Consider the following 114,523-nt stretch of genomic DNA (forward strand, 5'->3'; position numbering starts at 1 on the left):
TCGGAGGATGAGTCAAAGCTGGAGGTTTGGCCTGAGGGCGATTGTGTCTAAAGTACTAGAACACAAAAATTAGATTCGCTACTGATTCATTTCAAAGAACTCGGTTTGACTATTTCAAACACGATGATGACGGATGCGCTGTAAAGACTCTATTCAAGGTCTGCCGATGAATAAACATCATGGAGGCTGAGGATGTATTATTAATGTACACCTTTCGAGTTGGGATTGCAAAGAAATCATGTGATGCTTTTCCATACAGAGCCGTGACTAGAAATGCCTCGCAAGTTGAGACACAGCCCACTACTGCAAGGGCGGCGACCCTGAGAAAAGTGGGAGGTGAGAAAACACCTCTCAGTGTCCTGGTTGTTTCTCATCAGCATGAGAAGCGTGATCCTATAACCACAGGTCTGTGTGTGAACTCCAAGGAATATGTGGAGGATGTGAAGTTCACGAGGTTGGTGAATCGATGTGGTCTTCATTCTCAGTTTTCACCACATGCAGATGGTCTGCTTGGTCTGCTTGTCCTTTCAGAGGAAGTGGAACTCAAAACATGGTTCATAATCTCTTTTTCATTTGTTGACTGAAGTAATGCTCCAGGAGACTTGAATGTTAGACGTACAATTTATTTCAATATTTTTGTTTTACACAGTGGATAAGATCCAGTTTATTTAACCAAACCGATGGCACGCTGGGATGTTTTCAACTGAAATCTGGGGGAAATATGGTCAAACCCAACTGTCGAGTAAAAAAAAAAAAGAAAACATTTAATCCAGTGGTTTGTCTATATTTTATCCACATTTTGGTTGAAACAAACAGTAGTGCGAGTTTAGCTTTAGCTATAATTTCAGTATGGGTTGTTATTGTTCTTGGCAGTGCTAAGTTTTATTTAGAAGAATGAGCTGTGTAATGTAAATTTGAGTCACCAAATGAACCAATATTAATAATAATGATAAAATTCTCTATATATTCAACTCACAACCCTTTCCATATATACTGCTTATCTGTGCAACCTATTTTGGTTGCATTTTATATAGCATCAGTAAATACATGTTTCAAATTGCTCAAAACAACATAGCAAGACTCACTCAGGTGAAATATTTTTCTTTTTCTTTGTACATTTCAAGGTTTTCAATTGTGTAGCAAATCACATATTGATGATCTGTATATATATATATATATATATATATATATATATATATATATATATATATATATATATATATATATATATATATATATATATATATATATATATATACCGGTGACCTTATTAGGTACACCTTACTAGTACCGAGTTGAACCGTTTTTTGCCTTCAGAACTACCTTAATTGCTCTATTGGATTGAGTCTGGTGACTGTGGAGGCCATTAGAGTACAGTGAACTCATTGTCATGTTCAAGAAAGTAGTCTGAGATCATTCAAGCTATATGACATGGTGTGTTATCCTACTGGAAGTAGCCATCAGAAGATGGGTACACTGTGGTCATAAAGGGATGAACATGGTCAGCAACAATACTCAGATAGGCTGTGGCGTTGATATGATGCTCAATTGATACTAATGGGCCTAAATGTGCCAAGAAAGTATCCCCCACACTATTACACCACCACCACCAGCCTGAACAGTTGATACAAGGCAGGATGGATCCATGCTTTCATGTTGTTGATGCCAAATTCTGACCCTACCATCCAAATGTCACAGCAGAAATCGAGACTCATTAGACCAGGCAACGTTTTTCAAATCTTCTATTATCCAGTTTTAGTGAGCCTGTGCGAATTGTAGCCTCAGTTTCCTGTTTTTAGTTGACAGGAGTGGCACCAGGTGTGGTCTTCTGCTGCTGTAGCCCATCAGCCTCAAGGTTTGACGTGTTGTGCATTCAGAGATGCTCATTCAGAGACCTCGGTTGTAACGAGCTGTTATTTGAGTCACTGCTGCCTTTCTATCAGCTCAAACCAGTCTGGCCATTCTCCTCTGACCTCTGGCATCAACAAGCCATTTGTGCCCACAGAACTGCCGCTCACTGCATAGTTTTTCTTTTTCTGACCCTGTCTGTAACCCTAGAGATGGTTGTGCGTGAAAATCCCAGCAGATCAACAGTTTCTGAAATACTCAGACCATGCCACATTCAAAGTCACTTAAATCACCTTTATTCTCCATTCTGATGCTCGGTTTGAACTGCAGCAGATCCTCTTGATCATGTCTACATGCCTAAATCCATTGAGTTGCTGCCATGTGATTGGCTGATTAGAAATTTGCGTTAACGAGCAGTTGGCCAGGTGTACCTAATAAAGTGGCCTGTGAGTGTATATCTCAATCACGGAAGTTATATTGGTTTTAAATATATTATTTCTTTAAAAACTATAGCAGCCCTGGTGTGAGAGACATTAAAACCTATTGCCTTCCTGAGCACGGGCTGATGCAAATCCTAATTGCATAAATCCCAACAACTGTGTTTTTGCCTTTGGCTGATACTTTCAAGTTGGTCAGGGCAGCTGAAACCTCAGGATCTATTCAAGACCCTCAATTAAGATCTTCAACTAAAACTAGACATGCAAAACTTGCAGACTACAGACTTGTAAGAGACTCCTGTAGGCTTTTGCAGACTCATGGACTTCTTGAAGATGCTGTTTGACTGCAGGACAACCAACATGTCTAAATAAAGAAATTCTGCTTGAAACGAGACTCCTGGACAGGGTTCTCATTTTTATTTTTCCAACACTGATAACTAATTTAATTAAGCTATTCTCAAAATTTGGGATGAATAGGAAAGTTTTGTCACTGCTGTTTATGCTCTACACTACTGTCAAAGTAAATTTGAATCAAGGCATATAATTAAGTATGCTGACAATCCCGTCAATAATTAGGTTGTTTCTTTTGTTGCACTCTTACGTTTTTATCTATCTTGTGTCATATTTTATGCTTGAGTTTGTATTGCTTTGACATCAAAATCCCCATAGTTTAAGTATAACATTCCTCTTTCGGCAAAACTAATAAACTGAAACTTGAGTGCACAAGATGTCTCAGTTTCATCTTGCCGGATGCACACACCAACTGAAAGAGCCAAGATGGCCGTAAGGTCTGAGACCCCGCCAGCTAGCTTTAATCTCATTCATATGGCTTTTTTGTCCTCCCTCACCTGTTATTCTGCCAGTCTGTTGGAGATATTTAGGTCACTGAGCTACCGTGGGATTTGTGCTTGATGACTCATAGGAAAGTGATGGAATCAAGTGTTTGGCGTCACCACTGAAATAGTGTGAATCCTGGAGTGAGGATATTTTTATAACGATCATGGGGGAGATAACATGAGCTGCTTGTTTACTGTTGATTGAAAAATGTTCCAGAGGATTTGATTTGCAAAGTTTGGTCGCATGCCAAGACTGTGATGATTTGAGCTGTTTGTCTGAAGTCAGAAATGAGTGGACAAGAACTGACTTGGTTTTAAATCGCTCCTATGGATTATCAAAACTACATATTTCTGCTTTGGGAAAAGGTTGACATGATGATTTTGATGATACATTTTTCAAACCTCTCTTTTGTGTGATGTTAGTTTGCGCTGATTGGTTAATCTGTGCCCACTCTGTTGTGATTGGTCTATTGCAAAGAGACAACATGGCTTCAGTTTGATCTTATCAATTCGAGACTTAGTCCAAAAAGAAAGTGTCCTTCAGTAAAATATTTGTTGATTTTGATGAACATTCTTTCAATAACAACTGGCCCAGGAATTCTACATTTAGAGGTCATTCACGCAGAACATGTTTTTCCATTCTAATGTGGTACCATTTTTTAGATGGACGTGCATGACCATTACGTTCATGTCTATTGAAGTGCCTTGCACATGAGTGCTGCATTTTTAAGACACCATGTCGAGATAAAAGATAACTTTTACTCACAGGGCCGCTTATCAATGTCAGCTCCAAAGCAGTGGACCAATCAGAAGAACTCACAGGTGGGATAAGCATTGCAAGCTTCTGTTTACATTAGCAAGATGGCATGACAGCTGTTTATTTTATTTCATTTAAAATGACACATTTTTCAACACAGCGACACACATGGCCCCTTAGGTTGCTGTACTGAACTGTCATCAATAAAATTACCGGAACACAACATAAGCTTAATGCTTCAATGCTTTAGTATTGATGTAAAAATAAACTTTAACCGTTGATTCTTCATAGCCTTGTCTATGCCAAAAATTATATATATATATATAGATAATTTTTTTTTCCTCACAGTGCAGAAAAGAGCATTTTCCCAACATAGTCTGTACACGCAACAAGTGGGTGGTCACTCCCCAGGTCACATTAAACGGATTGGGATTTATTTTAAAGAGCCCATATTATACATGAAATAGGGTAATATTTAGGTTGTAAGGGTCTCCAACAACAGTCTAATATGCATGCAAGGTCATAAAACACTTTGATGGTCTTATAATCTGCATTTATTTTTACCTATTATCCCAACGACTCCCATATGAATCGTTCAGCGATTCATTTGTTCCCAAACCCCTCCTCAGCGCGAAGCTAATCTGCGCTGATTGGACCGATGACAGCCTGCTGCGATTGGTCGACAGTGACAGGCTTCAGCACGAGACAGAGTGAAATGCCCAGCTGGTAATCAACTATATAAAAGTAGTTTACTTAAAAACACGCGCTTCATAGTGTAAGGCTTTTTTCTCACACACACACACAACGCTCCTCAGAAGAACTAGGGAAAGCGACGCGAGTCTCCTAGCCTCTCCCTCTCCCTCTCTCACACACACACACAACGCTCCTCAGAAGAACTAGGGAAAGCGACGCGAGTCTCTCTCTCTCTCTCTCTCTCTCTCTCTCTCTCTCTCTCTCTCTCTCTCTCTCTCACACACACACACAACGCTCCTCAGAAGAACTAGGGAAAGCGACGCGAGTCTCCTAGCCTCTCCCTCTCCCTCTCTCACACACACACACAACGCTCCTCAGAAGAACTAGGGAAAGCGACGCGAGTCTCTCTCTCTCTCTCTCTCTCTCTCTCTCTCACACACACACACACACACACACACACACACACACAACGCTCCTCAGAAAAACTAGGGAAAGCGACGCGAGTCTCTCTCTCTCTCTCTCTCTCTCTCTCTCTCACACACACACACACACAACGCTCCTCAGAACTAGGGAAAGCGACGCGAGTCTCCTGTCTCCTAGCTTACGATCGCCATAGCAACGACAAACGGCAGTGGAATGCGAGCTCACAAAAGCCTTTAACGTTAAATCCGTAAACAAAGCGGCACGCGTCGCGTTTTTAACGTGGCTTACATGTGATAAGAGAATATAAAGAGTAACCGCGTGTACTGTACCAGGTTAACAAGTAACAAAACACAATAAATACATAATTTGCAAGCTAGAGTAAACGAGGCAACAATTTTAATCGCACTTACTTACACTAGTGAATAAACCTCAACCACTGACTCTTCACAGTTTCATCTTTGGGTAGAGACTGTCAATATTATCCATCTGAGCACAGCGTGACTTCATTCGACCGGCGGCGTCTGTGTGTGTGTGTCTAGTGTTTTTTCTGTGTTAGTGGGCGGGGCCGCAGGTTTCAAATCTCCCTGGTTTGCGCGCGTAACTACTGGCGAGGCTTGTGTTTCGTGGCTGCGTCATCGCGAAACACCCAATGACTCGTTATCAAGACGACTCGTTTGAAGCACTATGAGTCGACTCTTTTATAGATGAATCAATAGTTTTAAACACTGTACACTTACAGATTTAAGCCTTAGCTGGATATTTCACTTCACTTAGAGCTGTGTTACACACTACATGGAAGGGCATTTTCAAAAACCCATAATATGGGCTCTTTAAATCATTTAAATGACTCAGAATCAACTTTTTCTTTTGAAAGAAATTTGTACAAACATTGTACACTTTCAGTCTTAAAACAGATTTTAAAATATTTTCATTAAAATTCACATTTGATATTCAACAGTAAAGTAGCAGTACATTAAACTTTAAATATATGAATAGATTTAATAGAATTTAATCATGTATATTTGCTTTTCAACACCAAAAATATCTGATGATTTAACATACAAATGAAAGGGGAAACGTACTGAGAGTAAATACTTTAAACTAGTAGTATATATGAAACATAGATAAATATTTTGAGTATGAGCGGTTCATTCCGCTGTGTCGACAACTGATAAATATGGGACTAAGCCGAGGGAAAATAAATGAAAAAATGATTGAATTAATGATTTTGTTTATTGTGAAGTATTTACAAATGATAAAGTAAACATGCTAACATTACATAAACTACCAAATATGATATAGAAAATTCACAAATTATATTTGAGAATATAGTTTTATAGAGCTGAAAATGTGAGAAATGTGAAAATGTTAGTTTTAATGAAATGCATTTCCATAGCAAGATGCATTAAAATACACAGGGGCGGACTTAACCAGGTAAGACAGGTAAGCAGCCGCTTAGGGCCCCGGGGGCCCCCAACCAGTGTCAAGAAGGCTATAATAATCATATAGCTATTTTATACATTTTCTATCACATGTTGTAAAATCTGTCTATAACCGTTAAGAACTTAACATCATTATTATCTTTTCAGAACCGGGGTACCCCATGAATAATGTAACATTCCGTCCGTACGGCACACGCACAAGGTGTGAGCGCAGCGCTTCAATCAAAGACACTGCCAGTCCAGTGTTGCCAACTTAGCGATTTTTCAGACCACTACTGCCAAATTTTCAAAAAAGCGGCTACCAAATGTCTTTAGGTGTTAATGGAGACTTTTAGAAACTCTTGTGTTTCTGCGCTGTACCGTTCCTAACGTTACTCTTCGCAATGAGCTGCTGGTGATGCCCTCGATCTCCCCCCCTGCTCAGAGCACTAAAAGGCGGCACAGTGCCACACAGCCATCTCCCACACCTGCAGCATTAAGAGCAGATCATTCCTCTGCACACCGGCAGCAAATGTTTCAGCACCACGAGCGTGAGGTATTTCCCTGGTACAGTCAAACCTATCTGCTTCTCCTTTGTTTTAAATATAATTATTTAAATGGACCATTTATTATTTTCTTGCTGTAGTTAACAATCACAGAGATTTTAGAGACAACAGTCTCCCAACAATCAAAGCAGAGGTAGAGTATGCAAGAATGTGCGTTTTGAGAACATTTGAAAAAAGTAGAAATACGACAAACACAGCTTCCTCCGCGATCCTGCTGTCTGGCTGAAATATGAATATATTATTATTTTTTTTAAACATGCAGTTTATTCTTTTATGATTTTTTTATTTAATGATCAGAATTTCTCAGGGCCAGCAAATCAACAGAACAGGTTTCTGACATTATGCTGAACATTGTATTTATTGTGTAAAGTATCTGTTTACCGTCTTATCAAACAGAAAAGAGAGTGTGCTCAAAACATCATGTTCCTTTGATATTTCTTAAAACAAATAGGCAAATACAATTTTACAGGCTTTTAAAGGAAATCTATAGGAATTTTTCATCTTCACAGCTGTTCACACATTAGAAAAAAAGGCAATTAATGAATAAATATTCCTACACATGGCCTCCTCAGTGCTCTGCACAATCTGTGCCTTACTTTCTCAATAATCTTCATGAGTGACATTCAGGGATAGTCTTTTAACTCTATTTAAAGAGCTCCCTGTGTGATTTACCTTCATTCACTGACCAATTCAAATAAATAAATAAATAAATAAGTAAATAAATAAATACCAAAGAAAAAATATATAAAGAAAACGACGATTTCCATTTGTTAACAAGCTAATTTTAAGCATTTATCCAAAAACCTTTACTACAAAAGATCCTAAAGATTATGATTACGTCAGGTGAGTCCAAAATTTTGAGATATACTGTACTGCACACGAATGCTAAGAATTTCCACAATAGGACAGAAGCCTGATTGAATTAACAATTCCACCAATCCAATTAACAGGATACCACTTATTTGTTGACCACTCTTTCATATCAACTCTTCATCCATCATCCATCTCATCAGCCTTACACCTCTTTCCACATCCATCTGTTTATTTCTCGCCTGTCCTCTTTTCATCACGCATGTGTTCCACTTGCCCCGCCTTGCTCTTCTCACCAGCCAATCATGTAGGAGTAACCATTACAGTCATATAAACAAACAGATCACGCTTCAAATGGTTATTGACATGCATATCAATCAATTGTGTTTGCTCATTGAGAAAGTATTTAAGTTGACGTGCCAAGATATATTGCATCTAAAGTATATACTGTGCCCTTGAAGGTCACAGTAAAAGTCACATGCCATTCAGTTGATGAAATTAGACCTTAAATCAGAAGTAATCTGATTTAAGAACAAAGTATTTCTTTGGATTCTACAGGCATATCAGTTCAGCTGAAGAACTGTAAACCAGATACATCTCTGACACCCTGAAAATTAATTTTGCATAACTGCGGAAAAATCTCACTTACACCTAATCTCTCTCAGGCACCATTTTATTTTTTTTGTTTACTGCCTTCTCTCATTCTGTGTGTGTGTGTGTGTGTGTGTGTGTGTGTGTGTGTGTGTGCGTGCGTGCGTGCGTGCGTGCGTGCGTGCGTGTGTGCGTGCGTGTGCGTGCGTGTGTGTGCGTGTGTGTGTGTGTCTGTGTCTGTGTATGTGTGTATGTGTGTATATGTGTGTGTGTGTGTGAGAGAGAGAGAGAGAAAGTGTGTGTATTCTGTTGTAACCTGCTGCATTGAATATGTATTGTCTGCTGAAACAAAGGCCCCAATTTGAAATTGTCTCAATTCCAAAACAGAAGCTCATTACTTTGTCCCAACAAAACCGTAGGAGTAATCATAACATGCCCGCTTGCCTTGCTGGAGGCTGCTTGGTAGACCAGTATGCACTCAGGTTATAGCAAAGGAGAGTTTTTACATTACCACCAATCTTGATTTAAACACATCTGCAGCAGCATATTTTATGAAGTCTAAACATTACCAAAATAAAGGCCATTCACATTAATAAAAGAGCTTTCGTTTTCGAAAAGACAGGTTAAAAAATATGTATTTTTGTTTTTAGCATTTAGAGGTGCCAGTATAAACCAGTGTTTCCTAACATTTAAATCTTTTACATTTTTAATTATAGGACATATCATTCCATTTTATGATTAACGCTATAAATATTTTAAATTTTTTCTTTATTTTTAGGGTTTTTCACCTTTATTGGGACAGGACAGCGGAGATTTTACAGACAGGAAAGTGTGGGGAGCAGAGATAAGGTAAGGATCAACAAAGGACCTCGAGCCGGGAATCGAACTCAGGTCGCCATGAGCACCTTGGTGCTATGTGTCGACGCACTAACCACTAGGCTATTGGCGCCGACTAACGCTATTTAATCACAAAAACATAACAGTGTAGGACTCACAAAATACCACATATTGTACTGTAATGTGTATTTATATAGCACATTTATCATGTATGGTCATACACCCAAAGCATTGCACAATCATGAGGGGGGTCTCTCCACACCACTACCAGTGTGCTGCATCTACTTGGATGATGCGGCAGCAGCCACAGCACAACAGCACCAGTGCGCTCACCACACACCAGCTATTGGTGGAGTGGAGAGATATTGACAGAGCCAATTCAGTGCATAGGGATGATTGGGAGGCCATGATGGTTAAGGGCCAATGGAGGGATTTTGGTCAGGACACTGGGCTTACACCCCTACTCTTTACGAGAAGTGCCATGGGATTTTTAATGACCACAGAGAGTCAGGACCTCTGTTTAACATCTCATCTGAAAGACGGATATTCACAAACTCTACATTCATAAAACTTTAATTGGTTCTTTTGCATGCATATTTTGTTCAACCTATTGTGGTTAAAATTTACATGAAGAGCCTTCATTATTTTGTAACTGTTTGGGATTGCAAAGGTTAAAATCCAGGATAAATTCAGTTACTCTCTTCCCATAGATTTAAATGAACAGCCAGAAATACATTGACACAGTTTCAATGTAACAGGACACTGAATCATGGTTCTTTACATACCTCAGTTTTGAGGTCCCGGTTTGATATGGGTACGGGACAACAGGAATAATAACAATTCCCCAGTGCTTGCTTTTTCTGTTTATTTTGACCAGGCAGAAGTGTTTTGTTACAATCAGCTATAGAACTGAAGAGCTTCTTGCGAAGTACAAGATAAACAGAATAATGAAAAATAAAATTTAATAATTAGGAAACTCCCAAAACAACAACAACAAAAAACAATAATTATGTATTAAATTTAAGATTCAGTAAGCTTTAAAACGGAAATTGCCTTTATTGAAAATGCTAGTGAGGTGACGCAGTCACGCAGTAGGTAGTGCTGTCGCCTCACAGCAAGAAGGTCACAGGTTCGAGCCTCGGCTGGGTCAGTTGGCGTTTCTGTGTGGAGTTTGCATGTTCTTCCTGTGTTCGCGTGGGTTCCCCCTGTGTGCTCCGGTTTCCCCCACAGTCCAAAGACATGCGGTACAGGTGAATTGGGTAGGCTAAATTGTTTGTAGTGTGTGAGTGAGTGTGTATGGATGTTTCCCAGAGATGGGTTGCGGCTGGAAGGGCATCCGCTGCGCAAAACATGTGCTGCATAAATTGGCGGTTCAATCCGCTGTGGCGACCCCAGATTAACAAAGGGACTAAGCTGAAAAGAAAATGAATGAATGAATAAAAATGCTAGCATTTTTCATAACAAAAGGTGCAGCGCACAACAACTGTTCGATATTATGTGTGTGCATAGAGATCATGGGACTCACAGATTGACTTATGTGCGCACAAGATGAGACAGCATCTTATATTACCATTATTTGATGGATGTGCATGACCATTATACACTTACAGTGGGGCCCTATCATATACCTGGCACAAGACCCGACGCAAATGTTAATTGCTAGTTTCAGCCCGACACAAGTGTCATTTTGACGTTTTGCACCACTGTGTTTAAATCGCAAATCGCAGTGTGAGCAGACTGAGTGCAGGTCTAAAGTCCAGCGCAGAGCCCATCAGTTGTGCGCCTCGCTTAAACATTGCTTAAAACAGCAATACACAAATATCTTTACAAATGAAAAATGATTAAATTGTAACAAAAAATTTTTTTTCTATAAAAATAAAAACCAGTACCTCCAGGCCTTCTTCACCTCCGGGTGTTTTTTTCAGTTTATTTGCTTTTGTATAATGTTATTATTATCATTAGTATTATTTATTATATGCATATTTATATTTGTTTTATTAAAAACGAGCTTAGATTTGCCCACCTGTCAGGTTTTGAACCATAGGGGGCAGGACGTGTCTTTGGATATAACTGTTTTTGACCATACTTCGGTATTATTGTTCATTCATTCGTTTGCTTAAAATTAGAACTGAATTTAGAAATATTTTTGAAACAAATCTCTGCGCTTAACAAACGATTAGTTAATTATGTTAAACCGTTAAAATAGAGCCTTTAGTATTTTTTATCGCTGTGTTTTTTAGGCGTGTTTATTTGTCATACTGTCAGTTCCAGAGCAGTGGGCCAATCAGAAGAACACAGAGGTGGACGGGACTAGTGTTGCAACCTTCTATTTAATGTAGCAAATTGGTCTGACAACGACAACATGGCAGAACCACTACTGATGGCCGCATCTCTTATTTTCAGACACAAAAATGCATTCTTTGTGAATGGCTCCTCAGCTCTGGTCTTTTTTTCGAACTGCAGTGATTGCACACTTGGACTGTATTCTTTGTGGGAATGCGTGAACCGAACCATGACCCTTGTATTGTGATAGTTCCTTTTCTTACTTTCTTCAGAAAACTACATAGGTTTGCAACAAATTCTCATAATGCTAGTGTATGAATTTCATTAGCGGTCCACGATCAGCATCTGCTTTGACCTTTTGGCCTGAGAAAGTTTGTTTTGTTTTGGTGACATATAGCGTAAAAATACTATTTTACAGCATGTGCTGCAAAAGCAAATCCGCTTTTGAACTCACGTGAACTCGTGTTTGGACGGATACGATAAAACCGACTCCATCATTACTGTTTGTGTCACTGTGTAAATGCTGAGCAGAGCAGAACCCAAACAGAAGCGTACAATTTAATTTCCTACTGTGTGCTGTTTAAGAACAAGGCAGGCATTCGGTTGAAGGTCATTGCTTTGTAAACGGCTTATTCTGACTTTTTCATAAATGTTGTTAGTCTGATCTGGTTTAGAAGACTGTGTTACTGAAAATAAACAGCTGAAGGCAGGGCAAGGCAAATTTATTTATATAGCACATTTCATACACAGTGGCAATTCAAATTGCTTTACATAAACAAGAATAAAATAGACAATAAAAAACAAATAATAAAAATAATTTTAAAACAGATAAAAACTGATTAAAATGTGTTAAAACAGGTTATAAAAGAATAAAAAAAGAAAAGAAAGACATAATAGTGCGAACTGTCGGACGTAGCAAAGTACTCATTACTCAAGTACTCAAGGCACAGCTAAACAGATGTGTTTTTAGTGTTGGTTTGAATGTGCCTAATGTTGGAGCACATCTGATCATTTCTGGAAGCTGATTCCAGCAGCGAGGGGCGTAGTAGCTGAAAGCCAATTCACCCTGCTTTGACTGAACTCTTGCAATTTCTAGTTAGTGATCTGTTAGGTTTGTATTCAGTGAGCATATCTGTAATGTATTAAGGTCCTAGGCCATTTAGTGATTCATAGACTAGTAATACGTTAAAATCTATTCTGAATGTAACTGGGAGCCAGTGTAAAGACCTGAGGACAGGAGTGATGTGCTCTGATTTCCTGGTTCTGGTCAGAATCCTGGCCGCAGCGTTCTGGATGAGCTGCAACTGTCTGACTGTCTTTCTGGGAAGGCCAGTGAGGAGTCCATTACAGTAATCCACCCTCCTGCTGATAAAAGCATGAACAAGTTTCTCTAAGTCTTCACTGGAAACAAAGCACCTAATTATTGCAATGTTTTTGAGATGATAGTATGCTGATTTAGTTACTGCTTTGACATGACTGTTGAAACTCAGATCTGACTCTTCTGAGCCCTTCAGAGCTGAAGACAAAGGGCTCTATTTTAAAGATCTAGGTACAAAGTTTAAAGTGCATGGTGCAAAAGCATTAAGGGAGTGAATCCACTTTGCTATTTTAAGGATGGAAAAATTGGCGCATGGTCTAACATGGTTGTGCTTATTCTCTTAATGAGTTATGGGTGTGTTTTGAGCATAACCATTAAACCAACGAGAGTCCCATCTCACATTCCCTTTAAGGGTCATTTGTGTCACGCCATGGTGCATTTGCTATTACATAGCAGAGTTTGTAAGAGGAAAAACTGAGCGCTTCACTGGCGAGAAAACAATTAAACAGACCATCTGCAGTGCGAGGATAAAAAACGAGTCTCCATTTGGACTTTTATTTTCTATGTACTTTGCTTTTACTCTCTACTCCTTCACTTTTGTGGATTAGGAAACCGTATTGTACGCACTCCACTGAGGACATCCGTTAGCTTACATATTTATTTAGTTTGTTTAGCGCAAAGATTTGTTTCAAAACAAGAAAAGTTTTTTCAACACATTTTAAAACATTTTAATAACTTTAATAATTTCTGATAGTTTATTTTGTCTTCGCATGATGGCAGTACATAATATCTTACTATTTATTAAGCAAAATACTAGTATTTAGCCTCAAGTGCAATTTGTGGGCTTATCTAGGTTGATTAGGTTAACTAAGTTAGGCTAATTAGACAAGTCTTTGCACAACAGTAGTTTGTTCTGTAGCCAATTGGAAAAAGGGCGCTAATAATATCATACCTGTCAACCCTTTCTATTTTTGCTGGGATTCTCTTGTATTCAACCATTCTATCTCACTATCATACAGTTTAAGTATTTTCCTATATTTTTCCCTTGTTTTTAATTTTTCTGTGAAAAGTGAAAGTACCATAAACACAGAGTCGATCTCAAATGGAGCTGTTCATGAGAATTGTGCTTTCGATTTATTTATGCTTGAAAGCATGTCGAAATTAATATTAAAATGTCTGCATTCACTTTCTTTCCATTAAAGCTATGCGTTGATCGTCACCCTTCCCATGCACCCTCTGAATCAGTAAATGCATGTATTAGCGCTGACTGACGGATGCGCTCTGCATGATAAACTGGTCCCAGATCAGCTTTGGTACACACGATTTTAAAAAGGAGCGAAATTGACAACTTTGGACATTGGTGTGTTTGGACATTGGTGTGTTTACTCAGACAAATACACTTAATAATATGTAAACATGTCCATCCTGCGCGTTTTATTTTAAACACAAATAAGTGAACATAAATGGTTACTAAAGCAATCGAATGCTTTATTAGCCTATAGATCTGTGCATTCATTCTTGACACCTCTTTTATCAAACAAAACTGAATGAGATTAATTTGCTGCTCTTCACTAAATAGCTATAGTAACTTTAATCAACATTTAAATGCAACGAATAAAAAGTGAATGAGATTTTATGACTTGATTTAATTTCTCTATAGGCCATTGATTTTAATAGGCTGAACCTTTTATACTATTGTCAATATTTTCTAATGTTTGCTATGTATTCTATGATTTGAAGCTAACTGATGTCCCGTATTTTTACATCTCGATGTTGACAGGTATGAATAATATTAACCTTAAAAGTATTTACATTTTTAATGCTTTTATTCCAGCCAAACTAAAGGAAATATAAACTTTCTCCAGATGGACAAAATGTGAATGAGGGTGTATGGTTTTCCCAGCACTGGGGGTTCATGAGTTAGTGTAATGTTAGTGCTGGGCTACAGCTGGAAGGCCATGCGGTGCATAAAACATTTGCCAGAGTAATTTAACTGATGGGAATTTTGTCTTCAACTGGAAATACACAAGCAGTGACACATAACTTAAACAAGGGGAAATAGAGCTAACAGTGTACTAAATTTTAACAATACACATTTACAAGTTAATTCTTACACGCTTTTGCCAGACTAAATATTATATTTGAATCTTTTTAAATATTCATACTGCATAATGTGTGTGCATATTTAAGCAACACTAATCACAGCTTAAATGGACCTGATTCACTGTGCAAGTTTAGTTTTTGTGGTTGAAACGATGTTCTTAGAGATATTTCTAGTGCACTTGAAGACAAGCATGCAGCACCAACCACAACTAGCATTCTGAGAGAGCTGATGCATATAACAGAGATGCTTATGTTATGACTGTCTCTATACAAGGCTCTGTCTCTGATCAAGGTTCACTTCCTGTGACTACTTCCTGAAAATCTTTTGGGCAAATCTCAGACTTTATTTCAACGTCAGCAGCTGGGAGATAATGGACAACCAAAACATTTCCTGTGATTCCTTTTTCCCCTGTACCTCAGCAGATGTGCTGGTGTCCAGCACGGTTCTGGGTCTGTGCTGTGTGCTTGGTGTACCCGGTAATCTAGCGGTGCTGGTCCTGCTTGCTCATCATATAAAAGAAGGCAGCTTCACCCCAAAACTGATGCTGAGTCTGGCCGTCTCAGATTTACTGAGTCTGATTTTTCTGCCGGTGTGGATCTATGCCCTTCTGAATGGCTGGGTTTTTGGCCAAGCTCTGTGTAAGTTGTTTTCCTATGTCGTCTACTGGAGCCTCTACAGCAGTGTGCTTTCTGTTACCTTGTTGAGTGTGCAAAGGTACCTGCAGGTGCTTTATCCACAGCGATGGGCGAAGCTTGGACAGAAGGGCCAAAAAGGGCTGATTTTTGGCATATGGACTTTAGGTGGAACTTTGGCTTCTTATGCTCTTTATTTCAGAAACCTCAGATTAAAGAAGGATGGGCTCCTGCGCTGTTATCAAGATTTTAGGAGTAATCAAGAAAAAGTAATTGTCTTGCTTCTTGAGAATCTGGTGATGTTTGTTGTGCCTCTCTGCAGCTTGTTGCGCTACTACTATCAACTTCACCGACGGATAAATCAATCAGCTTCTTACAGAAGACACAGACTGACAAAACTGGCCATCAGAATTGTAGTGACCTTCTTCATTTTTGGAACACCCTGTATGATCAACAACTTTGTGGATATGGCAGTGTCATGGGAATCAGATGTCAGCTATAACGTAACCGGGGCTCTTTTCTTCATCAACAGCTGCGTGAATCCTTTTCTTTATGCTTTCTCGGCCCGAAGTCTGCTTTTCAGAGGCAGACCGGACTCAGACCAGCCCAATCAGAATGAAAGTAACATCACACAACATAATCAAAATGAGTAAACAATTCATGACTAAATGTGCATTTATGACTGTTTTGTGTATAAAATTCCTGTTTGCTCAGATGTGTGTGGTTATGTCAGTTTCTTATCTTATCCAAAGCATACGAAACATTTCATAATATCCTGTATGTTATCTTGACTAATCAACTCAATACTTTATTATATATATATATATATATATATATAGCAATTAAAATGAGTTTTGCAGTGGAAAATTACAGTGAAGGCCAACCAAGAATATCTTCTGCTATGTGTCTTTTTCACACATCAGTTTTGTGTTCTGTTTCCCGCCAATGACTTGTTTCAGTGGAAACTCACTTGTTTGCATTAGTTGATCATCATTCTTCATGTATTTAAGCTCCTCAGTTTGTTTTGTTGTTTGTTGATGCTTGAACACATTAAAACTTCTTGTAGAATCTAAATCTATTTGTGTGTCCTCTTCATAGTAGACATCCCTAATTGAACCTCACAGTGAGATTTGCAATAATTTTGTTTCTTTGAGTTTAGTCTTCCCCTCTCTAAATATAGAATCAGTTTTTCTATTCTTACTGCTGGACCACACAAGGACAATTTTGGACCTTGCTTACCACACATACTAGCCAGACAGTTGCCTGTTTACCTTTTACTTTGTTGTACTTAACACCACAACCAAGGGTAAACTGTCTGGATAGGGCACTTCAGGGAGGTTCACCACATTTGGGAAATGTGTGTTGGGGAATTCTGGATGTAATTTCACCATTGTCCCTGCTGGGGAAGTCATCACTAGGCTCAATCCTGTCTCAGAAGTGCTTGCTTCCTACATGCTATATAAATCCTCCCTGCATGTTTTCTTACAAACTAATCTGTACAGACATCTTCCCCCCAAAAAAAACACCAGGCTATTGGCTGTTTTATTCGTGAGATGGGATTTCTTGCTGTTGCGCCATTACAGAGCATTGCACTTTTCCCCATTCGTAGTAGTGTGAGTGAACTGTCTTTTTACATTTAGAGTTTTATACTTCACTCCTCTGACTTCACCTCATTGCTCTGCCCAATTGACTCCACTAAGCTCCTTTTTCCCCTGGTTAAACCGTTGTTTTCAAATTTTATTCTGCCTTGGTTGGTCACTACCCCGGTCCCACTCCATCAGCTCTGTCACCATTAGTCCGGCCTCTGCATGTTCAGTAATCAGACTGTTGCAGAGACTGTATGAACAGTTGAGCGAGATCACACCAGAGCAGTGTGAGAGACTAGTAATGTCCTGTGGCTGCAGATGTGCTGAAGTCATTTAAGGCAAGGACCTGTAAAATTCCTACAGATTTTTGAATCCTATATTCCAGTGGTCCTCAACCACCAGGCTGCAGACCGGTACTGGTCCGTGGCTCAATTGGTACCGGGCCGCACAAAAAATTATTAATTATTTTCATTTTATTTATTATCTGAGTCTGAACAATCTTTTATTTAAAAAATGAACGCATTCTCTCACTTACATCTCGGTCACTTATCCTAACCCTAACCCTAACACCCAAATTTAACACACAAGCAGCAAAATGAGTAAGAAACAGACGTCTTTGGAAAGTTTCTTTGGAAAGGGGAAAAGGCCCAGTGAATGACCCGTGAACTGCCAATGAATGGATCCGCAACCCATTTGTCAACAAATCAGGATAATCCAGCATGTCTGTGCAAAAAGATCAACAGGAGATTGCAAATGACGGCGGCCTTTTAAGGACTGTTTGCATGTAGCGTCTTTTCTAGAGTTTGCGCATGTTAGTTATTTCCAATGGAGGTGCGCGACTTGTACAAACAAACGGCGTGACGCACTCGTGCCTTCCAGACACACACAGTTAAATAAATCGGATCACGGGTTACATGACAAGAATTGACCGTTCAGCTTCAGCTTTTATGGAATATACACATTTCAGTAGACTAATTACCTCAGACAAACACAGAACACCCAAACACTGCAGTGCTTTGTATTTTTTTCCATAAATAAAACTTGTATCAGAGTGACAGCAATGTTTTGTCAGCTTGTCATTCACTGAGAAAACAGTTGATTGCCGTCTAGCAACTTACAACCTACGAAACACCCTCCCGGTCCGCTGTAAAATTGTCAAGCGTTGACCGATCTGCGGCGATAAAAAGGTTGAAGACCATTGCTATAACCCACAGGTGTCAAAGCCAGTTTCTGGAAGGCCACAGCTCTGCACAGTTTAGTTTCAACCCTAATTAAATAGGCCTGATCAAACTAATTTACTAAGAGTCTTTCAGGCTTGTTTGAAACCTACAGATAGGTGTGTTGAAGCAGGGTTAGAACTAAACAGTGCATAGCTGCGGCCCTCCAGAAACTGGCTTTGACACCTGTGCTATAACCTAAAAATTATATTTTAAAAATTAAAATTTTCTTTCTTCAGCTACAGTCATTGCTGTTCCCCAGCAGGAGGGGAACTCCAATGTGTGTTATTGACACATTGGAGGATAATGACACATTGGTGAATTCCATTCACCTATTTTAATGAGCATTTTGGATATGTGCATAAAAAACAGTTGATGGAAACGCCAAGATGTGCATACATTTTGAAAATGCACATAAAAAACATGCACATAACTCAGTGGGATAAACGTTTTATTTTAATAAGAAAAGATGCTCTTAAACTATGATGGAAACACTTTTACCAAACAAATTCCAGTATGCGCATTAAATAAAGTCATGTGATTTTGTTATAAGAAATCATGTGATCTAAAATCTGTATAAATGGGCAAACCAGTCGGCTGAGCACATTATAAAACATCTAAAATGTTGTTTTGTAAAACACCTTAACCATTTCAGTTGTGTTATTATATTGCTAATCACATTCCAGAATTAAGAGTGTCTGTGCTCTGCGTCACACACCTTTAAAAGCCACCGCGCATTCACTGCATGTCAGGATTGCCTTCTGAGGTGCAAGTCTTTTATTAAATGAAGAAAAGATTCATGCAGCTTCTCTTATCGCAGCAAATTCTGTTTTTACTGTTGATATTTGGCACCAGTTAATCAGGAAGTGACGATTTTGTTCTTTGACTCATTGGATGGAAACGCTGCTCTATTCTCACGTCTTTTATGTGATAATCCAGTTCTGCGCATAAAGTTATTTTGCATTTTTGGATGGAAACATAGCTAATTACACACAGCATTTCCAAAAATAAAAACTTTGAAAAAACGTTTTGGTTATTTTGTATAACACAAAACTTACACAGTTATAGACTTACACAGTTATAAACTTAACAAAGATTGCAATATTGTGAAAAATTTAATAAAAAAATATAAAAAATCAAGTGCTTACAAATGCACTGAATAAAATGGTTCATTGGACTGAATAAACATGTTTAAGGTATGTGGTTACAAACAATTTATATGAGATGAATTTAAACAAATTAAATTAAGTTATTTATTCATTCATACATTTTCTTTTCAGCTTAGTCCCTTTATTAATCCGGGGCTGCCACAGTGCAACTTATCCAGCATATGTTTTACGCAGTGGATGCCCTTCCAGCTGCAACCCATCACTGGGAAACACCCACACACTCACCTAGGCAAGGCAAGGCAAGGCAAGTTTATTTATATAGCACATTTCATACACAGTGGCAATTCAAAGTGCTTTACATAAACAGGAATAAAAGAAACAATTATAAGAGAAATAAAAACAAACAGAATAAAAATAAAATAAAATAAAAGCTGATAAAATGTGTTATAAAAGAGTTAAAAAGAAGAGAAAAACATAGTAGTTCGATCTGTCGGACGTAGCACAGTGCTCATTCAGTAAAGGCACAGCTAAACAGATGTGTTTTCAGTCTTGATTTGAATGTGCCTAATGTTGGAGCACATCTGATCATTTCTGGAAGCTGATTCCAGCAGCGAGGGGCGTAGTAGCTGAAAGCCGATTCACCCTGCTTTGACTGAACTCTTGGGATTTCTAATCTATTTGATCCTAAAGATCTGAGTGATCTGTTAGGTTTGTATTCAGTGAGCATATCTATAATGTATTGAGGTCCTAGGCCATTTAGGGATTTATAGACCAGTAATAATACTTTAAAATCTATTCTAAATGTGACTGGGAGCCAGTGTAAAGACCTGAGGACAGGTGTGATGTGCTCTGATTTCCTGGTTCTGGTCAGAATTCTGGCCGCAGCGTTCTGGATGAGCTGCAACTGTCTGACTGTCTTTTTGGGAAGGCCAGTGAGGAGGCCATTACAGTAATCCACCCTGCTGCTGATAAAAGCATGAACAAGTTTCTCTAAGTCTTCACTGGAAACAAAGCATCTAATTCTTGCAATGTTTTTGAGATGATAGTATGCTGATTTACTAACTGCTTTGACATGACTATTGAAACTCAGATCTGACTCCAGAGTCACACCAAGATTCTTGACCTTATTTTTTGTTGTTTGACCCTTAGAGCCAAGGTACGCATTCACCTTGAGAACCTCATCTCTGTTCCCAAACGCAATGACTTCAGTTTTCTCTTTGTTTAACTGAAGAAAGTTTTGGCACATCCAATTGTTAATTTCATCAATGCATTGGCAGAGGGTGTCAATGGGGCTGTAGTCATTAGGCAGTAAGGCTAGGTAGATCTGAGTGTCATCAGCATAGCTGTGGTAGGAGATTTGGTTCTTTCTCATTATTTGGCTCAGAGGGAGCATATAAAGGTTGAACAGGAGTGGTGCCAGAATCGAGCCTTGTGGGACTCCACATGTCATGGGTGTCCACCCTGACCTATGGTCACCTATACTGACATAGTATCCTCTCCCTTCAAGGTAAGATCTGAACCATTTGAGGACCGTCCCAGACAGCCCAACCCAGTTTTCCAGCCTATCCAGAAGTATGCTGTGATCGACAGTGTCAAATGCAGCACTGAGATCAAGCAGTACCAGCACTGTTAGTTTGCCTGAATCTGTATTTAGGCGGATGTCATTGATTATCTTTATAAGGGCGCTCTCTGTACTGTGATGTGGTCTGAAACCAGATTGAAAATTGTCCAAACACCCCTTGAAGTTTAAGAACTTGTTAACCTGGTTAAAAACAACTTTTTCAATGATTTTGCCAATGAAAGGGAGATTTGAGATGGGCCTGTAATTGCTCAATATGGTGTTATCTAGGTTGCTCTTCTTCAAGAGGGGTTTAACAACTGCAGTTTTAAGTGAGTTAGGAAAAATCCCCGAGAGAAGTGAAGCATTTACCACTTTTAGAAGATCCATTTCTAAGCAGGTAAATACCGTTTTAAAGAATGATGTGGGGAGCGTGTCGAGACTGCAGGTTGATGTTTTCATAATTTGCACGATCTCTTCTAAGATTTTGCCATTAATTGCCATGAAATCGGACATAATGTCTGATTTCTTAAGTTGTGGTTGAGCTAGTCTGACGTCGACACAATTTGGCTGATTGGATGAGCTGATTGCCTTTCTGATATTATTGATCTTGTCAGTAAAGAAATGAGCAAACTCATTACATTTGCTTTCAGAGAGTAGCTCACTGGGAATCCGACTGGGGGGGGTTGTGAGTTTCTCTATCGTTGCAAACTTATAGTGCATGTCCTATAGTGCATGTCTTTTGGACCTGTGGGGGAAACCAAAGAAGCTGGAGGAAATCCACGCCAACATGGGGAAAACATGCAAACTCTGCACAGAAATGCCAACTGACCCAGCTGAGGCTCGAACCAGCGACCTTCTTGCTGTGAGGCGATCTTGCTACCCAAATTTAGTGATGTTCAACTTATTTTTTTGTTTAAATTTAGCCCATATAAATTGTTTGCAATTACTTGCCTTAAATTAAAATGAGTAAATCCAATGAATCATATTTTTAGTGTGGTTTTTGATCTCTGTGTTAAATATATTATTGCAATTAGAGTTGCACTGGAGACTCATAAGATTAAAAACATTTCCATATTTCCATTATTAATGTAGTTTTATATTATTATTATTATTATTATTATTATTATTATTATTATTATTCCAAGTAGCAAAGGGTAAACTAGCAATATCGAGGCACTTGATTACATTATTTATTGCAATGTACATGTACCTAGAGCAATCATGTAATTTTCTGCATCTGTGAAAGTGAAGTGGTTAGCTGCCACCTTCGAAATTTCCTTTCTGGCACATTTATGTACAAAATCATTTGAGGTAATAAATAAGTCAGTACTGGTACAGGGAAGGTGATAAACATTCCTGGTTTGAATGGCTGTGGGCTCTGGCTCTCTGTGTGCTAGAGTGAGCTATCAGATCACAGCATCTTCCCTCTGGGAGGATCTATTAGCATGATGTATAGACTGTACATGCACAATGGAGGAAACACAACAGGAGAAACGATCTGCATAAATATTTCTTAACACTGCCCTGACCTCAGAACAGAACCCATTCAGGGTTTACATTTAACTTCCTACCATTCTGTCCATAGCGTTGGGTTTGTGTGTGCGATTTAAGAATAAGGCTGAGACAGCCTTTGCTTTTGTTGGTTTATTTATGATTTATTTATGAATGTTGTCAATCTGATGGACTAAGCCACTTATGAAAAGCCGGTTATACAAGATATGAACACACACAGTAAATAGCAATTCATCATTTAAATGAGGGGAAATGCATAGTTACTTCTCAATGGGAACTACAGCACAGTTATAATTCTGTTATGATAATATTAATCATACACATAAAACATGCATGTATGTACAATAGATAGATAGATGGATGGATGGATGGATGGATGGATGGATGGATGGAAAGCTGTGTAGAATTTGCACCTTTTATGGTAGCCTATTGCACATTTTCTAACGCTTCAGTTCGAATGCACATCCTAATCAGTTAATTTCTGTTCCTGTTAATATTATTTAGCAGCTACAACAACCACGGCAATCTCTTTAAAAGAACGACTCACAAGGTGAAATTTTGAATTACTTTGGATTGTTACCTGATAATACAAGATAAGAAAAACCCAAAATAGCAACAGGGAACATAAGCCAGTTTCCATCCAAAAAAGTAACTTAACTTTATGTGCAAAACTGTATTATCACATAAAAGATGTTCGAATAAAGCAGCGTTTCCATCCAATGAGTCAAAGCAAACAATTCGTCACTTCCTGATTATCCAACGCAATCTCACCGCAATTCCAAACTTTTTGATTTAGTGGCTAATTCGTATGAATTCGTATGATCTAATTGGTACAATTAAGTACAATTTGCTCATCACCCAATGACGGTTGGGGTTAGGTGCCACGCCTCCTTCTTAAAATCGTACATTTTCATACGACTGAACTCGAATTAGCCACTAAACTGACCAAACGCAAAATACTTACGTTTCCTCGTGAGATCAGGCTGGATTATCTGGTGCCAAATATCAACTGTAAAAATGGAATTTGCTGTGATAAGAGAAGCTGCGTTAATCTTTTCTTTATTTAATAAATGACTTACGCCTCGGAAGGCAATCCTGACACACAGTGAAAGCGTGATGATGTTTGAAGGCGTGAGACGCGGAGCACAGACACTCTTAATTCTGGAGGTCATTAATAATATAATAACTAGTATATAATATAATATCGCCGTTAATCTATTCTCAAAGTTGGGTTGGGAGCTGGGTCTATTCTATGCAAGCTATGATGACTTTCACCTTAATAGTTTAGCGCAGATGTATTCCTGACCGGTGAGCCGTTTGACAAAAAGGTGCCCTTTTGAATCAAATTATGGACATCAAATCATAAATGGACATCTGTAATCTAGCTATTTGCCTTAACAGACAATAATATAATTAAGGTGTTTACGTGAAGTGCTTTCATGTAAGAGTTTCCTGTAGTTTTGGGTGACTTTAACCGCAGTTCGGCTGTTTCACTTTCACTCATGAACATTTCATTCATGCCCCCATGACAAACTGGGGTATAAGACGCAAATAAGGAGTAAGGACTGGTGAGAGTGTTATGGAATTTAATAACGCACGCTGAATGGAAAGAAAAAAATTTCCTCATTTCGTTGTGTGTGTGTGCGGTCCTTTACTGACAGCCACGTATGTGGATCTAATTGGAAAATATGGCGAATAGTCCTACATGACAGTAATAGTTTGATTTCGGTGTTTACTTCAATAATGCCACTAATATATGCATACTCCACGTCTTAATTCCATTTCTGTTTACTTCAGTTATGACTTTAGTCGGATTAAGGTAATCAAAAATCGTTGTTTGGAGCTTATGTAGGCCTACAGTTCAAAATTCATGTTTAACTGAATAAACAGTAAACACAAGTACATCGTATTGAACATAATTTATTTTCATCACCAATTATCATAGTAGAACAGTTTCTCAAGCAGTTTGTGATGCATTTTGGAAACAGGAGATGAGCCTCTGGTCTAATGCACAACCTGGCTTGAGAAACCCGATCTCAAAGACTTATATTTAGTCATTATTTGTGTATTATATTACATATAATATATTACATATAACATATTACATTTGGTAGAATATTACATATTCCGAATGCCTTCGGCAGAATTCAAATGAGCCATTTTAATCTATATTAATCCAGATTGATTTCAAGATTACAGTGAGATTAATCTAGATTAAAAAAATTTATCTATAATAATAACACTAATACTGAAACGGTTAGGGTGTTTCAGAATGAATAAAGTAACATATGTTTTACAGTGTGCTCAGCCTGCTGGTTTGTCCTTTCGTACACATTTTTATCATTATGTGATCTCTTATAACAAAATCACATGACTTTATTTAATACGCATATTGGAATTTGTGTTTCCATCATAGTTTATGCGCATCTTTTCTTATCGAATAAAAAGTTTATCCCACTCAGTCATGCGCACATGTTTTTTATGCGCATTTTCAGAATCTAAGCGCACCTTGACGTTTCCATCAACCGTTTTTTTATGCGCATATACAAAATGAGTGGATGGAAACAAAGCTATTGAAACAGTTTTTGACCTCTTCATACAGCCTAATTTTGTTGGAAAAAATGCTCTTTTGTAACATATTTCATTTGGTATAGTTTGTATCTTTATTTTAATGTATTTTTGTTAGTCAGTTAGCTACAAAATAAACAAAAGTAATGAATACATTTTAGGTGAAGTGAGGTGCAAATAATACTTTTTGGCCTTAAGGGAATTCTGGTTTAAATTAAAGTAGGCCTATTATAACATAAAATACAGCATTTCTGACAATTTTTAAATTGATTATGAATTACAGTATCGCAATACTACTTGGTAGCGTGATACTTAAGCTGGTATAGTATCGTAACATTAATTAATGGTATCGCGACAACCCTAATACATACAGATGAAGTCTGAATAATTAGCCCCCCTGTTTTTTTTCCCCTCAATTTCTGTTTAACGGAGAGAAGATTTTTTCACCACATTTCTTATCTCTAATAACTGATTTATTTTATTTTTGTCATGATGACAGTAAATAATATTTTGCTAGATATTTTTCAAGACACTTCTATATGGCCTAAAGTGACATTGAAAGGTTTAACTAGGTTAATTAGGTTAACTAGGCAGGTTAGGGTAATTAGGCCAGTTATTGGATAATGATGGTTTGTTCTGTAGACTATCGAAAAAAAATTTGCTTAAAGGGGCTAATAATATTGACCTTAAAATGGTTCATTAAAAAAAAAAAAACTGCTTTTATTCCAGCCGAAATAAAACAAATAAGACTTTCTCCAGAAGAAAAACTATTATCAGACATACTGTGAAAATTTCCTTGCTCTGTTAGACATCATTTGGGAAATAATTAAAAAAGAAAAAAATTCAAAGGGGGGCTTTGAAAATAATAATAATAATAATAATAATTCTGACTTCAACTGTTAATACATAAATAAATAAATAAATAAATAAATAAATAAATAAATAAATAAATAAATAAATAAATAAACAAACAAATAAATAAATAAATAAATAAATAAATAAATAAATAAATAAATAAATAAATAAATAAATAAATACTATTTTTCTACAGGGTGTGTGGGTGAATACACAGTTGTTTACCAGGGGAAGTGGTGAATTGGGTATCAACCTAAACATGCAAACAGTTGTGATGTATAAGGATATGTGGCAACTCAACTTATAAGCATGCATTCACTTCACTGCATTAAAATGTGTTAAAATTGTGCACCATATGCCAAAAGATGTGCATCATAAAACAAACACAACATTTATGCACAGCAAGTAAGGGCAATTACTTTTATCTGCACTATTTTTGTTTTGTTTGTTAATCCATATTTATAAAATCAATGTGCAGATCACAACTGTGGCCAATGTTTACTTCCTGTTTCTACTTCCTCAGTTACATTTGTAAGAACCTAAAACTTCAATTCAAATCAGCAATCGTAAGTTAACCATGCAGAACCAGAGCATTTCCAACAGTTCTTTGTTTGCTCATTCCTCGGTGGCATCCAGCACTGTTCTGGGTCTGTGCTGTGTGCTTGGTGTACCCGGTAATCTAGCAGTGCTGGTCCTGCTTTCCCAACATGTAAAGGAGGGCAGCTTCACCCCAAAACTGATGCTGAGTCTGGCCGTCTCGGATTTACTGAGTCTGATTTTTCTGCCGGTGTGGATCTATGCTCTTCTGAAGGGCTGGGTTTTTGGCCAAGCTCTGTGTAAGTTGTTTTCCTATGTCATCTACTGGAGCCTCTACAGCAGTGTGCTTTCTGTCACTTTGATGAGTGTGCAAAGGTACCTGCAGGTGCTTTATCCACAGCAATGGGCGAAGCTTGGACAGAAGGGCCAAAAAGGGCTGATTTTTGGCATATGGACTTTAGGTGGAACTTTGGCTTCTTATGCTCTTTATTTCAGAAACCTCCGATTAAAGAAGGATGGGCTCCTACACTGTTATCAGGATTACATGACTCATCAAGAAAAAGTATTTGTCTTGCTTTTTGAGAATCTGGTGATGTTTGTTGTGCCTCTCTGCAGCCTGTTGAGCTTCTACCTTCAACTCCACAGACGGATAAATCAATCAGCTTCTTTCAGAAGACACAGACTGACAAAACTGGCCATCAGAATTGTAGTGACCTTCTTCCTATTTGGCACTCCATGTATGATCAACAACTTTATCGCAATGGCAGGGTCATGGGAATCAGAAGTCAGTAACAACATAACCGGGGCTCTTTTCTTCATCAACAGCTGCGTGAACCCTTTTCTTTATGCCTTCTCGGCCCGAACTCTGCAATGCAGAGGCAGACTGGATTCAGTCCAGCCACAGCACATTCAGGATGAAAGACAATAAAACATTACACAACACAACACAATAGTATATCTAGTTGGACTTGACTAAATGTGCATTTAACAAAATTGTATCTATTTGTTTTATCTAAGGATATTTAATGTCCTGTGTATGATTCATTAACTACCTAGTCATGGTTCCCCATTCCAGAAATATTCCAAATAACATTGTGGAAGCAAACCAATAATATACTGTGATATTTGTCTCAGCTTTGTCTTAGTAGGTAAACGTTGTAGAGTGGTCATTTTAGTAGTCCTTCATTAAATATAGTAACAAATATGGCAATGATGAGGCTGATATTTCTCACTTGATCTGCTTTTAAAGGGTAAATGAAGCACTCAGTCAAGTTTACCTTATTTTGTACATTGGATTCCCCTTTAATGAAAATATATTAAACAAACTCGATTAATGTAAGCATTTAGCACAAAACTGAGTGCTTCATTTGACTGAGTGCTTCATTTCCCCTTAAAAGAAGGATGAAGTAAATTGAACAATGAACACAGTATAATTACAGGTAAACCCCTCAACAAACAAGATAGACACCACCAAACAATTATTGTTGTAATAATAATACTAACAATGATTAATTGGAATATCTGGGTGTTTGTTGGGTCCCTTTTTTTTTTTTGTATATAGTTTTAATTGTTTCTAGAGTGACTGTCTTAATCTAAGGGAGGCAAAATTTGGCCCTGATTTTGATTAAAATCTGTACAACAAAGTAGCCTACTGTTTGTGTTATTTACATTGTGTTTGTTGTATCACTTTTTAAATTAGTACAACTTGTTTATTTTAATGAACATTAATAAAAGTATGGCAAGGTAAGGAAGTTTATTTATAAAGCACATTTCACACACAATGGTAATTCAAAATGCTTTACATAAACAAGAATAAAAGAAAAGATAAAACCAAAATTATTAAAAGATGAAAACAGATTAAAATGTGTTAAAACAGGTTATAAAAGAATGAAAAATAAAAGACATAGTGCAATTTGTTGGATGTAGCACAATGCCTATTCAGTACAGGCATAACTAAACAGATGTGTTTTCAGTCTTGATTTGAATGTGCCTAATGTTGGAGCACATCTGATCATTTCTGGAAGCTGATTCCAGCAGCGGGAGTGTGGCAGATTCACCCTGCTTTGACTGAACTTTTAGAATTTCTAATTTACTTGTAAAATACAGTAAACAGAACTTTTCTATTAATCACTGTAATGATCCGCCTTCAATATAAAATCAATTGTTCAGAGTAAAATAAACCAGGCTTGCAAGGGTTATCCCAGTACAGAAATCAGGGGCGTAGATTTAGGGTGGACGGAGGTGATATGTCCCCACCAATATCCACCAACCATAGAAATATCCCCACCGATAATTTAATCCAGTTTTTTTTTTTAAATCGCGCTGCCAACATTAATCTAGACACGCAGGTTAAATGACGTTCTCTACTCGAGTCCTCCCGCCCCCAAAATGCATCTGGATATTTTGATTGGCTGTACCTTTTCCTGCTATCATGTGAGAGGCTGTGGCTGCCTTTAGGTACAAGCAGTGCCAAAAGCAATGGATTGTTTTTTTTCCCCGTGCAGAAATAAGGTGTGTTAGGGGACACACAAGTGAGGATGGCGGCAGCAAAAAAAAGTGGACATAAGGTGCTTTTTTCAACGAAAGTGTAAGTCACATAGGCTAAACGCAAATTCACCACTGAATGAGTCCATCATAATAATGCCGTTAATACTCGTGTTTTCCTCGGATTTAACGCACAGTCTATTGTTATAGCAGACTGATATAGGCTGAATAATATGCCCTGAAAACGAACTACAGAATAAACAGCTATAGTACAGTATATGAATCCCGTCAGTTCTCCTAATCTCTCAGAGTAGCATGTCCAATTTCAGTTAAAATAAAATACAGCCTGTTTATAGGCATATTACTGATATATGAAACATGTTTCATTGGCACTATGGCTAAAATAAACGGAAGTCTTTATTAAACACTCTTTATCAGTTAATAAACATTCTCTTAAAATTACACTTTCGGGCCTATTGCCAGCTTATTCAAAGGGGTGCTTATTTGTTTTCAGAAAAACCAAAACTTTTTGCAGTTATTCGCCTCATTTTCTATTTAATTATGAGGTATAAATATAGCATTTTACTGACATTTTAAGAACAAATTTTTGCTGGATTAGCTTGTCAGATGGTTATCATAACCACACTTTTTGATGTACCAAAAATATTTTCTACCATTCTGTCAAATTGCTTATCATGCTATTTTACTATTTTAAGTGTTTATTTACAAATGTGCATTTAAACTGTAAGTTTTATATTACAGTTATATAAATAATGAAAATTTTTAATACAAAATATGAAAAGATACCTTTTTTTAAATACAAATTTATCATCATTTATCATTACTTTTTTTAAAATCTGTTAAAACTTGTTTTAAATTAAAAACTGAAGCCTACAGGCAAATAACAAACTGGTCAGCACATTCAACTTTCCTCAGTCAGAATTTGGCCATTTGAATAATAAGAAAAATGTTAAAATAATAATAATAATCCAACTTTTGGTCTTTTGAAACCACTCGAACCCCCTTTGGCTACAGGCCTAAAACTTCATAAACTGTATAAAGAGAGGATATATATATATATATATATATATATATATATATTATATATATATATATATATATATATATATATATATATATATATATATATATATATATATATATATATATATATATATATATATATATATATATATTAGTAGTTTTTTGTTGGTCTTACAGGTTTTGAGTGGAATGATTTAAAATGTATTTTAAATTTGTTATTTTCTTTTCTGCACAGACATTATCTGTGAAGTTAACAGTCAATTCAATTCAATTCAATTCAATTCAATTCAATTCAATTCAATTCAATTCACCTTTATTTGTATAGCGCTTTTACAATGTAGATTGTGTCAAAGCAGCTTCACATAAAAGGTCATAGTAAATAGGAACAGTGTAGTTCAGTTTTTAGTGTTTAAGTTCACTTCAGTTTAGCTCAGTTCAGTGTGGTTTAAAAATCACTACTGAGAGTCCAAACACTGAAGAGCAAATCCAACTATGCTTAGCTCTACCGATCCCAAACCATACAAGCTAGAGGCGACAGCGGAGAGGGGAAAAAACTTCACTAATTGGCGAAAGTGAAGAAAAAAATACTTGAGAGAAACCAGGCTCAGTTGGGCATGACCATTTTAATTTCTACGCTGGCCAAACATCTTGTGCAGTGCTGCAGTCTTAGCGGCGGAGGCTGGAAGCTGGACCTCGGAGAAAACTCGTCTGTCCTTGGAGCGTCACAGGAATCAGTCTCATGCTCTCCACTCCTCCATGACCACCACAGCAGCTGCTTAGGATACGGCCTGGTCCAGTATATGGAAACCTTGGGATCATCACGTCACTGGTCTTGGATCGAATCAGTGACTCTGCATAGTCTCAGGGCCTCTGGAAGAGTATCCCCAGGTGGAAATGGAGAATAAAGAGAATAATTAGTGTAGCTACTGTTCATAGTGTATATAAACAAGATGCTGAAACCTGCTACGTGGTGCACTGAGTGTATGCTTTACTAAACAGATAGGTCTTTAATTTAGTTTTGAATTGGGAGCGTGTGTCTGAGCCTTGGGCGTTATCAGGAAGGCTATTCCAGAGTTTAGGAGCTATAAATGAGAAGGCTCTATCTCCTTTACTCGACTTTGCTATTCTAGGTACTACCAGAAGCCCTAAGTTTTGAGATCTTAAAGAGCGAATTGGATTGTAGCGAGACAGAAGGTTGGTTAGATAAACAGGAGCTAGATTATTTAAAGCTTTATATGTAAGAAGCAATATTTTAAATTCAATACGAAACTTAACAGGCAGCCAGTGTAAGGAGGATAAAATTGGGGAGATGTGATCAAATTTTCTAGACCTGGTAAGAACTCTGGCAGCTGCATTTTGTAGTAGTTGAAGTTTGTTAATAGAGGATGCTGGGCAGCCAGCAAACAGTATTACAGTAATCCAGCCTAGAAGTCATTAAAGCCTGGACTAGCTTTTCTGCATCTGAGATGGATAGACACACACATCGACAATATCATTCAGCATCACAATGTGTAATAAATTCAAAACATGCATACCACAGATGTCAAACTCAGTTCCTGGAGGGCCACAGCCCTGCACAGTTTAGTTCCAACCCTAATCGAACACACCTGATCAAACTAAGGGCCTACTCACACTATGCTATCCGAACCATGCCCAGGCCCATTTCCCGGATTGTTTGAGAAGTGTGAGTGCTCTGAATCGGGCTCAGGCACGGTTCACTTGGCCAGCCCTAGCCCCACCTGGGCTTTGGCGCGGTACGCTTGTGCAAAACGCGCCAAAGCCCGAAACTGAGAGCGAGACGTGACTTTTAAGGGACTGTTTCATATGCGTTAATTAATCATTCTTACTGTTTAATGAACGCAAACTGTCGTAGTTCATTAAAGATGCAAACCTCTCACTGCACGAAAGCTCCGCACCTTCAGCAAACCTCCTAATTTCTGCAGCACGAGGACTTGTTTATTGTTTATGAGCGTCAAAAGTGGCGGATTTGTTCGGCAAAATATTTGACTGTGTGTCACTGCATATCAAATGACTTAAACGACGATATAACTGAAGAAATCTCCACTGTGCTGAGCGAGAGCGCTTCTGACCTGCGCATCATCGATGACGTAAGCGTGCCCAGGCTCGAATGTAATGTGAGTGCGGGCCGTCGGGGGAGACGGGAAGGGGACAAGCGTGCTTTGGCCCGGTTCAAGGCAACTGTACATAGTGAGAGTATGCCCTAATTGAGTGCTTTAGGCTTGTTTAATACCTACAGATAGGTGTGTTGAAGCAGGGCTTGAACTAAACTCTGCAGGACTGCGGCTCTCCAGGAGTGGGGTATATGACCACAGACTTTCAATTTTCAGCCAGCCAGCCTGATGGCTTCCGGTGAAAAGTCTTTTCACTACAAAATCGCAACGTTTAAGATCCGTTTTCTTTAAAAAATAAGTGATTTTCACTGTCTAATATATAGGTCTCAGACCGGACAAGAAGCCCTGCATTAAATTCTAAATTTCACTGCCCTAAATATGAACATTTTTTTTACCTCAGTATTTTGCATGGAGTTTCTGCGCTAGCCTGCTGGTACTGACGGTATCAGCGGTTACACAGTCTATCATCTTGTTTTATGCTTGAACAACTAAAAAAATGCTGAAGTTTAACTGATTGAATTTTAATTACATTACGATGTCGATACTGTAAAAGGATCCTTTATAAAATTAAAAATAGTCACAGAAACCTTTCACAGGGAGTTTACCGTTGGCTGAAAAACACTAGCTGTGCACATACAGCATTGAGTTTGACACCCCTGATGGATACTGTGGATTCTTCTGTTTATGAAACTATTTTGATAAAATGCGTAAGTTCCTTGTAGTTTTTAAAGAACTGAACCTTTTTGGTGTTGCCACTGGAAATACTATATACAGAACTTTATGACAAAATAAGTTTTTATTAAATATGGTGTACTCAGCGGTTTGTTCTTTCTGTCTACTTTTAAGCTGACGCTAAAGAACAAGCTGAGCCAGTTTCTCTGCTATATAGCACTATTACCACTGTTGTTTTTCTGGACCATCCAAAACGAGAAATGAGGCGATGTTTGCGGGGGTCAGGTTTTGTCTAATGTGAATTGGACCAAATGTCCTCTACAGTAAACCTGATGACATTGTGGGGACAGGCCAATGGTCCCAGAGGGAAACTAGTTATCAAAGTTAACATGTCGTTCATCTGGAAAGGTAGCAATGCAAAAAGGTTTCTGTGGAGGTTATTAGTGGATAGGAAGTATTTTAAGGTCAGAAGGGCCTATAAAACGTCGATAGCAGAAACATAGCTACTTGTCTCTGTGTGTTTATTTATGTTGTTTATAAGGACACATTTGTATGACGAAATGTATGGGTACTTATAATACAATGCTGAGGTGGATCATGATGACAATTGTGTCCTCGTAATTTAAAACTGTTTAAAATAATTAACGGGTTTTTGCCACAGGTTTCATGTGAGAGTTGGGTTTAGGGAGTATGGGTAAAGAAAAGCCATAATAAGCGGTTTTTACAGTAAAAAAAAAAAAAAAAAAAACCATTACGCATATGGTGAGTCCTCATAAATCACAAAATGTGCGTGCGTGTGTGAGAGAGAGAGAGAGAGACGGAGAGAGAGCGAGCGAGCGCACGCACAGAGCAAGTGCACGAGCGCATTCTGGCGTGCTGGCAGCTCACCGTCCACAATGCTCTATTAACTCAAACTCCCTTCACCAGAGATCAAAAACTTACTTCTCGTAGTGAAATACAGCCGGATGTGGCGTTCCTAAACATGAGGAACAAACGGAGCATCTGACATTGACCCTGAGCAGCAGTTTGATTCGGGGAGTAGAGGGAAGCCGATCGTATCTCCACTCTGCGGATGATTTTGTTTGCGTTGTGCTTTTCTTTCCTTCATTGCAGATGTTGCGAGTGGAATGAGCTGTTTTCTCACATCGGGCTTGTCACTGCAGCATGGGAACTGCCGTGTCCAAGAAGAAGAATTTAAGGAATGATGCGATTTCTTCTGTTGCCGCAAAAGTTAGGTGAGTCTCTGCAGCAACACAAGCGCGCGAACACCGCGTCTCATGGAGGGACTGTGTTGGATCTTGTGCTGCTGCTCAAAATGAACACATCCCATCATACCTCATATCACTACACGTCTCCTTTTTGTTGACGACTGTAAAATAGAAACAAATCTATCAGAAATGCCTCAATGATAGCATCTGGGGCTGTAATCGTTTTGACAACAATGTGCTTGCTAGTAAGTTTGTAGCCACATATTAGAGTATGACAAAAATTACTTTGGAAAAGTTTTAAATGGAAATAATTTGTTTGCATTTTGTCGTGACAGCAGTGTATTTGCGCAAACATTTATTGAGGTAGGCTTATCGTTGGGCTGCGACACGAGAGTGACAGTCTTTAATGTTACTACAGTAGTATTGTTGTAAATTGTGATAACACGATTATGAGGGTTTTTGATTTTGTAACGCTGACGTTTATGTATTTATATTTGTTGTCTATTTTATTGTACACTATCCAGGGGGATTATTAGTTATATTATTACCAATAGTAATAGAAAAATATCTAGTTATTTCTGTATTAAATTATTTTTATTCACATTGTCTGTTTTTGTTTTGTTTTTGTTATCTCAACAGACGTTTCAAATATTTATAAGGCTGCTGTTCAATGACAGACACGACAGCCACTACGTCACCCTCAGTCACAGCTGCTACTTTTCACAGTCTTCATTAGATAAAGATTTAGAGACTCTTTGACTGTTGTATTTTTTTATTTGGTTAATATATTGGTTAAGAATCATCAAGTTTTGTAAAGTGACTAGACCCTTGGCTCAGCAATATTTTCATTGTATATCTTTGAGAAGACTCCTCAGTCTATCAGGTAGTCACACGTTTAGCTTAAGCACTCACTTTAAATGAACTTTAACAACCTGTTGTATTCATCATTACATCACTTTTTATTGACACATATTTTTGACACTTTTTTCTGAATCACTGAACTTCTGAGTGGACCATAACACTTTATCTTCACAATGACAGTGTGATCACACTGTATTCATCCATCCACCTACAATAAATCATCTGTTCAGCTGGGTCACTTCTGTTTGCAATGTATGCCTTGAACAGAGAATTTCTGGCCAGGAGTAAAGCATGATCATTTCCAGTGAATGTCCTCCCTGTCTCTGTTGTTGCTGCTACTGCAACCTAGTTTGTTAATAATTTTTTTTTGTGTACATTGTTGTGTATTTTCAGATTGTTTGGATTCAGACTGTTTGTATTAGGGGAACTGGGTTTGGCTTCACTCTATTATTTCTTCACTTTATTACTACTGCATATTTCCAAAGTTACGTTATGTGATGAGAACATATAATATTGGGTCAGGATGCAGTATAATACTTCATCTGTTGTGCATAATATTAGATTTAGAATGTGTTTGGACTTGGCAGGTTTGGCTTAAGCAAACTTTTTTGTAATTACTCTGTTAGTGCAGTTCACTTGGACAAGCGTAAACAGTACCATTCAACCTTTTTTGAATGCATCAACAAATGATTGCTTGTATCTAGTCAACCAAGACTGCTGAAAAGATGTCTTGATTCACTTGTAAACAAACTGTGGTTCAGATTATCTGAAATATGAATCCAATCTGGACCAAAGAAGATATTATACCACAAGATGTGACAATAAAATGGGCAGAATGCGGAAGCATGCTAAGTTCTTTTTTTCGCAGTCATAGTGCTGATCATTTTCTTGCAGAAATCCTCTCTTCATGTGTTTGTTGAGGTTTTGATTTCTTAATACAATTAATAAACCCTTCACAAGTTTTCCACTGATAACATTTCCAGTTGATGTGCACATACAGTAAGCATGTTTAGATCAGCAAAGCACTAGGATTATGCGCTCACCTGGTGATAGATAGACAGACAGATAGACAGACACACACACAGACAGACAGACAGACAGACAGACGTTGTGAAAACCTTACCTCTGGTATGACACAGATATTCTAGAATAAAATGAGTAGAACAGCACTCAATAAATTACTAAGGATGTTCTACATTTTTCAGCCCATTTTAATGTGAACCGCGCTGAAATGACAGCCCAGTGCCTATTTGAGTTATTTAGCGAGTTCTATAAGTGTCCTGATTCTCTCACATGCTGACATATAAATGTCTAATTAGTGCTTGAGACCACCTGCAGTTGTAATGGAGGGAGGCCCAGATTATATAAAACTCATATGTTTATATGTCTGTGACAAGACTTAGAGTCAGGTAGGGACGCATGCTATTTTTACTGTAGACCAGTCATATTTTTTTTAGAGTTATTGGGTATGGAATCCAGTGAATTAAAAACATTATACAGTATTTATCAAATGTCTTATTTTGTTATGTTATTGTAGTCAAGCTTTTATAGCATCATCTTGTAAAATCAAGAGTTTACACTTAGTTCACGATTTATACATAGCTTGTTTGGCGTGCTGTCCCGGGAGAGAGCCCTGAGCTCAAGGGATCCTCGAGCCCAGGGCTCCCTCCTTTCACAGGGCGAGGGGAGATTGAGCTCAGGTCGATCTGAAACTTCCCCGCTGCTGAGGCCAAGGTGAACTTCCTGAGAGTAAGACATTAGAAAAAAAAAGATTTAGGCTTATTTTATCTATAATATAGAGCACATTTGGATGGTGGGAGGGAATCCGGGGGAAACCCACGTGGACACAGGTCCAAGTGAAGACCCAACGCCATTGGTATTCTTGCTGTGAGGCAACAGTGCTAGTCACTGGGCCACCGTGCCGCCCATTCTGGATCAAGGTGGAAGAAGGGGAGGAGGGGGGTTTCTTCCAGACGAAGATAGTTTTAGAGAGGAAATGAGGATATATATAGTGACTTGGGATCCTTTGATTGGAGGATCATGATTAGCTAATGTGGAGCAGCTGGGTCAATCATGAGCACATGCTCCTCTCGAAATTAATTTAAAATTAAACTTTACTTAGTGTTTGACACTAATTTAATTTACGTGCTCACTCAAGAACCTCCTTTTAAAATGCATTTTATTTTCAAAATGTTTGGACATATGCATTTACATGCACATTAACTTTTATGACATACTAATTTTAAACCATAGAATTTATTATAAAATTGGCTACAACAACTTTAACTCTTCTGGGAGGGCATTCCACTGTGTTAGTGGGGATTTTTGACCATTTTTCCAGAAGCACATTTGTGAGGTCAGGCATGATGTTAAACAAGAAGACCTGGCTCAGTGTCTCTGCTTTAATTCATCCTAAAGGTGTATTATTGGGTTAAGGTCAGGACTCTGCACAGGTCAGTCAAACTCCTCCACACCAAACTCACTCAACCACGTCTTTATAGACTTTGCTTTGTGCACTGGTGCACAGTCAAGTTGGAACAGGAACAGGCCATCCCCAAACTGTTCCCATAAAGTTTGGAGCATAGAATTCTCCAAAATATCTTGGAATGCTAAAGCATTAAGCGTTCTTTTTACTGGAACTAAAGGGCCAAGTCAAACCCTTAAAAAACCACCCCATATAATACTCCCTTCACCAAACTTTATACTTAGCACAATACAGTCAGTCAAGTTCTATTCTCCTGGCAACTGCTAAACCCTGACTCCTCCATCGGGTTTCCAGTCAGAGAAGCATGATTGGTCTCTCCAGAGAAAACGTAGAGATCAGTGGACATTGTGCTTTACACCACTGCATTAAATGCTTTACATTGTACTTGATGATGCACCTACTGTGCCACGAAAATCAATTCACCCTGTTTTTGAGCTAACCAGAAAGTCACATAAAGTTTGAAGGTCTGTAGCTGTTGACTCTGCAGAAAGTTTATGACCTCTGTGCACCATGTGCTAACCCTGTTTTGATTTTTTACATGGCCTACTGTACCACTGAGCTGAGCTGCTGTTCTCAGTTGTTTCTCCACTGTTATACGACTGTGGAATATTTAGTCGTAAGGGAATTTCACAAATGGACAATCTATCATGATACCACTTGAATTTAATTCAACCCAGGCTCATTCCGAGAAAGTAGTCCTGGGGACGTTTCTGGAGACCGCGAAATACGTCCCGGGAGGTACGTATTTGTGCAGTTTTTGTTTTCGCGAGTCCGCGAGAGGCCGCTGTGCGCGCTTTTTCCCGCGCCGTTCTCGCGTAAACCCGCTGGAGGCCGCTGTCGAACGACCTTCCGCCCGTCTGCCTGTCTTCATGACGGAATGATTGACCGTGCGACCGGCCAATCGGCTGACCCGCCCTCCTCCGTCCCCAAACCCAACCAACGACGGTTCACAAAAGCCGTCCAGAAAAAGAAAAGCCCTCGTCCGGTTTTTACCACGTTTTCGGATTTTGACAACATTCCCACCCTGTGACGAACGTGTTCGCTTCATTTTTTGGATTTTGTTTTTGTTTTCTTACCTGATTCCCGGAACCGCTCTTCCCCGGACTCGAACCCGGTCGTCGTCATCAGCCCCTCTCTGCGCCTCGAGTACACGAAGAGCTAACCGGACAAACTGGTTGCAGCGGGAACTGGTCCACACGGAGGCGAGCGGCCGGCTGGCCGGCCGGTGAGCGCCGAAGGGAACGGCGTCACACCGCCCCGCAGCGTTCGCTTAAAAAAATGAAATGCAGCCGCACGTACCCCCGGCTACGTATTTCGCGGTCTCCAGAAACGTCCCCGGGACTACGTTCTCAGAATGAGCCTGGGTTGATTTAATTTGTTGAAAGCAAACCTTTCTTTCACAAATGTTTGTAGAAGCAGGTGCCTAGGTGCTTGATTTTATGGAAGTGGATTAGAACAGCTGAATTTAATGATTTGGAGAGATGTCCCAAAATGTTTGACAATATATTGTATGTTAATAGAGACATTAATGCCTTTATGAAATGAGTTAAAATTCTTAATTTTCAGATAAACTTTCTGTTTTAATTAGGCCGTCTCAGACCTATAGGATGATAGATATTATTACAATCGTCCATCATCATACTTAATTCAATCATCTTTACTAACGTTGAGCTTTTTTGGTGAAGGCTGTGCACAGATGTTGAGGCTATGTTAAGACCAAAATTTGTAAAAGTTTGGCAAACGCCCCTCACATCTTGCTTGTTAGTCATGCCATCTGGAATTATACGCTATCCTTTTCTGTTAAATAATAAAATTATAATCCTCCCTTCTCCTATTTTGCTGCCTGAGCAGGTCGAGTTGCTCACCAAAGCTTTCCGAATGACCTCTTTTTGCAGCTTAGTTCTAATAAATGGCCTTTTTGTACTGCAGGGAGATCTTTTCAGTTCTGAAAGGTCTGGAAAAATTGTAATGGATCAGCTGGGACATTGTGGTCGAATGCCATTTGGAACTGGAACGTTTGCGAGTGCGACTAATTTAGAGACCTACTCATTAAGTGTTAATGAATTTCTAATGAGGAGATTTTAAAAGCTGAATGCCAATGGCAGATGTTGAGCATTTTCAGAGAAGAATATGACTCAGTGTTTAGTTCACACTGCAAGCTTATATAAATCTAGCTGTCAATGACAAAAACTCTTCACTGGCAATGAGGACAGCGTGCGGTTTGAATGGTACACTAAGAAATCAAATCAGCAGCAAGGAGAACACAAAGTCTGTGAGTTCAGTGCGAGCGAGGAGGAGGAGGACGAGAAAATATACAAGAGAAAGGGGTCATGTCACACATGGATGTTCTGTTTAATGCTCGCCGAGGCACTCAAGAACAAATTGTACTTGCTTTTTTCTAAATTAGTGTAGTAAACCAAATGGTCTGCTAAAGTCAGAGTCACCCAGGGAAAAAGCACTCATTTCTGGCTCTGATTGAGCATGAACATACGCATGAAAACAGCAGCGCCTGTACAGCCCCAGGGTGTGCTGTCTCTTCTTTACCCATTCTGCCTTCTTGCACTTATATCTTTTCAGTCTATATGCCAGTGTATTTTTGTGTCCACATTGGGCAGTTATTGTTTTTTACATCTGCTGGTATCTTCATGTTGTTCATCTGAGTCACTAGTTATCCGCCTCTTCTCCTGGAGCACCAGAGGGCTTCTGTCCAGCAGTCTTGGTTAAAGCATCTGCTTTAGTTAATGCGGTTAAAATGCTTCCCTCTCAGTTCTCTTGCTTTCTACCCCCCTCCCCCCTTTATCACATGGCAGAAAACATGAGAGATGCTCCCAGATGTGCACACCACTATACCCTCACACAAACTGACTTGAGACGAAGGCTAGTGTGCATGTGAGCGAGAGAGGGGAAATATGTTTGCGAAGGATTTGGGCCTCATAGCCTACAGTGATTCTCATTATTTATTATTCAAATTTTAATTTTCTTGAAGTGAGCAGCTTTGCTATTTTTAATCTTAGGCTGTGATTTCAAGATTTAAAATAAAAGAGCGGTGAACTATCCTCATGTTAAGAAAAGGTAATTGCTCCTGCCTTGCTCTTAGCCACAAGACATTAATGCAGAACAAGTGGATTTCAAAAAGGTACAAATCAATCACCGAGAGTGGACAAGTGCAGGCAGTTTTAAGGTTCAGTGGTTTATTAGTGAAGGTATGGGGTGAGGTATCACGTTCCCTGCCTCACGCCTTGCATTTTTAACAAAGGATAGATTAGAAAACAGCCAGTGGGGCCAGTGCTGGAGGCCTATTCACTGTCAGGGATCTCCAGCTGCGAGGACCACAGTTGTCTGACACTTCGAATTGAGCCATTGCCAATGGAAAATTCTGATAAATAAATAAATGGCGCTTGAATGTGTGTATCAGTGACTATCAAGATAAATGAAGACAGGAGAAATGCTATCCTTTCCTGTTCTGTCTTCAGGACATCAATACATTTTTAACCCCTAAATTACGATGTTCAAAATCAGCTGTGTTTTATCACAGAAAGTATTTTCATTTCCACAACTTATTACTGTATATGGACATTTGCATATCGATATAACTATTGCCCAATGCAGGGCTTGACATTAACCTTTTTGCTTGGTAGCACCGGTGGTCCTAACTTTAAAATTTAGGCGTGTTAGCCAAAATGTAGTCACACTCACCACAAATTATGTGCACCATTACTACAAGTTTTATATGAACAGATTTATTGCATTTGAAATCAACACTAATCAAAACTAACAAAAAAAATCAGCATTCACTGCTTGATGTGAATGAGAGGAACTGAGTTAACGATAATAACTGTGATGTGTTCTCACAGGTGGTGTGTGATATTACACAGATGATATTGGCTACTTATTATTTGCTACATTACGTCATCTTAATAGCAATAATGGTCTTTTCACAATCTGCAATATAAATTTATTCTTAGTCAATGCAAGCCCTTTTGCGATGGTGTATGCGTTGCAGTTGCACAACTCTCAACATCTTGATGATTAAATTTGAGGATTAGATAGAACACCTCGTGCTTAAATGTGTAGCAAACGCTGTTACCTGCAGCCTTCGTCCCTCAGATTGAACGGTGAATGGCTTTAGTCATTTTCATAGCGGACTTTACCCACTGTAAGTCTTTTATCCACTCTTTGAAAAGTATAAATGGTAGATTAACATTCACCACAAGATCACTAATAAAATGTGGCAATATTTGTAACGTTAAGGAGTTTCTAAAACAAAATCTGTCAGTGTTATTTTGATTCTCTCAACTTTAGCGCTTTATTTTTCGTGACTGTAGCTCCCTGTCATCTGAAAGAAGGCATTGACTGAGTGATTGACAGCTGATTTTAACCAATCCATTCGCGTTCAGTTCAAGCACAGTGGGTCAATAAGAAGGGCTCTAGAATGGCAAAAGAAGGGTTCTATTTTTAACGATCTAGGAGCAAAGTCTAATGCACATGGTGCAAAATCATTAAGTGCAGTCTAACAGGTGGTCTAACAGGGTTGTGCTTATTCTCCTAATGAGTTATGGGTGTGTTTTGGTTTGCATCTCACATTCCCTTTAAAGGTCAGCTGCGTCGCACCATGGTGCATTTGCTATTTACATGGTTGACTTTGTAAGTGGAAAAACTGATCGCTTCACTAGCGAGAAAACAGTTAAACAGACCATCTGCTGTGAGGACAAAGAACGAACCTCCTCCATTTGGCCTCTTTACTTTCTCTTTACGTTTACTCTTTACTCCTTCACTTTTGTGGATAAGGAAGCAGTTTGTACTCACTCCACTGAAGACATCTATTAGCCTACATGTTTATTTTCGTTTGTTTAGCACAAAAATTAGTTTCAAAACTAAATTCAATTCTAATTTCCTGCAAAGACCGATACACTCATGAGTCCACAAAGCGGTGCAAATGGATTTGCTATTTAAACAACGTGGCACAAAACGTGAAAATTAGGGTTGCGTTGATCTGAAAATAGCAACACATCGCGCCAAACACATCTTGCTCCTTATTGCGCCAGGTGTATGATAGGGCCCGAAGAGTTTGAAGATGGGGCAACATTGTTTACTGCAGCAAGTTGACATGTTTTAACTGTTTTAAGCTATTCCTGAGCGTTGCATTTGGCATTTTTAGATGTTAAGATGAATTCTCCATGAATGTGTCTTAAGTATGCGCATCCAGTAAACATTTTGTAGTGAAAACTGTTCACACTGCAACAACGTTATGCATTTGCACCAATGCACCCAAATATATTTTTAAGTCACTTAGATAAAATTTCACTTAGATGACCTTCCGGCTGCAACCCATCACTGCAACTCCACACAGAAATGCCAGCTGATCCAGCCGAGGCTCGAACCAGTTACCTTCTTGCTGTGAGACAACATCGCTACCCACTGCGCCACCGCGCTGCCCCAATTTTAATTCAACTTAACATTTGTATACTGTATATGTAATTTAAGCTATACTGATGATTTATTGTCTTAAAATTTGTACGCTTAGCATATAAGATACATATGTCCTGAGATTTAACTACACACACATATACACCGACAAAATATTCAGTTCATTTGAACATCAGATCCTGATGTACTACCCTCCGACATGCACTCCACTTATCTGTTACACATTCATTGCAGTTTTACATGATTGCACCCTCCAATCACACTGGATATGATTTTCAGTCTTGGCTTGAAACATTTTTCCTGATATTTGTCTGCACACACGTCTCCTCTTCCACTGTAGATTAGATTTTTTTTAGATTAGATTCAACTTTATTGTCATTACACATGTACAAGTACAAGGAAACGAAATGCAGTTTAGGTCTAACCAGCAGTGCAATAGCAGCAAGTACAGGATACAGGTATAAGTTGTAAAGTGCAGTTATAGAAAAACTATGGTGATATTTACAGATGGATGTACTTTGAACATTATATACAGGTTGTATTAGCTATGAATAGAGATTTACAATAAATGAATATATTTACAGATTGCTATTAATAATCAGAAGTGTGCATATAGATAAACATAATTACAAATGTCCATGTGCAGTTGGTATGTACAGTTCAAACAAATGAATCAGTACAATGTAGTGCAATGAATATGTGCAAATTTAAATGTGCAAATGTTAAATAGTGCAGTGATTGTGAGGAGTTTGAGTTAGAGGAGAGTGGGGGGTGTATTGGGGAAGGTGGGTGTGTCAGACGTGGGATACGAACCCACGCCTCCAGGGGAGACTGTGAATATGTTAGTTTTATGAGCACCATAGAGTACAGTACATCATAACACAAATGCTGTGGGTTTCGATGGGTCGGCATAGGTCGGCAGTGTTCTCTTTTAGTTTTAATCCACCCCTGCCCTGTAGTATTTTTTGATAAGCCTATCTCACTGTAAAAAAACTTTGTAGTTTCTCCAAACACTTGGAAGTGACACTGAGATGATGATAATGTGATTGGAGAATTCTCCTTCGCGCTCATCTTCCCATCTGTGGAAAAGTTTGTTGAGTGAGGAGAGAGAGATGCACATGCTGTCTAGTATTTAATTATTCAAAGTGTCGTTGCACAAATGCATGGGTACTCCCAACAACAGAGCCATCCCATTTTCCAGCATCCCTAGAGAGGTGCCAAGACTGCACGATTTGCTCATAGCGTGCTGATTAGGGGTTTGTGTGCTCACGGAGGTGCTTGTCAGTTCACCGAGTTCACCATTGTACATATGTGGGGCTTGCACGTTTTTCAAGGTGCATGGGTGGAGGCGGGTTTATTCATGCATGTTAGAATCTTCATTTTTAGTGAGCTTCTGCAGGAGAAACAGTTGTGTGGGTAGGTGTAATTCACTGGCGTTAACGAAATTAAATTGACAAGGTGAGTTATACAGCTTGGGTACAATTTTTCATTTGTACATGCTTGGTGTACTCCCCCTGCACAGGCGAGTAATTAGGCAGCATTAGTAGTGTTCCTGCTGAGCCAAACAGGAAGGGGGAATACTGTGTAAATCTTTCACATGGTTTAGAGATGGAGTGACACATTTCATAATGGAATCTGGCAGCTCTTTGAATGCATTAATGATTTTTCATAAATCATCCACAATATGCTGATTGTAAGGGCCATCGGTAGTGCAAATGCATCCATTTTTGTTGTTTTCTATTGACTTTAGCATTTTGCAAAGCATTTTCAGTGGCATAACCACACACACACATTGACAACATTGCACAAAGGTCATCCTGGTGGTTAAATGAGAGGATGGTATGGCTGTGTAGGACACAGAGCTCTTTGAATGCTGTCTTTTATTGCTGACTACACATGATTGGACTCATAAAGCTGTTTCCTTTTTCCTTCCGTTTTACCAAGTCATCTACCTGACTTCCTATTGTTCCCTTCATAATGTAAGTCCATGTTCTCATACCACAGTTGCTGGTTGTCCTCATGCTGGAAGTCGGCTGTGTGCATCTAGATTTTATTCACTGCTTCACACCTCATTGACTAGGGAAATAATTGGATGTGGAGTTTTCTGCATTTTTCTGATGGGATCTGCAGATGTGGTGACTGTAGTTGCATCATGTGATGGTATCTAGTGTTTATATGTTCACGTTTTTGGATATAGGAAATAAACTGAGCAAGACCTGTAGTCTTTAGCTTAGCAAAGTGGGAAATCAAGTATTGAGACTTGTCAGTACTGACTGCAGCTCTAACGCAAGTGTTCAAGTGAGATACAGTTGAAGTCAGAATTATTAGCCCCCCTGTTTAATTTTTTCCTCAATTTCTGTTTAACGAAAAAGATTTTTTTCAACACATTTCTAAACATAATAGGTTTAAAAACTGATTTCTTTTCTCTTTGCCTCGATGACAGTAAATAGTATTTGACTAGATATTTTTCAAGACACTTCTTTACAGTTTAAAGTGACATTTAAAGGCTTAACTAGGATAATTAGGTTAACTAGGCAGGTTAGGGTAATTAGGCAAGTCATTTTATAATAAAATAAGACTTTCTCTAGAAGAAAAAATATTATCAGACATACTGTGAAAATGTCCTTGCTCTGTTAAACATAAGTTGGGAAGTATTTAAAAAAGAAAAACAAATCAAAGGGGGCTAATAATTCTAACTATAAATGGTCAGATTGGCCAACCATAAATCATTCAAGCTCATTAATGGTCACGTTAGAGGAGCATCAAAAAAATTTTGAAAATGTAGTGGTCTGTAATTATATCTGTGTAGCACTAAATGACCGAAAGATGGTTTGTTAGCCCATGATGTATCGAATAGTGTTTCTGGGTCAAAGCTTTTTGTCAATTTCAAATGAGAATACTCCATCAACAGCCAGAAGTTCGTTCTCAGTTTCTTAATAGCACATTTTCTGAGCTCAAGTATCCCGGACACCAGTGTTTTTTATCAGTTTAAAAGATACATACAGTTCTCAGCATATATAAGTAGACCCCTCACAGATCTATCTTTTAAATTCATATTTTTATTAGGAAGCTATACAATATTATGTTTGTGCATATACAATAGATTAGCCAAGCAGCCAAATCTAACAAAATAATTTATGATAATGGTTCAAAATCTATTACACCCAAATTTATGTTATAGAAAAATATTACATAAAAATTTAAAAAGAGGAAAAATCAAGAGAAGCAAAAAAATTAAAAAGTTTAGTTGAAATTTTGTAGGTTGTAATTTTGCGATATTTAGCTTGATTTTAATTGTATTATCTTTCTATTTCTAAATATGTTTGGTGACTAAAATATTATTTTAATAAATATATCTGTTTAATAAATCTGATTTGTTTAAATGCACCAAAATTCATTTCCTATATTCACTGAGAAATGGATAAAAATATTCATTTTCAAAATGGTGTGTACTCAATAATGCTGAGCACTGCACTGTTTATGTTGCCAACTGAGATTTTAGTGTGCCAATAAAGGCTGTAACCGTATATTATCACTGTCTGCTGCTTGCTTTGGGGAGTGTTTGGACCTGGAAATGGTAATGTGGTGTGACATCGGATACAACAAATGAATTAAAAATTACTACTAAGATCTCGGTACCTGTGACCGGGTCCATGACATCATTTGCTTCCACATTCTTTAAATTTTGAAGGTCCATACTGGCCCAATATAAGTGGTTCCGTTCTCACATTAGTTGGAATATAATTTTATAATCGATTAGTTTAATCACTTTCAACAGTGTTTTATGAAAATTCAAAGGGTTTTCTTTAAAATGATACTAAACTTTTAGATTTACACTTCTGCATGTGGATTTGAAAAGCTTTTTAATGAAGCTTTTGAATTTGAGCCGGCAAAATCCAGGTGGAAAGCCCAAAATAGCACTTGGTCTTGATGTACTTTAACCTCCTATAATCGAGACTTTTGTCTCAATGCTTTGATTTGGTCTTCTGTTTGTCTCTCTGCAGAGCAGCTCGAGCATTTGGAGAGTACCTTTCTCACACGCACCCTGAGAACCGCAACGGATCAGGTTGGGTTCATTTCACCTCATGTTCTATCACAATTTGTTCTCACATTTTTGTTTTACACTTTGGTGTGACGTGCTTGAGTGTATCAGTCTTTGTAGTAGGTGAAGCATTATCCTTTAGGCTCAACGTCAGTTCCACCTCAGACCATTCACCCAGTCAACATTTGATTGATCATTGCATTTTACTGGCACCTGTTGCTTTGACAGGACTAATCAAACTTTCTCCCTTTTTCTTCTGTCTCTCATTTCAGATCACTTGCTATCTGACACCTTCATTGGTCAAGAGACAGATTCCCCAGACATTAGCAGACTGAACAACAATAACAGCCTCCAGCCATACTCCCAACACACTCTAATAGTCAAGCCCAGTCAAGAAGAGGTTCAGCCAGGCAGTCAGTCTGCACCCCTTCCTACAAGTTCCAAGCGTCGACTTTCCGTAGAACGCAGCCTTTCTTCTGAGGATCAGCAGGATCAGAGGCGTGCAGAGGGTTCTGTGAAACCAGCACGTGTCTACACCATTACCAGGGAGCGAGATATGCTTGGGGGCCAGGGAAGCGAGGAGAGTTTGGAGTTAGAGGTGCTAAAGAGGACCTCAGAGCCATCACAAATCAACCCTCCAACAGGTTTACGTGGAAGCCATCATCGAGGAAGCCAACATCGTGGGAACAACGGCCCCACCCACCAGCATCACTACGGTCATACACCAATGGCACAACCTTTGCAGAGCTCAGGAAGCACCCATAACATTCGGGACTGGGGATCGAGGCGGAGCAGGTCGAGGGAGGATTGCACACCGGATTGTGTGGCCTGCATTCGCCCGCACTGCCAGAGCCAGCGCTCACTAGACCTCGAGACGTCTCCTCACGGTGGTGGCAAACAGCACAAGAAGCTAGAGAGGATGTACAGCGAGGACCGTGTGTCCTCTGAAGATCGAGGTAAGAAGAACATCAGGTTTTGTGGTGAATTCACTTTGAGATTTACACAATACCTTCGACCTTTGCTAAGGCTGTCTTGTTTTGTTTGCAGAGGATCACACGAACAGCTGGTTTCCTAAAGAGAACATGTTCAGCTTCCAGACTGCAACCACCACCATGCAAGCGTGAGTACACATGGGAAATCATTTAATCAAACCGCTTTCTCCATCCTTCGGCTTCCTCTAGAGTAGGGTTGGTCTATGAAGCAGACATGTAATTTAAGCTATCCTGACTCATGCATGTGGGAGGACAGGAGGTAATCTTTCATCTTTCTTTCACTTCCCTTCTTTTTTCAGTTTTTTTTAATTCCGTTGTTCCCGTTACCTATTCCTTTATTCATTTTTCTTTTTCCACTTTTTAGTTTTTGTTCTTTTGCTGATCCGCATGTTTTCTCTTCTCTTTCTGCTTTCCTCATCCTTTTTTACATCATTCTTCTTTGTCTGATTCTTTTGTGCTTCCTCTTATTTTCTTATTTTTTTCCTCTGTCTCCTCCTGGTTTCTTCCAATTTTTTCTTCCATTGCTTCCTCTTTTCATTTTCTGTGTCTCTCCATCTTCACTGTTACCGTCCTTTTCCTTTTTCTCTTTTATTTACTTTTTCTTTTTAATTTTTTAAATTGTTTTCCTGCCCAGTTCTTTTTTATTTTCCACTTCTTTTTTTATTTTTCCCATCTTCCTAATTCCCTCCTTAATTTTTTCCCTCTGTCTTTTACTCCCCCTTGGCATTATCTTTCTATCTCCTTTTTTAACTCATTTTTTGTTTGCCATTATTTACTGTTACTTTGGTCTTTTTCATTGTATTACGTTCCCTATTTCTTTTACCCACCTTCTTCCTCTTCCTCTACCGCTTTTCCTTTTCGTCTTTCCATTTTTCATTTTTCCTACCAGCATTTTCTTTTTTCTTTTCTTTTTCTTCAACTTTTCAGTTGAGAGAATTCATGCTTCATTATTTTCTGCGCACAGGCACTTTCGCTCAGCCTGACTGCTTAATTATCTCCTGTCGGGCAGAAGTCTTAATCACAGAGCCCCCCCACTATGGTGCAGTCCAACACCCCCTTTCCCCCCAGCTAACATGTATGTTGTTTTCCTCTTAACCTTCCCTCTCGTCATCTGGAGTCACTTCTTCTGTACACTGTATCTCTCTTTTTTTCATCGATTATTGTTTTTTTTCTAAAGCTGCTTAATTCACTTTCCGTAATGATATTTTTGACACCTGACTTTACAACCTTTTCGGTCTTGTGTAAAATGTCAATGTTGTCAGTTGCGGTTTGCTATAGACCTTCCATTTTTAATAATTGACTGTAATAGGTGGTGATGAAGCCCTTTGTAATCTTTTCCTAAAGCTGGCCCTGTGTTTATATTTGAAACACAGTATTTTCAATAGATTTTTACTTGCTTTTAATGTGTTTAGATTGTACTGAGTAAAGCTTCTTTTCTCTCTTTTGATCTGTTTTTATTATGCATCTTTCGTTGGGTCTAAAGAATATCGTGAGTATATATTTCTCATTACGCCACTGTTTTCAAAAAATCAGCATTCTACTCCATCCCCACCCTTTGCTCCTCTGTGCCGCTGTCTCTCCTGTCGTGTGTTAACTCTCACTCCACCAGCATTGGACAGAGTGTTTGAAGTTATAGAGAAACTCTGTCTGATACCACACATACTGCTCACTATATACAAATAGAGTATGCTAATAATACTGCTCAGCATTGCTAATCAGCTTTTAGCTGCTGTGTAACTTTTTGTTGTGCTATAATGATGTGACGTTTAAACCTTTTGGGTTTTTAGCCACTAATTATTTATCATGCTCTGTACCAAAACCTAGTAAGCTTCCTTGCTGTCCATTCCCCAACATCATAACTGAAATGGAAACCTATGAGTGACTGATCTGGAATGTTTTTTTATGTTACAAAAAAAAGAGGACATTAATGAGAAAGCAGTATGCATTAATATACAGGTGAACTTGACTTGACTGAGATCAAATTTAACCACAAAATAGGCTTAATATGACCCATATGCCTCCACAGATATTCTACGCATGTGCTTTGCATTCCAGCCTCTTCTATTTATGCTGTTTTTCTGTGACTTAAGCAGGAACTGATGCTCCCAAGGCATGGTTGCCACATTTTGGATAAAGTAATGACTGAAAAAAAGTAAATTGTGCAACCCTCAGAATATGCAGCCTACAGTACTATTCTGTGTCAAATGCACACTATTCAGGCAGTCACATATGTGTAAAAAGTGAAGTCGTCAACATCTAAACTGGATCAAAACTCCACTTCAGATGTTGACTACTGTATATGTTAGGGTTTAGCAACATATCCTAATAAAATAGTATGCTAATTTGAATTCAGACCAGTGTAAATTTATTCAAAATGTGTCTTAATGCAACCAATGCAACATAACACTTAAGCCCCGGTAAGATCATGATTTTTATTGTTGGTTACGGAAGTCACTATGTCAGATTATGCATTTTTTTTCTTGGTAAAATCTTGACTTGTCGTGGGTAACAAATGTGCCAGTCTACACGTTCCTTCACGATCATTCATCCCGTGATGTCTACGATGAGCGTTATTTCCTAAAGCAGTCACAAGTGTTGCTGTAACGATATTTCTTATCTCAATTTAAAAATTTTGAATCTTATTTCAATCTCAATAGACAATGATGCTTGCAGACAACTAATAACTACATTATTTAAGGGCATTTGTTACCACATGGATAGGATCAAACTTATTATTCCTTTTAACATTAAGATATTTTCTTTAAAATCTAAATGTATACTTTCCTGCCATGGGTTTCTTATTAAATGCCACGAGTGAGATGGAAATGAAAGCACATAAGCAGCAGCAAGGAAAAATCCAATGCTCAAGACATAATCTTTAAAATAATGACATATAAAAAAATGTGCAAACATATAACAGATTTGTGATACAATCACAGTGAAGCATTCATTAAATCCTTATTTTCCTCTAAGCAAAACAAGTCATCCACCCGTGTATTTGAGTAGTGGAGGGGCACAAACAAAAATATAATTCGTATATTTCTCTTGGAAAACATATCTTTTTAAAATGAATTTTGTTTGCAATAATCGTTAACTTAAGTTTAATGTATCTTTTGTTGGTCAGTTATCTATAAACAAGAATAACGAATAAAATTTGAGGTGATGCGCTTGAAAACAAGTCCCAATATATGCGCCAAAACACAAATTGCCGTGAGATTGTGTTGCTTTGTTAAATAAATGAATAATCTAGCCTAAATGAATGAAATAGTCACAGTTTCAGAGAAACCTCCATTAAACTGTTTTCACTATTAATGATAAATTTGAATAAGCGGGAAATGCTTTTGCAATGTATTTGCAGCACTGAGCATGTTTCTAGGTTACCTTGGATAAACAATTTCTGTTGGAAGGATGAGAGAACTCATTGTGAGAAGGCATTGTCTGCATATTTGTGCCAATCTGTCAGATAAAATTGCTTAAAACACCTTAATATTTTAGAAAAGGTAGTTAAAGTTTGCATAACCAATGATTAATCTTATCTACCCGTGACCCACCCATAGGTAAATTAGCAGCCAATTTTTTTGATATGCAGAAATCTTGTGAAGAACAAGAAAAAAATTCAACATGCTAGACTTTCTGAGATGGTGTCGTGAGGCGTTGCAGGCATGTTATCGGTTGTCATGAACTATACCACATTACAGTACATGAGAAGGAAACATTTAATCTTGTGTCACGATGCCCATTTGTCGTTTACGAATCCCCACGACATCCTACATCAAGAATATTGTGACAAATTTGTGTGATCTGACCGGGGCTTAATAATATAAGGACCATAAGGACCCATTAAGGACCATTATATATAAAAATATTGAGTTAGCATTTTTAATCGAATGAAATAATCTAGTAATGAAATGAAATGCATGTGGAATCAAAACATCTATAAAAATCCTACCTTGTCTAACATTGTCTGGAGCCTGCCTACAGTGTCCAAAAATAAGATATAGGTAGACAGTCGGCAATAGATGTAGATACAAGCTCTAATTTTGTCTGTAATGGATGGTTTATTTTAAAAGTATGACAAAATGGTGGACTGGAGATTTCTGCCATCGCTGTGTTGACAACTGCACACAAAATATACAAATATAGCCCAAGTATACCCCAGAAAAGTCACTCATCTCAAGATTTGCACGCAGTGCTCCAAAACCATCGCCAATCTGTCAAGGCTCTGAAGGATTTCAGGATGCAGTCACATAGACACATCCACACGCAATTACATGCACACACGCGCTGTCAGGCCGTAGCTTCTGGGCTGTCATTAACCTCATCTGCCGAGGACAGGAGTTTGATTTAACATAAGCTGTCAATGATGATGACTATATCTTCTGTCACCCTGTCAAAAACAATAGATGCGCACGTAAGAGAACCATTTCCACAAAGATGTCACCGCTATCTGCGAATCTACCCTCTGTGCTGGTTGGTGACTGAGTGTCTGTTACACTTGACTTTGCTGTGGTCGTGGTGTTTAGTTTGTGTTCGTTTGTGTAGTTGTGACCTGTGGGTGGTGATCAGCACCTGTTGTGGTTTGAACCTTCCTGTGGCCACTCTAGATTTTTCCCTATTGCACTGCTTCTTGTACACACATACACACACATACCCACAAACACACACCCACAAGCTATAATACTGTAACCGGTCCCAGCAGGGCATTTCGTGGAATTGCGGAGAGAAAGAGGAGGAAAAGAGAACAAGAGGCCACCGCATTGATGGAGAGGTACTGTCCAAATAAGTACTGCCCATAATGTTCTATGTCACAGCCCTTCTCTCAACACACACACACACACACGTATACACATGTAGAATGAGAGTGAGGAGTAGGGCTGCACAATATATCATTTCAACATCGATATCGCAATGTCACAGCATCTCAGGATGTGCATATTGGGACTATAGTTGACCAGAAGGCATAGTTTAGAATAGGGCTACACAATATATAACAAAATTATTGTTATCATGATAGTAGTATGTGCAGTATTCATATCACAGACATGAGTGATAACTTACATTATTTTATGCATTGATTGGTTATCTATTTCAGGGTGTCCGTGGGGTCTTAAATCTTAATATGTTTTAAATTTCAAAAACAAAATTTTAGGCCTTAAAAATTCACTGTTGTAGGTCTTAAAGGGCACCTATGATGAAAATCATCTTTTGGGAGCTGTTTGGACAGAACTGTGTGTAGGTATAGTGTGTCCACAGTCGTATTGGAGTGATAGAAACACAACAAGTCTCTTTTATTTTGTTTTCCTGGCGTTAAAATAGGATCCAAATCCCTCTCAATTTGAGGCCCACGGCAACGTGACAATAGGAGTGCGGTTTTCCCGCCCACCAAACTGATTGACAGCGGCGTATTAGCATGTCTCCGTAGTAACACCTATAATCATATCTACAAGACAGGATGTGCGCAAAGCAACTGGGATCAAACGATCTCTTCAGCTCTCTGTGATAAGCAGCAACTCAAGAATGAGTTTTAGAAGTTTAAAACGTTTTTAAAACATGTTTGTAATGAATTACAGCATTTTTACCATCTTTACTTTATCACCACAGCTGCTTCAATACAATTATAAAAGAATATGATTCAATCTAATCTTATTTTGTACATTAACATAATGGATGTCCATACAGCAGTGGATAATAACGTGTATCCTGTCCCATTTGCCGTACAAAAATAGTGCGAAGTTAAACACTTGCGGTGGGTGTGTGTATGTGTGTGAACTTTGTAACAACATTGTGTGTGGCTCATTGTTGGTACTTTACAACACATACATCAAATAATAGTTGGGAAAGTTCTTACTGTAGTATTTCTCACAAACGTAATGTGAGATCTGCTTCCTTCATGTCTGTCACTGTGCTGTTTGTCTGATGCAGCTGAGGTGGAGATTGAGGCGCACTCTGCAACGCACGTGGAAACAGTGAGCAGGGAAACTAGCATTAAAGGCACAGGCCGCAAAAACAGCTACATGGTTGTTCAGAGCAGAAAATCCTAAATTTTTCAGCTGACACATTCTGGAGACACAAAAGACTTTAAATAAAATAAAAAAATGGGTAAAATAGGTGCCCTTTAAAGAATTTTTAACATGTCTTAATTAATTTGTAAAAGGATCTACCCAATCAGTACAACCAACAATCCATCAAAAAAAAAAAGCTTGATGCATTATTGACACGTTATTTAAAAGATGTGGCTAAGGTTTATGGGGAAAAAATATTTTCTACTGGCCATTAGAAAAAATCCTTTGTGGTTTGCCCTGTATAAGTCTAAAAGTTACTTCATAATGGTCCTTAAAAGGTTTTAGAAAGTTTTAAATTTGATTTTGTTATTTTTTGGGTGAACTATCCCTTTAAAATCCACACTCTAATCCGGCACAGTGCACTCGAGGAATGTTTTTTTACTTCATGGCACATTCCCTGTTGAGTTGTGATGCTAGGCTTACCAAGCAGAAAGCCAGCAGCAGTTTATTGATCTAAATCCAGAGATTTATATAGCCTTTTTTTCACCAGAGAGTAAAAGAAATATTGCTATAGCCAAAAAAAAAAAAAAAATGATTGGTTGTTGTAACCAACTGTAATTTAGGTAAAATATTGAAACGCCCACTGTTCGTTTATAACAATTAAGCATTTTTTAAAGTTAGTAGTATTTGGGAGATTTAAATAAGTCAATAAGTGTTAGATAAACTCTTTAACTATAAACTCTAAGAATTAAAAAAATAATAATTTAATATGTATATTAAATTCTTTGACATGATTGTTGCATACTTTCAAATTGAAACGCTCCTTGTATAATGTACTGTAGCATGAGCTAAGGTTTTTAATATTTTTTTCAGGAATAATTTAACAAAGTATGCACATCAATCTCAACTGGAAGCTCAGCCAAACAAAAAGTATGCAAAAAACATATGAAAAGGTGTCAACACCAAAAGATCTCACAGTGTGTAATGTTTTGAGCACATCGGTCTGATGAGAAGTCAATGTGCTCAAAACATTACACGCTGTGAGCTTTCTTAGATGATTAATTTGAATATTTTTAATACCGGTAGGCTGATATTTTTGGCTCAAGGATGTCATGGATCATCATCATAGATTTACTTGTATTGCTTTTTACAGAGCCACTAATATTTTCAAAGTCCCACAGCAAATCCCTCACACAACACTTTCTGCAATTTGTCATTTTGCAGTAGGACCTTTGTTGTATGTTTATGGTCCCACGATGCAAGTTATTTCAGGATTACCGTCCTTGAATGAAAGGAAAATCTGATCAATGCACACACACATAGTATCTGGGAGTGTGTGCTTATCTTCACGGATCAATAGGCCAATCGAAAAACCAAAGGTGCGGTGCCTGGAGTGTGTCGGTCGATGCAGCTGACAACTGGATGCTTTCAGAGTTTCACCTATCTGTCAAGTGTCACACAGCACGCTTGTGCCATGTGCACCATGAATAACTCAACAGCAAATCTCATTCCGCATGGCCGAATTGGCTTTCATATTTAAAAACAGTTGTTCACCGGTAAAACCTAATTGGCCTGCTGGCAGATCATCAAAAAAAGTCTTCTAACATTATGCTGAATTGCTAGATAGAGCTAATGGCGCTGTGCTCTAAAGGTAAATTGAAAGGACAGATATGAGTCTCTTCCCAGCAAAGGTTTAACAGAGTTCAAGTCTGTAGTAATTTAGAGTAGACTTTGAATGTAGTTTTTAGCACTGTACAAAGATCCTGTGTTGTGCTGAATAATATACTGTAAATGTACTGTAGATGCCTGTTTCTGTCCTCTTGCTGAGGGAGCGTTGCAGATGCACTAACTTGTTGCATCCATTATGATTACAAAACAATGGCACATGAAAGGATCCTCTACTCACTCTTTTATCTTTCAAGAGTGCCATCCATCGAACACAAATTGAGCAGATTTATAACAATAATAATAACTTAGTACTTCATTTTCATGCAATCACAGAATGTCCATTCTGCTTGTGTGCTGTAGTTAAAATATTTCAAAGCATTACAAACTGCTTTGTGTTATGAACAGAACAATGTTCATTTATTATATAACATGACAGATAATTTTTTTTTGTCAAAAATTATGAACATTTCTTTAGAAATTATTAGAACTTGCATGAAGATATTTTGTGAACTTCCTACTGTAAATATATCATATATCATAAACAATTTTTTGATTAGTAATATGCATTACGGCAACGCGGTGGCGCAGTAGGTAGTGCTGTCGCCTCACAGCAAGAAGGTCACTGGTTCGAGCCTCGGCTGGGTTAGTTGGCGTTTCTGTGTGGAGTTTGCATGTTCTCCCCGCGTTCGTGTGGGTTTCCTCCGGGTGCTCTGGTTTCCCCCACAGTCCAAAGACATGCTCTATAGGTGAATTGGATAGGCTAAATTGTCCGTGATGTATGAGTGTGGAGGTCATCCACTGCGAAAAACATGTGCTGGATAAGTTTGCAGTTCATTCCACCCCGGATTAATAAAGGGACTATGCCAAAAAGAAAATGAATGATATGCATTACTCAGACCTTTATTTGGACAAATATATAGGTAATTTTCTCAATGTTTAGATTTTTTTAACCCTCAGATTCCAAATTTTCAAATACTTTTAAACAGTCAAATATTGGCCTATCCTAAAAAATTATACATCAATTGAAGCTTATTTTAGTGCCTCCAGGATTTAGCGATTTTGTGTTTGGTGAATTTATTCACAAAATCAAGCAAATGCCGCAAAATTTTGCAGATCTCGCATTATTTCTGAAATGCTGCAGATTCTTTTAAAAAAAAGCCGAAACAAAATCAGTGATTTTAGAAAACGCAGAAAAAGGTTCACGAAATTCTGGAGGGACTGTTATTTATTCTACTTTCATGTGATGTATCCAAATTAACACTTATGTTTGGTTGCACTTTACATTAGTTGCTAAAAAACGTTGCTATCTTCTTGACCAACTAGGAACTATACTCTAATTCCAGCATAATAATCAAGGGACTTTGTTGCTGTACCATGACTGCAGCAGGAGCAATTATATTATGCAGACTCTAACTGGTGGTGCAAGTGAAGGGCTTGGTGCTGGGGCCTATGTTCAGGAGCTGTATAATATTGTTGCGCTGGCTGCAGCCATGGTACAGCAGCAAAATTCCTTGATTATTATGCCAGAAAGCATTTTTTCAGTCTTAGTACATGTTGTAACTACAGAAGAATTAAGCTTTCAATAGGAAAACTATCAAACCTTTTTTTTGAGAGAGATGCTAATGGTGTAATCCATTTCAGTGCACTATGCTACACTTGAAGAGTATATATTTTACCCCTTTTTCAAGATTTAATATAAGTCTTTTGTGTCTCCAGAATGTCTCCAGCTCAAAATACCCATCAGATTATTCATTATACCTTTTTAAATCTCGAAAATTTGAGTTATTTGGACATTGTAGCTATTGTAGGACATTTTGTTGCCTGTGCCTTTTATGCAAATGATCTAGTTCTCCCTACCCACCGTTCCCACGTGCATGATAGTGTGGGTAGCCTTCACATAGATAAACAACACAGTGACAGACAAAAATGAAGCAGATCTCCCTTACTAAAGTAAGAACTTTCCCAACTGTTATTAGAGGTATTTGTTGTGGAGTTAATTCAAGCCTTTCCTCAACGATGAATCACACACAATGTTGTTATAAAGTTCACGTGTGCGATTTTACTGTATTGATTACAAACATGCACTGTTTTAAAAATATTTTAAGCTTGTAAAATTCCTTCTTGAGCTGCAGATGATCACAGAGAGCTGAGATGTTTTTTGTGGATAAGATTGTACACCTTATTATGGAGACATGTTAACATGTGGCTGTCAATCAAACTCCTAGGTCACGTTGCGGTGAGCCTCAAAATGGGAGGGATTTGTATCCTATTTTAATGTCAGGAAATAAAAAAGAGACTTGTGTTTCTATCACTCCAATATGACTGTGGACAAACTATACCTACACACAGTTCTGTCCAAACAGCTTACAAAAGATGATTTTCATCATACAGTATACGTGCCTTTTAAGTTAAAGGTGTTCCTGCCAGAGCTGTATATCGGCTGAATAGATTCAAAAGTGATGATGCTCAACTGTTAAACAGTTGTAAAATGATTATTTTTTAGTGTTCATTTTAAACACTTGTCCGTCTGTTAATTTTAGATGTTAATTAGATCTATCAGATTGATGAAAAAATCACTTTAGTTTTTGAGCTGTATGAGTTGATTTCAAATGTACAGATCATTCACAGATCAGGTTTGTCTACTTCACATGAAAGCACTAAAGTGATGTAGGGCAGATGTCAAGATTTTCAGCAAGCAACTTGAATGAACGCTTAAAATATAGTGAGTCATATCAACCACTTTTGATGGCTGATAGCTTTCATAGTGACTTTGTCATGTTTTTGAGATCATTCACCTTAACTCTTTTGAAATAAATGGCCAAGATGTTTCTCAAAAACACTTAACCGCTTGAGGGTTACCAAGTAATTACAGTATATTCTTTTATTTTTCCTTTCTTTTTGGGTAAACTACCCATTTGTAAGCCCTTAGTATTTTTACTTTCTTTTCCTGTTGGAGATTCTGGAAAAACACTCAATCTTGTCGCATTGATTAGTAGTTTCATAGAATCTTTGATCTGTTTCTGTTGTGCGCATGTGAATAGCTGTGCTTCTAAAGAACTGTGTGATGTTATTTTCCTCGCATAAAGCGGATGTATATATCTGTAAGGATCAACATGTCACACTCCAGCGATTTTGACTGATCCCTCTATTTTCAGCACACTCTCAAATGAGGATTAAGATCATTAGAGCGTTTGATTAAAAATGGCTTGCTGAAAAGGCATGGCTCCCTCGATATGGGCTTCTATTTTTGAAACTTGATGAAGATCTGCACTCTTTCCCTGTCAGCCGGCACATTGACTTTGACAGCAGTTTAGACGGACGTCAGCAAGATGGACATAAGGAGAAAAGCCGTTCTGACAGCTATACAGATGCATTGTCATCGTGCTCTTTGTAGCCATCTCAAATATAACAGCAGGATTAAAAAAAGCCCTGGTCTCTTTTGTGAAATATTCATGTTGGTGGATTTGATTAGAGGCTCATAGCGGCTACAGTACATATTGTAAAAAAAATGTCCTTTGCTATGCATCACTGTAGTGCAGGGATATTAGTTTTTACCACAGCGTATTTTAGGTCACAGTGCTGCTTTCAAATAGTCTGGAGTTGGGAAATTGCATCATGCTAGCAAAAAAATGAAATAAATAACTCTTGTTAATGTCAAGGAAAAACAACACTGTGGCCATCAGTTTGTGTGTACACTTGAAGTCAGAATTATTAGCCCCCCTGAATTATTATTCATTCATTCATCTTTCTTTTCGGCTTAGTCCCTTTATTAATCCGGGGTCGCCACAGTGGCATGAACCGCCAACTCATCCGGCATTTGTTTTACGCAGCGGATGCCCTTTCAGCCGCAACCCATCACTGGGAAACCCCTGAATTATTAGCCCTCCTGAATTATTAGCCCTCCTGTTTATTTTTTTCCCCAATTTCTGTTTAACGGACAGAAGATTTTTTCAACACACTTCTAAACATAATAGTTTTAATAACTAATTTCTAATAACTGATTTATTTTATCTTTGCCATGATGACAGTAAATAATATTTGACTAGATATTTTTCAAGACATTTCTGTACAGCTTAAAGTGACATTTAAAGGCTTAACTAGGTTAATTAGGTTAACTAGGCAAGTTAGGGTAATAAGGCAAGTTATTGTATAATGATGGTTTGTTCTGTAGACTATTGAAAAAATATATAGCTTAAAGGGGATAATAATGTTGACCTTAAAATGGCGTTTAAAAAAATTTAAAACTGCTTTTATTTAAGCCAAAATAAAACAAATAAGACTTTTTCCAGAAGAGAAAATATTATCAGACATACTGTGAAAATTTCGTTGCTCTGTTAAACATCATTTGGGAAATATTTAAAAAAGAAAAAAAAAATCGAAGGGGGGGGGGCTAATAGTTCTGACTTCAACTGTAAATGTATGTGTTTTTTTGTTGCAAAAAATCCCATTGCCTCATAATTTCATGCCTGGCACAGCTCTCATTTATTGTAAATGCTCTGGATTGAGTATGTGAGCTGCCCTGTTATTTATTGGCAAATGAGGAAAGACCACCTACCTATCCACACTCTCCTACTATACTACACTACAGTGTAACCATGGTGACATGATGCATGGAGAACAAGTGTTGAGTGCTAACAAGAGGAGGGAGGCTGTCAGCTGAACGAGTTGGTCAACTCAACCTGCTTTGATTCACCAGAACTCCAGTAATGACAACATGATGAAAGTATTTGTGGTCTTACACTTCATATGTGGTTTTTCGGCTATTTAAGGCAGCGTTGATGCATACATTTTGGCATATTGCATTTCACAATGCCGTGCTTTCAGTTCCATGATAATTAAGCTAAAGCATGAAGAGGGCATCTGAATGTTAAGGTTGTGTGTAAATGGAATATGTGATTGAATCAGATGGCTGCTGTCCAATCACAATCCAATTACTTTGATGACATACATTTCATGGCCACATAGGTGCTACTTCAAGTCGGATGCCCTATTGCCTATAACAGGGCAGGAAGGCAGTGAGCTTTCAGAATATTTATTATTAAAGTGTTTGTACTGAAACCTACATTATATGCTGTACCATCACAAATTCAGTATTTTTTGCTGTTGTTGCAAGTTTTGTTGTATTATTTTCACCCACAGACTTTAAAATAATGTTCTAGTATAGGGCATTTGGTGTGATCTCAGAATGGCAGCCTCCATAAGGTGATGATCTGCTTTATGTTGCTTTCTGTAAACGTTGTTTTGCATTTATTTACAATTATTTGCAATTTACACTTTACAGATTTTACTTGAGCAATTTCTTCTCTTCGAGGCCTTGTCAGGCATATTAAAAGTATTGTTACAAACCGCTGATGCTGGTCTAGGGGAAAAAGGGGTTTGACATTTAGTGTATAATTAAGTGAATTTTGAGTGAATGGGTAATAAATAGGCCCAAACGGAATCGGTGTGCGCAAATCTCAGCAGATTTTTAGCTTATCATTGATTCTGTTTATTCACTTGTGTAAATGTGTGTAAATTTATATTTAATCCGTTTTTAAATTAATTACAGTAATATTATTGTGTGATATGGAAATATTCATGTGATTTATTTGTAATACAGTTTGTAAAGTAATATTTTCTGTTTTTTAGTAGATCTGTTATATAAAAAACTTGCTTTGTTTACCAAATAAAGTGGATCTAATTGGATTTGCATTGTAAACATTAAATAAAAGTTAAGGTATTATTTTTTTATTTCATATATTACTTTTTTAGTTACGACACTCCCAAAATCATTCCGCAGATTTGTAACTGAACTGAACTTAAACACTACAAACTGAATTACACTGTTCCTATTTACTGTGACCTTTTATGTGAAGCTGCTTTGACACAATCTACATTGTATAAGCGCTATACAAATAAAGGTGAATTGAATAACAAAATTTTGCGCAGAATTAGCAAAAAATGTCCGCAGATTCTTTCTGGCCCTAGTAATAAATAAAGGAATTAATAGAAATGAGCACAAAAACTACCAAATTTGACCAACTGGTCATGTATTTATTCTTATTAGAGAAACTGTGTGGTTGGAAGATGGATCTTTTTTTTCCATTAAGGATTATGAGGGCACATGAATTGCAAAAAAAGACACGTAAATGGTTTATAATAAACACTCCAATGTTCCATAAAAGGTAAGCATTGTCTGTTTAGATTTCATGGTGACTTGAAGCTAACAGCTCAGATGTGTGCTTTGAAAGTGGTAAATACAGAAATGAAATCTCATAAACTGCACAAATGAGTAAATGTGTTTAGAAGCTTAAAGCCTGCATGTCAAACTGTTTATTTTAGTCAGTTTATTACAGAAGAACTGTGAGGGCTGGGGATTTGTTTGGAGTGCACTGAGCTTGTTGTATAACTTCAAACACTCGTCCCTGTCCATAATCAGCCATGCTAATGCTATACCATGTATAAATGGATTGTTTGAAAATATATTTAAAATTTCCATTTTTGTCTCCTCTTTCTCCATCTCCCATTCTTCTCATGTTTGTTCCACCTTTCCTGTTTTATACCTCTCTTCCAATCCACTGTGCTTCTGCAAATTCTTTCTATCCTAGAAACTTCCGGAAACATCTGAGGATGGTGGGCAGCAGGAGGGTGAAGGCCCAGAGTGAGTTGTTTGTAGACATTTTTATGTGTGCGTGTTTGTGTGAGAGAGTGAATGGGTGTGTTAATGCTTATATATGGTTGTATGTCATCAGTACGTTTGTCTGATTTCATCTGTTTATTCATTTGTGCTATTTTATAAATGCACTGGAAATATGTGAACATTACATCGCTTGACAATAATTCATGAAGTCAGATGAATTATTTTCAGGGTTTACAAAAGCTTCAGGCATCTGGTAAACAGGATGAAAACAACCTTTGGTGCTCTTGTCTGACAACTAGCGGTGTGATTTGGATTCATAATAACTCACCTCCTTCTCATCAATAAGAGTTACAGTATACAGGGTTGAAATTGATTCTCATGTTTAAAGCTAAAATGGAGAAATCTTCAAACGTGCCACATCCCAGCTTCAGGCAAGAGCCCAGAGTGTGTATGTGTGTTGAAGAGCAGTGTGTGTGATGCTTTCCTCCTCCGCTTCGTTATTAGCATTTGTTGATCGCAAAGCGAAGAGTTTCAGCCGGTCCTGGAGTGACCCCACACCCGTCAAGCCTGACTCTCTCCATGACTCCAGAGACAGTGAGTTTACACACAGACATGTTGTCTCTTTTCTGATTTCTGCACATGATTTGTCACCCACACAAAGCACTCATAAATTGGTGAATCTTACGATGCCTGTTAAAATCATGCCCTTGGATTATTATGATCCACCACTGATGAACATTTTTAGAGGTTTTTGCCTTTTAAGTTTAGTTTTTACTTTATTTAAAGGAAGAGAGTAAGATCACAACTATACACTTCCTGACAAAAGTCTTGTCATTGATTCCAGTTGTAAGAGCAACAAATTGATAACTTGACTTCTAGTTGATCATTTGGAAAAGTGGCAGCAGGTAGATTTCTCCGATGCACACCTGTTGAACTTCATCTCAATCATCACAAATACTGCAGAAGACCTATTGGAACCCACATGCACCCAAGATTCTCAAAGCTTCTGAAAGCAAAGGAGGTCAAGGTGCTCCAGGATTGGCCAGCCCAGTCACCAGACATGAACATTATTGAGCATGTCTGGGGTAAAATGAAGGAGGAGGCATTGAAGATGAATCCAGATAATCTTGATGAACTCTGGGAGTCCTGCAAGAACGCTTTCTTTGCCATTCCAGATGCACGTCAATTATAATAGCATTTTTTATAACACTGTATAACAATAATTAATATTTTACAGTACTGTGACGGTTGGGTTTAGGGTTGGTGATGTAGGCGTTAAAAAATACAATTTATTGGGTAATTTAATAGATAGCATAAATAATACTGGGTACAACTACTGTTTTTACATTACTGTGACGGTTGGCTTTAGGGTTGGGATGGGGTTAAATGTTAACAAAGTACAATAACTGGGAAATTTAATAAATAATACAATAAATTCTCTTTAACTTCCGGCCGCATCCTTATCTGATTTATGCTAACCAGTTAACATGTTATCTTTGGACGGCAGGGGAGGGACTGTATTTCAAAGCCACGCCTCCTGAAATTGCGAATGCACACACCGCGACGTGACAGCAGACAACCCACTAGTTCATGTCATTCGCTAGTTAGAAATGTAGTTAGTGGTTGGCCGGTGGCGTGCAGGAATTACACTTATTACTAAGCCACACTTACATGCTGTTTCAGACTGAATATTCAGAGTAGCATGGTAAACAATATAGGGAGGCTGTGTATGTGAATATAAGGCTAGGCGGAATAGCGCTATTTACTGATGTTTTGTTGTTAAACTAAATAAAAATCTCCAATATCGATGCTGTAAAAGGTCCCTTATGAATCTGAAAATAGTCACATCAATCTTTTACTGGAAAATTTCAGTGGCTGAACAACACTTCTGTGCATATAACCCATTCGTAAAACAGCTAAATCTACATAAGCTTTGGGGGACTAAAACAGTTTTAAAACATTACCTATCTAAGAGAAATACTTCAGCCATGGTTTTATTCTTCCTCCAGCATGCAAAAGTAACTCCAATATTGATTCAGGATTTTAAAATTTTTGATTTTACCGCAACTGTCTCATGTGCACGTGAACGCGTGGCGCGAACAGAGATGCTCAGAAGCCCAAATCTACATTTGTTGACAGACAGTTTGGGTTACTAATCGAAATTATAAGAGATTTTTTTTTTATATGTATGAACATTTTTTTCTTTTATGCCTTATCCAGAATATAAATATACATATAAACACATTTAGATCATTTACTTTAATCATTACTATTGGACTGTGAAGAGACTTTCAACCAGCACATCTAAAAATGTTTCTGAAGACAATCCCCTACTGCACCTTTAATATCAAATATTAAATATAATCTTAATTTCATTATTATACTCAGTGTACTCTATTTATTGCATTAACATGATGGTGATTAGATTATTATTATTATCAATAATATATTCTTTTGTATTATAAGAAAGCAATTTGTGAAATTAAAAAAGTGGACATGTTCATTACAGGCTTCCTAAGATTCATTCATTATGCTATTCATCACACATAGACACACACATCTGCATCTCTGTGTGTGTACGTATGTGTAAAAGGTCTCTTTACCATAGATACGCTCTGCTGTCCATATGTGTGCGTATATATATATAAGACGTCCTCGCAAAGGTCATGTTGGGTTGTTTTAAACATGAAGGACCTGTCACCTCGTTGATCTTTTATCTGCTCTCGTTCTGTTTCTGTGTTTTTTTGTGGATGCCCTCTTCCCCAGGTGGAGACCTTCAGGCATCATCTGGCAATCTGGATGAAGAAGACTGTGATGATGTTGACTGGGAGGAAGAGAGAGAGTCAGAAAGGGCAGCCTGTGAGGGCGACGATTTCATCCCACCCAAAATCATGGTACACACATCTTTCAATCATTTCATACGAGCCAGCTGCCTTCTTATGAACTCATAATCACGTCCTCATTAAATGTAGTGCAGCTTTTTGATCATCCACGAGCGCATTAATAAGTACGTGTTTTATTCATCCTTGTTTTTGAACAGCTAATTTCATCGAAAGTACCAAAGGCCGAGTACGTTCCCAACATCATCCGCCGGGACGACCCCTCCATTATCCCTATTCTCTATGTGAGTACAGTTTAATAACGCAGTCATAAACAGGATCAAAGGGAATCAAAGTTTGGATTATACAGTATAGAGCACATCGTGTTAAGCATTGCTAATGATGTGTGCCAGTCAGCTCTCGCATGCAAGTTTTAGTAGTGCAAATTTCAAGATTGCCCAGCCGCTTTGTAAAACCCAGCTTGTAATTCATCGCTTATATTATGCTTGATTTATGTTCTATAAAAAACGCCAAGTAATATTTACCAACTGATAACGCCTGTCTTTGATTTATGAAGCACTATTTTATGAGTTGTTGTTGTATTTTATTTTGCCCACAGGATCATGAACATGCCACCTTTGATGATATACTAGGTATGTGTTAATTGCTCAAACACTTTTTTTCTTTTCTCTTTGTGTATTCCTGTGTTTTTTTCTAGCTATCAGGGTTCCCATGGGCCTGTGAGGACAACCTGGTTGTATTTCTAACACAACTAACCGTAAATCATCTTCCACTGTCAATAAGCGTAATTGACGCAGCTTCTTCTACTGCAGCAAATTCTGTTTTTACTGTTGATATTTGGCGCCAGTTAATCAGGAAGTGACGATTTTGTTCTCTCTGACTTGTTGGATGGAAACGCTGCTTTTGTTCGCACGTCTTTTATCCAATAATCCAGTTTTGCGCATAATGTTAATTCGCATTTTTCGATGGAAACATAGCTAATGTGCGCTCCTCCACTTTGTGCGCTAGATTCAGGCCCAATCCCAATTCTATTTTTGTACCCCTACCCCTTCCCCTTGGCCCTTAAAACCGAGTGTGAAGGGGAAGGGCTTCAAAATTTACCCCTAAGAATTGGGACAGCACTACAGCACCTGCACATGTCATCATGTCATCATGTCATCGCGGTCTCTTGCTTCAAATGAGATCAGATGATCACGACTGCTGTAGTTATTCCAGTTGTGCTATTTTTGGGTATTTATCTTCAAGAAATCACTGAAGGCATATATTATGTTATCATAACGATCTAATGTGGCAATAAGATCATTACTATACTGTGTATTTACACAGTAGTACACATAGCAGACACTGTAAAAAGTTCATTCCCAGCCACTAGACTTTTCTGACAGGGTATTCAAGTGTCATCTAGTGACAGAATGTTGTGGGACTGCTATACAGGAGTTATTAATAGGGATTATAGATTGCGAAATTTAGCGGTTTTTTATTTTTTGCGTTTTTTTTTTTTTTAAGCATGACGGTAAAACATGAACACGGTTATGAATATATTAAAACATGTGCTTGTTTGTTGTAAAAAATTCGTAATAATGACAAAAAATACTAATTTGTGCATCATCTTAGTTCCGGGTGCAACGATCCTGCCGTTGTGGCTAGTGTATTCTGGAAAATTTTCCCCTTGGTTTTGAGTGTGGTCCTGAAAAATCTTTATGCGAAGGGCCCCTTTCCCTTAGCCCTACGCCTTCAAACTAAAGAGAATTGGGACACCCCTACCCCTTCACAAAACAAGGGGTAGGGGTAAGGGGAAGGGCTAAGGGGTAGAATTGAGATTGGGCCTCAGTTTTATACAATTTAAAACGATTCACAGAGCTCATCTCTCAAAGGCCAAACTTTCTGAAATATATTCCAATGTTTCAGATATGTGTGATAAATGTAAACTTTCACCATGTAACCTTAGTCATATGTTTGTATTTTGTCCCAAGTTACATCACTGTTGATTACTTTCTTTAAAATTGTTTCTGATATTCTGGGGGTCAAGTTAGCTGTTTGCCCTTTAATCACAATCTTTGGTGTTCCCTCTCAGTGTCAACCTTTAAACCGGAGACACACTGACATTGTGGCTTTTGCATCTCTTCTCTGTTGTCTTGGATTTCCCCACAACCCCCCTCTATTTCATTGTGGCTCAAAGATTTGCTCTTTTTAAAACTTGAGAAAATTAAATACAATATCAGAGGTAGGGGAGAACAGTTTTTTGAAAAATGGCAACAACTTATTGCATTCTTTAATCACTTAAAAACCTTAGATGTGAATGGAGTGAAGGTATTTTTTTCTGTATTTATTTATTTATTTATTTATTTATTTATTTATTTTTATTTATTTATCTATTTTTTTCTCAGATGTTGATTGTTTTATTTGGGAATTGTTTTGTGGATTGTTGTAAAATGTATAATGCTAGTTGCAAGAATATAAATTCCATGACAAAAAAAAAAAAGATACAAAAGACAAGGGAATCAGGATGTTAAAATAAACAAACAAAAAAAAACTCAGAAAAATAGTCACGGTACAGCGGCGTCCATCACGTTTTTGGGTCCCCTTGAAACATTTCCATTGTGTTCTGTTGATTTTGCACATGTTTTGGGAAAATGAAGTGCATTTTCTTAAATTGTTTCCACTGTGCGGAAATTTTTATTAATTTCTTTGCGTTGTGTGAGAATGCAGCACGTTTTTTTAATGGATATGCATTGTGAGGATTTGCAGTATGTGTGCTGTCAAACGGATGAAGATCTTTTCTTAATTTGCTGGCTTTTTTTGGAATTGCTAGTGTTTTCTTAAATTGCAGCATGTTTGGCTCACTCGGTCACCGTATCAAAAGTCTACTATAGACATCAAAAGTCAGGGAATTGTATATATCTTTTGTCTAAGTTATGGAATATTAGGGATTTTTGTTTGTCATGTTAAAATTTACTTCCCATTTATCAAAATGTATTTTGTATAGTGTACTGTGTTTATTGTCTCAGATCTTTTGCCTATTGTTATAGTTAGGCTATTTTCACTGCCATTTTATTCCTTTCCCACTTGTCAAGCAGAAATCAAATGCAGTCCCCAGGCTGTCCCTGTTAAAGTTCTGTCTGTGACTTTTTTTTCTGCTCGGTGCTCAACCAGTTCCTCCTGGATTTTGTGAGAAAAAAAATCTGATTATTGCTACATAAAGTGGCCTCAATTTTTCGTGCCTTCCTCAAAATTTGTGGAAAAATGTGTGGCATTTCATGCATTGTTTTGCTGTGGCTGAATGCAGAAGTGCAGTGCTCTGCTGTGTCTATGACAACTCAAAGTATTGCACAGCAGATGAGCACTTTCTATATGCAAATATAATGCTATTAATTATTAAACAGTGAAAAGTGTCCTGTGTGGACAGTGATCACAGAATCTCAAAATTCTGGAGGGACTGCTCAAAACATGAGCCTGTTTTACTGTTCATTATATAGGTCATGGAAATTCAGCTTTTTGGTCAGTGAAAATCAGGCAAAAATTTGGTATTTGGCAGTGGGAACCCTGTGCAATTTGTTTACTATGAAAAACTGGACTGTAAATTCATACAACCCCCTCTCTTTCTCTACTTCTCTGCTATCTGTCTTCTCTCATCTCTCCCCTCTTCAGAGGAGATTGAAAAGAAACTCACCGCCTACAGAAAAGGCTGCAAAATCTGGAACATGCTCATCTTCTGTCAGGTTTGAGAAAAAAATAATATGTGTGTGATTTATTTGCATATCTTGCTTTTTCGTAAGTGTGCATGTGGAGTGTTTACGTTGGTGTTATTTTGTGCTGTGTAAATTGGTTTGTGTGTTTTCTCCAGGGAGGCCCAGGTCATCTCTACCTTCTGAAGAACAAAGTGGCTACGTTTGCGAAAGTAGAGAAAGAGGAGGGCATGATGCAGTGAGTGCTCGCTTTCACAAAACAAATTATAGCTCGTGGAATCTATCATTTTGTTCTACTTTTAAAAGTGCTGCATAATTAATAAAAAGAAATAAGATTATAGTGACGACTTTCAGAATGTATTCCAGGGATACAAACATGATAGACTAAAATCACCATGTTCAGTCAGAAGTAGGCCATCTCATGGTTTCAGCGAGCACAAACAAAACCTTGATTTTTGCAGGCAATGTTTTGCCAAAACACAAGCAGCTTCTTCCTATATGTAAAATATATATAACTATATGCTTTTTTTAGCTTGTTGGCAAAATTAAACCCCTGTGTTTAGACATAAGAGGTCTGCTAGAATGATTTATTAGTAATTATTATTACTATTTAACAGAAAAACTGTTATATTTGTGTTAAAATTGACTGAATGTTCCAATTTTTAAAACTAATTTTAACCAAATATCTTCCCAGAGGAGATACCGCTGGTCTGCCTAGACAAGTCACATCTTTGTCACCTTTTTAACCCTTCATGCATTCCTGTTAATTATATTTTAACATGCTCCCTATTATTGTATTATGCTCTGTATAAACTTTAGTCATTGTATTTTTTAAACCAGAAAAGATTGTCCTCTTTATTTACTGATTAATATAACAGTGAGTATGTTTACATGGATACCAATAATCCAGTTTAAATATGGTTTAGACAATACTATGATTAAGAGTCTACCATGTAAACAATAATTTTTGATGATGTTATTGTGACTGAAGTCATAATCGAACTAAACAGAAATGCATTAAGACAAGTAGACAAGTGGAGTATGCCGATTTTAATTGCATTATTAAAGTGCAGTAGAGACATGTAAATACCGCAATTAAACTGTTACCGTGGTGTATGATTTTCGCCCCATTTTGCGACAGGATAGTCTACACACACACTTGTGTGTTTGACACTGTTCTCTGCACCTACAGAGTCAGTGAACGACCACAGACACCTGCATAGCGAAATGAAGTTTTTTTTTTTTTCTAATACAGCATGCGGTATCAAATTCCATTAAAACAACACTTCCAGCAGTTCATACTTGCATCCAATATCTCGTTTGTCACAGGGGCATGAATGAAATGTTCCTGAATACAAGTGAAAGTGCCAAACTGCAGTTAAAGTCGACAAATTAAAAGTTAAACACCCGAAATTACATGAAACTCCGGAGGAAATACAGATATCGTGGTGACGCAATGATGTTAATCAAATTATGTGCTAGATCATGTAAAACTGGATCATGATAGGAACATTCAAGGAGTAACTCATGTAAACACCTTAATCATATTATTCAGACTATGGAAAATAATTCAATTACTGATGTCTATGTAAATGTAGTCACTGATCAATAATTCAAGATCACAACTAATTAAAGTTTTAGTTCCTCTGCATAAAACAAATATTTGATGTCAGTTCAGTTAAATGAAATTCTGTATAGCAGTATGAAGACAAATACTCAGTTCATAATTAGGAACCACACATCCTGACTTTGTAATTATTCTGAGCTTTTTTGTGCAGGTTCTGGAAGAAGCTTGGCAGATTCATGAGTTTATTAAACCCGGAGCCCAATCTCATCCACATAATGGGCTGCTATGTGCTCGGCAATGCTAATGGAGAAAAGGTAGATCATATCTACTAACCTTTCTTTCTATTTCAACCACTTCTGTGCTATAGGACTTCTGTCATAAAGACAAGACAGGAAATTATTAGAGAGATGGCGGAATGAGTTTTCAGTATATAAAGACATTCATAGAACCAAAATTACTAAACATTGCAAATTTGTATGAGACTGCTATCTGATAAAAGGTGCTGATGGGAAAAGTTCTGCAGATGATCTACTGACAAAATGCTGATTAAAGAACACAGCAGTTCATTTCCATAATGAAAAATTCAATCAACCAAGAGCAATGCAATTTTTTTAAATAATGTTGCTTAGCAATCGATATGTTGGAAGAACATCATCTTCTGGCATTATAAATAAATGGAAATGAGTGGAGAACTTAATTTGATTTCTTTTTTAACAACACAATAATTATACCTATAGCACCTATCACAGAATGAGCTATCACAAAATGGCTTAAAAGGTTAGTTCACCCAAAAATGAAAATGAGGGTATTAATTACTCACCCTAATGTCGTTCTAAACCCCCATCGTTCATCTTCAAAACACAAATTAAGATAATTTAGGTGAATTCTATGAATCAAATGCGATTATTCTATAAAGGCAACTCTGTGATCAGCTGTGAATCTCCAGAACATGTGTTCAGTTGGAGCAGTGTTTACTCAACAAAGCTATAGTTTTCTGGCAAATTATCCAAAATATATCATGCAATATCATCACGTGATCGTCTTAGTCCCTTTATTCATCAGGGGTCGCCACAACGGAATAAACCACCAGCATATGTTTTACACAGTGGATGCCCTTTCAACTGCAACCCAGTACTGGGAAACATCCATACACACTTATTCACACACATACACTATGGCCAATTTAGTTTATTCAATTCACCTATAGCAAATGTCTTTGGACTGTGGGGAAAACCGGAGCACCCATTGGAACCCACGGTAACACAAGGAGAACATGCAAACTCCACACAGAAATGCCAATTGACCCAGCAGGGATTTGAACCAGCGACCTTCTTGCTGTGAGGCGACAGTACCAACCACTGAACCACCTTTTCGCCTTCTATGTACTTTATTATCAGGAAGATTATAATAAGAACTCGGATAAACCATATGTTGTTGTGGTCATGTGTTTATTAATCTCTTTGAGTCAAGTGAAAGCAGTTATATTTTGTTTATCCTACATTATAAAGATTTCTCATAGATTGGTGTTTCCTGGGTTTCTTCGGGTCATATTTAGTTGTTCTGTGTGACTCGCAGGAGCACACTCTTTCTTTCAGGGGAAATTTACTACTGATTACATCACTGTACTTGTCCTCACATTTTACGCAGTTTAGCCAAATCGCAAATGAGATTATGTCAATATATCGTTTAGTACTAGCACAGTTCCTGAATTGTTTAAAGTTCAGAAAGGCACCAAACAAACAGACCATGTGCATTCAGTGGTTCTATCAGAATATTATGAAGCTAGGACTTTATTTAGCAGTTTATTCTCTTCAGTGTCAGTATATTGCACATATTCAAGAGGACTGATATTGCCGGATGCCAGCGTGTGAATTCCTTTGCACAGCATAGGCGCATCTGAGTGAATTCATTTGCAGGTGACCAGTTTCAGTAATTTATAGGGGTGCGAACCTACACTTGTCTCATGGTTCGGTTCGGTTACGATTATCATCCCATCGATTCTGTTCAATTCGATATCATGGTGCATCACGGTGCATTGAAGATGCTTTCCATACTTCTTTTTATATTTTACTTCACAACACAAGAATTCTTGTATTAAAATTTACAATTTATAAATATATTCATATTTAGGCTTTTATATTATTTGTAATACATTTATGTCATTTAAAACAAATTAGAACTGTCCCTTTAATTTGACCTGTTTAAAGAAGGCACTCTCTTTGAATGTATCAAAACAAAACTCCCACTTGCTTTCTGAGCATTGTTGAGTGAGTTTTTAAACACCTGTGATTGGTCATTGTGTTCAACAGAAAAGGTCACGATTGGCTCTCACCGATGAGTCACGCGGAAACTGATAAGCGGAAGTAAAATAAAAAATTGAGTATGGAAAGCATCATCCATGCAACGTGATGCACAGAGATACGTAAAGTATCACAGCTGATTCGTGATAGACACAATGGAGAAAACTTGCACATAAACGCTTGTGTCTGGATGCACAATTATTGCTGTTACAGCTGAAAAAGGAGAGGAAAGGTTACCTAACGAATAGGCCAGCAACTTAAAAGATCGCAGTGAGAGAGAGAGAGAGAGACAGAGAGAGACAGAGAGTGAGAGAAGCAGAAATTGAGTTTGCAGCTTTCGTTTTCTCCATAGCAGTGAAATAGCAGCTCCTGGGTTCTGCTGTAACTTCAGTGTCAGTGAAAGACTGTTTAGCTTAATCTCACAAGCAGTGAATTGTACAAAGTTGTCTGCTTTTTAAGTAGTTGGAGCATTTTAATTACTCACGGTCGCCTCCTTTGCCATAGTAAGGTACCGCGACATATGAGATAAATGACGTCAGTACATAATAACCGGTTAGGATCTATTATTGAACCAATACAGAATTGTTCGCGTCTGCATCATGGTGCATCGAAGAAACCATTCATTTTGAAACCCCTAGTAATTAATAACAGAAGTTTAATTTCTGGGTGAACTAACACTTTAAGACATGTCTTGGCCATTACATGATGGCGCCAATACCAGTAAACCGTCTGTTGTAAACCTTATTAAATCACATTCCATTGCATGAATATTTTAAATGGCTTTCTTTTTCATTTGTAACTCCAACACATACATAATAAATTTAGAAAATACTGACAATTTTTTTCTATGCCACAAGAGGGTTTATGTTACCGCAGGCTGTTAGTAAATCTAGGCCATAATCTGTATATACAGCAATAAGCTTTTATACATTCACGATGATGGATTCTAGCACTACTATACAGCTCGGACTTTCATGCTTTGGCAGGTGTGTGCGTGAGAAACAGAGAAAATGGATGGAAGTGTGTACAGGGTCAGGCAGAGATGATGATGGCAGGAGATGAGGGTGCCAGATTGACAAGCAACTGCTCTGTGACTGACAGATAGACAGTCTGCCACCCCTCAGCCCCCGCACTTCTCTGCCTCACACACACTCTCTCTCACATACACATGCAGACACACACTTCATCATGTACACACACTCGTTCCCTCAGCGCACACGCTGACAGTTGCCTCTGGCCACCACAGCTCTGGACATGCATTCGGTTGTGCCAGGCTGGATATGGGCTTAAAATTATACACACTCACAGAAAAGTACTGTGGCGTTGTCATGGTTTCAGATGGTACTGACTGATTATCAGAATATATATCATGGTATATTATCATGGTACTTGTCCTACAGAAATATAACCCTAATCCAGTTTGCGTCAATGTCAGGTTTTAAAAGTAACAGCACTGATAATAATCAGATGCATGTAATCTACTGACAACATAGGCGCAAAATAGGTGATTTGGCATTATAGGGCACCTATTTTACCCCTTTTATAAGATGTAAGATAAGACTTTAGGTGTTTCCAGAATGTGTCTGTAAATTTTAGCTCAAAATACCCATCAGATTATTTATTATGTAATGTAGAATCTGCCCACTTTGGCGTCTGATGACAATGTAGCTGTTTTTGTAGCCTGTGGCTTTGAATTCAAATGATCTGCTTCTCCCCACCCACCGCTTCCACATGCATGTCTGCTTCTCATGCGTTATATCAGATAAAGAGAAGTCAGTGATAGAGACAGACACAGATGAAGCTGAAATAAGGTCACGAGCCAAAAATAAAGTAAGTTTATTTGAGGTATTTGCGGTGGAGTCTATTCAAGCCTATCTGAAACGATGAGTCTCACACAAATGCCATTTGCAGTACATATATATATGCATGTTTACTGACACCATGTGGCTGTGGTTATTATATCGGTTAAGAATTACATAGCGATTTATTACAAACATGCTCTGTTTTAAAAAAACGTTTAACTATTTTTTGAAGTGCAGCTGATCACAGAGAGTTGTAACATATGTTTTAATCCCAGTTTCTTTGCAAAAAAATGTTCTGTGGACATGTGTATACATGTAATTATGGAAACATGGCACCTGTCAATCAATTCGGTAGGTGACGAAAATCGCACTTCTACGTCACGTTGCGGTGGGCATCAAAATCAATGGTATTTGGATCCTATTTTAATATCAGTAAATTTTAAAAAAGAGAATTATTGTGTTTCTATCACTCCAGTATGACGGTGGGCACACTTTACCTACACACAGATCTGACCAAACAGCTATCAAATGTTGATTTTCATCATAGGTGCCCTTTAAATATTGGCACGAATGTAAGTTAATTGAAAACTGCAAACCTCTTTCCCATTACTGGGCTGTGGCCGGAAGAGCATCCACTGCATAAAACTTATGCTGGAATAGTTGACAGTTTATTCCACTTAAAATATAGGTTATAATAGTGCTTTCATATGGTAGAATTATTGTACATATGAGTTTCTTAGTCGTTCATTTCACAAACAATTTTCTTTTTGAGTTTGGCACAATAATATGGCAGAGGAGAAAATCATATACAGCCCTTTAGGAACATAGGGCCTTAATAGGAAGCTATACAATATTATATTTGTGCATATACATTAGATTAGTCAGTACTGAAGCCAAATCTGGAGCTTATCTAACAAAATAACTTACGATAATGATTCAAAAACTAGTACACTCACATTTAAATGTTATAGAAACATATTAAATACAAATTTAAAAAAGAGGAAAAATCAAGAGAAGCAAAAAATTTAAACATGAATTGAAATTTTTTAGGTTGTAATTTTTTTTTGCAATATTTTGCTTGAATTCAATTGTATTATCCTTTAATTTCTAAATATGTTTAGTGACTAAGTTATTATTTTAATAAATTCATCTGTTTAATAAATCTGTTTTGTTTTAATAAACCAAAATACATTGCCTATATTCACTGAGAAATGGATACAAAATATATATTTTCAAAATGGGGTGTACTCATTTATGCTGAGCACTGTATACTGTATGTAATGTATATTTATGTGTTTACATAATCATTTGATTGCACATTATGTGTATTTTATTAAGTGAAAATGGACTGAACTGGTGCAAGTCTATGGCATGGTGAACATAGAATAGTATGAGTAATGTTTATATGATTAGCAACAAACATTACTTTTACAATACATTACATTTTATTTGAAATCTATTGCATATTGGTTGAATATATTTAATACATTTAGGTTTTTAATACGAAAGAAATATTTTTCCTTAATTAATCTTATTAATTAATCCTGATTGTATTTCACTAAGGTGCAAATCTAGACATACTGTATAGATTATTTAAATGTATTTTTGGTAAATATGTTGCAGTGTGAATGGTCAGATCATATTTCAAGTCATTGTTTTCCTAATGCTGTGTTTTGAATGGTTTAGTGCATATGCATAGAAATGCATGCAAATAGTGCAGTAATCTCTTCAATGGCATGTTTTCTGATACACTTATGCTTCGCGAAGAGATGTGAGGCAAAAAATTCCAGTTTAGCACATACATATGCAAATCATTCCCAGAGGCAAATCACACAGATCGTTTAAAGCATAGATGATGTTCTGGATCATTCTGACATTATGCTGTGAGATGAAAATGCCAGGGTGCACCTGTGGCATAGACACTTGGTAAACAAATTTGGATGCAGTCCCCTGATTGAAGTATGCACAGTCCCTGATTGAAGTACACATGACCATGTACCAAAGGGCTTACATATTCCCAAAGTACAGAATTTATGCCACATGAGCATTTCATCCAGTCAGCTTCTGAAATCAAGTCTACAGAGAGAAAATAACTGAGGTAAAGAAGAAAAAAAAAAGAAACATGGGCTTTTTTTTGCTGTATTAAGCATTTTTTTCCCCATGGACCTTAGCACTGCCCTGCTACATCTGAAGGGGGAAGAAAAAGCTTCAGTGAACTTGCTATAAATAGATCCCAACCAGGTGCAAGCAACCCAACATCTCTATGCCTTGTCTTTGTTTTTACGGGAATAGTCTGTGCATGAAATACAAGGTTATCATCATTTACTCTCTTCACATCTTTTCAAAACCACACTGCTCTATTTAATTTAATCCAAATGTGCAGTGCCCAGTACAACTGAGTTTACCCAAACATATTTCTCTGAAAAACACCCATCATGCTTTTAAATGTCTACTTCTACGCTATACAATGAGATATTTGTGCAAGTCTGGTTTTATATAAAATAAAATAATAATAATAATAATAATAAGTTTATGTCTACAATTTAAACACCACAATTAGTATGTTAGGGGAAAAATAAATATGTCAGCGCTGATAGTCAACATTATGCCACTGTGCTTCAGGTCGAGTCCTGGGTCACAGACCTTTCCAACTTTACTTCCTGTCATATAAAAAAGGTAAAACTGACAAAAAAATAATAATTGGGAAAAAAAAAAAGAAATAAAAAATAATATATATATATATATGTGTGTGCGTGCGTGCGTGCGTGTATGTGTGTATGTGTGTGTATGTATAATGTTAATTGACAGAAATGTTTTTATAGGTTGTAGTGGGTTTTGTTTCACTTCACATGAATGTATGCAATATTGAATAAATCGTTACTTTAATAAATAAGTTCTGTAAAAATGCAGACGTATATTGTTAGGAAAAAGGAAAATATTTTTTATTATTTTTGTCTCTTTTTTTTCATCAAACAATTATTTGTATTGGTCATTTAAGGGTAATATAATAACTGAACTTCTACTGTTGTGTGTGGGATGCTGTACATGTTATTTTGCGTTTTTGCAGAAGTAGATACATGCAGGTCCAAAATTAAATTCAGCTCTGCAGAAACTTCCTGTCTGAAGAAAATTGTTAAAACTGAACAGAACATAGAAAGTCTTATGCTTTTAATGTTGTGCAGAGAATTCATAGAAAAGAGGATTTATGTATGGGGTGCGGCCAACGGAAGACTGGAGAATGATTGACAAGTGATGAATTCCACTGAACTCCACCTGTTAATATCAGTTGCCTATATAAGCTGAAGATATTGCCTTAATGGAACTTTTGCATTGCATTGAGGATAACAAAATTCTATTCTGTGAATCAAATTATTCATTTGTATCCAATACAATTATTACGGTTTTTACATTGAAGAAAAACCTCTCCTGACCTTTTTTTATTGAACACGCATGGAATTGATTTTTTATTCCAACAATATATTGTCCATATTCAGTAAGAAGTTAAAAAAAAATTAAATAATACATTTTTAGAGGGTGTACTTATTAATGCTGCACTGTAGGTTTGTGATGAACCCATTCGTTCTGTACTGTCAGTCATCATTTTGAGCATATTTAAACATTAACAATTCTTCTGGCATCCCTTATAACCCCATTTTCTCCTGTATGGCATTCTTTCGCTTTCATTGTAGTTTTGATAGGTGGGATTTTTCTCAGATCTTGAGATAAACCTCAGGACCATGCCTTTTTTCAAGGACAGCAAGCCAAGTTCATTTATTATTAACTAATAGGCAATATGGATGTATGGGCGAACTTGTGAAAGCACCATAGAAGTGTCATAATAAGTAGACCATATGGCTTTGATTCAGTGAGTAAACATTAATTCTTGGGGGGATTTTGAGTCTTAATTTGGTCTCAGCGTTCTCTGTGTTTTAGCAAATGGATTGATTTTTGGTGACAAATCTTATTTTGGCACATATTTTGGAAAAAATGGTTTTGAAAACTTTAAAAAACTCAACAATACCCTCTCAGATACACTCTCAGATTTTTTTGTCTTATCTAAAGGGTTAATGGTGCCAACTGATGATCAACAGTTTACAATTACAATTTTTACCTCATCCCAACAGAGGAAACCAACAATCAAAAATGCCATTATAATGGAAGTCAATGGTGCAAAATGGTTGGAAATTTGAACAATACACAAGGGTTAAGACAATAAGTTTAGAATTAGATCAATCTGATTCGTGCACAAATTGTTCGATCTTTTTTTTAAGTGGTCTAATCTATCTGATTGTTATTGTCCAATATTGGATGTCATGATTATTAGTGATTTAAGACAATCTCAAAAATACACACTGTACATTATGGAATTACCACTGTATTTAAAGTGATAGTTCTCCCAGAAATAAAAATTATCATTTATCCACCCTTTGTTTCAAACCTGTTTGAATTTCTTTCCCCTGTTGAGCATAAAAGGTATTTTGAAGAATGTTGGAATCCTGTAGAATAGATGTCAATACTGCTACTGCTTTATAACACTCTTATAAATGTCTTCATTTTAAGACATTCAAGACACTCAACAGAAAAACAAAGCTAAGATTTTGACCATAGCTTTGTTTGGTGTCTAACATGATTGATATCTACTGTTTTTGAGTAATTTTGCAGCAACCAAAGACAAGACCAAAGACTTCGATCAATTGCATTAATCTCAACAGACATGTTCGTTTTCTTGTTTGTAATGGTTCAGTGGTTGCAGGTCCATTTATTATATTTATTTGAGTTTGCTCTTTGAGTTTGGCTCGTAATTTTATAGTTAAAATATTCCTGATCTGCCAGCATAAATGTGCGAGAGGTTGTACCTCTTTCTTTGTGGTTACTTGTACCACACATACTGTTGTACAGAAGAGAGATATGCATGTTTAAATACAATTAGTTGTTCAGTTCGATGTTAACAAAATCGCCAAAGTGTGATTTGTTCATTATCGGATAATGTTGCTTATCCGATTAACACATCAAGGTGACCCAGAGAGAATGCCCTGATTGTTAAGCCATGTATACACAAAATAATTTTAGAAAATCTTCTGAAAATGCCGTCGGGTATCTGAGCGAACCTATTGTAAACAGATTTGTTTTTCACTTGACATGTCAAGAGAATGTAAAGTAGGAATACGTCAAGGTGATTTCTACCTTGATATTAAGGCTGATCAAGGATTGTATACTGATTGTTATTGGCTGTATGAAGCCATTTAATTTGCACCAGCTGTCATAAGCAGAGAGTGCAATTTATGACAGTCTGCTGTGTGGAAATACAAGCAGTCCAACAGCACTGTGTAATTTATGCAATGAGAACATTTTGCAGGGTGTTTGCAACAAGCCTCTGTTCAATGCTACCAGTTTCCATCCTATATTTATATAAATGCCTTATTTATTCGTTGTAAAGCTACTTGTGTTTTTTAAAAGAATGCTATGTGCCCTTTGAAAACAAGTGAAAAATGTGTTTATCTTGTAAAAAGCAATTTGGTAGACAGAAGACTTTAGTGAATTTAAGACAATTTGAAGTTTTTTTTAATCACATAAATAGTTTTTTTTAATGTCATGCACAAAGCCTGTCAACAGTTTTAATATACTTTTAAAAATACTTTGTATTGCCATTTCATGATGCGTTTTTTTATATTGGTTTTGTGTGCTTTTTTAACCTTGGAAGCTCTCATACAATGTACAATGTAATTAAAAATATCTGCTTTTGCGATTCATGAAAAGCATGAACAAATACAGGTCGTACAGGTTTTAAAACAATGAGGAGGAGAGACATTTAATTTTTGGGTCCGCTGCCTTTATACGCCTACCTTTGCGCTCTCTGTAGTGTGAGCATCAGATAACTGTAATACTTTGTCTGTGTGATTTGTTTTCTATTAGCCTTGCCAAAGCAGCAGCAGCAAGCCATATGTCTTGTGCGTGTGTGTGTGCTTCACCAGAAAGCTAAGTAGGTTGTAACGACTGCTTGAGCATGCGTAATAATATACTGAATAAAAGCAAGTCAGTAATTTGCTCGGCATCATTATAATGGGGAGCTTTTAGCCAGTACCACCAGTCCTGTTTTTAATTAAATTTGAGTGGCTAATTTTGTTTTTAATGATTCTGATTTTCACTGTTGCATCATATTCGTATCTCCTGATAGATCTGGAGTTTATCTTAAAATCTTTAGTTTAGCAATGTCATAAAAATAGCCTTTCTTTCTCAACAAAGGAAAAGGAGGGATTATCAGAGCTTGGATTCATGAGGCTTTCATGATCGATTAGAGGGCTTCGGAATATAGCTCCTAGAAAAGATGCCCAGATGAGGGATTATACTGACAGCGGCCAGAGAAGCTGAAGTCCAGGGATCGGGAGGGGAATAGCAGGAGGCAATTAATGCACTCTGACAGGCTTTGTCCTGATATGAAGGATTCTCATTGACATTACTTGACCCCCTCGGGCAGAAGTCGATCACAGAATGGCACAACACACAGTTTAACACTCCACCAGCTGCCCTGTTCAGATCCCTCTGATTCACGTAGCACACACAGCACTCTAAGGCACCTATTAACACCCTGTGCAATTACATTATCAACCAGAGTGAGGAGATGCATAGAGACTTTGGCGGTTATATATCAGGCCATTTTAAAATGTGTTTAGCCTATTATTAATAATAAAAAAAGAATGACAATTTCATAATTTAGGTTATTCATAATATTTAACTGTCGTTACTATTATTAGCATTATATATATACTGTAAGTATGTACAGTATTTCATATTTTAATTGATTAATAATTATCAGCATTAAAATAGGGTTATCTAACAAAAACACCCTAAGTTAATACATTTTAAAATTATTATTGTCTTTACTTAATATAATGTACAATGGCAGCAACAAGAATTCACCTAATATAAACAATGTAATTGAATTTACAATAAAATTTAAACCGATTTTAACCTGTTTAAATCGTCAAACAGTAAAAGTCAAAAATCTAAATGAGCGTTGCAATTGACTTGAGAGATTTTGTAAAGGCAGTACTGAAAAAAATATATTTAGCAAATATATTAATATTTTTTGGCGACGCGGTCGCGCAGTGGGTAGCATGATCGCCTTACTGCAAGAAGGTCGCTGGTTAAAGCCTCAGCTGGGTCAGTTGGCATTTCTGTGTGGAGTTTGCATGTTCTCTCCGTGTTCGCGTGGGTTTCCTCCGGGTGCTCTGGTTTCCCCCACAAGTCCAAAGACATGTGGGACAGGTGAATTGAATAAGCTAAATTTTCCGTAGTCTATGTGTGTGAATGAGAGAGTATGGATGTTTCCCAGTGTTGGGTTGCAGCTGGAAGGGCATCTGCTGCGTAAAACATATGCTAGATAATTTGGCGGTTCATTCCACTGTGGCGACACCAGATTATTAAAGGGACTAAGCTGAAAAGAAAATGAATGAATTTTTTTTTGCACTACTAGATTTTTAATTGCAGTTCTTTATTTTTGTTTGCGAAATTCTTTTTTTATTTATCAAAGCTCAATTTTTCCTTTTGCAATTTTTATTTATTTATTTATTTATTTTTTGAGATTTGCATTATTTTACAAATTTTTTGCTCAATACTTCATTTTTTGTTTGCAAAACTTTCTTTTATGTTGCAAGTATATACGGCCCTAGATTGACTCCATAGAACCCCTGAAGGCACCTTAATATTGCTATTGTTCAAAATATTTATTTATTATTATTTATTTGTAATCAGTTTTGATCAATTAAAATCAATTCAAATGCAATCACTTTTGAACTTTTATGACGTTTATGAAAAATTTTATATTGTAATTAATATCAGTTTCCCCCACAGTCCAAAGACATGCACTATAGGTGAATTAAATAAGCTAAATTGGCTGTTGTGTATGTGTGTGAATGCAAGAGTGTATGGGTGTTTCCCAGTACTTGGTTGTAAATGGAAGGGCATCCACTGTGTAAAACATATGCTGGATAAGTTGGCGGTTCATTCCGCTGTGGCGACACCTGATTAATACAAGGAACTAAGCTGAAAGAAAATTAATGAATTAATATCAATGAAGTTACCTTATATCAGTGTTTCTCAACCATGTTCCTGGAGGACCACCAGACATTTTCCTTGTCTTCTCAACCAAACACACCTAATTCAGATCATCAGTTCATTAGGAGAGACTAAAAGACCTGTAATAAGTGTGACAAACAAAGGAGACATCCAAAACATGCAGTGCTGGTGGTCCTCCAGGAACGTGATTGAGAAACACTGCCGTATATGGTTCTTTGGCTGATAAATGGTTAAGTTTGTATTGGGAATACTGGGAATAAAATGTATTGTGGCAAGCTGAAAAAAGTGAAAGTAGTAAAAGCAAAACTTTCTCTCATCCTCAGCTTTTTCAAAACCTCAAGAGACTGATGAAACCTCATCGCATTGAGTTCAAGTCTCCTCTGGAGCTGTCAGCACAGGGTGAGTGCTCTGCATGCACACACAGACATATGCAACAGACGGGACCATACACGTATTCTGACACACACAAGGGTTTTTTAACCGTAGTTTAGTCTAGACACCAGATAAACAGAACCCTGGGTTGTATTGCCAATAACATACCCAGTGTCTCGATTATTCATACACTGATGTTTCACATTCTACATTTTTAAGCCCATATTTATTTGTATATTTGTGCTGTCACTCTGATTGATTGGATGAACACAGCATGCAGCGTGTTTACATAAGGCTTGTTGCACATCGTCATATTAAATATTGCTTACTTTATTAAAAATGAACATTTTTAAACTTTAAAGGTAGGGATAAAAGTCTCTTCTTCACTCCAATGGAGTGTCATCATTAGACAGTTTTACCTTCAAACAATGGTTTACATGCAATGCATATATCCGTTTCCATGACTGCAGGATTGATTATTGATTGGCCTGTTTGTTGCTAAGCATCTAGTCAAAACATTGAAGTATCATTTCACATTGTACATGTTTGACACTGCAGTGCAAGGTTAAACTGTGCAAAAATGATGCTTAAACTGCTCCAGAGCAGAGTTTCATAACCCTAAAAACATTGCTAACAGTGCGAGACACTTATCAATCTACACTGTAGTTTGTGATTCATAAGTGTTTTACGTCTATTTACGGTTGTGAATTGCATTATTGGACTTTGATCACTGCTCTGTCGACTTTTGATGTTGAAAATTCAACTCTACAGTTTAACAAAGTGACTTTTATTGACATTTTAGTAGTTTGACATTATTAGCCCCCCTTTGATTTTTTTCCTTTTCTTTTTTTAAATATTTCCCAAATGATGTTTAACAGATTCAGGAAATGTTCACAGTATGTCTGATAATATTTTTTCTTCTAGAGAAAGTCTTATTTGTTTTATTTAAGCTAGAATAAGAGCAGTTATTAATTTTTTAAACTCCATTTTAAGGTCAAAATTATTAGCCGCTTTAAGCTAATTTTTTTCGATAGTCTTTAGAACAAACCATCGTTATACAATAACTTGCTTAATTACCCTAACCTGCCTAGTTAACCTAATTAACCTAGTTAAGCCTTTAAATGTCACTTTAAGCTGTATAGAAGTGTCTTGAAAAATATCTAGTAAAATATTATTTACTGTCATCATGACAAAGATAAAAGAAATCAGTTATTATAAATGAGTTATTAAAACTATTATGTTTAGAAATGTGTTGAAGAAATCTTCTCTCCATTAAACAGAAATTGGGGAAAAAATAAACAGGGGGCTAATAATTCAGAGGGGCTAATAATTCTGACTTCAACTGTATATAGAAATAAGTCCTGGCAGTTTATTGCAAGGTTTTTGTGCCGTAATATACAACACCAACTTAGACAATACAGTATATTACTTTAAACCAGGGGTGCTCCAACTTTTTCCTATGAAGGGCCAAAAACCAAACTTAATTGAGAGCCGTGGGCCAAAAGTATATATAGCAATAACAATAACTGTTTTACATTGAAGTTGTCATGGGTAATTTTATGATATTTAAAAATATATAGAAAAAAATTGCTTCAACCGTATTTACTAATGGATTTAATTTTTTTAAATGTATATTATTTTAATGAACTTATTACAATAAAGCCATAAAAAAATCCATTTGTAAAACAATGGAGTTCAATACCGCATACTCTTGTTTAATCTGCCTTCGCCTTGATTTGCACACTGATGTCTTCTGCTTTGTCCCCTATTCGTTAAGTTACAGTACATTTTTTTAAAAATCGGATTCATTTACAACATTTGATTAAAACATTTAATTTCAGTTTGCTTTGAATGAAAATGAATGAATAAAATAGAAATGAGAATATTTGTTAAAGGCATACCCCAACCCTTCCCAATCATTTTCCCAACCTCAAATGGCCAACTTTGGTCCGCGGGCCCTAGTTTGGGCATCACTGCTTTAAATTAAAATGTTAATAAAAATATATATTTTTTAAAAAGTTAAAAGTTTTTCAAAGAAAGATTAAGGTCCCCTAATGCAATTCAAAAATATAAATAAACGGGAAAATAAAATTATGAATCACAAAAAAATGGAAAACTGCTAATTTATGGATATTTTTTACAGTGTAATAGTAAAATCAGGGTTTAGCTCAGTGTAAACTACCCTCACCAAAGAAAAAAACATTGTAATGCTTTATTTTAGAGTGTGCTTGTTGCACTTGTTCCATTAATAATAACAATAAATCATAAATAATTGCATGCAACTGACTCTCATTCTAACACTAACAATATAGTAAGAGGGTGTACTTAATTAATATTAATTGAATAAATGTGTATTTGCACTGTATCAAAGGCACCGTACAATAAGGCATATTCAAATACTTTCATCTATATTTTGTCAAGCTAAAGTGTTCTGCACAGCAAATCAGATACGATAAATAAAAGTCTAAAGTGCCACCTAAACTCTGACCCTAACTCTCATCCATGTCACTGCTATTGATTCAATGATAATTATTCTCCAATTAAAAGCTCATTGTCTTCTCCCACTGTTTCTGTCTCCGCGTTGGACCCAGGAGGCCCACTTGCACGCCTCCCTCCTCTTCCATCTCCTTTTGTCCCCTATGGACTCCACACAGCTTGATTCACACTGTTGAGGATAATTACCACTGGTTTAAATAGAGAACTGTATTTAAAACACCCACAAACGCTTATAACGGCCTCCTAATGTAGATTCATTTCACCCTGTGGATGGTACGCTTGATGTGTGACATGTTACCGGTGATTTAAAGGTCAGATATTTTTAGGGAGAGCTAAAATATTGTGCCCTATAGGGTTGAACAATTTCAGAAAGTAGTCTTGTGAGTGCAATATACTGACACTGCGGAGAAGGATTAAATGTAATAATATGATTGAAATGTTATTTATTGTAAAAAAATTAAGAAGACCTTTTCTTTCTCTCTACTCTTAGGTAAGGAAATGATCGAGATGTACTTCGACTTTCGCCTGTACCGTTTATGGAAGACCCGCCAACACTCTAAACTTCTCGACTACGATGACCTTCTGTGACATTGTGGTGTTGGTTTAAACAGCCCAAGAGGCAGGTAGCTTACTTTAGCGGGCCATCCGGCGACGTAACTTCCCGAGAAGAGCCTGGGCCGAAAAAGCCCTGAGGTGAACGAGGAATATGAGGACGGCTGACATAGAGAAAACACTGGAATTTCTCCACCCTCTGATGGGAAGCAGCCATTACTGTTAGGTGCTGTGCGTTCACCCCCATCCCCCAGCTTTCAGCCTGAAAGAGAAACATTCGCTAGATACCGACAGGTTGTATCTTTTAGCCTGCGTGAGGTCTAGAACATCATGCTCGATTTCTTTGAGAAGCTACAACGAGAAGGAGGATTTTTGTTTTGTTTTAGTTTTTGTTTAGTATTTTTCGAGTAGCTGTTTTTGTGGTTAACTAGCAGGGACAGTGAAAACAAGGCCATACTTAAACAGGCCTTGACGTTCTTATATTATTCTACAAGTGCAGGATCAACTTTGGGACTACATATCTGTGTTGTGTGTGTACGTATTCACTTTATCACTATCAAATAGCTACTGTAATTGATCTTTCAGCATATTATTGCGCTGTTTTAGTTAGAGTGTGGTGTGTTTTTGTTTAGGATTCATAAGAGGGACTATAACTCAGGTTTCGTTTAACTGACATCCCTCTGTGCTTTACCATCTTTAGAGAGAAAGGGAGCGAAAGAATTTCTTTGTGTGAAGTTGTTCAGTCCCAATAAATGAGTTACCTAAGTGGATTTGGAATAACTTGATATCTGTATCAGGGACTTTATGTGCGTTTTAGACATCTGTGGACTTACAGATTCATTGTCGAAATGTCCATAAAATGATGTACTGTATGTATAACATTAAGGCATGTGTAGAAAGTGCTCATTATAGGCAGATTTTGTCTTTCAGCTTCAAAATTTTCAAAACTTTTCTAGCATCTTAATAATTAAATAAGATTTTAAAACAGATGATGAATTAAAATAGAAAACGTTGGTGATTTTGCGCTCCGATCTCGTCATATTTGTGTATTTTGCGCTCATATTATGTGTTTCTCTCACAGTTGACTTGACGTCACATAGTTTAGTGGTGTTTTATTTGTACGTGGAGGATAATCATTTATCCATTTCTGATAAGTCAAAGTGCAATTGTATCTGCAATACTTCTCTTTTCGGTAGTAATTGGTCCTGAATGTAACTGTGATCATGTTTTGAGCATCAAGATTAGCTTTTTTCATAGTATACAGGATAGTTCGTTTAGCCTTTAAAGTGGTTTTCTGTGGAGGAAAACGTCCTCTAGTTTGTGCGTGGGTGTTTTGGATGCGGCAAACAGATAAAACACTAGGTAGTTGTAATCATCACGAGTGGATGTTCGAATGCAAAACAGCAGCAGCTGGTGCAATAGATAGTCCAAAGCATTTCATAGAGAGCTACCAGACAAATAGAAAAATGCAATGTGCTTAGTCTTGCTGGTGTAATAAGGGGAAGATGAGAATGCGGTGCAAAAATCCATGATATTGCTATATTTAAAGCATAAAGCTGTGGTGTAAATTTGCAGAATTACACATATATATCCACGTCTGTGTTTGGGAGTGCGTTTTAGCTTTGGAGATGCAGACAGGAGCACTGAGATGTGAAGAATGCATCTGTGTTTGCCTTGTGCTGATCCATCACATCGCTTTTCATCTCTGACCACTCGCCCGAAAAAGCAAATAAAGCAGTCGGATTGGATTAAAATCAAAACTGCTTCTTTACTGATGCTATGATTGCATGTCTTGGTGTGACTTTGTAATTTGCTTTCCGTTTAACCCATATAATTATCTCTGCACTCTCTACCAAAGTCATTATATGCTATAATGCCATAATAGACTGTAAAATTGATAAATATCAGTATGTATATAAATATATATATATATATATATATATATATATATATATATATATATATATATATATATATATATATATATATATATATATATATATATATTTTTTCTCTGTGGGTGAAATAACGTTGGAAATGCCATAATAGACTGTAAAATAGATAGATATTAATATATATGGTTGAAGTCACAATTATTTGCCCCCCTGTTTATTTTTTTCCCCAATTTCTGTTTAACAAAGAGAAGATTTTTTTCGGCACATTTACAAACAATAGTTCAATCATTTATTCATTTTCTTTTCGGCTTAGTCCCTTTATTATTCTGGGGTCCCCACAGCGGAATGAACCGCAAACTTATCCAGCACATGTTTTACGCAGCGGATGCCCTTCCAGCTGCAACCCATCTCCGGGAAAGAACCATTCACACTCATACACTACGGACAATTTAGCCCACCCAATTCACCTATACCACATGTCTTTGGACTGTGGGGGAAAACTGAGCACCTGGAGGAAACCCACGTGAATGCAGGGAGAACATGCAAACTCCACACAGAAACGCCAACTGACCCAGCCGAGCCCTGAACCAGCAACCTTCTTGCTGTGAGGCGACAGCTCTACCTACTGTGCCACTGCATCGCAACATAATAGTTTTAATAACTTATTTCTAATAGCTCATTTATTTTATCTTTGCCTTGATGACCGTACATAATATTTAACTAGATATTTTTAAAACACTAGTATACAGCTTAAAGTGACATTTAAAGGCTTAACTAGGTTAATTAGGGTAACTAGGCAGGTTAGGGTAATTAGGCAAGTTATTGTACAATGATGGTTTGTTCTGTAGACAGTCAAAAAATAATATAGCTTAAAGGGGCTAATAATTTTGACCCTAAAATGGATTTTAAAAAAATGAAAAACTGCTTATATTTTAGCCTAAACAAATAAGACTTTCTCTTGAAGAAAAAATATTATCAGACATACTGTGAAAATTTGCTTCCTCTGTTAAACATCGTTTGGGAATTTTTTTTTAAAAAAGAATAAAAAATTCAAAGGCGGACTTATAATTCTGACTTCAACTCTGTATGATCTGTGGGTGAAATAACGTTGGATATCTTGTGTGTTATTACTGATTGAGCCGATGGCACCATAAGGAGGATCATGGAGCCATCTGGATTGGTGCGAAGGTCAAGTGGGAAACGTAATGTGTGAAGACCCCCTACTTTCTGCAATAAGATGTTGACTGTGATGCATTGAGTTTCATATATTCATCATCACTCATGGGTTTTAGGAAATGAAAGGAGTGATTTATTTAAAGAATGCATTGAAAAGCATGTCTCATTCCTCGCAAATACATCTTTGTGCATCTCTCCGAACTGTTTTCTGTAGCAATAGACATCATAACGAGCGGTTTTGTTTTCTAGGACAGCCTGTACTGCTTCTAGACACTGTTGTCTGAATATCTTTGAATGCTGTTTGTGTGTCCAACAGCATTTGTTTTATTTATTTATTTTAACACGACCACTGGCTTTGCAGCTCAATGAAGAGAGACATGTGGGATATCACTGAGCTTCGGGTGATAATATTTGAAGGCTTCACTCAGTTTCTGTCTATTGTCTGTACTAATTATTTATCATTCTGATATGAAGCAGTAAAACTAAATGGTCAGTTGTTAATTAAAATTATAATTGGTCAACTTGAACATCTCTGAGATGCATTATGCTTTTTATGAATTCTGTTAGTCTGCAATGTTGAGAATTTGAGAAATATCTGCAGTATGTTCAGCTGGTTTCTGTTTAGTGAAGAGAAAATGGCAAATATGAAACCTATTGTTTAAAAAATGTCTGAACTGTTTCAGCTTTTAAAAGCAGAGTTTTTAGATGATATTAATCTTATCCTGTGTCTCTAAGGTGGCGTCCTGCTGTTTAACGTGGAATAGATGATTAGAATAAACGCTGCATGATTGACAGCATCATGATTGCGCCGTTAGACTCTTTGGCTCATGGTGGTTTTAAAGAAATGTTTGTTTGTTTGTTTGTTTGCTTTTGAAGACTTGTCTCTCTTATTTTTTGCAAAGCCAAGTGGGTGAACTAAATCACTTTGTCAGTAGCAATGATAATACTTTAAATAGCCTATATTACAATATCTAGAAAGTCTTAAAGAGTGATGGCAGTAATCATGTATGGGTTTTCTTAGTTTGGCTACATCGCCAAATACAGTATATGACATAATAGTGTTTAGTTCAGATAAATGGTCGATATTTCTTAAGCAAATTAGCTCTTGTCATTTTTGCTACACGAAATGACCGAGCTTAAGCTCATAGTTTCTATCTCTTTAGCTCAGTATTCACAGTATTTCCTATGAGATGTTGTATAAAGGAAGGTAGTTTGCTGTAAAACTGTTTGTTTTTCCTTGTACGACCACAGCAATGAGCACTGGAAATGTTTCCTATCCTGTTTTACAGTAAAATGTGCCCAGTTTTAAGTGGAATTCTGTCTCGAGTCTTCTTTCATTAATCATATTAGTCTTGATTTGTTTGGTTCTGTATATAATACAGATTGTTTAATGGAGCTTTTGAAAATAGAATCAATGAGGCAAACATGAGACATTCAAACGCTGCAAAAAAAAGTCAATAGGGTCAGTATACAGATCAAATCAGTTTAGTGTTGATTCAATTCATTAACTTTGAAGTTCATGAGTTAAATTAATTACATTTGGCTTTGCAGTTCTGCAGAAAGCAACAGTCATCATTCTGCTCAATTCAGTTCATTCACAATGTCAATATTGCAAATTTGTCAATTAAAAAAAATCATCCAAAACCAGCAACAAAAGACTGATGTCATCATCCAGCTCAATTCAGTTCAAGTTTTCAGTTTTAAAACAGAAATTGCTGTAGTTTAAGTAAATTGCTCTTTATTGGCTACTTTATTAGGTGCATCTTGCTAATTGCTAGTACTATATTACACAGCAGAAAATAGTTCCCAGGTAATAGTGCTGAGTAATATCATTGCGCCTGATGTTTCTTGATTATTACAGTACATCAGAATGAGAGGATAATTCCACCCGCTTCGAATGTTGTCACTCGATTGAAAGGCCATTATCAGTGGTTATCAGCTGATAGATATGCCCCAGTTGGGGCCTTCTGCTCCTACTGGTAGGCTCAGAAGGCTGTTATTGTCTATTCACATGGATAATCAGCTATACTAGTTATACTTTGTGTTCGTGTGGGATTTCCTCCGGGTGCTCCGGTTTCCCACACAGTCCAAAGACATGCGCTATAGGTGAATTGGGTAAGCTAAATTGTCCGTAGTGTATGTGTGTGAATGAATATGTACAGGTGTTTCCCAGTGATGGGTTGCAGCTGGAAGGGCATCCGCTGCATTAGCGGTTCATTCCGCTGTGGCGACCCCGGATTAATAAAGGGACGAAGCCAAAAGAAAATGAATGAATGCAATCTTGTTAACTTCTGGCCACAGCCAAATGTGATCTATAGCTGATTAACTATGCAAATGGATGATAACAGCCTTCTGAGCCTACCAGTTGGCTTAGAAGGATCCTACTAGCCCATATCAGCTGATAACCACTGATAATGCCTATTCAATCGAGTGATAACATTCAAATCGGCTCATAGTTCCTACCCATATTGACCTAGAAAATAGCAACTTTTCATTTTCTGTACACAATGTAACTACAGGAGAGTCAAGTTTTAAATAGGAAAATGATCTGAATGATCTTGAATGATCTTTTTGCGACTTGCTAATGGTCTAATCAGATTTAATGATTTATGCTAAGCTAAGCTAAAAGTGCTCCTGCTAGAACCAGAGATCAGCTGAATGGATTCAAAAATGGTAAACTTTGTGAAAATGGTATAAACTTAAACTATAGTTTAACTATAGTGAGTTTTAAAACGAACCTATTTTCGAAAAATGGAATGTTGCTTTAAATATGATAATGTAAAAATACAGTTCCAGCACATCCCATATGTGTTTTATTGGATTGAGATGTGGTGACTGTGGAGAACATTGTGTTTTGTAATGTGTTGCATTATATTGCTGGAATTAATCAACACACTGTGGTTATAAAGAGAAGGACATGGTCAGCAATGAAACTCAGGCTGGCTGTGGCATTTAAAAGGTGCTTAGTTGGTATTAAGCGCCCCAAAGAGTGCCATGAAAACCCCCACCAACCCATTACACCACCACCTGCCTGCACCAATTTAGGTGAGCTTGTGTGAATTGTAGCCTCAGTTTCCTATCCTCACTGGGAAAAACCAGTGAGAAATAAAAATGGCTGACATTTACTTGGATTTGTTGTTGTTTTCTCAGTCTGTCCGATGATCTCCAAACATTGTTTATACAATGCAGACCTGCGACCCTAAATAAGACGGATAGCTTTGAGAACACACTGTAGACCCCAACTCACGTGCACACAAATACACTGAATGAAGAGCGGCAGTGAACAGTCCATGTGGTTCGTAGTCCTTTTCTCAAGAGCAAAAGGGTCTGGTATGAGCGTGGCTAATAGAAAACTGACTGCGCTCAGATTCCCTGTGGCACAGAACAGAAAGCCTGACACAAAGCCGCCAGGAAAGGTTGCAGTAGGCTTTTATTATTCGCAGGACAAACCGCTGTACAGTGTGAACTAATTTAACCTCCAATAGTTTCCAATGGTGACCCGAAGAGCAGCAGAGGCCACTCTACCAAATCTCTTGACATAATCACAGATTGCACTGTTTAATTGGTGCCGCAGCGCTGGAGTTGAGAAACTGATGGTCTCAAGAGACTTTTTGTTCATTAAAAATAATGAGTCAGACAAGCTCATCAGCACCCCAAAAGCATTCTGTGATCTAATCGGAAAATATAAGCATAGATATGTAATTACAAACATTATCAACAGCACAACCGAAAAAGGCGTACAGAAATTACGGGGAGAGAAGTGATTTGAACCGTTTTTACATTTAATTAATTCACGTATTTGTTTTTGCAGTCCTGCAGTTTGATTGTGTGAGGCGATGGAGGAGGATGGGAGAGCGGTGTGATCAATTTCCAACCAACACAAACACTGAACTGCCTGCCAGACAGAAACGGAATGCATTCGCTGGGACTTACTCTCATTTGTCTTACATTTACCAAGAACACAATACCACTTAGTCTGTCTTTTTCCACTTAGTCTATGTCTTTTCATTACACAAAAAACAGTGTAAAACCCAAGTACCTATAATATGCAATGCATCTGCTGAGACGTGTTTCACCCCTCACTGCTTTCATGCAGCTATTGATCATGACAGAAAAGGAGTCTGAATTTTAAAATGTCTGATATTGTGTGGCAATACATTGATCACTGATATTAGCGTAAGTGGATTGAATTTTCTGAAAATCCAGGTCAATAATAATCAACTCTCATTTTCTGATTTACTGGCTGAGCCTAAATTTGTAATGCAAAATGTTGCCCTTTGAATTAGTATGGCCTAACCGAAATGCAATTGGAAAATAGTAATAAAGCTACATTCATGTATTTTACCACAAAGTAGACAAAAGATTGCAGAAAAAAATTAACCTATAAAAGTTTTGGTATTGTGTACTAAATGCCAGAAACAACCTTTATAAAAGAGGTATTGATGAACAGATAGTTGAATAATGTATCATTTGGATGATTGAACACTGTAAAAAATTTAGAAGTCCACACAATTCCTTCATGTTGTCTCAACACAAATCGATTAAGTTACCTTAATTGTTTTTACAAAAGTTGCTTGAACAAAACAATTAAGTTATCCAACAAAACCCCTCAAGAATTGTATTGATTAATCATTATAAATAAGTCATACTCACTATAAATAAGTAGTTTGAACAAACTGCTGTAGCGCTGTGGCATCACAGCAAGTAGGTCGCTGGTTCGAGCCTCGGCTGGGTCAGTTGGCATTTCTGTGTGGAGTTTGCATGTTCACTGAAAAAAATATTCAAAGATGATTCCTTGGATTTACTAAAAAAAATTTTACGTTAAGTGGTTGTAAACAATTTATTTGGGTTGAATTTTCTTAAATTTAATTTGTTTTTTTAAATTCAACACAAATAATTTGCTTGCAACAGTTTTGCAGACATCATTTTTTTTCAGTGTTCTCCCCTTGTTCGCGTGGGTTTCCTCTGCGTGCTCTGGTTTCACAAGTCCAAAGACATGTTCTAAAGGTAATTTGGGTAAGCTAAAATTGTCTGTAGTGTACAGTAGGTGACACTTTAAAATTAGCATTGCCGCCGCTCTAAAGGCGTTAGAACGTTTTTTTAGGTATGACCGCAGTTTGTGACTATACCACCAGGGGGCACAAAGGGACGGGATGCGAACAGACATAAATGCACTGCTACTTGTAAATAAAGATAAACAGTACAAACAAAGCATTAAATTAAAGCACTAAATAAAATAATAAATAAACAAAGCAGTGTTTCAGCCTAAATATAGAGATATGTAGCCTACAGTATTTGTTAATTTAAAGTGATAGGACAAAGACAGTCAATAAATAAACTTTTTCATTTACGTTTTTATTTATAGTTTTAATTTATATTTTTGTTGTTGATTACATTTTACTGTCTCATTTTACCATCTCATTGTGTGTGAATGAGTGTGAATGAGTATTGGGTTGCAGCTGTAGGGGTATCCACTGTGTAAAACATATGTTGGATAAGTTGATGGTTCATTCCACTGTGGAGATTAATAAATTGACTAAGCTGAAAATAAAATAAATGAATGAATGTTGCAGAATAAAAACAATAATAAGTGAATTCGTGTTAAAATGGTATTATAATGAAACAGCCAATAACAACAATAATAAAGTCTCAAATTTGAGCCAACTTGACGCTATTTCACACTCTAACTGGTTTTATTTGAACAGAATATGAAGGATGTCTCTAAAAGTCGATATAAACCTTTAAACATACTGCACGGTGTGCACTGTGAGGTTTAGAGCAAAGATAATACTTTAAGAAAATGGCTCAGCAGGAAAAGCGAACATTAGATTAATGAAGCACTCTGCTTTTATTGCTGCTATATTTTTCTTGTTATCAACTCCTATCAACCATTTCAAGTACTGGCTTTGACAGGTACGGTCCTGTGCTCAGATCGAGAGGCTTTGAGATTAACCTTTTCTTGCCTGAATTTTTCCATAGCCCAAGAGAATGCCTGCGCAATAAGGGTTAAGCCGAAAGTCTGGTCTTTAGCTTGCCTGCATAATCTGTTTGCTGCATTTAAAGGTTAATTGAATTTAACTTCAAAATCAAAGCGTGAAGATCATCCAAAGCTGCAAATGCATGAGGAGTGTATACCAAGGGCAGCTTTAAGTTTTGCAGAGTTGTGGCATTGACAAGCTGCAGTGCAGTGAACTGTAACCTATTGCACCAAAAGCTCCGACAAGAAATGGAAAAGCTTCATGACTTTTCCTGCTGCATACAGCACTCATTGCTCGACTTTCACTCACAGCTGAGAGCGGCAACATTGCATCATCTATTTCCAGTTGGGTTATTAGGCGTGACTGGCTGGAGCATCTTGGTGTCTGAAGTGATTAGAGGAGTGTGTGCTGATGGCAGTAGGTGCATTGGCCCAGCGCATCAATCATGATTATGTGGAAGAAGGGACTGTTCCACCCCGCGTTGCTTCACTGAGTCATAATAACAACACCATGATGCCAAATGTAATTGTAGAAGCTGATGTAGCTATTGAAAAACTCCTCTGAGATTATCTGTGAATTGCTGTTATGCAACATTTTTCACATTACATCACCACGTGAACCTTAATGTACGTATACAGATAATGAAAAAAACTGACAAATATTTCCTGTGCATGTCATTTTACAACCAAAGTAAACAATGAAAATGTTTCTCTTGAACAGCTATGGAAACTAGCATGTGTAAATCAATAAACCGGTTAAAAAAGGTTTGGTTCTGAAAATTGCCCTGTAAATGAATATTTTTCTCAAGCTCTTGTGTGTAGGTTCAGTAATATTACTTTATTGTGATTATTAAGTTCTTTTCATTGCCTTTAAAGTGAAATAACTAAACACAGATATACAGTAACAGCAAAAATGCAATTTTATCAAGGAAAAAAATTCAGACGGCACTTAAAGGCTGTTACATTTAAACTCTTCAAATGTATATCTGTATGATAAGCTGTGGCCACACACGACCCATAAGTGGATTCGAAAATGAATGGCTGATTGAAAGGGGAAATGAAGCACTCAGTCAAGTTTACATTATACACCATGATGTCAAATGTGATTGTAGAAGCTGATGTAGCTATAGAAAAACCTATCTGAGGTTATCTGTGTATTGCTGTTATGCAACATTTTGTTTCACATACATCACCATGTGAGAATGTATGTACAAAATGAATAAAACTGATAAATATTTGCTGTGCCCGTTACTTGTCAACCAAACTAAACTAGCTGTGCAAGCTAATGTGGTAATGAAAATGTTTCTTTTGAACTGCTATGGAAACTAGCATGTGTAATACAATCAATTTAAAAATATATATTGGTTCTGAAAATGTTCCTGTAAAATTTTTATTTTTTTATTTAAGCTTTAGTGTGAAATATTAATTTATTGTGATTACTGGGTTCTTTTCATTGCCTTTAAAGTGAAATAACTAAACATGAATATACAGTAGCAGCAAAACTTATTTTTTTTTTCAAGAAAAAAATCAGATGACACTTTTTTTTTATTATTGCTTTTGCATTTAAACTCTTCAAATGTATATCTGTATAATATTATGCTGTGCCCACACAGGACCCATAAGTGGATTCGAAAATGAATGGCTGATTGATTAAGCCAGGAACCAAAATTACAAATGGCTGGCCTTTCATATAAAGCCTGCACCATTATGTTGTCAATCTGCAATACTTAAATAACAGACAATATAAATGTGCATTGCTGATTATTACCTTTCATTCATTTAAGTTAATGCTGTTTAAATGTATTTTATTTAACATATTTTATGTAATATACACATATTAAAACACAAATTGTGTTTGTACATTATAAACAGCATGTTTTAGCATTACATATAAAACTCAGTAATAGTCAACAACAAGGTGTTGAGCTCCAGTCAGTCAGACTCTGAATACATATGCTTTCATCTTATTTTTGTTTTAAATAGAATTCTGCTTCATTTTCTTTTGAATAGTGCTGAAAGCCTATTAACTGACTAACACCTGACTAACTAGATAAACTGCACATCCTGTATTGTAATGCTATTATTTCAATATACAGATAGCAGTTTCTTTTTGACAGGTGTGTGCGTGCATTTTATATGTTTACTCCAGCATGCAAGATGCGAGTCCGTCGATTCTAAACCATTCATAGCTGCAGACCCGCAGTTTCATAAACCAGGTGTAGCCGTAGCCAAGGCCACAGAACCGGAAGTGGGGGTGGGGCTAATTAAGAATGGCGGAGACCACGTTGGTGCGGTTGTTTGACGGTGAGTTGCTAAAGTTTTTCCTATCTAATGTCGAATAATTATCGTTTAAATTAGTTTACGCGTTTATCTACTTTATATTTAAACTGTGGTTCACTTTATCATCTTAATTAAGCCTTAATTTGTTGTCATTCGTTATTTTGTAGAATGTTTTCTGTGGATGTGTGGATTACTTTTCGGATCGCGTGATGGGCCTCGCGGTGAAAACGGTAATTATTCGTAAATACTAATAATTTCTTCTACTTTCCTCGAGCAGTTTTTGTGAGTCAATGGTATTGAAATCATATTTGTTTGTACAACAGTTTGACGGCATGATTGTGTAAGTAAAATAACCAAATTAACCAGGAAGAGCCAAAAACTCATCTACAGCTGACAATCGGCAAAAGCTGTAACTAGTTCATAAACATTACTTTCGAACTTGTTTTTTTTTTTGTTTCGTATTTTTTCTTTCATAATGTAGAATAATGTAATGCCTTAGTGATGACAAAAGGGGATCTTGCTTGCAGATTAAAATTATAATGCTGAAAATCAATATACAGAGTTTTGGCCTACCTCCATTCACTAACATTAAAATATAAAAGCTAAAGCAAACAATATATTTGTAATTCATGATACAGAAATGCAATATATAAAAAAACTAAAGAGATCAACTTGGTTTGTGATTTACCTTAATTTTTCTGGAGCAGGATTGTAAAATTTCCACTGAATAATGTTAAAGCGTTTTTGCAATACAGCTGTTATCTGTTTTAGGGTTTTCAGTAAAAATAATAGTATTAATGCGTCTTTTTGCTTGTTTCAAATTAGGTTTAAAATCAATTTCTTCAATTTCACAATCTTTCCTAATCCTAGAGAGGGTTAGGAAACCATGGAAACACCAAAGAAGTTGTAAAAGGAGTGTGCACTTTGCATTCATTTGCACAAATTTATGCTGGGCTGTCAATTGTATACTAATTCAATACAAGAAAAAAGAAAATTGTACTTCAGTTCCAGCTTGTACTAACATGCTGACTTATTCTTATGACTTTATATAGTGCCATCATTATAGTCTTCATGTGTAGGTGTATAACCCAGAGTCTTGAATGGATACTGATGCAAACGTTTTGCTTACTAACAGCTAAATCTCTCATAAAAAATAGTGACATTTCTATATTGTTCCCCATAGACTATGTTTAAAAAAAAAAAAAAACTTTTTTTAAACTGACAATGATTTGCAGGCTGCTGTCAGACTCTCTTTTTCTGCTTACAGACTCCAGATTTGATCATTCTTAGGACATCTGTGTCAATGATGTTTGTTTGGGTGCAGTGACATTTAATGCATGACATTCTGAAATAATCCCAGCTTTAACTTTAGTATTTTATTGCAAATGCCATTTGAGATGTTTGCACAGAAGCAAATTGTTTTGCCTATGTTGTTGCTTTACTAAAGCAGATTAAACAGCAAGTGGTACCGTTAACCTAGTTAAACCTTAGAAATATCAAATATCAAGCGGGTCTCCGTCCTAATGTGAAGTGAATCTGTTCAAAGTAGGGTTGCACGAAATTGAAAAAAATATGACATTGCGATGTTTTCTTTTCCTGCGATGTGTATATATATATATAGTGGTATGAATTTTACAAGATGATTTGAATAACTATTTGAAGAGTTCATTAATTTAAATCGATTCAGATGATCAAGTCTTTTTCTAAGTAGTGCGTCTGCATGAATTATAATAAATTACAAGCAAAAATAAATAAATAAATAAACAGTGCTTTATTGTTTTCTTGGAAGTCTAACTGTATTCAAGTACAGAAATTGAACAGTCAAATGTAAAATAACATTCTTATCATTGTGTACATAATTAAAAATATATATAATATTTAATAATGTTCGTTGTTTTAATCTTTAACAAATAATCTAATCCTGCAACGTGATTAATACAGAAACACACATTGCGATATCGATGCTCAAACAATATATTGTTCAGCCCTAGTTTAAAGTTTACCGTAATAAGGAAAAATCTCCCAAATATGAGTTATATGCACTTCCATCAAGTTGTTGTTTGAATAGTTATCTGTGGTATTGTTAATCTAGTAACAAACAGTAAACAAAGTTGGCAAACAAAATGGAGGCAGGACTACTGAAATTAGTAATTAGTAATTCAGATTTTTTTGATTAATGCTATGCGCTAACAGCAATAGTGTTAAATTGACATCGAGCTCCAAATAGGAAAGACAACTTCTGCAACATTTTTAGGATGTTGTAGTGTCCAGACATTTTACTCACAATCTGTGGCTACATCATTTGAAAAAGATGATGGCATTGTATAAGTTGGCGTAAGCTTTCAGAGAGCAAAACCACCTCAAGCAATCATAAATTTGTTTGTGGTTTTTTGGGTTGGTGCAATTTCTATACCTTGATGCAACTCTTCAAAATGCAGATTAAAACAGGGTTATAAAAGGGTACAATGACTACGTTTACTTGGACACCAGTCATCAAATTATTTACCTTAATCTGAATAAGGCAATAATATGGTTAAGATATAACCATAAGTTGTTTTTTTGAATGTTGCATGATCCTGTTTTACATGTTATACACATACTTTGATTAATGTCATTGCGTCGCCACGCTATCCACATTTCCTCCAGAGTTTCATGTTATTACGGGTGTTTCATTTTTAATTTTGTCCACTTTAACTGCAGTTTGGCACTTTCATTTAGGAACATTTTATTCATGCCCCCCTGTGACAAACAAGATATAAGATGTGAGGAACTGCTGGAAGAGTGTTGTTTTTATGGAATTTGATACCATATGCTGTATTAGAAAAAAACATGCAGGTGTCTGTGGTCCTTTACTGACTCGGTAGGTGCAGAAAATAGTGTCAAACAGCCGTGTGTGTATATACTATCCTGTCGCAAAACGTGGCAAATCCTTTATGAAGGTAATGGTTTGATTTTGTTTACATGTCTGTACTGCACTTCATTAATGAGACTAAAATCAGCATACTCCACATGTCTTAATCTGATTTCTGTTTTGTTCGATTATGACTTTAGTCGGATGAAATATAGTAAAAATCACTGTGTACATGGTAGACTCCTAATCGGAGTATTGTATTATATTAAATTCGCGTTATTGGTCTCTATGTTAACATCCTCATTGACTTATTTTTCAACACCAGCTAATGCTATCATGCTACTGATTGGTCTAATTTACCTAATCAGACTGCAGTAATGGCTTTCAGTTTGGGGAGGCTGTTTTCTCATCTGTCTGGATGCAATCCCTACATCAAAATGTACTCAGCAGCACGTCACATTCCCCTGAGTGTTACTTCAAATGTCTCAAAAACCACCTTTTGTATGCATGCTTTTGTCAAACTGTTATGCATTACATGAATGCTAGAGCTACAATATTAATTGACATGTTCACTCCAAAAATGTCTTTCCAGGGCCTCCTGCTCACTAGAGGTGAAAACACGTGTTGACGCGACTGTATTAGTGGCTGAGAACTGCTGTATTAAAGCACACCTGTGGCATCACAACGGTATGTTACGTAAGTGACATTTGAACATTTGAATAACACTGTGTGTACTATTGTGTTCCCGCAACACACTCTTGTTTTCCACCACATTCAGCTTGTTGAGTAAGACGTTTGTTGACGTGGCCCCGTGCTAATACACGTGTATGTGCTTAACAGAGATGGGACGTCATGCCCTGGCCAGCATCGTGCAGCACAGCGTTCAGGTTTATTGTGTGTGCTCGTCTCAGCAGGAGCAGCGTGTCTCTCCGCATCAGATCAGGAGCGAGTGTGAGCGATTCTGACAGTGCTAGCAACTGCTGAGGGCGCTTTATTGCTGAGACTGGCTGTTATGGGTGTCGCCAGTGCTGACTGTCCAAGATGAAAGTTTGCTAAAACTCTCTTCATTTAAGTGGCAGGTAACTTTTTGGTAGAAGGCTGGGTTTTATCTATTATTTGAAAACAGAACATTTCTATGAAGTTTATCATTACAAGTTTTGGTCATTGTGGATGAAAACCAATAAATTTATATAAATTACAAACTTGATGCACTTTTAGCCACTAACACAATGAAAGGTTAAAAATGCTTATGGTTGGTCATGGCATTCAAAAAAATGTGTAGTCCAGACATTGAAAATCAGTGATTGAGTTTTTTTTTTTTTTTGTCCAAGTTAGGAAATATCAGGGATTCTTGTTTGTTGTTGTGCATTTATCAACGTCTTATTGCATTACAGTTTTTTTTTGCGTTGTTTGATGTGCTTTGCCTATGGTTAGGCTGTTCTCTGCATAAATCTCTGCAGATTTATTCCTTTTCTGCTTGTCAACTAGCCGTCACTTAAATCAAATGCAGTCTTCTGTCAACATTAGGTCACCTATTAAAATACTGGCTGTGGCTGTTTTTTTTTTTATTTGTCTGCTCAGTTCTCAACTCAAAAGCTGCCCATTTTTGTTCCTTATAGGTTATGAAAAATCTGTTTTTTAGTAAAAAATAGGGAAATGTAATATTTGGCTTTGAGTAGGAACGGTGTGTACATTTCTATTACAATTTATATTAGACTCTAAATGAAATAGAATGTAGTGTAACCAACAGCTCAACAATACTAATTGTAATTTGAAATCTTTAAGCTTTGCCTCTATCCTTCAAACCAATAGGTTTTAATTGTTGTGAGCCAGATGTTTTTTAATAATTCAAAATATCAGAATTTAATCATTATATTTTAGTTTAATTAACAAGTTCCACTATTATCTAATGGCTTACGATCAGCTTATTTTTACGATATTGGTTATTTCTTAGTACTTCTAAACTGATCTTATTCTACATCCCTAATCCTGTACAATGTCCAAACCCAACTGCTACCTTACTAAATATTATTAATTTGCAAGTTAGTACTTTATTAAACAAAAAATCTTAGTTAATGGTTTGTTAATAACAGAATTGCACCTTTAAAATAGTGTGACAAGAATTGTTTAGTGAACCTATTCTTTTATCTTTAAGTGCTGGTCAAAACACGCATGTTACTTCATTTTTACATAAACTAATCTATTACACTGAATAAAGATGAAACATCATTTCACCTGCACTTTGACCAAATTAATTTCTAACTTTACAGTTAATGCTTCACATGCATTTATTTTCCTCTGTCTTTAAAATCACTTTTATTATTATTAACTTGATGGATGAAAATGGACTGAATAATAGGTCTCGACTTATCACCTATATACTGCTATAATGGGTTCCATACTAAATACTCTTTTGAGTTCATTGATTTTTAAAATAAATTAAAGCCTAAAACAGTTACTATACAAACAGCAACACAGTGAAAGTAAAATATTTTTAGAGTAAATAAATTAAGCTTTAAGAGACTTTTTCTTATCAACCCCAAACATTTGAACGGTAGTGAACAGTACATGCTTTGTGTTATTCCAATGAAATCATTAATGGGCTTTTAAGATGACAATTAAACACATATTATGATGTGTGAGTAAGTAAATGTTTACTGCTTCATAATTTAAAATTACACCTGGAAGATTCTCGTAGTGTAGCCATTAAAAAAAATAATAATTATGTCTGAAAGCGTTAGTCATAGTTGTGATTTGCTAGTGGCAGGCGTTCTTCTGAATGTCAGGTTTAGAGAGAGTCCTGCTGTTCTTGACCCAGACGTGACCTGTCAAAAGGGGTGAAAGTTTGTGCCTGTCTATGAATGCAAGTCCATTATATGTCCAGACAATGTGCCCTTTCTCAAAGGGTAGACTTATTCTCTTTCAATCTGACTGCAAATCTAGTTTCTTATTTCTTATCAACAGCTTTTTCATTGTTTGTCTGCTGGACCTCTGTAGTGATAATAACTTTGTGCAATTAAAACATGATTCTTTTTAGTCTGTCAGAGCTGTTCAGTACCACTAGTGCATCATATTGTAATACTTTTTCTATAGTGCATTAGAGAGGCATTTACAGGAATTGATGCCTAATTTGTGCACTCAAAACAAATTGTAGTTTGTTTACAATAAGCTTAGAAAACAGAAATCTTGATTAAAGTTTGAAAATGTATTTGTATTGTGTTCAGTACTTAAATTGAAGTTATACTCATTTTGCGTTGGGATTGTACAATATTCTTTTCTTAGCATAACTATAACTGGTCAGTGGATGTGTAGTTTGCAGAATGCTTTATATATTTCAGGTACGCAATATTTTTGTTAGTTTAATCTACATTTGTTTTGAAGATTTAGAGTTTAAGTTAAGGTTTTGACTTGAGGTTTCCACTTTTCTGAAGAGTAGCACTTATTCTTAGGATGCAGGCTTTATCACCAACAATAATGTTTGTTGCTTCACCCAGTAAGGAACTACTGCACTTAAGCCAGTTATGAGATCTGATTGGGTCTCTTTTTTTACTTGCCCTTAAAACATTTTCAAAGTAGTTACTTATTAAAACAGCAATAGTTAACAAAGGATTATGGTTGTTCAAATTATGATTTATTTATCCAAAGAAGAACTGTTTAAGTTAATTTCACACAATATTTCAATTGATAGTGATTTTGATCTCATTTATTTAAAACAAAATTTGCTCCTGTGTTATACATGTCAATTTTACATTAAAATGCCATCATTCATATGGAGAAACTTGTGTCATCATGGCAAAGGAATAGTTCATCCATATATACAAATTTAATCATCATTTATTCATTCTCAGTTTTTTTTGGTTGGAAACTATCATTAACGTCCATAGTAGGGTGGGGAAAATACTGTGCTAGTTAATGACCCCTGGTTTTTTAACATTTCTCGGAATTTTTTTTTTTGTTGAAGAAAGAATCTCCACCAGGTTTGAATCAAGTAGAGGGTGAGTAAATGATGACAGAGTTTTCATTTACAGGTAAACTATCACTTTCTTTGTTTGTTTGTTTATTTTGTTGGTTTTTGTAGTCTACATTTTTGACCTGTGGTTTTCAATTGGGTGATGGAGCCCAATTTGAATCCTCATGCGCGAAGTCATAAGGACAGAGAAGACAGATGTTCACATCTGTAACTGCAGATTTCATTTCTTGCCACAAGTGGCTATAATGACAGCGCCCGAGCTGAACTGTCAAAATCAGTGGTTTAATTAGCAGATAGAAACAAAGCTAGATTTTTGGCAGAGTGCCATAAAATCTATAGGGGCACTATTAAATTATGACAGTGACAGTAGTTATTTTAATTAGACAAAAAAAAAACGTCTTGGTTTTCTGCCGAAAAGTCACGGCACTGTATTGTAAAGACTTTCTTGATGTGTGCAGATGTGCTCTTTACTTACTGAGCTTCCTTCACCATTTGCTTGGTGACATGTTGTTTCGTTGCAGAGAGGACTGAAGTTTTAGTGGCATCAGGTATTTTATTTCAGAGTTTTTACTGTGTGTGTGTGTGTGTGTGTGTAAGGTAACTCCGGGTAATCCCTCATCGATTTCTGGGTTGCTTTCTGATGACTGTTCACTCTGTATATTAGAGTGCATTCATTCATTCATTCAGTCATGCATCTGATGAAGTAGTCCTTGACCTTTTCCATTCTTTCTCATTTAATCTTGCTCAGGGTTTTTTTCTCTTCTCAGTGAAGCATGATCCCGGGGCATACAGTTCATGCAACACAACATGTGAGAGTTCAGAATGAGTTCAGGCACTGGTTAATTAAAGGGCTTGTCAATGGTGTTATTTTCTCATTTTCTTTTTATATATCATGTACACGCACCAGGGGGCTGCTATCAATATGCAGGGTATTGAAATCCCCTTTTGAATGCTTGCTTGCCTTTTTTTCCTTGGAAAGTAACTGTGAACAGGCAGTGGCAATACTGACAGCTGATATTTTGCATACATTATTTTTTCTTGATTTGCTGACTATCAAATACTCTTTTGTTTATATGAAAAATATGCTGTCAAATAATTAATTGCACCCAAAATAAAAGTTCATATTTACAAAATATATTTGTACTGTATATTTTTATGTATATAACTATGTATTTATGTATAACAAATGTTTTCCTTTTGTATATTTTTGTATTAAGTACTGTAAGTGTGTTATCCAAATGCATAAATATATACAGTCCAACACATTTATATGGTATGTAAATGCAAATCTTTATCTTGGATGCCATTAATCTTGAATAATCTTTTGACAGCACTACTAAAAAACCAAACAAACAGTGGGTGATGCCATGGTAATCTACAGCAGGCCGGGGGGATGGGGGGTTCAGGTGGTTCGAAAGACCCACCCAACACCTGTCCAAAATTTGTCCCAAACATAAGCTTATTCATCCTATTTTGACCGGTACGCCATCATAAATTGTGAAAATAACCCATCAAAGAGAGCCTCCAATGCAAACAATTATTTTTCAGGAGTCATACTCATGAAAACATACAAACTGAAAACATACAATCTAAAGTAAGTGAAGTCATCTTTCACTACAAGTAACTTTTATTCTAAATCTTGGATATTATTCTTAAAAGAAAAAAAAAATACATCTGAAAAGGTGTGAAGCACCAAAAATGGCCACAAAAAAAAGTTGATTTTAAATCTGATTATACGGTTGTTAATCATGAAATTTCAAATGTACTTTTTTACAGGAGAGACTAGAAAAATTGTGATGCTTTATATTATAAAATTTTTATTATTTTTATTATTCAAATGTGCTGGCCAGTTTCTTATTTGCCAAGTAAATCACAATAGGCTACAATTTGTTTTATTTACAACTTTAAACATTCATTTTTTATTTATATATGATGTAATGAATTTGTATTTTAAAAATAAGCATTTTATTCCATGAAATGTTTTTGGTACATCAAAAGTGTGGTTATGATGACCACCCGACAAGCTAATTCATCTAAAACTAGTGTTTAAAATGCAGAAAATGAGGCAAAATGTGTAGTATTTGCATGTGTACACGAGAGCAGATATTTCGTAAGCAGGTAATGTTCTGTGATCTCACAGAGCAGAAATTTTCCTTTGTGAGTGTTGTTATCTGCATCATGATACAGTTGTGAGCAATCACGTAGCAGAAAGTGTTGATGTTGCTAAGTAAATATATGTATTTGTTTATTAAAATTTTAGTTGTAAAGTTGTCAGCTGTGAGAAATACTGTAGACAATAACATGAATATAAATTCTGTGCATACAGAATTTAAATCCTTTAATTATTAATATCATTAATAAAATATCACATGCTCGAATGCACAATACAATAGTTTCTAATTGAAATTCAGATATTAAGACAGTAAGTGACTATACTGTGTTCAGTTAATACTTTTTCTACTAGCTGCATTACTCAATTGCAGTTATGAGAAATACAGTCAGTTGGAAAATGTGACCTTGTATCATGATTAACTTTACATTGTGAGTTACTTTGTTTTCGAATTAAAGTCACAATTACCCTTTTGTTCTTTATTTTAGACCGTAGTATATGAGACATTGCATCCATAATAGTCCCCAACTCATCTTCCCCCACCCCTCTCCTCTTTTTTTTTTTTTTTGTTGACTGTGGGTGTTTCTGTCTTCTAGCTCTGGCTGTGATATCTGTTCTCCTCTAAAGTCATTTATCTACAAACACACTCCAGCAAACACCACTATTAAATCCGTCGCCCTCGTTTTGTAAACCTCATTACTCTTGATTCTGTGTGCACGTGAGATGAACGTATAGCTCACGTTATCTCAGTCGTGTCTTCAATTTATCATTTTACTCATCTTCTCACAATCACTCCTTCAGCCATAGTTCACTTCATCAGTCCCCTTTTTTCTGATCATAATCTTCTGCCCTGGATTCACTTTCACCGCTTTTATCATTTACACCATCACTCCTTTCTATTTTTATTGTCCATCCACCCACCTTGCTCGCTTTATACTCACCTTGTAGCAACAAAATAACAGAATAGTTGCCGTATTTACTGGAGCATGTGTGTGTTTGTAGATAAAAAGCTTAAAGGAAAAGCATAGATTCAGGTAGACGCTACCATATTACAATCAATCATTCTTTTTCATGTAGATTCACATTATTTAATTTTTTTATTTTATTGTTGATTTGTCACAAAACAACATAAATATATATTTGTGTAAGGTGCATAAAACTGCTGAAGCCTGATTATTTAAAACACTTCATGTTTCATTTACTCTGGTGAATATCAAAAATATTATGGCAAAAAGCATTGGGATTCACACAATGTTATGCATAATTATACATAAAACAGAACATTAAACATTAATGGTGTTAATCAAAAATGACACCATCATTTCCTTTTATAGCCATCAGAATTGACCTACTTAGTGATGAACTTAGCCAGTACTGATATGGTCTTGCCAATATAGAATGATGAATCTCAATAAAAGACACAGAATTCTTCAGAATAAATTTTTTTTTTCTACACATCTACAATCAGACTGTGAGCACTGTATTTTGTCTTTGATGTTCTTAATTTACTTTTCTGCTCTTATGTTGCTGTCATGCTCTTATGTTTACTTTGTTTTCCTATTTTTAGGCAGTGCATCAACTATTGCTGAGAAATATTGTTTTACAACACTTATTAATGTTTACTTTTTTTTTTGCCATTTAAAGGGCCCAGATTGAATAGAACTTGACAAGAACTTGTACATTTAAAAAATAACTAAGGTAATAATATAAAGAACAATAGGTTATAAGTCATTAGTAGGGCCAGACAGAATCTGCAGACAATGTTTTGCTATTTCTATTGAGAATTTAGTAAAAAATCTGCGGATTTATGTGGAAATTATTTTGGGAGTATTGTAACTAAACTTAATATATGGAATAAAATATAATAGCTTTTTAACTTTTATTTAACGCATACAATGCATATCCGTCTAGATCCACTTATTTGGTAAACAAAGCAAGTCTCTCATTAGTACATATAATGTACAGTTGAAGTCAGAATTATTAGCCCCCTAAATTATTAGCCCCCCTGTTTATTTTTCTCCCCAATTTCTGTTTAACGTAAAGATTTTTCAACACATTTCTAAACATAATAGTTTTAATTACTGATTTCTAATAACTGATTTATTTTATCTTTGCCATGATGACAGTAAATAATATTTTACTAGACACTTCTATACAGCTTAGTGACATTTAAAAGCTTAACTAGGTTAATTAGGTTAAGGCAGGTAAGGGTAAGAAGGCAAGTTACTGTATAATGATGGTTTGTTCTGTAGACGGTCGAAAAAATATATAGCTTAAAGGGGCTAATAATATTGACCTTAAAATGGTTTTTAAAAATTAAAACTGCTTTTATTCTAGCCTAAATAAAACAAAGAATTTCTAAAGAAGAAAAAAATATCAAACATGCTGTGAAAAATTATTCCTTGCTCTGTTAAACATAATTTGGGAAATATAAATATATACAGTTGAAGTCAGAATTATTAGGTCTCCATTGTTTTTTTTTTTCTCCAAATATTTACCCAATGATGTTTACCAAAACAAGGAATTTTTCACAGTATTTCCTGTATTGCGTTGTTATACAGTGACTTGCCTTTTATTACCCTAATTTTTAATTGCAAGAGTACTGTTATCTTGGAAAATTATCTAGTAAAATAATTCTGTCATCATGGCAAAGATAAAATAAATCAGTTTTTAGAAATTAGTTATTAGAGCTTATGTTTAGATATTTGTTAAAAAACTGTTAATCAGAAATTGATATAAAATGATGCAGGAGGGATAATAATTCTGACTTCAGCTGTATATCAATGCTTCAGAAAGATTTAAAAATTAAAGAAGTCTTGACTATTGATTGCTGAAAATGCCTAAACTTGATTAAACAGTGTTTTTGTATTATTATTATTATTATTATTATTATTATTATTATTACTATTATTATTCAAACAAATATAATGTCTTCAAACAGAAAACATTTTTTATTGTATTTAACCATTTTTAATCAAACGGTAAGCATTATCTTCCAATTTCTTTCATAAATTTGACTGCCCTCAAGCCTTTAAGTATTGTGCAGCATATTTACAGGAAAAGTGAGCTTTTTAAATTAATTCTCTAAAAGTACATATTTAAATAGAGTTTGATGTCATCGTCATCATAACAACATTTAGCCTTATCATCTTCCCCTCCAGCACTGCTGTGTGAGGCTTGACTATCAATGTTGAGACAGATTACTGTCCCGCTCTTCAGCACAATCTCTGGAGGGCACTTGTTATTTTTGTTCAGGCTCTGGCCTACTGCATTCTCATGCTATAAACAACAGCGTTCAGTCAAAGTGACGATCTGTTCCTGTCCTTTCTCTGTTCCTCTTTTATCTTGACCTGGCTTCCCTTGCATAAACACTGGTACTGCGTTCCGGCACAGTCCTGCATCTCTGTCCGTTTCCTTATCATTGACCCAGATTCCTGCACTCCCATCTCACACTGTTTGATTAGTATTGATCACAAGGCTACAAATAACTACCCATCACTGTTGCCATCACAAGGTTTTTTCCAGGTCAGGGCTGCATTGCTGTAAGGGCTGAACGATATTGGGGGAAAAAATGGACATTGTGATATTTAGTTTTTTTGCGATTATACATTGCGATATGAATAGAATTTCAGTGTGACTTAAGTAACTATTTGGAAAGTTTTACGTTGATTAGAATGATTTTTGTATCTGCATAAAATATACAGAATTATCCAAACATATATACAAAATAAAATAAAGCACAGATGAAAACAATAGAACAGAGATGAATATGAAATAAACATCACTTTATGGTTAGTGGATTTGAACAGTATTAAACCACTAGTCTTCATTCTACAAATAATTAAACATTTAATTTAAATTGGCGAACTTTATAATTTCTTTCTCTCAAATGGTTTAAATTCACTTTAAATCTTGCAGTCACTGGACTTAAAACACATTTAAATACAAATCTTTCACACAATTATAGTTATACTTCACACTGACTCCATGAATCCTGGTTAATAATCTCAACTTGACTGCGATGTGACTTGCAGATTTGAGCAATAGAATATCAACGCTGAAACGATATATTGTGCAGCCTTAATTGCTGTTGGCTATTTATGCATGCTGGAATGTCTTAATTTATATATATATATATATATATATATATATATATATATATATATATATATATATAAATATGTATATATATATATATAAATATGTATATATATATAATAAATATGTATATTATAAATATGTATATTATAAATATGTATATTATAAATATGTAATAAATATGTAATAAAACGATGGCAGTGTTTTAAGATCTGACTGTTGATCTCTTTAAATTTTTTTTTTTTTTTTTTGCATCCAGTAACCTGCAATCATCACATAACTAATGGGCATTTTATTGGGAAGATCAGATTACGTTATTAGATTGTTACCTTTTTTGTGTAATATACTGTGGTTAATGATTTACCAATACTTATATTGTTGTAACAGTAGTTTTTTTTAATGAATTTTACTATAAGTAGTTTAAAAAAAGTGTACTTAAGTATATTTTTAGTTCTGTATTGGTACTTTACTGCATTATTTTTGCTTTAACCTGCTGTCACAAATGTTGTGTCTACGATGATTGGCTAAAAAAGTCTTGTGATTCCGGTCCAATAAAATTGCACATTTAAAAATGGCATCAGACAGATCGACCTCAAGACTGATACTTTATAAATGCAGTAAATATGTACAATGTGGAAGCATTAAAAGTTTCTAAGAAGATGCAAAATTATTACAGGCAAGGACTGCATGTAATTGATGAAGTTGAAGGATTTCGACTGTATGATGACTGAAACCATCAAATGGTGTTAAGCAATAACTAAATGCACTACAGAATGTTACGTTTTCAAATGCATGCATGTATTCTACCAGTGCTTCACAAGCTTGGTTTGTGGCAGCAACTGCTGGATGCAGCTTTTTATACAAGAGTTCTGTCGATTTGTCCCACCTTTAGCCCCAACCTCATAACCATTCAAATACTGTGTTAGTAGGATAATCTAAAGAGTAGGATAAAACAAGGTCGGAACACCTGTTTCAAAGTGAAAAACCTATAACCGTTAACATATTGAAGCATCACAGCAAGATTTTCCCCTCTCTCTAGTTTAGATTTTTAGGTTACACAGATTTTGCTTTGCATTTAAACCCATCAACCTGCTTTCTGTTGCTTTATTACAAATACATATATTAATGTAATATGTTCTCACTTTAATCTCACATTTATTTATTTATTTATTGTCCATGAATAGCAAATTTTAATTACACTTTAATTTGAAACTACAATTTAAAATGAATTTTTTTGAAGGTTCACTTTTTAATTAATTCCTTTAGAATATAAATATTCACTCGTCCTACATTTTTGGCAAGTATTACATTTACTTGAGTGATTATTCTGTAGTCTTTCCACCACTGGTAATTATTTTAAATAAATAAATTAAAATAAAATATAAATATGACTTAAATGTTCAGTGTTAACTTAACACAGCATCAAACTATGACAGTCCATTAGAATAACCACATTTACACTTAACTCAAATTAAAGTGTCAGTTCAGTGTTTGAAGTAACTTGCTTTTGTAACCTTCCTATCACAGCCAGAAATGATGTTTTTATAGTTTCCTTTTAAACCCTTTTGATTCTGGTAAGGTGTAGTCACTAGATAACTAGTCACCATGTCATTGAGATCAGCTTATTATGCTGTGGCTTGCCAGAACAGATCTGTCTCTCAACACCTGCTATTGCCAAATCTGTAAATTCTCTGTCAATTCAGCACTTCGGTTACAGAATACAACAGTAATGCACTGGCTCATTTACACCCACGTAGAGTGACAAGCTTCCCGGAAAACAAATTACAGCTCACTAAGGTCCAGCGATGCATTGAGACCTCCACTTTATGTGGTCAGCAAATTAGAGGTCAGTTTTAAGTGAACGAATCAATCCTTTCCCAGGGGCTTGAGAATACAAATTGCACAATTTAAGCAAGGGTGATGCTGAAGACCATTTAAAAGCAAAAATAATTTTTAATGGAAAAAATTAGCTTATAGTAATGCTAGTCTTGTTTGTCAGGCGTTTGACGACAGAATGAGATGTGATCCGTCTGCAATATTTGCTAGTTTTCTGGCCAGTGTCACCTTGGCCAGTGTCACCTTATAGTTAGGGGAAGGACTTCTGTTCAGACTGATATGCAAATTGACCAAACCTGTTTAGTTTTTTTTAGATATGTAATCATCTGAAAAAGGTAGAACACCTTTTAAAATTCACATTTTTCCATATTAGGGCAAAACAAAATTGGCAATTTGGAAAGAAAATCAACAGTTTGTTGCTCTAGAGCTTCCAGGTATGTGTTAACAAAATCTTCACCCCACAGCTAATGATTTGACAAAATTATTTCATACAACAAGACGATGATCCCAAGCACACAGTAGATCTACAATAGATCAGCTGAAAAAATTAAGGTGTTGCAATAGTCCAGACTTATTCAGACCTCATCCTGACTGAAATACTGTGACAATAGCTGTGCATAAAAACTCAACTCCTCCAGAATGATCTGCGAGTCTGATAAGATCATACAGAAAATGATTATTCTAAGTAATTACTGCTAAAAGCGAACCTATAGGCATCTGAAGCATAAGGTTTTTACTAAGGTTGTCACTTATGGCTTTTCTATCTCTGCTTTATTTTTGTGTAATAAATAATGACATGATGTGAGTAGTCATGTGATGTCCATTTTATTATGTCATGATACCGAAATCCATAAAATTTAATAAAGGTGTCCAAACGTTTTTGACATGACTATTTTTATATGTGGCTTTGTCCTGAATATATTGTGTTATTCTAGTGAGAGTTTAGTGCTTGATAATGGCATTGGTACTGGACAATTGTCACATTATTGAATGTGTAAATATTTAATGTTGTGTTCGCAGGTCTCTCTCTTTCTCCCTCTCTTTTCTTCTTCACAGGCCTCGCCCTAATAATGCAGATGATGTGTCCTGGGATTGGCTGGAGTGACCCATGGCATCTTTAAAAAAAAAAAAAAAGGAAACTGGCATGGAGCGTGGATATATTTTTCTTTTTCTTTGGGTCCTCTCCAAGGTATTTGGCTTAGCATTTTTGTTCATTTAAAAAAAGAAAAAGACAAATAAACTAAAATATAAACAAATAAATTTCACTAATAGCAGTTTTTTACATTGTCTTCATCTGTCTTTTCTAGTTTATCACTTAACAATATATGGATATTTCAATTGGAATAAAATATTATGTATGATAATACCAGAATATTGCCAAACTTCTTAATGATAATATGCAATAATAATGAAAAATAGAAAAAATGTCTATTTTGCTTCCTCTCTCCTATCAGCCTCATGGATCACACTTGATCATTGTTATGAGAATGTCTTTTAACATTTTTTTGCAGAAGCACACTAAGGAAAAGGGGGCTTCCATCACTGTTGACTCACACTGCATACAGTATGTGTCTGATATTACAGTATGTAATAAACTCCCTCAATGTCACTGCATCTTTGCGACCCTTCTTTCACTTCCTCCCCATCCTACATTTCACACTCTATTAGCCATATAAATTCATTTTACTCTTCAGAGAATATGTAGCTGCACCTTATTGAAGCAGTAAAGCACATAAAACCACAATTTCCAAGCACAATAAACTCTTAACAGAAGAAAGGGTAATGAAAGTGTATGTGTTTCACAACCAACAAACAATGTTTTGCACTGCCTTAAAATGCTTTATTTCCTATGTTTGTGTTTTTATGTTGCAGGAGCTCTGAATAGTTTCCATCGATCATGAGTCTCAGGCCATGGGAAGCCCATGAACCCCACAGAGGATCCAGTGTCCCGTAGACATGTTTGTTTCAGGTGGGGGGGTTGTATGAAGGTCAGTGGCAGCAGGACTGAACGAACATCAGACTGCAATCACTCCAGGTGGACACACAACATTAAACACTCGGATGATGAGCAGTCAGACCCTGATGGGAAGATGTCTCGTAAAATGCTTGATTATTGCTTTGTTCAAGGTCTTACAACATTTCTGGGAAAAAAGTCTGAGTGTGTGTCCCATAGGACAGGTTTGTTCTCGTTGTTTGTTTCATCTGCTGAAAGAACTTCATTACTGGCAGCTCATATATATTGCTGTTTATATTGGTCATTTTGTTTATGGTGATGGTATAACATGTAATATTAATGATTATTAAAATCGAAACACCTTATTGATGGCCAACTATTATGCAAAAATCAGTTTAAACAGTTGTGTGGTAACAGCATGATATAACCAGGCTGTAATGGTAAAATTTTTTGAATTTTATTTAACAAAATTATAATCACGCTTCATAAAAACAGTCACAGAAAACTTTGACATTGTTCCTTTGAACATGTCATCAGAGGCAGAAGCC

At 36.6% G+C, this 114,523-nt stretch overlaps 3 protein-coding genes across 3 annotated transcripts; all 3 read left to right on the forward strand.

The window, feature by feature from the left end:
* Positions 1–15,294: 15,294 nt before the first annotated feature.
* Positions 15,295–16,209, forward strand: LOC130228350 (C-X-C chemokine receptor type 2). The gene has a single exon (XM_056456788.1). The coding sequence runs from the start codon at positions 15,295–15,297 to the stop codon at positions 16,207–16,209; it is 915 nt and encodes a 304-aa protein (XP_056312763.1).
* Positions 16,210–26,541: 10,332 nt separating this feature from the next.
* LOC130228492 (leukotriene B4 receptor 1-like) lies at positions 26,542–27,703 on the forward strand. Its single transcript, XM_056456922.1, has one exon. It carries the CDS (start codon positions 26,542–26,544, stop codon positions 27,427–27,429), a length of 888 nt encoding a protein of 295 aa, XP_056312897.1. The 3' UTR covers positions 27,430–27,703.
* A 6,004-nt stretch (positions 27,704–33,707) lies between these two features.
* Positions 33,708–87,206, forward strand: nsmfb (NMDA receptor synaptonuclear signaling and neuronal migration factor b). Its single transcript, XM_056457861.1, has 14 exons — positions 33,708–34,068; positions 46,819–46,880; positions 47,129–47,812; positions 47,904–47,976; positions 62,106–62,158; positions 62,642–62,731; positions 64,904–65,031; positions 65,178–65,261; positions 65,576–65,609; positions 68,626–68,696; positions 68,822–68,901; positions 70,442–70,544; positions 82,732–82,807; positions 85,767–87,206. The coding sequence occupies exons 1-14, from the start codon at positions 33,998–34,000 to the stop codon at positions 85,862–85,864; spliced, it is 1,707 nt and encodes a 568-aa protein (XP_056313836.1). The 5' UTR covers positions 33,708–33,997; the 3' UTR covers positions 85,865–87,206.
* The last annotated feature ends 27,317 nt before the right edge of the window (positions 87,207–114,523 follow it).

The sequence above is a fragment of the Danio aesculapii genome, chromosome 5 (genome assembly GCF_903798145.1).
Source record: "Danio aesculapii chromosome 5, fDanAes4.1, whole genome shotgun sequence".
NCBI classification, from domain to species: domain Eukaryota; kingdom Metazoa; phylum Chordata; class Actinopteri; order Cypriniformes; family Danionidae; genus Danio; species Danio aesculapii.

What these genes read in the sequence shown, in the direction of transcription:
- LOC130228350 (XM_056456788.1), top strand. Translation starts at nt 15,295, where the DNA reads ATGGACAACCAAAACATTTCCTGTGATTCCTTTTTCCCCTGTACCTCA.
- LOC130228492 (XM_056456922.1), top strand. Translation starts at nt 26,542, where the DNA reads ATGCAGAACCAGAGCATTTCCAACAGTTCTTTGTTTGCTCATTCCTCG.
- nsmfb (XM_056457861.1), top strand. Translation starts at nt 33,998, where the DNA reads ATGGGAACTGCCGTGTCCAAGAAGAAGAATTTAAGGAATGATGCGATT. An exon ending in TGTGTCCTCTGAAGATCGAG is followed by an intron (nt 47,813 to 47,903) that starts GTAAGAAGAACA and finishes TTTTGTTTGCAG; the next exon opens with AGGATCACACGAACAGCTGG. An exon ending in TCTCCATGACTCCAGAGACA is followed by an intron (nt 62,732 to 64,903) that starts GTGAGTTTACAC and finishes CCTCTTCCCCAG; the next exon opens with GTGGAGACCTTCAGGCATCA.